This window comes from Gadus chalcogrammus, chromosome 7 (assembly GCF_026213295.1).
Source record: "Gadus chalcogrammus isolate NIFS_2021 chromosome 7, NIFS_Gcha_1.0, whole genome shotgun sequence".
In the NCBI taxonomy this organism is placed as follows: Eukaryota; Metazoa; Chordata; class Actinopteri; order Gadiformes; family Gadidae; genus Gadus; species Gadus chalcogrammus.
This window is the reverse complement of record NC_079418.1, coordinates 31543590-31683019: the sequence shown is the minus strand read 5'-3', so window position 1 is coordinate 31683019 and position 139430 is coordinate 31543590. Positions and strand designations below refer to the sequence as shown.

General features: G+C 48.6%; 7 protein-coding genes and 1 long non-coding RNA gene across 16 annotated transcripts in view; 5 read left to right on the top strand and 3 right to left on the bottom strand.

Moving 5' to 3' along the window:
• LOC130385113 (moesin-like) overlaps positions 1-4378 on the top strand; it is a 20553-nt gene extending 16175 nt beyond the window's left edge. For all 3 annotated transcript variants that reach the window (XM_056593430.1, XM_056593429.1, XM_056593431.1), the window contains 2 exons: positions 569-796; positions 1590-4378. In XM_056593430.1, the coding sequence (XP_056449405.1) occupies positions 569-796; positions 1590-1754 (393 nt within the window). In that variant the 3' untranslated portion in view covers positions 1755-4378. The remainder of the gene's footprint in view (positions 1-568; positions 797-1589) is intronic.
• Positions 4379-28509: 24131 nt separating this feature from the next.
• LOC130385370 (uncharacterized) lies at positions 28510-59636 on the bottom strand. The gene is made up of 3 exons (XR_008895999.1): positions 58825-59636; positions 56529-58728; positions 28510-28792 (listed from the first exon to the last, which is right to left on the bottom strand). It is a non-coding gene; the product is annotated as an uncharacterized LOC130385370 (long non-coding RNA).
• LOC130385369 (androgen receptor-like) lies at positions 32267-58597 on the top strand. The gene is made up of 8 exons (XM_056593857.1): positions 32267-33865; positions 41807-41958; positions 43075-43191; positions 48072-48377; positions 49859-50003; positions 52509-52639; positions 53497-53648; positions 54153-58597. Exons 1-8 carry the CDS (start codon positions 32709-32711, stop codon positions 54309-54311), a joined length of 2319 nt encoding a protein of 772 aa, XP_056449832.1. The 5' UTR covers positions 32267-32708; the 3' UTR covers positions 54312-58597.
• A 384-nt stretch (positions 59637-60020) lies between the features above and the next one.
• Positions 60021-85805, bottom strand: LOC130386153 (oligophrenin-1-like). Its single transcript, XM_056594929.1, has 21 exons — positions 85118-85805; positions 83438-83533; positions 81718-81779; positions 80907-80978; positions 79843-79944; positions 78682-78792; positions 77660-77764; positions 76412-76532; positions 75980-76080; positions 75360-75451; positions 74038-74116; positions 73124-73157; positions 72940-73002; positions 72087-72161; positions 71535-71622; positions 69295-69350; positions 67025-67130; positions 66119-66278; positions 63988-64138; positions 61002-61310; positions 60021-60244 (listed from the first exon to the last, which is right to left on the bottom strand). The coding sequence occupies exons 1-21, from the start codon at positions 85269-85271 to the stop codon at positions 60021-60023; spliced, it is 2361 nt and encodes a 786-aa protein (XP_056450904.1). The 5' UTR covers positions 85272-85805.
• A 2265-nt stretch (positions 85806-88070) lies between these two features.
• Positions 88071-92669, top strand: gjb1a (gap junction protein beta 1a). 2 transcript variants are annotated; one of them, XM_056595639.1, is made up of 2 exons: positions 88071-88335; positions 90079-92669. In XM_056595639.1, the coding sequence occupies exon 2, from the start codon at positions 90093-90095 to the stop codon at positions 90813-90815; it is 723 nt and encodes a 240-aa protein (XP_056451614.1). In that variant the 5' UTR covers positions 88071-88335; positions 90079-90092; the 3' UTR covers positions 90816-92669. The 2 variants fall into 2 exon arrangements, with proteins under 2 accessions (XP_056451614.1, XP_056451615.1); XM_056595640.1 differs by having other exon boundaries at positions 88266-88335; positions 90022-92669.
• Positions 92670-94954: 2285 nt separating this feature from the next.
• Positions 94955-98036, top strand: LOC130385331 (gap junction alpha-3 protein-like). Of its 2 annotated transcripts, none has more exons than XM_056593795.1 (2): positions 94955-95215; positions 96842-98036. In XM_056593795.1, exon 2 carries the CDS (start codon positions 96903-96905, stop codon positions 98034-98036), a length of 1134 nt encoding a protein of 377 aa, XP_056449770.1. In that variant the 5' UTR covers positions 94955-95215; positions 96842-96902. The 2 variants fall into 2 exon arrangements, with proteins under 2 accessions (XP_056449770.1, XP_056449768.1); XM_056593793.1 differs by having other exon boundaries at positions 96839-98036.
• A 3937-nt stretch (positions 98037-101973) lies between these two features.
• Positions 101974-126159, bottom strand: tbc1d8b (TBC1 domain family member 8B). 3 transcript variants are annotated; one of them, XM_056593788.1, is made up of 21 exons: positions 125636-126159; positions 124266-124376; positions 123447-123565; positions 122396-122621; positions 121572-121812; positions 119737-119944; positions 118505-118672; positions 117787-117948; positions 117031-117181; positions 116190-116404; positions 115240-115357; positions 114134-114419; positions 113289-113418; positions 112053-112151; positions 111882-111950; positions 111384-111624; positions 110471-110536; positions 107465-107545; positions 106884-106931; positions 106676-106773; positions 101974-104769 (listed from the first exon to the last, which is right to left on the bottom strand). In XM_056593788.1, exons 1-21 carry the CDS (start codon positions 125760-125762, stop codon positions 104131-104133), a joined length of 3603 nt encoding a protein of 1200 aa, XP_056449763.1. In that variant the 5' UTR covers positions 125763-126159; the 3' UTR covers positions 101974-104130. The 3 variants fall into 3 exon arrangements, with proteins under 3 accessions (XP_056449763.1, XP_056449764.1, XP_056449765.1); XM_056593789.1 differs by lacking the exon at positions 107465-107545 and having other exon boundaries at positions 125636-126158; XM_056593790.1 differs by lacking the exons at positions 106884-106931; positions 107465-107545 and having other exon boundaries at positions 125636-126158.
• Positions 126160-126315: 156 nt separating this feature from the next.
• radx (RPA1 related single stranded DNA binding protein) lies at positions 126316-138215 on the top strand. Of its 3 annotated transcripts, XR_008895993.1 has the most exons (17): positions 126316-127095; positions 127192-127363; positions 128356-128513; positions 128784-128976; positions 129382-129490; positions 129661-129761; positions 130263-130382; positions 130821-130913; positions 131479-131646; positions 132073-132251; positions 132585-132745; positions 132954-133001; positions 133355-133479; positions 133649-133918; positions 134398-134571; positions 136008-137625; positions 137870-138214. XR_008895993.1 is itself a non-coding variant. In XM_056593792.1 (16 exons), the coding sequence occupies exons 1-16, from the start codon at positions 126637-126639 to the stop codon at positions 136127-136129; spliced, it is 2649 nt and encodes an 882-aa protein (XP_056449767.1). In that variant the 5' UTR covers positions 126316-126636; the 3' UTR covers positions 136130-138215. The 3 variants fall into 3 exon arrangements, 2 of the variants coding, with proteins under 2 accessions (XP_056449767.1, XP_056449766.1); XM_056593792.1 differs by having other exon boundaries at positions 133652-133918; positions 136008-138215; XM_056593791.1 differs by having other exon boundaries at positions 136008-138215.
• Positions 138216-139430: the final 1215 nt, after the last annotated feature.

Below are 139430 nucleotides of genomic sequence, written 5' to 3'. Positions count from 1 at the left end.
GCTCTGTGCTACTGACAGAGTTCACTGCTGCAGCAACATGTTGCCAATCACTCTGCTTTTTGTTGTTGGCGATCCCAATCCCGTGACCGCCGAACAAAACTACTGGACTACCAGAGGATAAATCTTCTGGTCTTTGGTGAAACGGGAAGACTTTTATGTCTTAACCGCATAAATGATGGGGAAAGCTTACAGTTAAAGATATTACGTTAATTTCAGTACGAAGTATTCTTCGGGTAAACATTAACTCTCTGAATCATAACATCAGCATTACAAACTAACTCAACAAGAAGTAGCAGTAAAGGTTTAACTTAACTTAACCAAACTATTCTGACCCTTTCGTTGTCCGAACACTAGTGACATAATCTAATAAGGAGACTAGAATATGAAACACTGTGAGAGTAACACTTTGAGGAAGATCTGATTTTACCACCGCTAATTAACTCCATTAGTGACGTCACTAAAGCTCCATCAGTGACGTCACTAAAGCTCCGTCAGTGACGTCACTAAAGCTCCATCAGTGACGTGGAGGTTTTCTTACGGCTGCTGTTCCCTGTCCCCTGTCCCCCAGGCTGAGCTGGTGCAGGAGGACCTGGAGAAGACCAAAGACGAACTCAGGACCAAGATGGCCGCCCAGATCCAGGAGCCGGTGAACGAGGAGAACGAGCACGACGAGAACGACGAGAGCAACGCCGAGGCCAGCGCCGAGTTCGCCGGCGGCGCCGGAGCCAACGACCGCAGCGAGGAGGAGCGCATGACCGAGGCGGACAAGAACGAGCGCGTGCAGAAACACCTTCTGGTGAGTCCTGGGGCTGGTTCAAACTACCTGCTGGTTCAAACTACCTGCTGGATCTAGAACTGGTTCAGACTAGCTGCTGGTTCAGACTACCTGCTGGCTCTAGAACTGGTTCAGACTAGCTGCTGTTGCAAACTACCCGCTGGTTCAAACTACCTTCTGGCTCTAGAACTGGTTTAGACCAGCTGCTGGTTCAATCTACCTGCTGGCTCTAGAACTGGTTCAGACTAGCTGCTGGTTTAAACTACCTCCTGGTTCAAACTACCTGCTGGCTGTAGAACTGGTTTAAACTACCTGCTGGCACTTGAACTGGTTTAAACTACCTGCTGGTATTAGAACTGGTTTAAACTACCTGCTGGTTTAGGAACAGGTTCAAACGACCTGCTGATGAGTTCTAGAGCTGGTTTAAACTACCTGCTGGTTCTAGAACTGGTTTGAACTACCTGCCTTCTCTAGAACTGGTTTTTGAGTTCTAGAACTGGTTTAAACTACCTGCCGGTTCTAGAACTGGTTTGAACTACCGGCTGATGAGTTCTAGTCTTAATCATGGAACATTCAGTGGTGAGCCCTAGACCCACCAGGGCTGAACTATAAAACACCTTCTGGATGAGTCCCTTACTCTCGACACGTTTATTTATTTATATAGTACATACATATTTAGATTTATTTATGCGAACACGTGTCAACTGTTTATCTTAATCCCACTACTACCACTGCCAAATCCTTGATGGTCATTGGTGGATAACGTTGTGAGCGAGTGCCTCATTGGTCCACCTGCTCCCTGTGCCCCCTGCAGGCGCTGAGCTCGGAGCTGGCCGTTGCCCGCGACGAGACCAAGAAGACGGTGAACGACGTGATCCACGCCGAGAACGTCCGCGCCGGACGGGACAAGTACAAGACGCTGCGCCAGATCCGCTCGGGGAACACCAAGCAGCGCATTGACGAGTTTGAATGTATGTAAAGGGAGCACAGGCCCCGCCCCCTGAGAGCACAGCCATCTGGGCACGCTCAGACCAACACAACCGCTCTGAGCATGCTCAGATCGACACACAACGGCACTGAGCATGCCCAGACGAAACACAAGCATTCTGAGCATGCCCAGATAAAGCCAACACACAAACGTTTGAGTGACTGCTAAAAGATGACAAACAGAAAGTGCCACGAGTCGCCGGTTCAAATCATGTGAACCTTTTTTAAAAGGGACAGAATGTAGTAAACATTTTTTTTTCGGTCTTTTAATAACTAGCTTATGCAATAACTGATGCTAACTGAAGACAGCATTTACAATTTCTTGAAATATTTGTGTCACATTTGTGTAACATGACCCAATAAGATTTAACTCTGATTTGCATGTAGGAATGAATGAATGAATCTAGAAGGATTTTCCACTAGGCCAGGCTGACTAACGATTAATAACGTCAACAAACAAAAACAAAATGTCTTCCATCATGTGATGTATCATCACCACCACCTCGGCAAATTCTACATCCAATTTAGTCAATTAAAAAATGTAGCTCATGTGTGAAGTGCCAATTCTCGCAATCTGTGAGACAAAGAATCGACTTTTCTTTCTGCTGTTTTTACATTTTAACCTCAGCCAACCTGCAAGCGCACCTCAATATCACCGGCATTTACTCTTTTTTTTTTCATTTTTGATTCAAATATAAAAAACCTGGCAGATTGAGTCACAGCTGCCGGTCGATTTACTTTGTTTAATTATCTGATTGTCCCGATTGGCTCGCTCACCCGCCTTTCACACAGGAGGGGTGGCCTGATTGGTCGGAAACAAACTTGGGTCTGATTGGTCGGATATCAACTTGGATATTAAACAGCTAATATAGCAAATGGTCAACGTCTATGTAATTCTAAAATCAACGCAAAAATGACGATTGCTACAGAATGCCAACCGTTTTATTCCATCAGTTCTATCCAGTGTAACAATCTTGTTCTCCTCCAGTGCTACCAAGAACTTGTAGCCGACATTCTGTTGATATTTCACTGATTTATTTATCTTGTTTTAGAATTCTGGGCTTTGATTGATTTGATATAACAGTTTGCCTTACTTCTTTGTACGCACAGCATAAAATATTAATATAAAATCATTTCTGTAGGTGGCCAAAATACAATAAAGTTATTGCCAATTTGAATATCGATACTGAAGAGGAATAATTTGCCTCAGTTAGCATCTTATTGCGCCAACATGATTTATTGTAGCAAGCTAGCAATAGCTCATTAGTAGCATTGTTTGAGGATTATTTGCTATTGTCTTACTGTGTTAGCTGTAGAAAGCAAAGAAAGAAAAACAAGCAATTTTGTATTAGCAACATTAGCATTTAGTGATTACACATGTGACATTCCTGAACCTCTTTTACTGTTAAAACAACAAACCAAAATAATAACTCAAAGCATGTGATTCAGTATTAAATACATCCAGTTTTAGAACAGCCTCTGCCCATGGCACTGTGAGTAGGGGGAGGCCACATTTAGCAGATTTTTCAGCTAATTTATGCTAAGATACAACTTGCAAGCTAATACTGACAACCAATTAACCAATTAGAAAAGAGAAGACTACACGTAAACATTTTACTGGAACTGAAACTGGTTTGATCTGGTTTGCTGTAAACATTCCACTGGAACAGAAACTGGTTTGATCTAAACATTCTACTGGAACTGAAACTGGTTTGAAACCGGTTTCATTTCAACATTTTGACATGCCGGTTTTTACCAAAACCGGTTTTACCGTTTTATGTTACACTAAAGTGACTTTGATTTGACCCCCCCCTCCCCCGATCGAAGAATATGACCAAAATAACTAAATATGAATAAATTATCAATCGGAAGGGATTCTAAAGAGTGACGTTTGACTCGGTGGCTGTCGGGGTGAATTTTGGTTCATTCCATTTGTCATTTTATTGGGATTATGAATCATTATTCTCGATAATGAGTCAATCCATTTAGTTCTGGGCTTATACTCTCCCCCTTTAGAGCGACAGAGGAGGTAGACATTAAGGATTTTTGGGGTAGTTACTTAAGGAATGTTAACAAAGTTATTGTAAAGTGGTATTTTAATTTTCAGTATTTCCATTTTTTTATTTTTTTCGGTCAATACCAATTGAAAAAAGACAGTATTTCTTACATACAGTATAATGAGGATTCAAATATGTGCTGGAGAACTATATTTGCGCTTTGTTTACTGAAGAGACAACGCAAAATATACTCATTTGCCAGGCTGGCAGTATTTCCAAAACATATATTTGAAATGTATATTGTATTTGCTTTTGTGTATTTTTGTAATTTGGATTTTTTAGGTGTCAAAATAAGGTCATTTGTATGGAGATTCATCTGAGATGGTTTGATAATATATTTGTATTTTATCAAGATAGAATTTCTTCTCAGAAATAGATTTTAGAAGGATTTTCATTTTTTCTGCATTTTTGTTTTGAAGACTGCAATTGGAAACTGTATATTTTGGGATGTCATACAAATGAAGCTTTAAACTGTTGACTGTCAAGACTTTCAATAAACATCAATTCCTGATAAGACTGCAAATTCGTCTGAACAAAGATCTTTTATTTTCTCCTGGAAACACACAAATAACTGTTGAACAACCACTGTTCCCTAAAAACACTAGCTAGACGTTGGGCATTTGACACAATCAATTGTATTTATGCAACACCTTTTTCAAGTACCTCAAGGCCCTTAACATTTAGCCTTCATATACTTTCATACGCCTTGTTTTGTAAGTAGAAGGTTACCATTGGTCCCCAGAATGATGTCCCCCACACAACGTTGACCCCTGGCTTAGACCGTTGGAGACGTAGTCATCTACTCGGGGTCTCAAACCCACCACAGCTTCGCATGGTAAGGTTGAATGAGGCATGACCTGATGGCCAAATGGAGGAGTACACCTGACGTAGTTATACACAATACATATACAGTCAAAAAAGAAATATCCATATTTTCTTCTAATTTTCGTGCCTTTATGGACGGGAGTGTGGAGACTGACAAGGAAAGTGTGCTGCATAAGTGAGGGAAGGACACAGGCCACAGGACAGGAGGGAATGAAACCCTGGTGAACCACTAGGTGGCAGTATAACCTAGTGTAGCCTGAGCCATCACGACAGGAAGTATAAAAGCACGATGAGACATTTATAGAATACGTTGCTGGAATAATTTCACAAGGAGCATAACCAACACTAACAACTAAAAGCCCGCAAACTAAAGAAGACTGTCATCAGATTTACTGTATTTTACTCTGCTCTACTGTTTTCTGCACTGTACTCTATTCACACTACAATATTCTACCTGACACTGTCTTACTGGACTGTAATCTACTCTATACTTCTATGCTCTATATCAGGGATGGGCAACTTTCATGATAAAGAAGGCGTCATTTTTCATCATAACCATCGGAGGGCCACATGACTGCACACTTCAACTAAACGTGAGCTGAGAGAAGCTACACAATTTTGAATTTGGTAGATATGATTTCCTGTATTCTGGTGCATTTTGGGGATGGCCACTACCTAAAAAATCATCCAGAATCATAACCTATGTACGGTATGTTAATTGAACCAACATACATTCATTTCATGTTTTCCATGCTCAAACAGCCACATGAATGGTCAGTATTTTTATCAGTGCAAAGGGCTCACATACATCATCATTCAATGAAGTCAAAAAACTGAAAAACAGTGGCCCAACATTAAGTGCAACAACTCAATGAACTCAAACCCAACAAGCAGTTGTAGTAGTTGTAGTGGCGACTTAAGTGGATATCTTTAATGACTGATATCACTTCTAAGCAAACTAGACTCATGGGTTTGCCTTCGAATTCTATGAATTCTTCTCATCTTTCTTGACCGAGTTTGCTGTAACTCAAATTATTATTATTATTCTTTTTTTTTTCTTTTTTTTTTTTTATTATGTGCGGGCCTGACTGAGTGAGGATGCGGGCCGCACTGAGTGAGGATGCGGGCCGCATGCGGCCCGTGGGCCGCCAGTTGCCCATCCCTGCTCTATATTATACTGTTCTCTACACAGTTCTACTCTTCTGTATTTGACACAACTTTACTGTACTCTACACTGCTATATTCTACTGTACTAATACTGTATTCTATACTTCTCAACTTCACTGTACTCTACTCTATGTTCTACTTTACTCAACTGTACTCTATACTTTTCTACTCTAGTGCTACTCTCGCTACTTGCTAAAGGCCCACAGTTGGGCTCGAACGCAGAACATTCTGAGATGGATGACATGAACATTGATGTGTCAGACTGAGGTTAGCATGGTGTTAGCATAGTGTGAGCAAGATATTAGCATGACACCAGTCCGTGATTCTCCCCCTCGCTTCACACATTCAAATCCCGTCTAAAAACCGACCTCTTTTCCAAAGCCTAGGACCTCCCCCCCCCATAACCGCCTCCATACCAATCTATTATCACACTCCACCGTGCTTCTGCTCTCTGTTGTGCTGTCTTCCGCTTGTCATCACCCTCTTCCTGTTTTTGTCTCCGTCACTGTAAGCGTCTTTGAGTCGTTGAAAAGCGCAATACAAAACAAATGAATTATTATTATTATTATTGCTACATTAACATGGTGTCTGTGTGGAGTAAGCATGACATTAGCATGGTGTTAGCAATAAGAGGCCGTGGGGACTGAACGGTGGTGTGTCCATTAGCAGGACGCTAGCAGGTGGTGGCATCAGCGACCTCGTCTCTTTCTCAACACCGCCGCTGTCTTCTTTATCTCACACTTCCTCAATCCGCTTGGGAGGGGCCGGAAAACCGTTAGAATTACACATCCTGGTCAAGAAGTTCAGAGAAATCGGCGCGGTTACGGGCTTCAAGGTCCGCACACAACACACCGATCCAAAGCCCCGTGAAGTCGGAGGTAAAACCAATCAGCCCACGGACCAATCGAACATCAACCCATTGATCCTAAAAAAAAAAAGGTTGCGTGTCACCGTTGTCACGGTTACGCCCCTGACTCCCAGCGACGTCGCCCGACGGCCAGTTGACCGGAGCGCTGGACTGGTCCACCCGTCTCAAGCCCTCATCCCCTCTGCCTTGACCCAGATGCACAGTAAAGCAAACCACACGTTTAGTCGACTGTATATCAACTGTACCCATGAGCGGCGTGGCACAGAGCGCTGGACCGTCCACGCCATGAGACGAACCAGGACCAGACGGGGGTCCAGGTGCAAACAGGAGACATTTGAGCGTGCACCCAAGGGACAGGACGGTCTGCACACAGCGGCAGGACGTTGAGTCCTCAAATGAGGAACCTGCAAGTCCTGCAGAACGCAGAGGAGAGAACCACGACTATAGTAGTGAGGCCTGCAGCCTGAAGCGACTTTAGCTGTAATGTAAGGGACTTTAGCTGTAATGTAAGGGACTTGAGCTGTAATGTAAGGGACTTTAGCTGTAATGTAAGGGACTTGAGCTGTAATGTAAGGGACTTGAGCTGTAATGTAAGGGACTTGAGCTGTAATGTAAGGGACTTGAGCTGTAATGTAAGGGACTTGAGCTGTAATGTAAGGGACTTGAGCTGTAATGTAAGGGACTTTAGCTGTAATGTAAGGGACTTTAGCTGTAATGTAAGGGACTTTAGCTGTAATGTAAGGGACTTGAGCTGTAATGTAAGGGACTTCAGCTGTAATGTAAGGGACTTTAGCTGTAATGTAAGGGACTTGAGCTGTAATGTAAGGGACTTTAGCTGTAATGTAAGGGACTTGAGCTGTAATGTAAGGGACTTGAGCTGTAATGTAAGGGACTTGAGCTGTAATGTAAGGGACTTGAGCTGTAATGTAAGGGACTTTAGCTGTAATGTAAGGGACTTTAGCTGTAATGTAAGGGACTTTAGCTGTAATGTAAGGGACTTGAGCTGTAATGTAAGGGACTTTAGCTGTAATGTAAGGGACTTTAGCTGTAATGTAAGGGACTTTAGCTGTAATGTAAGGGACTTGAGCTGTAATGTAAGGGACTTTAGCTGTAATGTAAGGGACTTTAGCTGTAATGTAAGGGACTTTAGCTGTAATGTAAGGGACTTCAGCTGTAATGTAAGGTAAGGGCCCTCTCTAGAGGTGAGGGACCAGTCCTGGTCCGCTGCTGGTCCCAATCTGGTCTCAGATGTTTGGATGAAGGTTCAGGTTGTGCAGAGACATAAAGGCCTGCTGCTCTAAGACTAAGGGAACACATACAAACTACACTAGAATATAAAGCAAGGATAGTCATAATTAGTCATATTTTATAAACATATTTAATACACTTTATCTATCGTGCTACAGGGCATGTTTTACACTTGTGGTCTTCCAACCTGAGCTATAAAATGTAATAAACTACAAATGTATTTACATTGAATCATATTCAATGTAATGAATGTAATTCGAGCATTCGAATGCAATCCTGAATGCTCGAAATGCAGCTTACTCAAATGCAAGTACCCGTTCTACTTCTCTAACCTCTGGTCTTCAACCTAAAGTGTCTTTCTCCTGTACCACCCTGACCACGAGACAACGACCCATGACGGCCACAGAGATCATTTCACAACTCCGGAGAGCTGTTGTCACTGCCTGTCCACACACTTCCTGCCTGCTATCTTCCTCCTTTCAGCTTCCTCTTTGCCGTTGAACATATAATTCTCTAAACGGTTTCGGCCGATGATGACTGTTTCGGCGCAGACATCATCGGCCGATCAGACGTCAGCCGCCGGCCTCTCTGCAGGGAGGAACCCACCGCTCTGAAGAACCCACCGCTCAGAAGAACCCACCGCTCAGAAGAACCCACCGCTCAGAAGAACCCACCGCTCAGAAGAACCCACCGCTCTGAAGAACCCACCGCTCTGAAGAACACAGCTCATCCTTCGACGGTCCACGGAACCAGCGCTCAGGTGAGCCGTCCACCACCGCCTGAATTAGTCTACTGGTTAGTCTGTATGACTCCCAGGCCAAAGGTTTGATCCCCTACATCCACTGTCTGACCTGTACTGTCTAACCCCTACCTGCTCCTTAATGACCTGTCTCTGTACTGTCTAACCCCTACCTGCTCCTTAATGACCTGTCTCTGTACTGTCTAACCCCTACCTGCTCCTTAATGACCTGTCTTTGTACTGTCTAACCCCTACCTGCTCCTTAATGACCAGTCTCTGTACTGTCTAGCCCCTACCTGCTCCTTAATGACCTGTCTCTAACCCCTACCTGACCCTTAATGACCTGTCTCTGTACTGTCTAGCCCCTACCTGATCCTTAATGACCTGTCTCTGTACTGTCTAGCCCCTACCTGCTCCTTAATGACTTGTCTCTGTACTGTCTAACCCCTACCTGCTCCTTAATGACCTGTCTCTGTACTGTCTAACCCCTACCTGATCCTTAATGACCTGTCTCTGTACTGTCTAACCCCTACCTGCTCCTTAATGACCTGTCTCTGTACTGTCTAACCCCTACCTGCTCCTTAATGACCTGTCTCTGTACTGTCTAACCCCTACCTGCTCCTTAATGACCTGTCTCTGTACTGTCTAGCCCCTACCTGCTCCTTAATGACTTGTCTCTGTACTGTCTAACCCCTACCTGCTAAATGACTAAACATTACCCAGTAGTAATGCTGAGTGTCTATTTGTATTTATTTCTTATAATCTAGTTTTTCCCTCCACCTTTAGGAGCAGGCTGAAGCTCCTCCACCTCCTCCTCCACCTCCTCCAGGTGCAGGCTGAGGCTCCTCCACCTCCTCCTCCACCTCCTCCAGGTGCAGGCTGAGGCTCCTCCACCTCCTCCTCCACCTCCTCCTCAACCTCCTCCAGGTGCAGGCTGAGGCTCCTCCACCTCCTTCAGGGGACGGCGTCCCACTTAGTGTATTTGACAAGCTGAGCTGGACACTAAAAGACAGAGTGTCAGTTTGTCAAATACCCCAAGTGAGACGTCACTAGTCTTCAGTCCCGGCGACGATCGCTCCATCAGCAGCACCACCACCACTAACACCATCAGCACCACCACCACCACCGGTACCATTAGCACCTCCAACTGGTGATAACTATTCACGGGTGGTGCAATGTTGAAGAAATATATACAGACTATAATGAATAATACTGTTGTTGTTGACTGGACTGTCACTCATTATATTTTGATGGATTTGATTTTATGTAAACAGATAATCGTTTGTTATTTGTGTGTTTGCCAAGTAAAATGTCACGTAGATTGCACTTCTCTGTTCCCCTCCCTGGGTCTGAAATGTTAAACCGTCCCTCGATGAATATGGTTTGTATCGGGCGTGTTGTATTGCTGCTTCCTGAATAAAAAAGTGTCTTCTGCTTAAAAATGTACAAATTCTGGTATCAGTTCAATCTAGCAAACGAAGATGCGCGATTAAAACCTACACCAGGGTTGTTTAAACATGAGGACATAATACACGAACACAAAAACATCTGAAAGACTAGAATTAATTGGAGCCAGAGTCTAACCAGTCCGAACCCGATTGGCAAACATCTGCAAGTCAGCGTGGCTTAGTTATCTCTCCGCTCAAGTTTCCTGTTTGGAGACGCCGGACACAAAGTAAGGCATGATACCCTCACCCTCACTTCTGGGTTAGATATATATAGTCGTATGAATACACAATATACTGTGTGTAAGGATAAAAACAATAATGAAAAACTGTTGAGAAGGTTGTTTGTCTAGTCTTGTCCTATTTCCTTCTATTCCTTAATTATATTATCTGTGTGTGTGTGTGTGTGTGTGTGTGTGTGTGTGTGTGTGTGTGTGTGTGTGTGTGTGTGTGTGTGTGTGTGTGTGTGTGTGTGTGTGTGTGTGTGTGTGTGTGTGTGTGTGTGTGTGTGTGTGCGTGTGTTTTGACATTTAGAAAAAGGGCAAAACTGAACTGGTGTCATTGTGCAAAGTTCCCAGACTTTGAGGTTATTGCCAAAGTGATTATTAATGACGACGGTCTGTTTCTGAGTGTCAGTACCAGGCAGGAGATCTTCATACAGCACAGAGAAGGCTTCTGTCTTCATAAAAACAGCAGCCGCACAGATATTCAGTCATAACTATAAGAATTCAACAACTTGCACGGTGAATAATTTTTAAAGATTTGATAGTGTTTTGTTTCATCATGAAATAGGTCAAAAGGCTAGGCTCTATGATCTACATCCATCACTAGTGAGACATTTTGAATTAGATTTAAATTCGGGTGTCGTTGCTTAATGACAATGCAGTACTCCGTCTGGACAGTGGAGGGCGCTGAAGGACTTTGCTGTTTTCTTGGCCCGGTTGAATTGGTTTATATCAGCACTATTATTATATTAGCACCTGTTCCACACCGACAGTGAGAACTAACCATCACTATGAGGAAGCGGACTGTTATTCAGTCTCTATGACCATGAGCCCCAGATCCTCGGCCCTGACTAATGAAACAGACAGTAATGTAAAATAATGACTGATAATAAAAATTATCAATGTATATTTTTTAATATATATGGCATAGATATGAAAAGGAATATGTAAATAATAAAGAAATATAAACGCATTAAACGCTTTAAAATGCACATTTTGTTAATTTTTTAAAGGAAAGTGAGGGACAGAGACAGAGAATCAGAGACAGAAAGAGAGAGAGAGAGAGAGAGAGAGAGAGACAATTTTAGAAACCTACGACATCATCAAGTCCATGTAAACAAAAGACAAATGTTAAGATAGGAAAGAAACTTCTTTCCACAGAGCCGGGGTGTGATACAGGGATGTGAGACAGGGATGCAGCTTGAGTCTGACCCTGTTCAACATGTACATCAACCGATGAGCAAGGACATGAGGACAGTCTGAAGCCCCCGGCATGACACTGAAGACACTCTGTGTGCTGCTGTCCCCAACCAAAGAAGGCCTACAGCAACACTAGATCTCCTGTTCCTCTCAAACCAAAGGCCTACAACAGCTCCTAGATCTTCTGCTCCTCTAAGCCTTGGCCCTGACCATGGACTTTAACAAAACCACAAGCAGGATATTGGAAGAAGACCCAGCCTCCACAAACACGCGTTCATTCCACCTACACACTGTTACTGTAGAGCAAACAAAAACTAATCCTGCCTCGGCATAAACATGAAGACCACAGGCACCTTCAACATAGCCGTGAGTGACCTTTAATGCCTTAGGGAAAACACAGAATAACACATGAAGAGCAGAATTAGGACGATATCCGATCATTATAAAATCCAGAAGAGAGCACTACATTAGTATAACCAGCATCACCCACAGAAAGTTACATCCAGAAAATAGTTCCCTGAGCCTGCTTGTCCTAGGACTCTGTCCAACACACAACCACCACATCAGGCCCAACTAAATATAAGAAAACAAAAAGAAAACTATTTGGCACATTGGAAAAATTCACCCAGAAATTTTGTTGGCAAATTTGTCCCTAAACAGAGAATACACAGTTAAAGAATACTGGACCCCCGTGACCGACCCAAAGCTATAAATCCCTCATCAGACTCAGTGAACACAGCCCGGCCATGGAGAGGAGATGCCCCAGACAGACCTGGCTCCCGGGAGAAGACACACTGTGCTAACACTGCAAACAAAACCAACTGGAAACGGAGCTGCACTTCCTGACTTCCTGCCAGTCTAACCAAGACATCAGGTACACAAACTTCCCACGGAATACATAGGCATGCGAGGACTTTGAAAACACTCCAGACGCTAGCAAAGTGACATAGCTGTCGGGAGAAATACAACAATGAGCCATCACAGCGGCCAGATTCATCACCTGATGAGAGAAGGACCTTAAACTCCCTATAGACAGACTCATCCCACTGGACTTCAGCCAGACCTTTGTTCAAATGAATCTTCACTTTTTCTTTCTGTTCAGAACAATCGCTGTCAACAACGATCGCACTATTGCACATATCCTCCAAATTGTAAATGCAGTGTACGTACAGCGTCTCTGTAATTGATCTCATCTTGTTTATAGGAGATAGGCCTACTGAACTTTTTATAGTACAGAGAGAGAGAGAGAGAGAGAGAGAGAGAGAGAGAGAGAGAGAGAGAGAGAGAGAGAGAGAGAGAGAGAGAGAGAGAGAGAGAGAGAGAGAGAGAGAGAGAGACTGAAATAGAGAGAGCAAGAGAGAGAGAGAGAAAGAGAGAGGGTGAAAGAGAGAGCAAGAGAGAGAGAGTGACAGAGAAAGCTGGAAGAAGAGAGAAGGAGCAAGAGAGAGAGAGAGATAGAGACGGAGAAAGAGCAAGAGGAAGGAAAGGTAGAGGTGACGAAGGATAGAGAGCTGGCGAGAGGGACGGGGAGATGAGACAGAGGGACCGAGAGAGAGTGAGACAGATAGCGGGAGCGGAAGATAGTTGTTCTGTGGATTGGGTGAAGCCCCCGACCACCCTGGGTAAATTGAACCCGTTTAGGGATCATTATTGTCCCATCACAGCTTCTGTAGAGTAATCACACTTAGTCTGACAGCCAGAGGCTCTCGGAACGCCTGACAGATTCATTTCTCCGGCTCCAACTTCAGCATTTTAAGACACTTCCCCCGTCGAAAAATACACTGGAGGTAATATACCTCAATATATATAGTATCTATTGAGTACAACATACTCTATACCCCACTATATATAGTACAACATACATTATACCTCAATATATATAGTGTATATGTAGTACAACATACACTATACCTCAATATCTATAGTGTAGTACACCATACACTATACCTATGTCTATATCGAAAAAGTACAACATACTGTACATATACTTAATATATACTGATATATATTTATGGATATTTATATATAGCCTCGCCCTCTATTCATATATATATCATATATCATGTAGCCTATATTCATATATATATATATATATATATATATATATATATATGAATGCAAGTATTATATACAATATGGCCTATATAATGTACATATTATGTATATTATATGGCATATACATAAATATATAGTATTTATAATATACAGCCTTAATTCTGTTTTTTCAGATTTTCTTCATAAGTTTCCATACTTTTGTTTCAATAGTTTTGTTCAATATTCCTCAACACCAATTGACAGAATCTTCATAAAACAGTGTGTTCTTCAACAGCAATGTTTCACACATTTGACATGAATAACTAAACGAGATGCTCATGCATCTGGTGGTGATACGAGGAGAGCGGCTTCAGGTCTGTCCCGGGTAGCGTCAATCCGGCCCTCGCAGCATCACGACATCACGACTCACCGTTTCTTATGCTGCGTTCCAGGGACGCTTTTAAGCCCGTAAATTACGAGCTGTAACTGTGAGTACATCGATGTGGTACGAGTTCACGCGTAGTGAGTTGCGGGTTTGACTGCGGTCAAGGTTGTGATAACACGGGTTACGGGTGGCCTGGAACGCACCATTACACACCTCTCCCTGGGGGAACATGAGTCTGGATATAGGCCTACAGTGCACATAATAAAAGTAATCACTGAGAAAAACTATGCAAGATAATCAAAATATGACTAAGTGATCAAGCTTGTCTTGGCACTTCTTTGTGAGATATTGCGTCTGAAACAAATGAGACTTCTAAATGCAGAGAGTACATCGTTTAAGATAGGCCTGTTAGAGATGTTGACATACAGGAGTTGTTCTGGTAAAGATGAGGGGCTCACTGCCATCTTGTGACTGGTTCATCCCAGGCAAAAAACAAAGAGGAACTAGTTAACATTAGTTAACAGATGGGTTGTCGAACAGTCTAACTAGGGAAGAGGCTTCACTAGTTAACAGATGGGTTGTCCAACTGTATAAATAGTAAAGAGGCTTAACTAGTTAACAGATGGGTTGTCTAACAGTGTAACTAGTGAAGAGGCTTCTCTAGTTAACAGATGAGTTGTCTAACAGTGTAACTAGTGAAGAGGCTTCACTAGTTAACAGATGGGTTGTCTAACAGTCTAACTAGTGAAGAGGCTTCACTAGTTAACAGATGGGGAGGCCAGAGAACACAACCGAATAAACATCTGGATTGTCCATCACAATCTATGAAAAAATCAAAGAGTAAAGTCATTCCTGAATACATAGGGCAGTCCCACAGGGCAGTGGACGTTACAGGTGGAAGTGCTTCAAAAATCTATTATCTGCCATAAAGTAAAGTGACAAATTAGTATATTAAGATAAATATGCCATAATGTATTTGTAGTTTGTAGTGTATTTGTAGACGGTAGGTACCGCTTAAGTAGTGATTTAGATTACTCATATGGTAAATAAACCAAGACATAAAGACACAGATAAAATGAATGTTTCCTCAGATATTTGCCTAATATAAATAAATTCATCTCTCTCTCTCTCTCTCTCTCTCTCTCTCTCCTTGCAGCTGCTCTTGTTCTTCTAGTTCATAAAATTTCCATCATAGACACACCACTTTAATCAACGTGAGTCAACTGTGACATTTCAGCACATGTGATGCGTTTCCTTTTAGGACCTCATTAAAACGCGGCATTTCACAGATCCTAGTATGATCGGATTGTTCTAGTTTATAACTCATGCTCTAACCTACTCAACCTGTGGAAAGAACCGGAAAGAAGAACGCCTCACTGATCCGATCCCCCAAGTCTCGAGGGAACCCGAGGGAACCAGAGTCGTGTGGAGCGGGTTTGGCTCGGCGGGGAGGTTTGTTTCGGGGGATTTCCCCCGTGGAGGGGAGGAGGTTCAGAAGACCGTGGCAGCCGGACGAGACGGAGGCGTCTGAGGAGAGACACGAGCAGAGACGACGCTCATCATCTGGTCTTACTTTGAGACCATTTGGTAAACATCTCCACCAAACGTTTGAACAGAACACAACTCAACACATCGTCAGAGACCTCAGTGGAGGCCTAGTCATTGACTTGGACTGAGACCTTTAAAGCCCCATAAAAACCCTAACGGAATCAGCCTACTATCACACAAGAATGAAAGGACTGCCTGTCTGGCCGCAGCTCCTAACTCATCCAGAATGTGAACATCACGGCACGGGCTTCCTGTCTGCCAGGGAATGTGTATAAGGGGTCCGGAGTGAACTCTGTGATGGGGTAACGAGCCCAGCGGTCTCCTTCAGACGTCTGCTCTCCGTTCCCAGGGCACGGCAAGACGGCGGTTTAGCTTCGCCTCAGAGCCACAACGACCGTCCCAACAATTCTGTTTTCCACAGGCACAGCACTGAATTAAGCTTTATTTGATCCTCTCCTATTTTGGAGGATCTTTGCGCGACGGTCGCTCTGACGTTTTGATTGTCCGTCCTTCGGCCTGATGAACGCTGTGTGCGTGAGGGATGCTGCTAGCCTCACCCCAGGGGTCCTGGCCCGTGCTTGCTGTCCCCCACCAGCCTGGCATCACCATTACTCTGGGAGTCAGAGTCCGTTCCTCTCTGCTCTACGGTGAAACAGACCAGGCACCGGGGGGCATGAATGTTGTTCAGAGTAAAGTTCAACAACATATTGCTCGCTGCCCCAAAGCTTGTGGAACCAGACCGCCCCAACGGCCGCAGGGCGGGCCTCTGCGTGTGCGTGGGCCTGAGGCTGAGGCCTGCGCTTGTAAGGAAGTCTCTGTCGCGTGTGTGCTCCCTGCCCCGAGAGATTTACGGCCCCCTGTGTCTGAGGGACGCCCCCGATCTCCCCCGTTCCAGCGGCGGTAACGAGAGAAGCTCCGCCTCCGCAGACGAACACGGCCAGGGCGCTCGTAACTCGACCGCTGAACGGGCGATAAGCGGTGTGTAATTAAACGATATTCTGTCAATTAGGGTGCAGCTCTGGGTGCTGATAACCACAGCCTCCCCCCCTTCCCTCCCTCCCTCCTTCAGTTCGACGTGACCCGAGGGAGGGGAGCCTACCATGTCAGCCTGACTCCCACCCCCTCCCCCGCCACCACCCCTGTCTCCAGGATCTTCTTAATTGAGTTAGATTCACTCCGAGAGGAGGATTACGCGTTCCTGCATTCTACGGAGGGGAGAGATTCAAACAAACACGTCGCTGAGCTCCCGTAATTACCGCCGCGGAGAGCCACGTGGCTCGGGCTGCTGCTAATCCCTCCACGCTCCCTCACAAACCCTCAGGTTCAGAGGGAGGGGGAAGCAGGCCGGGCGGGGCGGGGACGGGTGGCACCCGGTGGGGGGCGAGCATTAGACGGGAGCGATGGCGTGAGGCCTGCACACGCTACAGTGTGGGCTAGGTATGATGAGTGTGATACAACACGGTGTAGCGGCTAGGTGGGCAGCAGGGGAATAGGACTCAGGAGCACGACTCGGGAGGCAACGGTCAGGAAGAATGGTCTCCAACAGCGGATAGGTCGGTACACAGGAGATGAGTTGACGTTCAAGGCTAACAATCCGATAGGGGGAAGGCGAAGACGCACTGAGTCGGTACAGGCGTAATCAGTTGGAGATCAGGCAAACAATCTGGAAGGGTGAAGGCAAAGACGTAGTCAGGAATAAACGGGCAGGAATCAGAAGACCGGGAATCGGAAGCATCACTCGGAAAATGCCGGGACGCTTGATGCAGACAACGAAGACGAACGGGCACAGAGCGAGAGAAACACGCCGACTAAATGCAGTCTGAGGTGAATGTTAACGAGGGACAGGTGAGGACAATTAAGGTGAGTGAGGACAATCAGAGATGCGAGAGACATAAGGACAGGGAGTGAGGTGATGAACGAAGGGCGAGATGTGACACGCAGCGCGTCGATTGAACTGAAACGTTTCAACACACTGGGTTCACGATGAAGACGTCAGTGGTTGTTTTTCCTCAGTCCAGGGCAGACGACTAAGCCTACCAAGCAATGAAATACTTCCGTCAGGCTCTGAGGTAAACTGTACAAAAACAGAGCAACACAGCAAGCTACTTTTCACCAAGTATTTAAGGATTTTTTTTTTTTTGTAAACTAAAACTGAATAAAATGTCAACAGAGAGGAGTTTTGAACGTTGAAATTCAATTATAGGGTTGCCAGTTGGGCTCCGTTTAAGGGGAATACTTCAAGAGGTTCATGAGTCAATCATGAGGACAGGTCTCGTCTGAGCTGCTGCCAGGTGACTCTGTGGAGGGTTTATCCGGCTGTCTTTATGCATTATTATCATTATTATTGTGTGACGGAGTGAGTGTGCCTCTGTCAAAACAAAGCTTCTATGTCTCAATGACAGCTTGAGCTCAGCATGCAAACTGAGACAGACAAACTGACGGCAACAAAATGGCAGACCAGCTCTCTCGCTCAAGCACATTGTTTTCTTGTTTTCTCGATTTTCTAGATTATCTAAAACATGAATGAATCGATGTATATGCATTCTATATTGATGAGTGTAGGCCTATGTATGTATACATGTATGTATAGGAAGTGTATGTATTAAATTCAATATATATAAAAAAATCATATTTTATTTCCCTTTTTTTATGTATTTGTTAAAGGAAACATTTCAGTGGGAAACTTCTTAAACTTCTGAAAACAACTTCTCCTGGATAAATAAAGCCAAATTGTTATTTATTTTCATTATTAATGGACAATGATAATTTACTTCCACTATTGTTAGATGATAATAATAATTTATTTCCACTATTAATCTACTTTTTATAGCAATGGATGTCCACTATTTACCCATTACAATAATGCTTCATTCCCAGTCTTAATCTTAAAAGGATCTTAAAATCCTGAAGGTTTTTGTTTGAGGGGATCCATCCACTCTGGTGCTGATGCTGGGCTTGCTAGTCTGGTCATGGATGCTGACATCACCACGGTAACCGAGGTTAGCGACCTCCGTTTCATCCGAGCATCTGGAAATGGGCCGTAATGCGCCGAGCGGAGACTCAGGCCTCCATCCCATAATAACCTGCAGCATGTTAACCGTGACGCCCGATTCACTTTTAGACAAATGTCCCGGAGAATATCAAATAACGGAGATGGTTCGAGGAAAAACGTCTGCGTTACAATGAATAGGGAAGACTGTGTGAGCCAGGAAGATTGGGAAGTGACTTTATCAGGAAGGCAGCTACATCACAGCGACAGAGAACTTGATCAATAATCGCTTTGGTTCACTTTTTCATCAACCAATAACTCATAATATTATTGACCATCACAGATTCAACCATGAAGGTGCTTCATTGAAACTCATTGCTGTGACAGTCCCACTAGGCCAGTAAGGCACTAGTTCAGCCTGTGTGTGTGTGTGTGTGTGTGTGTGTGTGTGTGTGTGTGTGTGTGTGTGTGTGTGTGTGTGTGTGTGTGCCGAATACAGCAGATAGTGTTAATGGAGAACAATGTTATGACAAACCTTATTCCTATATTCCTATTATACCGCCGTCACGCCAACGATGAGATATGAGTTACTTTAGTCTCGAACGTCATTGGCTTCTTATCTACCTAATCATCTGAAATGTAAATGTTAAATACTTCGAGCATACCGTTTTTGCGTTTTCTAAGAAACATCTTGTTGATAGTTCGATTTAGCTGTTGGTAATGTTGGTTTTGTAGCACGTTGAATCAGAACTGTTAATTTGTTGAGGTGTCTTCTTATTGAAACATAATGAACAATGCAGTGTTATTTTATAGTTGGATTATGTATGTATTATGATTGTTTGAGGGTAAACATTTGTGGTTCTAACTATTCTCCTGTTCACTAGAGTCTCCTGTTCACTCGTCTCCTGTTCACTAGTCTCCTGTTCACTAGTCTTCTGTTCACTAGTCTCAAGTTCACTAGTCTCCTGTTCACTAGTCTCCTGTTCACTAGTCTCCAGTTCACTAGTCTCCTGTTCACTAGTCTCCTGTACACTGCTCTCCTGTTCACTAATCTCCTGTTAACTAGTTTCCAGTTCACTAGTCTCCTGTTCACTAGTCTCCTGTACACTGCTCTCCTGTTCACTAGTCTCCTGTTCACTAGTCTCCTGTTCACTAGTCTCCTGTTCACTAGTCTCCTGTTCACTAGTCTCCAGTTCACTAGTCTCCTGTACACTGCTCTCCTGTTCACTAGTCTCCTGTTCACTAGTCTCCTGTACACTGCTCTCCTGTTCACTAGTCTCCAGTTCACTAGTCTCCAGTTCACTAGTCTCCTGTACACTGCTCTCCTGTTCACTAGTCTCCTGTTCACTAGTCTCCTGCCCACTAGCGTCTCTTGTCCACTGAGGTCTGGACGGCAGACATGCCCTCCCTGCTCCTCCATCAGTAGGGCCAGACCCAACTCCATCTGAGGCAGAGTATCTCTGAGCAGATGGCCAACGTTGTTCACACCGAAGTCTGTTAGCGCCCGGCTGCTCCCAAGGGTAACGCATAATGAGATGGAGTCCTGGTGTCAGAGGGGAAATGTTTAGGGTAGATAGCAGGCTGTGTTGTCTGCACAGCGGGAAGATATGGCCAGCGTGGAACCAAATCCAAACAACAGGAGAAATAGATAGATATGTTTTAGAAGGACGTCAGTAGTAGATTCAATACTACCACCACCACCACCACCACCACTACCACTACTACTACTACTACGTGCTAAGCACAAACAAGATTGGCACTTGGTTCTATGAACATCCTTTCTGCACCGACAGCGATATATTGTTGTTTCTCTTTCTTCTGACAAATGTACTTATTGTAAGTCGCTTTGGATAAAAGCTTCTGCTAAATGCCCTGAATGTAAAAAAACTCATTATGATGATAATTATAATAATCAGTGAAAATAATCATAATAATACAAATAAAGCCTTAATGACAACAGTAGAAACACTGGTGTCTGCTTGGACGTGTACCAGCTGTGTCTGTATCTCAGAGCTTGTTGTCAGCAGCACTACGAAGATACGTCAAATAAATAATGCCTACACTACAGGTTTAACACAGCAAATCAGTCAAACTAAACCAAACTAAACATCCACAGCAACCACAGGCACAGAGTACAAGCCGTCTGGATTACTTTGCAGAAGTAATTTTTTTGAAGAGTACTTTTAAAGTAGTACTTTTTAACAGCCATTTAGAGTCTTAAATGGCTGTTAGGAGTCGGGATGCTTTTATCGTGTCTAAATAAATTCTGAGGGGAACCAGAGAGAAGGAAACCTTGTGCTCTGGGGCGGTTAGAAAGAGCAGGCGCTCCGAAGGACCAAACCATTCCTCCAGTGGTGGGGGGGGGAGAGGCTATTTGAAGGCCGACACAGACAGGAATATCACAGATAAGGGCCTGCAAACATCTAACACCTGCTTCTCATGAAACAAGAGAGCAACCCCCCCCCCCCCCCTCCTCCTCTTCGTGTCTGTCTCGTTTACGAAGGTCAGCTTCACCCAGCAGCCGACCGGGAGACGACACAGAGCCTACGAGCAGCACGCAGCAGGGGAGAACCTTTCAGAAACACAAACCCTGCGCGTCCATCTCTCGGGATCAGACTCCGGGGGTTCAATAGATCAGGGTGTGTGATGAGCGGCGCGGTAACACAGTAGAACCCGACCACTGGCCGTCGAAGCAGAACCAACCGGAAGGCTCCCACCGTCGGAGAGAGACCTTCACCGCCCCGGCCCTGAAGACCACCGAGGCCCGAGCGCCAACACCCCCCCAGCGTCCCGCCCCCCCCCCCCCCCCAGACCAGTTCTGCTCTTGTTTCTTGTTCACGCTGATCTCCCTTCACACCAGTTCCTCCTTTCTCAGCAGTTTGCGGCCGTACACCAGTTAGAGTTCACACCAGTCTCGGTGCACAATGGTTCTTCATCGAACCGGTTCCCCTGTGAGTCTCGGATCAGTAGGGGCCGTCACAGATTCACGGATCGTCTAACCCAGAACCTGGTGTGGTGTTCACCTAGGTCCTCATATGAAGAGAAGGCATCCATCCCTGGTGTTTACCGACCCTCTGTCTGTCTGTCTGTCTGTCTGTCTGTCTGTCTGTCTGTCTCAGTGTGCATGTGTGTCTCATTGTGCGTGTGTGTCTGTTTCTCATTGTGTGTGTGTGTTTCTCAGTGAGTGTGTGTGTGTGTGTGTGTGTGTGTGTGTGTGTGTGTGTGTGTGTGTGTGTGTGTGTGTGTGTGTGTGTGTGTGTGTGTGTGTGTGTGTGTGTGTGTGTGTGTGTGTATGTGTGTGTGTGTCTCAGTGTGTGTGTCTCAGAGTGCATTTGTGTGTGTGTGTCTCAGTGTGTTTGTGTGTGTGTGTGTGTGTGTCTCAGTGTGTGTGTCTGTCTGTGTGCGTCTCAGTGTGTGTGTGTCTGTGTGTGTGTGTGTGTGTGTGCGTGTCTCAGTGTGTGTGTGTGTGTGTCTCAGTGTGTGTGTCTCAGTGTGCGTGTCTCAGTGTGTGTGTGTGTGTGTGTGTGTGTGTGTGTGTGTGTGTGTGTGTGTGTGTGTGTGTTTCCCTGGGGTTCTGTTGTGTTTGATCTGAGGACCACCCAGGGGCCCCTCACCTCGGCCCCCAGGGTTTTAAAAAACATCTCCCGGCCTCGACATCACCTCTACAAGAAACCTTCAACCACACACACACACACACACACACACACACACACACACACACACACACACACACACACACACACACACACACACACACACACACACACACACACACACACACACACACACACACACACACACAGTAAACAGTGGACCACTGTGCAGGCCTTGAGGCGCTGCAGTTACCGTGTGAGAATTTGTTTCTGGGTCCTCTTGCCAAATATTGATGTCAAGGTGTTTGTGGAGGAGAGCATAATGTGTGTAATCATCCCTTCAGAGTGTCAGCGGACCGCGGAGACGCACCAAACGGAGACTTTAGACCCCGCGATGGGCCTTCAACCTCCCCCCGAAAACACCCACATTATTCATGTTTATTAGAATAACAAGAGGCACGGCCAAACACGGGTTGGTGCGATTCCTCTTAAAGGGGGGGGGGGGGGCGGGGGGCGGCGGGGGGGCGGCGGGGGGGCGGCGGCGAGGGGGCTAATGGGGCTTCAGCAGCACAGGTGGAACGCCGCGGTACTTACGCATCGTTCAGTTTGTTGTTCTGCTCCTTTACTCTGTCAGCCGGGAGCTCGTTGCACACAGCGGTGGTTTCCTCAGCGCTGCACCGAGGTCTGCCCCGGGGATTGAACCTGTCCCCGGGTAAGACCCCTACCTGGGGTTAGATCACAGGTCGGGGTTAGAGCCCGTCCCGTGCTGGGGTTAGACCTTGCACCGGGTGGGATAGAAGCTCCCTCTCCTACGGGCGGAGGAGGCTGCCTGACACTGCTGCCCTGACTACCCTCCAGCGCTCTACATGGAAACATAAGACGACAGGTTACAGAACGACGATCAAACCAAAGGTCACTCAGAGCAAGGGGTTCCCTAGACCAGGACTTTAACCTTTTCTTTGGCTCCATACTCCCTGACTCATGTTCTGTATAACAGACCTGTATATTTTGCTGTTCCGAGTAAGGAGTACCCTTGGTTTGAGTTTGTCACAGTACAAACGTCAAGCATTGCAGTGCAAACATCATTCAGACAAACGGAGATCAAAAAAGATCTCCGAGAACGTGTGGGTGCGGGTGACCTCATTGGTAAATGAATCAGCATGACTTGGTACTGGACAGACGTGATGATGTGTTTACCGGTCAACGATTGGTCGAGGCCGCAGGCCGGTGTTAGCATCATCCTCCATGTCCTGATTAAAGTTGTCAGGGTTATGTATTACCCGGTCTGTTCATGACAGAGACATACCGTGGTTCACGCTGTGCGTTCGCTCCCAACACCCAATATTAAAACACAGCGTCACGCCACCAGGTAGAAAGGGATATCAGAGGATTACCGTCTGGGGGTTATGGTGTTGGACACCCAGCCTGAAAGGCTCTGGCTCCCACCTCCAATGTCTGGTGCCTAACCTGTAGCCATCAATCCCAGAGCAAGATGACCCCTAACCCCTACCTGCTCTAACGACCTGTCTCTGTACTGTCTAACCCCTACCTGCTCCTTAACGACCTGTCTCTGTACTGTCTAACCCCTAACTGCAGACAGTACAGAGATCGGTCATGAAGGAGCAGGTAGGGGTTAGACAGTACAGAGACAGGTCATTAAGGAGCAGGTAGGGGTTAGACAGTACAGAGACGGGTCATTAAGGAGCAGGTAGGGGTTAGACAGTACAGAGACGGGTCATTAAGGATCAGGTAGGGGTTAGACAGTGCAGAGACGGGTCATTAAGGATCAGGTAGGGGTGAGACAGTGTAGAGACAGGTCATTAAGGATCAGGTAGGGGTTAGACAGTACAGAGACAGGTCATTAAGGATCAGGTAGGGGTTAGACAGTACAGAGACAGGTCATTAAGGAGCAGGTAGGGGTTAGACAGTACAGAGACAGGTCAATAAGGAGCAGGTAGGGGTTAGACAGTACAGAGACAGGTCGTTAAGGAGCAGGTAGGGGTTAGACAGTGCAGAGACGGGTCATTAAGGATCAGGTAGGGGTTAGACAGTACAGAGACAGGTCATTAAGGAGCAGGTAGGGGTTAGACGGCACAGAGACAGGTCATTAAGGACCAGGTAGGGGTTAGACAGTGCAGAGACAGGTCATTAAGGATCAGGTAGGGGTTAGACAGTGCAGAGATGGGTCATTAAGGAGCAGGTAGGGGTTAGACAGTACAGAGACAGGTCATTAAGGAGCAGGTAGGGGTTAGACAGTGCAGAGACGGGTCATTAAGGATCAGGTAGGGGTTAGACAGTACAGAGACAGGTCATTAAGGAGCAGGTAGGGGTTAGACAGTACAGAGACAGGTCATTAAGGATCAGGTAGGGGTTAGACAGTGCAGAGACAGGTCATTAAGGATCAGGTAGGGGTTAGACAGTGCAGAGACGGGTCATTAAGGATCAGGTAGGGGTTAGACAGTACAGAGACAGGTCATTAAGGAGCAGGTAGGGGTTAGACAGTACAGAGACAGGTCAATAAGGAGCAGGTAGGGGTTAGACAGTACAGAGACAGGTCAATAAGGAGCAGGTAGGGGTTAGACAGTACAGACAGGTCATTAAGGAGCAGGTAGGGGTTAGACAGTACAGAGACAGGTCATTAAGGAGCAGGTAGGGGTTAGACAGTACAGAGACAGGTCATTAAGGAGCAGGTAGGGGTTAGACAGTGCAGAGACAGGTCATTAAGGATCAGGTAGGGGTTAGACAGTGCAGAGACGGGTCATTAAGGATCAGGTAGGGTTGGGGGCATCTTGACTACAGGTAGACTGAGGACATCGGGTTCGGACCCAGAATGCTGTGGCTTGTATCAGAGGGACTGACCTTCAATACCCAGCCATCGCTCGTAAACACTTCAACATCGCATTACGCCCTCATTATTGAATTGTTAACATGCTTTCGTAATGGCAACAACATTATCAACACAACACACGCTACATCAACAGTCTGTTTGCACTGCAAGCGCGGCCACTTCAAGCACCATCACCTCATAAAGACGGCAGGAAACACACCACACCCGATAACAAGTTTCCAACCACAGGCCCCATTACTTCCTCCTCCGGGCTGACTCAGCACAGCACGACATCCGACCGTCCCCAGAGAACACCCTTGAGAGTATGTGCTCTGCAGTTTGGGTCCCTTCCAGGTCCCCCTCCACTCCCCACTGCGCTGGCGTCTGGACGCCATCCTGGACCAGTCTGGGTCGGCCTTCACCCAACCCTGGACTGGAGGCGTCCCACGCTCGGGCTGTACATCGAACTCCACCTGAAGATAACGGACCCGTCCAACCCTGCCTTCACACTCCCTCACCGTCCACACCATCGGAGTCCAGCGTCCGAACAGCACTCTGTCTGCTCTTCACACGGCTGGGGAACCCCACCCTAACCCCACCCTACCAACTATGGGCACGAGTAGTAAATTCCAAACTCGAGTGATCGAAGGAATTCCTCGAGGATCAATCGAGTACTCGTTTAATCGAATACATTTTTAGAATGCAACGCATCTGCAGCAGGAATAGGCCTGATGATGAACGGCAATATTACCAACCAAACATGTAATGCTTATTCTCCATCAAAACAGTCAGAGTTATCAGAGTATTCATCATTTATTTTTGCAAACGTTCAAAACACATTTTCCTTACAAAAATAAATATGCGTCTCACAATTTAAATCGCGTCGAACCAAGGCCTGTAACGGTTTAAAAAAAAAAAAACGAAACAAGTAGCCTAACCATTGCAAATAATTTAAAGCTCCAAATAAAACGGCAGCAAATGGACTATGGAAATACTCAGCGATATTCTCTACACGGCCGGGATTACAGAAGCGTCTTGCGGCTGTGAACTCACCGTTTTGCTTTCCCGAACTCACCGTTGTGTTTCAGGAGCATATGTTGCCGCATAGAACTTGTAGTACTCTGGTAGCTCGATTTCGCTTGGCATATTTTACATTCCACCTTATGATCTCCTTTTTCTTTAAAGTATTTCAATTCTTCGCTGCGCTTTGCTTTAACCGCCATCTCTTAACTTTTTAAATTCTGCCGTGCCTGCAGACGGCACGGCACGCGCCACACAGAAATTTGATACATTTCATTTGCTTTGTGCCCACGTGACGGCATGCGTTAGTGGCGCCGCACAGAAAATTGATACATTTGCTTCAGAAAACTTTGTTTGTGTGTGTATAAGCAAACTCAAGTTTGCCTGTCCACCAACCGAGTTCATTGGTAACGAGGAGTACTCGAGTAATCGATTCCTCACGCCCAGGGCCGGCGATCGGCATAGGCGAGCTAGGCGACCGCCTAGGGCGACAAATGCGTTGGGGGCGCCCTCTGGTGGCGCCCTTAATTAAAAAATATATAAATTAAAATATACGACGCGAACGGAGAAGCGAGGGGGCGCGGGAGCAATTGTCAGGGCGGCCCGAAACCATCAGCGTAGCGTTAACCTCGTGATTGTTGCTTGGCACTTTGTTCTATAAACATCCTTACTGTACAGAAAGCCATATATTGTTGTTTCTCTTTCTTCTGTCAAATGTACTTATTGCACATTTATATATGTCGCTTTGGATAAAAGTGGCTGCTAAACGCCCTAAATGTAAACGTAAATGTCGTCAGTCTTAGTTCATTGATTTCCGTCGAGTTGCAAAGAAAATGGTTCATGACGCATTCTTCTGAACACAGAAGAATGCTGTTCTTCTGTTCTTCTGAACACAGACCTGTTCTTCTGAACTGAACAGAGCTGTTCTTCTGAACACAGAGCTGCTCTCCTGAACACCGTTCTGTTCTTCTGAACACAGAGCTGTTTTCCTGCTCTGTTAGAGCAGCCCAGCCTTCATAATGATGATGTTGGGTCAAAATTAATTTGCTACACGGAAAACGATTAGTAGGCCACCAGAATGTTCTCTGTGGACGCTTAGGAAAACAGAATGATTTAGAAAGGGCTTCGGACACAAAGCATTAAATCAGCTCCACTCGGTCAGAAGCACATAACCCCCCCCCCCCCTCTTCAGGCAGAGGAGGTTGGAGAACGCGGCAAACAAACTAACATCTGGGGCCGCTGGAGAGGGAGAAGTGCTTTTCCAGGATGATTCAGAGGATAAAACGGCCCCAAATCATTTGGGATTGTGTAGATTCATCCTTCTGTTGATGCCCTTCATCATCCCGGAAGTCAAGCAGCAACTTTAATTGCAGCAATTTTATGCGCATACATTTTTTTTATGTCCATCTTCTATTTATGATTATTCCTCCATTCATCAACCTAGAGACATGGATGCACTGGAGCCAACTCTGTTGATCACTACAGTAACCCTGGGGAGGGGGGGGGGGGGAAACAGTACGTCATCACGACTGATCACAGTTAATGATCACAGTTACTGATCAGTAACTGATCAGTTACTGTGATCATTAACTGTGATCAGTTACTGTGATCATTAACTGTGATCAGTTACTGTGATCAGTAACTGTGATCAGTAACTGATCAGTAACTGTGATCAGTAACTGTGATCAGTAACTGCGATCATTAACTGTGATCATTGACTGTGATCAGTGACTGATCAGTAACTGTGATCAGTAACTGATCAGTAACTGTGATCAGTAACTCTGTGATGAGGAACTGTGATCACTCATCACAGATGTGTGTACAGTGATGAGGAGCTCTTTGAGTCCCTGAAGATCAGCCGATCTCAGGCCTACATCTTCAGTCAAACCTCCGGGCGGAGAAGACTGTGGCTGGCAACAGACGAACGACGGTAGGTTATTATTATCCAAAGAACGGGAGAAATAAACACAGAATGCTGGTGTGATTATGAAAAGTCGTGTCAGATAATTACTGCAAATCTCTCCTGTTCAAATTCATTTCCCCGAGAGTCTTCTGATACCAGAATGCGAGATGACTGTAGCCCTTATTCTTCCCCGTGTGCTTTCAAATTTTAATTTCTCAGATGATTTTGTTTTGTTTTTTTTCTCACCATTACGTTTCCAACATCAGGATGAGGTCTGTTGTTAACTGCTCTTCAATAAAATAAATAAATAAATCATAAATCAGCGCTTCCTGAGTTTGAACCCAGCGGTTGGCTGTTGCCCGCCTGTTGTTCACTATGTCTCCATTGTCCATTGCTTGCTTTAAATGGATTCATTAATCCATAATCATGCATTTTATACCCGAGGTTAAGATGACCTTGGCCTTTAAATAACCTGCATTATCATTATTGTCGTCATCATTATTTCAGTTTGATTATTATTATGATTATTATAATTATTATAAATATTATTGATAATAATGTCTATCAGCGCTTGACTTCTCCTTGAAGTAGGCAGAACTTTTACCGTACAAAATTATGTTTATTATAATTTATATATTGTTATATATTTTATTTATCCATCAACCTTTTCAATTCAAGCAAACGTGTTCAAATGCAAAAGTACAACAAACGAAGTTTGTGTGTATAACATCAAAATGTCCCTATTGAAGATATGACCTCTGAACTTCTGAACTTCTTCTGATACATTACGTAAACCATAATCCACAATTACAGAACTCAAAGAAAACAAAATGTCCTCCAATGTGGCTGGGGATGAAACGGTCCACCGAAAGTCTTTCATGTCAGCATAACAAGCATGTTTCCTGGTGTCAGGGCTTAGGGTAAGCTTCTACGATTCCGTTGGTCTGTTTTTTTTAATCTGTGAGGTCACAAATAGAACAACAACATGCGTGATTAGGGCGGGCGATAAACAGAGTCAGGCCGCGGCGGCTTACACGCTAATGAACAGCTCCCCCAAAACCCACAATTACATAACTCTTGTTTTCTTTTCCCAGTCAAAACTGAGCGGGGGGGGGGGGGGTTCCGTTGTGATGTTTGGGGCTGAGGTTTTGATTAGTCGACTCATCTCAGCAGGCCCCGCCCCCTTCGTAAGTCTCCACATCCTGGTCGCCCCCGACTTCCCCACACATCGGTTATCATCTGCCGGCGGTGCTCAAACAAGGGCGGCATGTTGCTTATGAGGTGGAGCAGGTTGTCCGGTAACCGGAAGGTCGCTAGTTCGATCCCCGGCTCCTCCTAGCTGAGGGTTGAGGTGCCCCTGAGCAAGGCACCTCGACCTAACTGCTCCCATCTTGCATGGCTGACACCACCGTCGGTGTGTGAATGTGTGCAATAGTGTATAGCGCTGTGAGTGGCCAATGGTTAGAAAAGCGCTCTCTCGAACACGAGGAGGACGACCCCGTGAGGAAGAGGACGCCAACGGACACAAGGCGGCCCCAGGTGATCTCCCGAGCCACAGGTTGGGAACCACTGGGCCGGTTCTCCGTGTTCTGACGGGCTCCGGCTCCACCTCCTCTGGTTTCTGGTGCATTAGGAGGAGCAGGGTTCTTGGAACGATGTGCCTTTTTTTTTCAGGGGAAAAAATGCCAGCACCTCCCAACCCTAACACCTTGGGTCCATAGAGTAAAGTAAAGATCTGACTTGCCTTTACTGCTCCCCACACAGCTGGACGTTGCCGTGCCAAAACGACTAAAAGCCGTTGACCCAGAGCTGCCAAACTTGTCATTTCATTGGCAATGAATTAAAAACAAAATGAAACCCAAAAGGCAGAGGAAACCAAAAAGGCAGAATTCCACTCTGGCTTTTTAACTGTTGTTGAAACTGGCAACCGGTCAACTGCGTTGCCAAGGTTAGCCTCTGCTAGAAATGCACAAGGATAATTTTCTATTTTTAAACGTTGCTGTGTATATGATTCAAATATTTTTTTGGCTGTTTTTCTCTTAACCTGAGTCGCTACGCACTTAGCTACTCGTGCCCAACAGCCAGGTTGCATACACTGCATTAGCTACATTAGCAATAACAGCTACATCGTACACAACAACAATACCTACATTAGCAACATTAGCTACGGTACCCAGCATCATTACAAATGCCTAGATTAGCCACATCATAAACAATAGCCAAATCAGCTACATTAGCCACACAAGCTACATTATCAATATTAGCTACATTAGCTGCATTCATTTTAATAGTTTAATCAGCTGCATATGCTACCAACTAAGCTACATTGGCATCCTTCTCTAGATTTGCAACATCACACAACACAACATGAGGAAAGCATTGTATCTTCCTGGTCGTATAATCTGTAATTACTTATTATTAATTATTATTAATCACTTATGCTGGTCTATGTGCAGGTGATCAACACAGCAAACATGCTCTGCTTAGAACCTCCATCGCAGGAAACCAAAATCAACACAGGTTCAAAACTCAACGCTCGGAGACAAGTGTTCTCAAATGCCACGCTAACTAATGATGTTCTATATTTCTGTTCAAACTTATATTGTATTTTATTTTAATTAAATTGTATTTTATTCCTTTTGAAGCACAGATGTACCGGTCATCTCACGCAAACATTTTGCTGCATATCCTGTATGTGACGAATAAAAACCTTTGAATCTTTGAATCTTGAACCGTGGCAGTTTCCCTCCTAACTCCATCGACTCCTAACACCATCACCTCCTGAGGTGGGAGTGGTCCAGCCTGCCACTCCCACCTCATCAGTGCAACCACCTTCACCTGTGTCCCCTCACCTTATTTAAACCCACTCCTTCCACTCATGGTGCGTTCCAGAGCCCATCCAAACCAGTGGGACGTATCCTACCTCCAACTAAGAACAGTGCACTGGAATGCCTGTCGTAGTGGAACATCCCACCGTCGAGGTGGAACCTCCTACTATCTAACTGGGGGGTGATCGACCTACCCCCACTTCACCAAGTAGGAGCTAGTACAGTTCAGGTAGGATAAGTCCCACATCCCATTGCTTTGGATGGGCTCTGGAACGCACCATCAGTCTCTGCCAGATTGTCCTTAGCAGCATGCAAAGTTCTCTAGTACTATTTCCCGGATTGCTTCCTCGGCGTCGACCCTGCTTGTCCCTGCCCCGTCCTCGTCGTCCCTGCCCTGGGAACCTGAACAGCCTTCTGTCCCTGACCCCTCTGCCTGCTCGCCCCTTGTCGGTCTCCAGTTAGCTTGGATTCCCTAGTTTGGACAATAAAACCGTTGAACTGTTCCAACGCTGGTCTCGGTCTGTGCTGTTCTTGGATCCAACCTCAGTCCCCATCACACTTTGTATTTTTATTGTATTGTATCTTATCTTGTGTTTTTGCCGGCCTGCTGTAACAAAGGAATTTCCCCTCCGGGGATTAATAACTTGGTTTCACCTCCCAGTCGTTCTACAAGAGAGGCCTGGTTTCTTCTCAGTCCGTCTCCATCCATCCGTCCATATCCATTATTTATGCTCAGAGTCAAACCATCAGTCATATCGTTAGACATGGGCTGACGAGGTACATGAAGCACTACTCATGCGCTGTAAATCGAGATGTTTTAAACTAAAACGTCATTGGGTAGAAAGCATTGAATTGCAAAACATTACAAGGTAAGACTGAGAATTGTGAAGCACGTAATGAGTTAAGTGTTCCCGGTAGAGAGGAGAGAACCTTCAGAAGTTAATCAAAAAGATAAATAGGATTTATTGAATAAAGTTTCCTCCTGAACAACACTCGATATTACAGCTCTGATTGAGCTGATCCACGACACTGAACTCAGCCAAAACATGAACTCACTGCAAATAGACCTTCATAGGTCTACTTATAGGAATTAAGGTCAATCATCTATTATTTCATCATACACAAAAGGCCTTGCAGTTTCACATGAGAAAAACATTTTGCCCCTTAAAGAGAATATAAAAGGACACACACACACACACACACACACACACACACACACACACACACACACACACACACACACACACACACACACACACACACACACACACACACACACACACACACACACACACACACAGCGATGCTTGTTTTATAAAAGATAATCATTGTTGGCTGCTGTGTTGAGATTGAGTACAAAGGCCAAACGTGTCCATATTTGTGGCTCCCTCTTGCGTTAAACAGAACGTTGAAAGAACGTTTTCGATCTTTCATTCATAGGCTATAGGGTGAAAAACATAAAAAAACATGTGGTGCACAAACACACTGTAGTGTGTGTGTGTGTGTGTGTGTGTGTGTGTGTGTGCGTGTGCGCGTGTGTGTGTGTGTGTGTCTCTGGTGTATTCTATTGCATTTCTGTGCTCGGGTCAGAAGGTAGCAAACGGAAGAGTTGCCGCATCCACCCGAGTCCTCAGAGAACTGCAGACATCTGGACGAACCCTCAACCGGCTCCACGAGGAAACGTCACCCCCCGTCGCCCCGCTCACAATAAACAGATTTTGTACCAGCGGAATTATTTAGATTACGCACAGAAATCACAGAGGTTTTTCTGGTATATATTCTAGCCAGGTTCCCCAGACTAGGAAGGGGAGAGTAGCTGATTAGGAGGAAGCCAGAAGGAGACCAGGAGGAGACCGAGAGGTGACCAGGAGGAGACCAAGCGCAGTTAGGGACTCCTACTTTTCCCGCGGACCTCCAGCCCCCTTCCCCTGAGCGGGGAGTCGAGCGCAGCACAGAGACACGACACAACCGTTTCCCGGAGATCTTTGGACTTTTTTCGCTTTCAAAGTCCACAATTCCCACCGTCCATCCGCCTCCTCCTGGGAGATGAGCCAAATCAACCGACATTTAGTTTGTAGCAAAATATGGCCGGGAAAAGTTAGGGGGGAGAGCGACGTGAGGAGCCGTCCCAGGACGATCGACACTGAGGCGAGACGAGTGCATCTGGTCAAAAACAGCTCGACCGGAAACCGAGCCGAGGTGGTGCAGGACTATGCCCCGGGACCCGGCCGGGACCCTGCCCCCGGACCCGGGGTCCTTGGACCCGACCGCTGCCGCCTGCAGCACCGCGGGGGAGCCATTGAGAAGGCGGCGTGCCAGCAGGCGGCCGGCCGGATCAACTGCTCCAACCCCGCCTGCGCTTCCATCTCCGACACGGCACGGGAGCTGTGCAAGGCGGTGTCCGTGTCCCTGGGGCTGGCCGGGGACTCCCACGACATGAGTGACCCGGACCCGGGTCTGGGTCCGTTTTCTCCGGGGAACGAGCAGCAGCAGCACCGCGGAGACTACGTGCTGGGGGTCTCACAGACAGCCCAGCGCCCCAGATGCGCCAACAGCGACCCGCACAGCGACCAGCAACTGGTGGAAATGTTTAAAAGTCCCGAGGACGAGTCGAGCCTGCACCACCTGCTCTCCGCCCGGTGTCTGGACGGACCGCAGGAGGACTTCGACGTCGTTTCCTCCAAAGAGATGGACCCTATGGACACGGCCCAGCAGGGGACCTGCTACCCCTACGGCCCGCCGCACCCGGCCGCCAACTTCACCCACTACCCCAACAACGGGCCGCTCGGCGGCGAGAGACAGCCGACCGCCTACCTGCCCCCGGGAGCGGGGAGCGAGGTCGGAGGGGAAGCCCTGGAGGAGAAGTACGTCGACTACCTCCAGGAGCAGTACAGCGTGAAGATCAAGTCCGAGGCGGTCCACAGCGAGCCCCACAGCGGGGCGTTATGGGGAACTAGTTACAGCTACGACGGGACCGGCAGCGGCCCGTACCCGGGTCCAAGGCAGTGCGTCAATACGCACAGCCTGGGCGGCAGCGGCGCGCTGGGGGGAGATCCGTACGAGAGGGGGGTGCTGCGCCGGGAGCGGCCGGGGCCGGAGCAGTGGTACCCTGGGGGGACGCTGGCCCGGCCGCCCTACCCCAACCCCGGCTACATCAAGAACGAGGTGGGGGGCTGGCTGGACGCGACCTACAACGAACCCCGGTGAGGCTCACACCGTCAAACACACACAGATATATAACAATATAATGTATACAATTTCAACTTGACTTATCGTCGCAGTTTAAGAATTCAGCTCGAAATGTCTATAACAGCGGATGTTATAACAATAATCAAATTTTAACAATATCGTATTAATATCCCAATAATACTGTGCATTTGAGTGCCTTTGAGGACAATTGAGTGATCGAACATTAATGGTTTCTGTCTGAAGAGTGTTTATGTTTCTGGAACCAAATGCCGCTGGGGGGAGAATCAAACTTGCGCTTCAGAAAGGGATTAACTTTAACATTAATAACATAAAAAATAACATTAATGACCCCGATAGTCCACCGGCTCATCATCAAGCTCACATTATGAAATGATTGCCAGGGAAATATGGAATATTATTTCAGTGTTTCAGGGTAGACACAATTGCGTATGAATTTCAGTATTTTAACAAATGTTCAAGGCAATAGTTCTAGGCAATGTGTTATTGTTTATTTCAACACTTTTTCTACAATTATATTTTACCATTCTACACTTTCAGAAAAAAATTAAAAATATTTTTTTTTTCAAAATCAAAAATTGTATGTTAAATATGAAAAAAATATGCAAGATTAGAAAAGCCCATTCTGGACAGCCTTCTGTGCTGTGTGTCTGTTGTTGGCACAAGAGTGCTTGAAGGGACGACTGCACATCAGAGAAATTATTATCCGGTTCCGTTCGGTTTACGGGAAATTCCTACATCCCTTGTTTTCCTTCAACTGTCGTTTTGTGTTTAAATTCTCTGCAATCAAGCGTTGATTGAAAATGCGTTGAGCAAAACAAAAGTATTTTCCCACATAAACCTTTTCCCTGTCTCTTATTCACTCCTAACGCAAATATGTGTTAGATACTTTTCCCCCCATACACACCCCATAATATCAACCCCAGATACAACATGCATCACACATGTATACTTTCTCTGTTTAAATTCCTTTCACATTGCAACAAAAACAAGAGGGTGTTTTTGTGTTTGGGGATTGATATTGAGCTGTCCACAATTCATTTGAAATGTTTGCCTTTTTAAAATGTTTTTTATCCCCCAATGCCCTTTGTCCATCTGGAAAGAGACTCTGAGCTCCACTACATAACCAGCCTCTTCTCAATGATTTTTTTAACTATAGAATATATACGATTTAGACCACTAAATCCAACAGCAACAGTTTGGCCTCTGACCGGGTTGCTCTGGTACAGACGCGGCTCTGAAACCAACCTCTGTGCAGCGGGAATGCATGCGAGGACTCCGGGTTCAGGGGTTCACACTCACAGAGACGTCCTGGTTTAGCGCCACAGGTTATTAAGGGTGCGACACAGCGAAGTGTATCCTCCACAACCAGACACAAACGGCCCAGACGGTAACAACTCTGAATGTTTGCCTGACACTTGAGGGTTAACCGGTTTGATGTGTGCCTAATGGGCACACAAAGTGCCAAACAACGGTAATCTCTGCATGCTATCGAGAAAAAAAAAGTGAACGAAAATCAGCTCTGAAATCAGATTTCAAATTCAGCGTTGTCCCCTCGTCTTTCACCGTTTGCGCCCCACCTTCCAAGACCAAGGTCTCTCCCAGAGTCAGCTCGCCCCCGCAGACATGCTCCGAAGGCCAGGCATAGTTCTCCCAAACTCAAGACACACTCCTCCCCCCTGACCCCCTTCCTCCCTCTAGCCTCCCTCCTTGCCTCCCCCCTAACCCCCCTCCAAGCCTGTAGTCTCCCTCCTCGTACCTCGCCTCTAGCCTCCCTCCTAGCACCTAGCTCCTAACCTACCTCATAGATCCTAGCTCCTAGCCTCCCTCATAGATCCTAGCCTCTAGCCTCCCTCCTAGCACCTAGCTCCTAACCTACCTCATAGATCCTAGCTCCTAGCCTCCCTCATAGATCCTAGCCTCTAGCCTCCCTCCTAGAACCTAGCTCCTAGCCTCCCTCAAAGATCCTAGCCTCTAGCCTCCTTCCAAGCACCTAGCTCCTAGCCTCCCTCCTAGCCTCCCTCCTAGCTCCTAGCCTCCCTCCTAGCCTCCATCCTAGCTCCTAGCCTAGCTCTGAGGGTTGGGGGACTGGAGTTGGTTGTGGTCGGGAGGGTGGTGGTTTTTGGTGGTGGTGTTCAGGGTGGAGCTAATGGTTTTGGGTGGAGGTGGTTGTGTTGATTCGGGAGATGTGATGTGCAGTTAACAACCTAGCCTCACTCCTAGCTCCTACCCTCCTATCCTCACTCTAGGGGTGGTGGTGGTGGAGGTCTTTGCTGCCTAGGTGATGGTGTTGGTGGTGGTGGTGGAGATTATGGTTGCCTAGGGGATGGCGTTGGTGGTGGAGGTTACGGTTGTCTAGGGCGGCGATGGTGGTGGTGGAGGTTACGGTTGTCTAGGCGATGGTGGTGGTGGTGGTGGTGGAGGTTACGGTTGTCTAGGCGATGGTGTTGGTGGTGGTGGAGGTTACGGTTGTCTAGGCGATGGCGGTGGTGGTGGTGGGTAGTTGGTGGTGGGGGTTATGGTTGTCTAGGCGATGGTGTTCGCGGAGTCGTGGCGTGTTCTGCGTTCAGGTTCCCAGATTCCTGTCTGATGTTGTCTCCGGTCTCTCTGGTTCTCTGAGACTGGGCGGGCGGTTCCTGTGTGTGTCTGAGCGCAGAACGAAGCCACCGTGCGCTCGACTCCAGAAGACCCGTGGGCCTCAGTTTTCCCTCCCAAGACCTCTCTTGTTGGTGGCAGCAGCGCAGATACAACATGGTTGCTTCCATAGCAACACAGAATAACAATTTATTAATACTTCAAGGTAAACGGGCCAAGTTTCCAAAGAAACACAGAGTAGATCTGAAACGCGTGTATTTTTCAGACCCAAGACAAACATTTGCGAGCAGCACAAGGTTGGTATCTTATGTCACATCCTAACATCTACGGCCTCAATTTACAGCTGGGTCGGGAATGATTTGATCATTGGAACGTCCCAAATAAAAAGGCCTCTTATCTTCTCCCCAAGTAGTCATAGGACATGTCCGACATGGACGGTCTTCCCCGTCACAGCTGTGGTCGTCCTACTCTAGGTGCTAATGGGACTGTTCCACGTCCTGCACATGAACAACTACATCTGGACGCTTTTATCCAAAGCGACTTACAACCGTTAATACACACGCAGAGGGCAGAGTAAAACCACGCAAGACGACAGCCAGCGCGTCGGGAGCAGTGAGGGCGAGGGGCCGGGGATTGAAATAGCAACCTACGGATTACGAGTCCACCCGCTCTACCTTCTGATCTAAGCTGACATGTAGGATATTTTGCGAGTGTGTTCCACTGTTTTTAGAAGGCGAGGGAGATGTGTTTAGTACATTAGCCAGTCCTTCTCCATGTTGGCCCGTTGGTTTGGCCTCAGAACATTCATAAAACAGCCTGTGTTCTTTTAATTCATCCATCCATGACTTCTTGGCTTTAACCTTGTTTATCCTCCTCATGCTTTTAGCGAGCCTTAACATTGGTTAAACCTGGTTTTTATCTGGTTCTCTGTTGACAGTTAAAATAATGAATTTAACTTTTTGCGGTGGAGTCTTCACACTTTTGACACTCTCTTATTCCAACACAGTGCAATGAGAGAGAAAAACATTAGTTTTTCCCCCCGTGACCAATGTTAATGATGCGTGGCAACAGCATCCTACTGTTTAAAGGTATGTCCTAGGGTCAAATCCCCGGCCAACTGTAGGCCTGACGGTGGCATGGCTTCAGGTCACTGGGATGGAATGGGGTTTGGCAGGGTTGGAACCCGACGCGGCCCGCTCCAGTCCGCCTGGCTCGGTGCCCACGGGCCAAGCAGACGCTCACTTTAGAGCGTTGGCCAACAATGACTCAACATGTTTCCGGCCTGAACCTCGGCCTCGGCCACGGGGTGAGTTAAGGGTCAGCCGGCAGGAACGGAGGGCAGGAACGGAGGGCAGGAACGGAGGGCAGGAACGGAGGGCAGGATCAGAGCTAGTGCCACCGGACTGGTTGGACTACGATGGGGACTGAACCATAATCACCGTTATGGTTTAGCGTGCGTGCCCAATGTGCACACGCAAAGACCCCACGCATTCACGCCCGGGCGCACGTACGCCCCCCACGCATCGATGCACGGGCTCACACCCCACGCACGCACGGGCTCACACACGCACAGTATAATATTCTCAGTGCTAACTGCCAACATAACAGCCTACTAACAGGTCAGCCCTTAGACTAACACCGACTGTGCTTAACTTAATTTACGCTGCTAATTCAATTCACTAACGTCGTCGGCCCTCATTGAGCTGAGCTCCGGGCCGACATCCCCGTGACGAACTGGAGGTGACCCGGGGTTTTTAATTGGTTGTGATTGGGAGGAGGTAACGCCGCGACGGCTAACGCTTTCACATGTCTGGATCGCAGAGTGGCGGCCATGTCCCGACGTGTCGTAGAGACGCGCTCTACAGTACGATCAAGAGCCCCGCTTCAGCCCAGAGCCTCCCGACCGGAGCACTTTGTCATGGCCGCTCCGGAGCTGTCAGGGGCTAATGACACGCTGCCTAGACGACCGCACAACAGCCCGCGAGGCTGACTGCTGACCCAGCCCAAACAGCCCAATTAAACCTTTAAGGTTGATAATAATACACACATCAATCACCTCTTCAATGCTTTTGTGTCTGCCAGAGCAGGTTTCAAACTCTCAACTCACAACCTTTAAATGAGTTCATTCCGTAATGTCCGCACGCATTCCTGCAGGCATGCAAGAGCAAGACGGCCCCTAACCCCTACCTGATCCTTAATGACCTGTCTCTATACTGTCTAACCCCTACCTGCTCCTTAATGACCTGTCTCTGTACTGTCTAACCCCTACCTGCTCCTTAATGACCTGTCACTGTACTGTCTAACCCCTACCTGCTCCTCAATGACCCGTCTCTGTACTGTCTAACCCCTACCTGCTCCTTAATGACCTGTCTCTGTACTGTCTAACCCCTACCTGCTCCTTAATGACCCCTCGCTGTACTGTCTAACCCCTACCTGCTCCTTAATGACCCGTCTCTCGACTGTCTAACCCCTACCTGCTCCTTAATGACCTGTCTCTGTACTGTCTAACCCCTACCTGCTCCTTAATGACCTGTCTCTGTACTGTCTTACCCCTACCTGCTCCTTAATGACCTGTCTCTGGACTGTCTAACCCCTACCTGCTCCTTAATGACCTGTCTCTGGACTGTCTAACCCCTACCTGCTCATTAATAACCTGTCTCTGTACTGTCTAACCCCTACCTGCTCCTTACTGACCTGTCTCTTTACTGTCTAACCCCTACCTGCTCCTTAATGACCTGTCTCTGCACTGTAACCGCTATTAGCTCCTAAATCAGGAGTGAATTCAACACAAGGCGTTGAAGAGTGCTAAAGGACTAACTTACCCTAACTTTAAATACTCAAACTCAACCTGACAGGACCGATAACTTAAGGTTGTAGAGCAACAAAAAAGCACATTCAAACTATTAAAAAACTATCGAACTCAGTCCACCATTAGTGTGCTAATTCCGTGGTGAGTTTGTTTGTGCCTTCTGCACCACGGTATGCAGTAATTATCCCTCACTCCCATCGGTGTGTTTTATGACGAACAGACGCTGGTTATAATTCAGTGCGAGACAGTGCCTGTGAGCTCTCCAGAGCCGCGGGCATTAGGACACAGTGTTGCGTTCAGAACCTTCCCCCTCTCTCGCGCTCTGCCTCGGAGCTGGGCGGGGAGTCGTCTGCAGTCACACCGCCGTGGTTTTCAACACGGTGCATCCTTATCAAGTAAATACAAGTCTCACATCGGAACGCATCACGTGTGCAGGGGAAGTACCGATTTTTCCGGCAGGTCCTGTTGTAACGACTTGTTGATACCCCTCCCTAATAATTAATTAATCAGAATTAATCTCCCTCCCTTATTCCGCGCGCGCGTGCGTGCGTGCGTGCGTGTGTGCACGTGCCTGTGTGCGTGTGTGTGTGTGTACTGGGTACAGCATGGGTTCCTCCACCTTGGTTATAGTATAGTGTATTAGTAGTAGTATTAATAGTAGTAGTAGGAGTACTGTTATCAATAGTATATCTATTAGTAATAGTAGAACTATGATATAGTATAATAGTATTAATATAAAAAGTAGCATTAATAGTGGTATTAATATAATAGTAGTAGTAGTATTACTATTAAAAGTAATAGTAGTTTTATTGGTAGTATTAGCAGTAGTAGTATTAGTTGTAGTATAAGTAGTAATGGGAGTAGTATACTAGTAATTGTAATTGTTTCGTAGTTATAGTATAGTAGTAATAATAGTAGTAGTGGTAATGGTAATAGTATAGTAGTAGTAATTGTAATAGTATAGTAGTAGTAGTGGTAATGGTACTAGTATAGTATAGTAGTAGTAATTGTATTAGCATACTCAATGTAATTGTAATAGCATAGTAGTAGTAGTGGTACTAGTATAGTATAGTAGTAGTAATTGTAATAGTATAGTAGTAGTAGTAGTTGCATTAGTAGTAGTTTGCTATGCTCCATCCTCCTCGTCACGCAGAGATGCTGACTCTCAATGGGCCGCTTGTGTCTGTGGTCTGTCCAGGCACACAGCCCCCAAGGCCAAGGCTGTGGTGAGACACCCCCCGACCCCAACACCACCCCCCCGCACCTCCCCACCCCTACACCACCACCCTGCACCATCCCCCTACTCCACCCCCCCCGCACCCCACCCCCACACCTGTTGTCCTTGTGTTGGTGGCGGCTTCTATCCCACACTCTGTTCCTCTGCCCCCACCCTAGCCCTACGCCCTGCGCCCTACGCCCTGCGCCCTACATACCTCCCTCCCCCCCCCCCCACACCCCCACCCTGTCTCTCGGTTCATGCTGGGTCTGACAGATTCTCCCTTTCGCACGTTTGGATTAATGTGTGTAGAATTAATAGACGTGGTCGACCAAAGGGACCCGCGGTGAATTTGTGTGGTTGAGGACATGGGGTTTTGAACCGGGGACCTCTCGGCCGAGAGTTGATTGACGCCTAACCTGCACAGCCCTGTGGTTTGATGTACGGAGAGTGGCTCTGGTTCTGGCCTTCACAACCTAGATTACCTCAACCAATGCAGTTACCACGGTTCTCTGAGGTGCAACAGCTCTAAAGTACGTACGGTTTTACGACTCTAAAGGAACCACGGTTCTGAGGTGTTAAAACTAATAAATCAGGCTTCTCCGAGGTGTTACAACCCTAAAGTAACAAGTTCTAAGAGGAGGTACAACCCGAAAATAATCAAGGGTCTAAGAGGCATTACAACCCTAAAGGAACCACGGTTCTATGAGGTGTTACAACTAAATAAATCACGGTTCTACGAGGTGCTAAACTCTAAAGGAACCATGGTTCTCCGAGTTGTTACAACCCTAAAGTAATCAAGGTTCTAAGAGGCGTTAGAGCCCTAAAGGAACCACGGTTCTCAGGTGTAAGAGCTCTAAAGGAACCACGGGTCTCCGAGGTGTTAGAGCCCTAAAGGAACCACGGTTCTCAGGTGTAAGAGCTCTAAAGGAACCACGGGTCTCCGAGGTGTTAGAGCCCTAAAGGAACCACGGTTCTCCGAGGTGTTACAGCCCTAAAGGAACCACGGTTCTCAGGTGTTACAGCCCTAAAGGAACCACGGGTCTCCGAGGCGTAAGAGCTCTAAAGGAACCCGGTTCTTTGAGATGTTAGAGCTCTAAGGGAACCCCGGTTCTTTGAGATGTTAGAGCCCTAAAGGAACCACGGTTCTCAGGTGTTACAGCCCTAAAGGAACCACGGGTCTCCGAGGCGTAAGAGCTCTAAAGGAACCCGGTTCTTTGAGATGTTAGAGCCCCAAAGGAACCCCAGTTCTTTGAGACGTTAGAGCTCTAGAGGAACCCGGTTCTCCGAGGGGTAACGGGTGTCTCTGTGGTCCAGGTTCGACGGCGGCCGGGAGCACATGTTCCCCATGGAGTTCTTCTTCCCGCCCCAGCGGACGTGTCTGATCTGCGCCGACGAGGCCTCCGGGTGCCACTACGGGGCGCTCACCTGCGGCAGCTGCAAGGTCTTCTTCAAACGAGCCGCCGAAGGTAAATCCTAAAAAAGACTTCCATACTGGCACCCGACCCCTGAGCACCAGGCAACACCCCCCAACCCCCCTGCCCCACCACCCTCCTGGGCCGCTGATCCCCGGACCTCCCCCCCCGACCACGCAACAGGCGTGGATAGCCTGGATAAGATGCTACACAATGCTAGGTACTATTCTTAAGTGACAGGACGTACAACATACAATAAGTGAGTACATAAAGTGTCAGGATTTACAGCACACAATAAGTACGTACATTAAGTGCCTGGACGTACAACATACAATAAGTGCCTGATGGCGCGTTTCCACTGCAGGGTGCGGTTCGGTTCGCAAAGGTGCGGTACGGATTGCGTTTCCACCGCCAAAAGTGGGCGTGACCCGGCGTGAGCCGTACTCGTTGTGCCCTCGTCTTCAGTACTCCTCCGTTGGGGTACTGAGACGCCTGAAAGGGTGCCTGAAAATTCGAGCTACACAACCCCTCCGTTGATTGGTTGACAGAATCGTCACTTCCGGGCGACGTGGGGATAAAAAACAAACAAACAAACGCCTCGAGGTATTATTCTTTACAATGAACATGTCGCGAAAGGGTTACAGCCCAGTATTCAAGAAGTGTAGATCAACTCTCGATTTAGGTTTTATTATGTTCTTTGCAAGAGGCCCTTACTTTGGTTTGATATTTATGAAATGCGTCTGGTACTTTGGAGTTCCCTTTCATGTTGGTCACTCTCGTTATTTTCTCACAACTGCTTCAAAGAATCTTCATCATTATCATCTTCATCGGCATAAAACCAGTTTATTGGTGGTTCCAACACCTCGACTAAAGCCTGTTCCAGCGGCCATGGAGGTCGCGTCATTGAAGCAGAATTTAAATGAATCATCAAATGTCCAACAGATGTCGGTCTCTACCGCTACACTGTTGGGCAACCAGTTATTGGTTGTCCGACTGTTGTTTTACTGTGGTTCCTGTGGTAGGCTACCAGTTAATGGTTTTACTGTGGTGGGCTACCAGTTAACAGGTGGTTTTACTGTAGTTCCTGTGGTGGGCTCCCAGTAAACAGGTGTTTTTACTGTGGTGGGCTACCAGTAAACAGGTGGTTTTTCCATGTGGTTTCTGGTCCAGGCAAACAGAAATACCTTTGCGCCAGCCGGAACGACTGCACCATCGACAAGCTGAGGAGGAAGAACTGCCCGTCCTGCCGATTGAAGAAGTGCTTCGAGGCGGGGATGACATTGGGAGGTACAGCCGGCCACTGCCCTCCTCCACCCCCTCCTCCACCATCACCACCAGCACCACCAGCACCACCAGCACCTCCCCACGCGCGCGCTCCTGTTCCCCTTCTTCGTCCAAATCCCCTTTGACTGTCCTCAGTTTCTTACATTTAAATTGAGGGCATTTAGGAGACGCTTTTATTCGAAATCGACTTACAATAAGTACATTTGTCAGGAGAAAGAAAAACAAAATAATCGCTGAAGGTACAGTAAGGATGTTTATCTAACAGAGTGCCAAGCACTAACCATCACTTTGGTTAACCCATTCTTCGTATACAACAAAGACAGCTTGGATAAGAAGCTACACAACGCTAAGTCCTATTTTTCCGTGCAAGGACGTACAACGTACAATAAGTGCGTAAGAGGAGTGAACTCTGAACAAGGGAGTCACAAGTGAGACCAACACGTTTCTCTTGTTAGCCTCTCATGCCCACCTCCAGGGAGAGGCAGCTACCTCCTAGCCCCAGCCTCTGCCTGTAGCCCCCTCCCTCACTCACCACCACCGCCGCAGAGCCAACACCTTCCCTGCGCCAGAGAGAAACCTGGCGTGTGGAGGTGACAAATGAATGGCTTCCCAATACCAACTTCTTGATACCCTCCTCCCTCCCCTCTCTCTCTCCAAGCCTTCCCCCCCTCCCACCCCCCCCCTCCCTCCCACACCCTGCACCCTTTAACTGTAGAATCATCACAACAGGAGGTGTTACAGATAATCTAGACCCCTGAAGGAGCCGCCACGTTATTTAGCCCTCTTCCCCCCCCCCCCCCTGCTCCCCCCCCCACTCTTCCTCCCTGCTCCTCCTCCTGCTCCTCCCCCCTTCACCTTCCCCCCCTGCTCCTCCTCCCCCTACTACTCCTCCTCCTGCCTCCTCCTCCTCCCCCCTACTCCTCCCCCTACTCCTCCTCCTCCTCCTCCTCCTCCTCCTCCTTCCCCCTACTCCTCCTCCTCCTCCCTACTCCTCCTCCTCCCCCCTAGTCCTCCTCCTTTCCCCTAGTCCTCCTTCCCCCTACTCCTCCTTCCCCCTACTCCTACTCCTCCTCCTCCTCCTCCTCCTCCTCCTCCTCCTCCTTCCCCCTACTCCTCCTCCTTCCCCCTACTCCTCCTCCTCCCCCTACTTCCCCCTACTCCTCCTCCTCCTTCCCCCTACTCCTCCTCCTCCTCCTCCCCCCTACTCCTCCTTCCCCCTACTCCTCCTTCCCCCTACTCCTCCTCCTCCTTCCCCCTACTCCTCCTCCTCCTCCCCCCTACTCCTCCTCCTCCTCCCCCCTACTCCTCCTTCCCCCTACTCCTCCTCCTTCCCCCTACTTCTCCTCCTTCCCCCTACTCCTCCTCCTCCACCCCCCTCCTCTTCCTCCTCCTCCCCCTACTCCTCCTCCTCCTCCTTCCCCCTACTCCTCCTCCTCCTCCCTACTCCTCCTCCTCCTCCCTACTCCTCCTCCTCCTCCCTGCTCCTCCTCCTCCCTGCCAGCCCCACTCCTCGCGGGAGAGGGAGATTGACGTGTGGTTGTCTAATTTGAGGCTTGTGTTCAATTTTCGCTCCCTTCCATTTTCTCCTTCTGTTAACAGTGAAAATTGTGCCTCAAAGCACAAAGCTTTCATGAGACATGTGAATTAAAGCAGCAGAAATGCTGGTAATTTCGCCACCAGTGCCTGACAAGCACCTGTGGAGGAGATGGATGGGGATGCGATGTAATGTCAGGAAAGAGGCACACCTCGTCTAGGGGAAGAGAGGCTTCTTAGACCTTAAGTTCTCGCTGAGCGCCGGTAATGCACTTGTTGCGTCCCGCACAGGAAATAGTGATATTATTTAGTAGTGCAGGAGAGGGAAAAAAATGAGTTAAAGTCTCTCGCCTGCACTTTTATGTATCTTTTTGAGAGACAAAATCGGTACATCACTCAGAGTAGGTGAGACAGAATTATTCTTTAAAACTTTATGTGAAACAAATGTAAACACACAGATGTATACCATAGTGATATTAACGCTCAAACAAATGCTGGTAGTGGTATTTTAATATCAGGTAATAAAGCTCTTGATTAGCTGATTAAGACGCAGAGCTCCTGGGACTGAAATTGAGATTTGATTACACGCTAATAGCACCTTTGTTGGAATTGGCGTCTTTACTTAAAATTGCAGAAAGAACAGCTAAGAATTGCCTTCAGCGTTTAATTTGGAACGATGATTAACGCATTACTGGTGCGACATGACTGGCATCTACGACGTGAACGGAGCACGCCTCCTTATAATTATTTTACCAAATGATAAAGTCATATTTTTTTCTCCGTCACAGTTGAAATCCAAAGTACGTCAATTAATCTTTGTGAAATTCTGCATCTCCAAACTTTAAGAGGATATTAATTTGGAGAATTAATTATAGATACCTTTTAGATTATCACTCCAAACACACTGACAATATAGGACCCCCCACACACACACACACACACACACACACACACACACACACACACACACACACACACACACACACACACACACACACACACACACACACACACACACACACACACACACACACACACACACACACACACACTTTGGTTCGCTCCGTCGCTGGTGGTAAAAGCCGAGACGCATCACAAACGTTTCTTTAGCAATCCATAGCGTCCAGAGAACAAAAAAACTGGATACAATTCCAATGTTCACATCATTTGGGTCAATATAATTATTACTAATTATTATTAAAATGGTTCAATATTTTTAACCAGAACCCAGATTTGAAAGACGAGGTTGTGATTCGGGTTTAATTCTGATGATCATCTGCTTTCTACTCCCCAGGGAAGACGAGGTATTCTGGCCAGGCTGAGAGACGTCGTTTATTTTAACTTATAATGGCATCAATGCCTCCCACACACCAACGTGCGCGCGTGCGTGTGCGTGTGTGTGTGTCAACACAAACCTGTCGATGAAATCCATCCTGACATTCTAGATAGAGCGTTTTTTAATTAAAAGATTCCATTTGAAATGTTTGTTAGTGGATCAGAAATGGAAATAGTATACCTAGCAATTACTCTTTCAAAAAAATCTGCTGCTTTCGATGTTGCTGCTTTGAAGTGAGACCCCCGCCCCCCCCAGCTCAAATAGGTCTATTAATGGAAATGTAATATTTACAAAACACAAAGTGATGCTCTACCGAAGTCTAATAAGCCATTCTGCTCTCGAAAGATTATTTCTACTTTAATTTACTTTCAGAAAACCAGCAATCATGCAGAGTCAATACTATACTTCAAGACAAAACTATGCATAACTAATATTTCAACACACATACACACAGACAATTAAAATAAAGTAAAAATCTGTAGAATATTCAAATTAATGTTTGTGCTCCATTTGTGTGCCTTCCAAGTCAACGTCGAACCTGGAGCACAGAAAACACGGTAAGCAGTTCAGAGAACCGCGGTTCCTTTACCGCTTTAACGCCTCATAGAACCGTGATTTATTTACAGTAAGGCCTCGTAGAACCGTGACTTACTCAGTTGTAACGCCTCGTACAATCGTGATTTATTTACAGTTCTAACACCTCATAGAACCGTGATTTATTTACAGTTGTAACAGCTTGTAGAACCGTGATTTATTTACAGTATTAACACCTCATAGAACCGTGATTTATTTACAGTTGTAACAGCTTGTAGAACCGTGATTTATTTACAGTATTAACACCTCATAGAACCGTGATTTATTTACAGTACTAACACCTTGTAGAACCGTGATTTATTTAGTTGTAACAGCTCGTACAACCGTGATTTATTTACACAGTTGTAACAGCTCGTAGACCCGTGATTTATTTACAATTCCAACGCCTCGTAGAACCGTGATTTATTTACAGTTGTAACAGCTCGTAGAACCGTGATTTATTTACAGTTGTAACAGCTCGTAGAACCGTGATTTATTTACAGTTGTAACAGCTCGTAGAACCGTGATTTATTTACAGTTGTAACGCCCGACTACTTCACAGCGAGCGCTACCGAGGGCATTGCATTTAACTGCTAAGGAAACGGATGTGATTGGCTGAGGGCGGTCCTGGTACATTGTGGAAGGCTGAATTAACAGGGAACAACACAAGCAGGTGGTTTCACGGAGAAGGCATCCTGTCACCGTGTGAGTACCGACTGGCAGAGCGAGAGCAGAGCGCCTCAGCCCTCACAAACTGCCTGATCATGAGCTCCTATTATGGAAAGAAGCCTTCGTCTGCGGATGGACGTGTCTAATGGCCCCTCGTTCCAACCGCTCCTCTCACCAGACACCTGGTTATCATTTTTATTATTAATATTCACACACACAAAACACGCATTCATGACTAGACTTAAGCAAATCCCGCTGGGCTGGAGTCGTACAGTAATACATTCGATATTTTAATCAAGCCTCCTATTGCACTACGGCGAAAAAGCAGCTTTAGCTGGAGATTTAAATAGAAAAGGAGGGAAGGGGAAACTATTTGTGAGGCGTTCTCCCCCCGACGAGGTCAGGGTACCTGCGCTGCTGAGCGTTCCACTAGGCCTGCAGCATCTGTTCGAGGGCTCCGTCTGAACGATTTGATCAACCACCGGCGAGCAGGAGACCAGCGCCTCCATTGTCAGAAGTTTCCCTTGAATGATTACTGAACTCAATGCCGAGACGGAAGGAGTTCCTCACAAATTACCCTGAGCCCTCGAGCCACGTTAGCACCAACGTTATTCAATGCCAGATTTGGTTATGATGGATTGGGTGTTTGCAAAAAAGCAATACAACGTCGATTCGACGGTTGACTTAAGACCCGACGAGGCTGTCAGACTCCCGCCTGATTCCCCTCTTCTTCATCTTCTTCATCTTCTTCTTCTTTTGTTTGTTTGTGCAGCGAGGAAACTGAAGAAAATCGGGCAGCTGAAGAACCCGGAGGAGGAGGTGGGAGGAGGAGGAGGAGGAGGAGGAGGTCCGCAGGGCTCCCAGGAGCTGATCCACTGCAGCATGTCCCCCAAGCCCTACCTCAACCTGCACTCCCAGCTGAGCTTCCTCAACATCCTGGAGACCATCGAGCCCGACGTGGTCAACGCCGGCCACGACCACGGCCAGCCCGACTCGGCCGCCACGCTACTCACCAGCCTCAACGAGCTGGGCGAGCGCCAGCTGGTCAAGGTGGTCAAGTGGGCCAAGGGTCTGCCAGGTAGGACCTCACCTCTACTACAGGTCAGGGCGAACAGAGAGGCTCCCCCCCGCTGAAGACTGTTCAGACCAGAGGGACGCGGCTCTCAGTCAGTTCTGTTTGGATGTGCTTTGGATGTTATTGAGGAAACTGTTTGATTTACTGTTTTGCGAGCAGGCAAGTACCCTTCCAACCCAACCTAATCAGACATTCTTATCAGGGTAGGAATGGGGAGAGGAGATAGGATCGTGTGCTGTGGAGCTGAGTGGCCTCCAGAGTGCTTGACCCGGACCTCTTGAGGTCCTCTAGAGCCCTGAGCTCCAGGGTAGATCCCAGGAGGACTTCAGCTAGAGGGAGTTAGCTCTCTGAACCCGAGGGATGAGAGCACTACTCTGGATGTGAAGTGTAATCTGTTTGGTTGTAGTATTGGTGGTCTGTCCTCACATCCCCAGGAGGTATTGTGACGACGTACGCACAATAGAGTTATCAGGCCACAGGCAGAGATCAGGTGGGGGGGGATATCCAAGAATATGAGAAGACTTATGGTTCTTGGTGGACGATTCGGCCCATAAACTATTACTAAAGTGCCCTGGTATTCGCTGAAACCTTTCCGCGGCCATTGTGAATTGTGTGCTTTTGCAACAGTTGGTTGCTCTATATCACTCACTGCTATTGGAGAGCAGTGAATCAGACTGTGATAACACTATAAAAGGTGATATAGGGCTTGTTATTACCCCGAGATAAAAAGTAAATTGTGTATAAGAGATAGCTCAATTGGGTTTTCATTGTTTTTATACGTGCACTCAAATGCACATTGTTGTCTTGTTCTTATGTCCGTTCTACCACCAGCTGTTGTGTTTATTAGACAACACCCAGTAGTGACATCACAAGTGGGAGGGACCACCCACGGAGGGATTAGCCTTACAGCTGGATCGAACCAGGTCTGGTGAACTGGAGGGGTCTCACACATCTGGATCGACTTTCCCACCCCTGACGTTTCCAGCTTCCAGCTTAGTGCTTGTGTGCACATCATTAGAGAACGAGCAGAAGCAATAAAAAGGGCCATGAAATGCCTCAACTCCAAGCAACGTCATAAAAACAGATCATATTTACAGACAACTCAACTTGTATAGAAGGTTACAGTCGAGTCCCGAGCTGCTCGTGGTTGGGGTCCCACCAGGTTCTGAAATGGGGGCTCTGTAACGCAGGTCCTGTGCTGCGGTTGTGATGCTGTTGTGTCGCGGTTGTGTTGCGGTTGTGATGCTGTTGTGGCGCGGTTGTGGCGTGGTTGTGGCGCGGTTGTGTCGCGGTTGTGTCGCGGGTGTGTCGCGGTTGTGGCGCGGTTGTGGTGCGGTTGTGTCGCGGTCGTGTCGCGGTCGTGTCGCGGTCGTGACGCGGTCGTGGCGCGGTTGTGGCGCGGTTGTGTCGCGGTTGTGTCGCGGTTGTGTCGCGGTTGTGTCGCGGCCCCGAATGCTTCACTGAGGTTCTCTCGGTTCCCTCAGGCTTCAGGAACATGCACGTTGACGACCAGATGACCGTCATCCAGCACTCCTGGATGGGGGTGATGGTATTCGCGCTGGGCTGGAGGTCCTACAAGAACGTCAACGGCAGGATGCTGTACTTCGCCCCGGACCTGGTCTTCAACGAGTACGTCAACAACCCCCTCCCCCCACACTCTCACTTATCCAGTCAGCACCGAACTAAAGAGTTTCTCGACCGCTCTTTAACAATACCGGGTGGAGAACCGTGTAACACTTATTGCGAAGAGAGAACCGTGGTTTGTTGTGAGGCAGATGCATCCTGCACGCTCTTAATGTGGAGGGGGGCTTCTACACACACACACACACACACACACACACACACACACACACACACACACACAGACAGACAGACAGACAGACAGACAGACAGACAGACAGACAGACAGACAGACAGACAGACAGACAGACAGACAGACAGACAGACAGACAGACAGACAGACAGACAGACAGACAGACAGACAGACAGACAGACAGACAGACAGACAGACAGACAGACAGACAGACAGACAGACAGACAGACAGACAGACAGACAGACAGACAGACAGACAGACAGACAGACAGACAGACAGACAGACAGACAGACAGACAATGCAGCTCTATTAATATAGAACTCTAGAAGAGCAGAAGTGCGATGGGGGGGGGGGGGGGTTGTTTTGGTTTTCTGCAAGGCCAGATACATAAAAACATTATGTCGATCATTTAGAACCTAGCGATAGCTAGTGCGATGGCATTGGGTTCACATAAATAGAAAGTTGGAGTGAACCACATTTATTTGGAAACCAATTATAGTATAGTTCACTTTTTTATTATTATTATTATTTTATGTTATTTAAGGTTTTTATCGTTTTTATTGAAGAGAGTGTTAGACATGAAGGTATGGGAGAGGGAGGGGAGGACATGCAGCAGAGAACCACGGGTAGGAACCCTGGGTCGCTGTGGTAGGGACCGGGCCTTAAAGGAGACCTATTATGCTTTTTTGACTTTTATGACCTCTAAACGTTGTTATAATGATTGATAGTCATGTTTAACCATACACAAAAAACGATGTAGATTTTCGGGAAACTCTTCCTCTCATCTGGGCTCTTTCAGCGTTCTCTGTCAACGCTCGGTTTCGTCCTTCTCCGCCCCCTCGCCCCCCTCCTGCCAACCCAACTCCGTTGTGATTGGTTACCTTCCTCGAAGCGCGCGCGCCAGCAGATCTGACTATGGGGGCGCGGCAAGAGTGCCGCGCCCCCATAGTGAATCGCAAACGTTGTCCCGAGTGTTGAGCGCTCTGCACAGCCACCCCAGACTGTCAGCAGGGAATACGTCGAAATGCATGTACGTCATTATTTGACACTTTAGTATGGTTAAACATGACTATCAATCATTATAACAACGTTTATAGCCCGCTGTGCCACCCGGGGTGCCCCCTAGTGGTTCACATTTATCGGTCTGATGCTGCATTGCCTCCCTCTCCGTTCAAGCGGTATGTATTGCGTAGGCCCACGATGGACTTCGGTAACGTCTCTACGCTGTCAAGAGGGAACCTCCATCCCTTCTGTCTTCATCTCCTGTGTTTCTCCTCGGTATTCTCTTAAAGCAGTGGCCACCAACTTGACCTAGTTCCCTTCAGAGCCAGGTCAAAGCAGCAAGGCTGGTCAGACCATAGGCACCAGGACTCCTTCCACAAGCAACCCCTCCATGGAGAACCTGACTAAACTGCTGGGACAGATACTGACCACACCTAAAAATAATTAAACCCATAGGGTTCTAAAATAACCAGCACTTTAAACCAGTGGTCGAAAAGGTATGTCTAGTGCACCGGGGAAATGTGTTCATTAGCACTGGGCCGATTTGAGTAGCCCTGGCAAACGCGGTCCAGATGTTTGTAGACTTAGTCGCTTGGCCCCAGACCCAGGTTCCATGGACACGCCTCGCTCAGCGGCTGGGTAGAGCCGGGGAACTGGGAGGGCGGACGAGGGTTTACCTATCCGGGACATCGGAACCAAATGGCTCTCCGGCGACCGCGTCCCCCAACATCAGAGATGATTTGATAACTCAATATCAAAACTGGCCTTCCTGTATCAATGCAGAGTAAATATTAAAGGAGCTCTATTTCAAATGATCTCGAGCCAGGTGGGTGTAGACTGCAGTTACTGAACGATGAATTGATTAAAAACAAGACGGTATTGTTGAATCTAAGGTTTTCATTAATGACAACGGACGAGAAGGATTGTTGCATTTGTCTTCTCTAGTCAATCTCTAGTATATTCCCTGAATTGGGATCCGAAAAATAAGAACACGAGTCTCGAGTCCCTGGTGGATCTATAATACCTTCTATTCGCCAAGCCGACGATACCAAATGCCAATTTGCACTTTCAATATTGCCCATTACTCAAACCCGAACACGGTCCTCAGCTCTGACCGGCCATCATGCTCCTAGAGGCTTTCACAGTCACAGCACAGAATGAACATGGGCAATATGCGCAAGCAATTCATCTTTTATTCTCTCTCTCTCTCTCTCTCTCTCTCTCTCTCTCTCTCTCTCTCTCTCTCTCTCTCCCTCTCCCTCTCTCTCCCTCTCTCTCTCTCTCTCTCCCTCTCCCTCTCCCTCTCCCTCTCTCCCAGGAACCGGATGCAAGTGTCCACCATGTATGAGCACTGTATCCGGATGAAGCACCTGTCCCAGGAGTTTGTCCTGCTGCAGGTCACCCAGGAGGAGTTCCTCTGCATGAAGGCTCTGCTGCTGCTCAGCATCGGTACGTTCGGTCTAACACATTGTCTACTAAATTGTTTTTTGTACCAAATCTTATCGATCAATTGAAACAGGCCTGTACAGATTGAGGCCAAAAGCACATTTAAGCCCTGGCGGGACCAGAGTCAAACTCTATCAAACAAACAGCCCCCAAACTTTCACTGTGACACTACTTCACCTGTTTAATACTGAACCAACCAGATGAGGCAAAGACATGGGGTGTTAGTGTGGGCTGTTACACCAGAGCATGCTGGGAGCTGTAGTCCTCTGTGTTCTTTAGTCCTTGTTTATCAGAAGAGATGTCTCTCTGAGCTCTACTATCGCAGGCACTGCAAGATTGGATTTGTTTGTCTAAACACATTTAACATGAGTACCTTGGCTTAAAGGGATGGACCACAGGACCTTAAAAGATAACATATCTCAGAGGGAGGTTTCCAACTCAGTGAATCACGGATTTCATCACTTTCCTTAACTACATGTTTCCTCTGCATGGGAAATATAAAAGCTGTGTCCGTCTCTCTGTCCCACGATCTAACCAGCATTAGGCCGCTGATATCACGTGTAAGCAACAACCCCCGGTGATGTTGCACTACATTTAGATTAAGTATAACTCAGTTCAATTGAAATTACATTTTAATTGCATAGCCCTTAATCACAGGTCAGTCTCGAAGGGTTTAACAGGCAGTATACTTATTCCCCCCCCCCCCAATAAAACAAGCCTCAGCATTCAGAACACACAGTCTACTTTAATGACCTTCGAGGAAACGACAGAATGCTCCTTGCGTCGTCACTGGTTCAACTCCACTCGGCGTTAGCAGGTAGAGAGGTTTGTTAACGCCACTTCTCTCTTCGGACCCACAGTCCCCGTGGAGGGGCTGAAGAGTCAGAAGTACTTTGACGAGCTGCGCCTCACCTACATCAACGAGCTGGACCGCGTCATCAACTACGGCCGGAAGTTCAACTGCTCCCAGAGGTTCTACCAGCTGACCCGTCTCATGGATTCCCTTCAGGCGGTGAGGGCTCTGCCTCACTCACACGTTCACACTCAGGGCGTTTAGCGGACGCTTCTATCCACAGCGTCTTACAATAAGTACATTCGTCAGAAGAAAGGCAAGCCATATGCTGCCGTCGGAAGAGTAAGGATGTTCATAGAACCAAGTGCCAAGCAGTAAAAATCACAAGGAAAACTCATTACCCGTACACAACAAAAATAGCTAGGATAAGACACTACACGGTGAAATTGTAATTGCCAGGACGTAAAACATACAAGAAGTGTGTACATTAAGGGCCAGAGGGTACAACACGCAATAAGTGCTGGATGGGGTTTGGGGGGGATGGTGTTTGGGGGGGGGGGGGGGGGGGGACTCTGAACCAGTGAGTTTTGAGTCTCTTGCGGAAGCTGTTGAACGACAGATCGGGAGATATCGTACATCGAGACACCGCCGGGATGGGGGGGGGGGGGGGGGGGGGTTGATTATATACCTATGCGTGTTCTCTCGCTGTGCCCCCCGTTCCAGGTGGTGAGGAAGCTCCATCAGTTCACCTTCGACCTCTACGTTCAGGCCCAATCGCTGCCCACCAAGGTCAACTTCCCCGAGATGATTGCGGAGATCATCTCGGTGCACATACCAAAGCTGCTGGCGGGCCTGGCCAAGCCCATCCTGTTCCACAAGTAGAACCCGCTGGAGGACTGGAGGACCCCCGGAGAGCTCGGGTCCAGAGTTCTGTCCCGGAGTCGCATCGCGACCGGGTCCCGTTCCGCCACGTCCCGCCTAGCCTCGGTTCTCCACCAGGGATGTGGCTCAGAGCTCAGGAGAGTCTTCTTCTTCTGCCTCGATGAAGGAGTGTTTTAATAACTGGATCATCTGTGGTTCCAACACAAGCTGACGGCCGTTGAACAAAAAAAGGGAATCTGTCTCCTTGAGACAGATCCTTGAGACGGAAAACGAGTGCAGGCCCAGAAATGAGCTCTTTAGTAACCACGTGTATTTAGACAGGCCAGTTTCACGGCCAAAAAACAACAAAACACTTAATCTCTAATGGAGGTCCTGAGAAATTGCGGTCGCTGCGTTTACAGACGGAACGAGGTGCCAAATATCAGATTTGTCGTTGCGTACGTTCAACCGGCTCCGCAACGGTGCTGCCGGTAAAAGGTTTCAAACAGGGAACTAGTAAATGGTATCCACCTACGTTTTCTGATTACCATACCTCAGCTAATTATATCCATCGGGCTGTCCTGCTCCCTGCTAGAGGTGTGTTGTTTAGAAATATATTCTGCCTTTTTCACGGGCTGAATATATCACGGGTGTGCCTGAGTAAAACAATCCTGAGCTAGTTTGGGGTAGATCCACATTTAAATACTTACAATACAAAAACAGTAGACCAACAGTTTTACCGGCAGGTATTGAAAAACATCGCCATACGTCCTATAACCTATCGTTTGATCCAAGCTCACAGACCAGTCTTTCTTAACAGGCTCTTGTTTTCACTCTGCAGCAAAATACTGGAGACTTAACTATAAACTGCATGCTTAGTCACTCTCTGAACTCCCGGATCATCTAAGTGTTTTATCTGTAAGCAGCTCTTTCTGTATTATAACCAGTCATACAACTAGTAACACAACATACAAGAAGGGACGTTTAGAAAAAAGAGCCACCAGATGTCTTGGGTGGTGCACTGTTCCCTGTGTCAGTATAAAGCTTTAAACTTCAACGAACAGTACACATTCAGCCTTCGGAAAATGTTTTTGTCAAAAATCTTAATGCACAATCTATTCCCATAAGATGTATTGGTTGGGCCACTGAGAAATTCAAACCTTCTATTGCCACTCTATTTTTGATCAGCGGTTTCGGACACATGCTGTCATTGGTGGAGATGCCTTCCAACATATCTTGGCTAACTGGTGAGAAACCAATACCGAGTGGTTGGGTGGACCTATTAAAGTAGTAATCGCATTAGACACACAGACAACGAAGCCATCTTGATCCCCGGTTTGAGTGGTGGAATTATGAATAATACACATCCCCTTGTGTGTATTATGAATACTCTTTTAAAACCAACATTTCCTACAGTTTCAAGACTTTAGAGGCATGCCTTAGCTACTCGCTGAAACCGTCTGAATGTCTATTTAAGCCAACGCATTGTAAATCCTGACGATCTTCGAATCGTCCGCCTGTTGTGAACACGATCATTCTTGTGCGATAACCGTCCGTTTTAAGCCGTCTATTGAAGCGCATGGTGTTTTCGTAGCGTTCATCTGTCTCAGTAGCTACTATTGCTTATAAAATGTCATCCCTCTTGGGTGTTTTTTTGTAAATGGTTCAACGATCAAATCCAAGACGGAACGGTATCGTAGATCAACTGCACTATATTTTTCAAGCTGTCTTTTTCCTCTTAAAATGTTTTTATATTGGTATTTAAAGTGGGGAGGCGAAAGGGTGAGTACAGATGTATCCTCACTCCCTCTCAAACCATGCAGCACGGCTGCTTGGCTGGCGACGGACTTTGGCCGGCTCTGGTCCTAGGCCGGCGGCAGCCAGCACAACATGGATGCTTGGTACTTAGACAAGCTGCAAAATATAGTTTCGATTTGCACTGAAAAAATGCAAAAGAAAATGCATACGATGTCTATAAGGTCAGGTGAACTTTTTTTTAGGTGACATGTTGCTGGCGCATTCATTTAAGACAAAGAAATGCGCAGATATAGATCTGACTTAATTGTACAGCTATTGGTGTGGAACCTCAGCACACAGAAAAAGAAACAAACCTAAATTGAAGCAGACTTTTGCAGGAGGCTGCATTTACTTACGCTTACCCTTTATTTAACCACCCCTCTAATCCCCAAAACAAGTTAGACCCATGAATGAATTATACATGAGGAAGGATGGACTCACCACACTGTCCGCTGAAGACGTATCGGGTCATTTCAGGAGGAACGCTGGGTAGCGGTGCCCCTAACAACGTAGCGGGGGTCCCTAACAACGTAGCGGGGCTCCGTAGCAACGACGCCTTTTAACTTCGGTCCGCAAATCCCACAAAGTGACGCAGAAATGTCAGTAAACGGCCCGTTCCGCGCAGTCCAAATTTCCTGCAGTAGCTTTCCCATCCTGCAGTACTATTGCCAAAAGATGTCCTCAAAACACGGAGAAAAACTGTTGTCGCGCTCAATCGGGAGCTTTAGAAAGCAATCAATGTCACAGCTGTCAATAGGAGGGAGGGCGGGTTTACACAGCGGGCTCACGGTACCACCTAGTGGTGCAACGTGGAATAGTGCAGCTTTACCTTCTGACCTAAAACACGGTTGACCGGGTCAGATGTGGAGGGGTTGGGGAAAACAGCATGTATGAGACTTGTTTGAACACATGCTGATGACACAGCATGCACCTTAGCTCACTGAGCCAACTTGAAATACTGTTATTTCAATGTTATTTGTATGTAATCTGAAATACTGTTTCTGCTGCAGTTTTACGACACAATGTCAATTGGTATGTGCAGAATGTACGATCTATGAACCTGGTTCTTTGTACATGATGCTTCTATGTATATATTGATTGATGATCTGTCCGTTTGGTGTTTTGACTTTAAAAGTACTTTCTTGAATGATTTTTACCTTTTGTGAATTGTGTTTTACAATAATTATAGAGCTGCACCACCTTTTTAAAGACAATTAAAGCAATTCTGACTGATTATGGATTTTCTTCTCTATATTTCTTTCCTGGTTTGAATTTCAGTAGCATATTAACATTAAGCTATACCAGAAATAAACGTTGTCCTTCATACTAAATGAACTACTGTACACTAGTTTAATAAATAACCCAGCGGGCTTCATCTGCCTGTTGATCAACAATGAACCACTTCTAAATTGAAACAAAGGCAACCAAATAGTGTCAATAAATTGTATTTTATTGTCCCTTTTGAATATAAAAACAAATCATTGAAAGTGAGTCCTGAAAAGCCAAACAAATCAAAAGAAAACATGTAATGCAACAACAACAATTAAACACTGCGGGAGATGTATCGTTTACTTTAACGATGCTTTTCCTCCCATATTTAGCTTACTGACTGTGGCTCCATTATTATGTAACTGTACAACCCAAAGCTAGTCTGGCAAAGCACACCACGCACCACAAAATAGAGTGAACAGCTTTTTGTTAAAGTAACTGGGATTCGTTTTGTACACCTACCAAAATATGCTTTTATTTTGGTCAACCATAAAGGTAACTGCAGTTCCCAGACACTGTTAATTGCTTTATGATTTACAGACACAATGAATCAAAACCTAGTTCCAAAACTTACAAAGAAAGAGAAAAAGCGGTTGGGAACCAGTTTCACTTAATGCTCGAAGTTCTGAAGCAAGTCTGAATAGATGAGAACTCTTTGTATCCTTGGATTAAGTACCAGACTACAGATTTTTCTGCTGGTCCGACTTTTAAATCTAAACAATAGGCCAACCAATCCTTCATTACAATCTGCCCATTGTCCAACATATGAATCACCAGGTAGACTATTAAACCTATTATAAAGTTAAAAAATAAACACAAAGTATTTATTCAACGGTGCTTTCACATACAGAAACAAAAAACGTACCACAGATTTGTCACTTTAGACGATTCAAATTAGCATTAATTGCAATTGTATTAATTGCATTCCAACAAATGCAGTATGAGGGAGGGTGTGTACCTGTTGGTTTAAGCCGAGGAAAAATAAATTGGCACAAACCACATGAACAGGGAAACAAGCAAGACTCAAACAGGAGTCAAAACCCAATGGGGCGATTAAGAACTTTTAATGGCATGGAAAAATGTTGGGGGGTATCATGCTGGGGTTGAACCAAGGAGTAACGAGGGATGTTTCATCTGTACCTCAGTTTAACTTTGTAAGCGCTAGAACAAGCACCAGGAAGACGAGCCTTTGAAGCAGCGTTAGTGTGACACAGAAAACCTTTTGGAGAGCAAAGTAATGCTCTGAAAGTATCCCACTTTCCAAAATGGACTCGCTGGCAGCTTCTCCTGGGCATTTCCTCTGGTCCTTTGGTCCAAAACAACCCAGAACGAGATGGTGTGGTCCCGGTGACTGGGAGACTCACCCTGCGTTCTGAGAAAGCACCGACACAACGCAAAGGTTAGCCATGAAAAACTGCGATAATCATATCGATATTGAAATACATATATATTATGCAGAATAACCCACCTCTTTTTTGACATTCATTGTTGCTGCCGCATTTGGACTTCATAAAGAAAAGCAGAATTAGAATGTTAAGCATTTGTTTGGGTTCATGTCTTTTCGTATGAAGTGATTTCTCACAGAAATAAATCAAGGTGCTTTATTTTATTTTACAATTGACGATAAAGATAATTGAATGCAAGACGGTTGCTCACCTGGCTCCATGCTTGGAAGCATTCTCAAAGAACTTGGTCTTGGAAGCCACGCTACAGAAAGAGAAAACAAGGATTTTATTTCAGCTGAAGTCTGAATCACCGTCTAAAGTGGCACAGATGTAGTTATCTCGTCTGCCTGGTAAAGGCGTCTCCTCTAAATCTCTGGCACGCAGACAGACCTCAGCTGTAGGAACAGAGGGTCGGAGTGGGCTGCTTTTAAATTATTTTCACTGTATAAAACTCCTCCATTCACATATCCAATTCTAGTAGAGGAATGCAATAACTACCGGCGTACACATTTACTAGATGAGAGCATCCACTAAATAAAATCGAAAGATCTGAGGATAACAATTAAAAGAGTAAAACTTTAATTAATTTCTCCCTTCTTCCAATCTATGTGGATTCTTATGCCTTCTGCTAAACACTAATTTAGAAAACTGCTCTTGGATTAAGATCATTACATTATGTTATTTTTACAAAGGTGTATAAACATTTTTTCAGCATGTTCTGTCTAAATAAATTATGTTATTATAGAATTATAATTGTGCTGTGTATAATTTATATCATATTATCATAATATTTTTAAGGTGCGTGTAAATAAATGATTACATCATAGAATTATTAGGGTGTTGTTTATAAATGTGATATCATAGAATTATAATGTGTTGTTTATAAATGTATTATTATAGAAATATAATGGTGTTTTGTATAATGTATTATTATATATTTATTATGGTGTTGTTTATACATTTATTATAGAATTATAATGGTATTGTGTATTATGTATTTTATTAATATATAATTATAAGGGTGTTGTTTATAAATTGTAGATGTGGGTGTTGACTTGTTTTTATAGTAGTATAATGGAGTTGTGTGTTATTATAATAGTATAATAATGGAGTTGTGTGTTATAACAGTATTATAATGTTTGTTATAACAGTACTGTAATGTTGTTGTGTACATAATGCTATCATTAGTAGCATCATAATGGTTTAAGCCGTTAGCTCACTAGGACGCGGCGGTGGGGTCGGCGGTGGGCGCGGAGTGCCTCTGGGCGATGGGGGGCCGCGAGGGGGGGGGCTCCGTGGGCCGGCTGGGCGGGGGGTCCGGGGGTCTGGCCGACGGCGGCTCCGCCGTTCTGGCGGAGGGGGGGTCCGGAGGCCGGACTGGCGGTCTGCAGATGGCGTGATGCTTCTCCGGGGACCGCGTCTTGGGCGCGCCGTCGCCATCTCCTGGAGACAGAGGAGAGGAGGCGGGGCTTAACGAGACGTGGGCGGGGCTTAAAGGGCGTCGCCGCCCCCCCCGTCCCGTCCCGTCAGAGACCGAGCCGGGCCCCAGATCCCGATCTCACTCCCAAACTAACCCTGATATCAACACTAGCCTTGCTTAAGGGCGGACCCTCTGGGCAGCTGCAGTGTGTTGCAATGCTCGGCATTCCTGTGCGGTGCCAGGACCGCCAGGAGCGCCAGGAGGACCGCTCACAGGACCAGAGCGGGGCCGTGAGCAGCACTCTGTTAGCAGAGCGTTGCCGCCGTGCCCCCACTCCACGCCGCGGGCCTCAGGGAGATCACCGGTTATCGTGGGAGGACCTGAATCCTAAATACAGGCTGGCTGCTCAGCCCTGTGAGGCCGGGCCTGTGAGGAAGGGGCTGGACGGATAAAACCGAATGGAATTAAAGTTCAATCAAAACGTACATCGTCGATATCTAAAGGTCCAACGCTGCCCTTTTAAAATGAAACCTTCAGTTTGATTTGGGGACGTTGACTAGCAGCAACTGGCAATAGGCATAGCCAACTGATAGTTGATCAACTCTAGTCTACCTTTTGATGGTCGATTGAGACAGATGATAATAAAGCGACCACTATTGACTACTGATCGATGATAGTCAACTAATCAGTTGACTATCATCGACGTCCTGCCTCGTGGCGGTGAACCAGAGGCCCCCTCCAATCCAGGAAGACGTCATACTGATTGACGGGTGGTCCTACCAATGGGAGGCGGCCTCCTGGCCTGCACCGACATGGCGCGCTTCACGGTGACGCCCGCCTCTCCGTTCTCGCCGGGGCGGGGCACGGGTCCCAGTCGGGGCAGGAGGGGCTGCCTGGGGGGGGGCTCTCTAGGGGGCGGGTCCCTGGAGGGCGGGTCCCGGGGGGGCGGGTCCCGGGGGGGCGGGTCCCTGGGGGCCCCCGGGGCCTGGGGTTTGGTCCGCTGCAGGGGGACCGGGGGCGGGCCCGCGTCCCGGTCCGAGGCGACGGGCGGGGGGTACCTGGGGGCGGGGCTACCGTTCTGCACGTCGGCTGGAGGTCAGAAACACAGGAAGGACTTTAGAGAGGAGGAGGAGGAGAGTACGGAGGGCGCTAGACCCGGTTGTACGTCTTTAGACCGGTCTAAAGACCCGGTCTAAAGACCCGGTCTTTAGAACCGGTTACCCAGGCCTTACGCCCGTTTACACCGTACAAACTAAACCCATACAAAAGGGTTTAGTGGATTGCTATGGCAGGCTGGTGAGGTGTAGAAGGGTGTACAGTGTTCTGGAGGCGGGTTGGGGGTTCTAACCCCACTCAGCAGACCACCTGTAGGCCTCCCAGAACAAGATGCCCCCCACACCCCTATCGGCTCCTCATGACATGCATCTACAGTTTAAATAACATCACTGCAACACGTTCTAGAGTCTAGACAAAGTGATCCCGGCGGCATTCCACAAGAAAGACCTCCAGAAGCAGACGGTTCGACAGTATAGATACAGTAGATGCAGTAGACACTGGTACTCTACTGTAAAGTCACAGTGTCGCGCTTGCTGCGAGCAAACACACTCAAACACACACTTATACATAGTATACACACAGCATGGCTAAGGGGATGTTTTGGTGGAAGATAAAGTCAGGGGGGTAATTGTTGGTACTCCGTTTGGAGGGGTCGAGCTGAGATTCACTGAGAGAGAGGGAGGGAGAGAGAGTGACGGGAGAGAGAGAGAGAGAGAGAGAGTGACGGGAGAGAGCGAGAGAGAGTGAGAGAGCGAGAGAGCGAGAGAGCGAGAGAGAGAGAAAAAGACAGAGACAGGGAGAGAGAGACAGACAGACAGACAGACAGACAGACAGACAGACAGACAGACAGACAGACAGACAGACAGACAGACAGACAGACAGACAGACAGACAGACAGACAGACAGACAGACAGACAGACAGACAGACAGACAGACAGACACAGAAAGAGAGAGAGAGAGAGAGAGAGAGAAAGAGAGGAACAGGGAGAGAGACAGAGGGAGAGAGAGAGAGAGAGAGAGAGGGGGTTTGTTTGGTACCGGGAGCTGAGAACTAACCAGGCTAAGAGCAGGGCGGACATGTTGCAGGTGCTACAGTAGCACTGCGGCTCTCCGCCGCTGCGGTGAGAGGCCTGCCTCCCTCCCACATAAGACGGCTTTCAGAGATATTAATTACACCTCCGGCCCGGCCGTCAGGGAGCGGGCAGGCCCGACGCCTCGATAGCCCGTTGTCAGAGTCCGTAACGGAACCCAGGGACTTTGATTAGCTGGGAGTCCCCCCCCCCAAAGATGCTGTCCGGAAAAGGTAGCTTAAGATGGTTCCATAAGGTGGTCGTTTTGGAAGTAGAGCTGGATGTCTTGACACGCACGCGCGCACACACACACACACACACACACACACACACACACACACACACACACACACACAAATGTACGCACGCAGGCACACACAAATGTACGTACGCCCACACACACACGCATGTACCCACAAAGACATCACCCACGAGGACATACAAGTATAAACAACAGGATCTTGCTATAGGAATACTAGACCATAGTATGGAGTTAGATTCATGCCAAAACCCCTCACACACGCAAAACGTGTTTTGCTCACGCATAACGATTCACACGCACACAAAACGTGTTTTACTCACGCAAAATGATTCACACACACGCTCAGTGTGGTTTGCAAATGCAAAACATCATTCACAAACTAAAGCATTTTGCTTCAGAAACAAATACAGTATGTTTTACACAAAGTACAAAAAAAAATCCTTCAAGTACACAAAACAATTCTACAAGTACGGAACACGAAAGCTGCGCGTGGATCGGAATGCATTTGCGCACGGATCGGATTGCATCACACTACACAACAGCAGGTGGCGGTGTTGAGTCAGTTTAAGGCCGCCAGGACGATCTTTTTTCTCCCCAAAATCTTTATTTGATTCCAAAACAGAGTGGCGACACTTCCATTGGACTCACCTGTTGGCCGCTCATTTTGTTCAATTTAATCTCCCAAACTAGCTTTTCTCCGTGTCGTACGATTCCGTGACAAAGGGGCGGCAAGTCGCATAGTATGGAGTTGAATCCACACACGTTTGGCCGGCATCAAATAAAGATTTTGGGGAGAAAAAAGATCGTCCTGGCGTCCTTAAACTGACTCAACACCGCCACCTGCTGTTGTGTAGTGTGAATAACAGGACATTTATTTGTCACGTGACTTTTGGCACTAATTTTCCGCCTTGCTGTTCCTCACGCAAATGCAATCCGATTCGTGCGCAAATGCATTCCGATCCACGCGCAGCTTTCGTGTTCCGTACTTGTAGAATTGTTTTGTGTACTTGAAGGATTTTTTTTGTACTTTGTGTAAAATATACTGTATTTGTTTCTGAAGCAAAATGCTTTAGTTTGTGAATGATGTTTTGTATTTGCAAACCACACTGAGCGTGTGTGTGAATCATTTTGCGTGAGTAAAACACGTTTTGTGTGCGTGTGAATCGTTATGTGTGAGCAAAACACGTTTTGCGTGTGTGCGGGGTTTTGGCATGAATCTAACTCCATAGTGTAGTACTCCTTAGTACTCACTCCCGCGAGTGAGTACTAAGTACTAAAAATAAACGGGCGCATTCCAATAACAGGGGGGTACTGATGAAGACTATAAGGGGATGAAGAGGAGGATGATGATGATTAGAGTGACGAGGGGGGTAATTACGTGGGGCGTGCGAGGGGGGGTCGAGGTGCAGACCCGGGTAGGTGCGCGGCGGTCTCTTGGAGATGGTGATTGGCTGGCGTTTCCTGGGGTTGACCCTGGGGGGGGGCACGGGGGGGCAGGAGGCGCTGTCCAGAGGAGCGCTGCAGAAGATCTGGGAGAACACCACCAGCACCACCACACTGGTTACTAACACCACCAGCACCACCACACTGGTTACTGACACCACCAGCACCACCACACTGGTTACTAACACCACCAGCACCACCACACTGGTTACTGACACCACCAGCACCACCACACTGGTTACTGACACCACCAGCACCACCACACTGGTTACTGACACCACCAGCACCACCACACTGGTTACTAACACCACCACACTGGTTACTGACACCACCAGCACCACACTGGTTACTGACACCACCAGCACCACCACACTGGTTACTAACACCACCAGCACCACCACACTGGTTACTAACACCACCAGCACCACACTGGTTACTGACACCGCCAGCACCACCACACTGGTTACTGACACCACCACCACACTGGTTACTGACCATAACCACCACCACCACACTGGTTACTAACACCACCAGCACCACCACACTGGTTACTGACACCACCAGCACCACCACACTGGTTACTAACACCACCAGCACCACCACACTGGTTACTGACACCACCACCACCACCACACTGGTTACTGACACCACCAGCACCACCACACTGGTTACTAACACCACCAGCACCACCACACTGGTTACTAACACCACCACCACCACCACACTGGTTACTAACACCACCACCACCACACTGGTTACTAACACCACCAGCACCACCACACTGGTTACTGACACCACCACCACACTGGTTACTGACCATAACCACCACCACCACACTGGTTACTAACCATAACCACCACCACCACACTGGTTACTAACCATAACCACCACCACCACACTGGTTACTAACCATAACCACCACCACCACACTGGTTACTAACCATAACCACCACCACCACACTGGTTACTAACCATAACCACCACCACCACACTGGTTACTAACCATAACCACCACCACCACACTGGTTACTAACCATAACCACCACCACCACACTGGTTACTAACCATAACCACCACCAGCACCACCACACTGGTTACTGACACCACCAGCACCACCACACTGGTTACTAACACCACCACCACCACCACACTGGTTACTAACACCACCAGCACCACCACACTGGTTACTAACACCACCACCACCACCACACTGGTTACTAACACCACCAGCACCACCACACTGGTTACTGACACCACCAGCACCACCACACTGGTTACTAACACCACCAGCACCACCACCACACTGGTTACTAACACCACCACCAGCACCACCACCACACTGGTTACTGACACCACCAGCACCACCACACTGGTTACTAACACCACCACCACACTGGTTACTGACACCACCACCAGCACCACCACACTGGTTACTAACACCACCAGCACCACCACACTGGTTACTAACACCACCAGCACCACCACACTGGTTACTAACACCACCACCACCACACTGGTTAATAACACCACCAGCACCACCACACTGGTTACTGACACCACCACCACACTGGTTACTGACCATAACCACCACCACCACACTGGTTACTAACCATAACCACCACCACCACACTGGTTACTAACCATAACCACCACCACCACACTGGTTACTAACCATAACCAGCACCACCACACTGGTTACTAACCATAACCACCACCACCACACTGGTTACTAACCATAACCACCACCACCACACTGGTAACCATCAGGAGACTGGCAACTAACCAGCACCACCACACTGTTAACCATGAGGACACTGGGAATTAACCAGCACCACCAAGACACTGGTTACTAACCAGCAGCACACAGTTCACTATGAAGACACTGGGAACGAACCAGTAACATCAAGACACTGGTAACTAACCAGCACCACCATGAAGACACTGGGGACTAACCATTAACATCAAGACACTGGTAAGTAACCAGCACCACAAGACACTGGTAACCACCTACAGCGTCCATCCGAGCCTAGCATGGTTCATGAGGTGCGTTGTCGTGGTGATCTGACCTTCTGGTAGTTGTCGATCAGGATCTCCACCACGATGTTCTGGAACTTGATGTCCAACATGGCCGCCACCGTCTCCTCCTTGGCCCTCATCAGGGTCGGCCCGAAGACCACCGCCATGTTGGACGGGATCATGCGGTTCTCCTCGCTCTGGCTGCACACGCTGCAACGCGGCACACGGGTAGGGGTCAGCTGGGGGGGAACCCAGTGGAACCAGCGGAACCAGGACCAGGTCTGCGAGTCCCACACCAGCTTCCTCAAAAGACTCAAGAGTCACCTGTTCAGAGATCACCTAGACTCTGCATAGCCCCCCCCCGCCCCCAAACACACAACCCTCTTACGCCCTTATTGTATGTTGTACGTCCTGTCACTTAAGAATAGTATTTAGCATTGTGTAGCGTCATATCCTAGCTATCTTTGTTGTGTACTGGGAATGGGTAAACCTGGGGATTGTTAGAGCTTGGCCCTTGGTTCAATGAACATCCTTACTGTGAGTTCACACCAAAAGCTGTAAAAGATGCAAAATCACAGAATGGCTCAAAACGTTACGCTGTCAAAAATAATTACAGATCATATCGCTCATTCGAACGTTTCGGTCTTGCTATTTCCAATTAAAGGAGCCGTACAACAGCGTTTACAGTCGACACACTTACAGCTTAACGGCTATCGCTCAAGCGTTTTATCGCTCAAGCGTTTTATCGCTCAAGCGCTTTATCGCCAATGTCTAATAGAAAGTGAATGGCCGTTTATCGCTCGTAACGCTTTGTAGCTTTTGGCGTGATCGCCCAGCTACTGTTCCGACAGCGATATATTGTTGTTTCCCTTTCTTCTGACAAATGTACTTGGATGAGAGCGTCTGCTAAACGCCCTGAAGGTAAACGTAGCCGTAGGTCCAACTCTGTCTCTTACTTGACGAGGTGTTTGATGAGGAGGGCCAGCATGTCGCGGTTCTTCTCGGGGAGCTTGTAGTTCAGCGCGTGGATCTCGCTCAGCCTGTGGTCCAGGTTGTCCGACTCTGAGGAGGACCAGACGGGTCGTTAGGCAGGGGACCTCGACCTCTGACCTCTGACCTCTGAGGGTCGTGAACCTATCACCCCCCCTGACCATCGCCCCGATCCAACCCCGCGGAGCCTCGAGTCGCTCCAAATCAAATCAGTCCTCTCCAAGTTTAAAGAGGCTGAACAGGAAATGGGATAATAACTTGTGGGCCTCGCCTGTGGGAACGGGCTTAGTGCATCGATGCAATGGAACAATACAGTCGTAAATTACAGTTTAAACCGCACGCTTGGAGTGATTGACCTCGAGGTTTGAGTTCCTGCGAAGGTCTCAGCTGTACGAGCTGAGCAGTCGGAGAACAGGTGAGGAGGCCGGCCAAACATCTCGTAAAAGGGTTTGGTGAACACATGTTGAATACTGGACCATACCAGTTCAGGCCGGTTTGTCGTTATACAAGAGCAACCTTTCTGAACAACAAGTTTTTACCAAATTCATCTGACTTGAGTTTTCTGTTTTGTGATCTGTTACCAATATCACCTAAGGCTCATCACCATCACGTAACCCTACAGCACCATCACCATACCCCTATGCTCCATCACCTCCTAACACCATCACCTCCATCACAGTAGGCCATGGTAAAAAACACGATGGAGTCCTACTCGGGTTTGGTGACGGAGACGCTGCCTTACAGACGTCACTGGGGTCACTGCAGTACCGAAGCAACACCACCAGGCGTCCGCAGCATCCACGCATGCCAGCGTCATGGTAACAGAGCCGGGGGGCGTGTCCGAGGACCGGCGGCCGCAGCCCCGTCTACCAGAACCCAGAGCCCCACCGTGCTGCGGCGCGGTCAGAATCCTTCACCCACGCATTGTGCAACAATGCTGCAGTTTTCAATCAACACATCTGTGCCACTTATTGTTACACCCAAGGCATAATAGAGGGGGGGGGGGGGGGTTTATCAACCAGCCGTACAACCGATGTGAGGAGCATCTGGGGAGAACGGATCGCACAGTGAGGACGTGGCGTTGCCGACGCGCCTCACGCGTTCAGGGCTGTGGATCCATGGTGCCAGGTCGCGTTGAGGGGAAGGAAGCCTGGATGGGACGCTGAAGTCCTGCATGTCGTCCTCACCCCTTTCCCCTTTCCCCTAGCCACACCCCCCCCCCTCAGCGACCTCTCCTATAGGACAAGCCAGACCTCCCCCCCCTCCGTCCTCCTCCTCTCTCTCTCCTCCTCCCCTACGTATTCTTCCTCTTCCTTCTCCTCCACCTCCTCCTCCTCCACCACCCCTTCCTCCTCCCTCATTCCCCTCCTCCTCCCTGCTCCTCCTCTTCCTCCTCCTCCTCCTCCCCCTCCCTCCTACTCCTCCTCCCCTCCATCTCCTCCCACTCCCTCCTCCTCCCTCCCTCCTCCTCCACCCCTCACTCCTTCTCCTCCAGCCCCTCCTCATCGAGACGACTCTCAAACACACGCTCCCCCTCCCTCTCCGGGGCCCGCCGACGTGCAGACGCTCCGATAACGTTCAGGGGGCCACGGGGGGCCACGGGGGGCCACGGGGGGCCCCACTGCTGAGGGCCCAGCAGGCCCCCTACTGGGCAGACACCCACGGGCGCCCTTCGTCAGCGACAGGCTATCAATGGTTCCACATGAAGCCTCCATCTCAGACAGAATAAACAAACGATCCCGAAACCGCTCGGAACCCGTAGAATCAGGAATTCTGCCAGACCTTTCCCCTCCCGACATCCCTCTCTCTCCCACTCTCTACCAACCCCTCTCTATCACTCTCTCAATCTCCCCCCCACTCTTTAGTGCTCTCGCTAACTCCCCCCTTTCTCTCCCCCCGCCCCCCCACAGACTCTCTCTCTAGTGCTCTCGTTATCTCCCCCCTTTCTCTCCCCCCCGGACAGACTCTCTAGTGCTCTCGTTATCTCCCCCCTTTCTCTCCCCCCCAGACAGACTCTCTAGTGCTCTCGCTAACTCCCCCCTTTCTCTACCCCCCCCCGCCACTCTCTATCGCTCTCGCTATCTCCCCCCTTTCTCTCTCCCCCAACCCACTCTCTCTCTCTCCTTCCCCCTGGAATATCTACCGGATGAATACAGATCCACCCTTCTCCCCCTCTGTTCCTCCCTCCCTCCCTCCCTCCCCCCTACTGAAAGGAGCCATGTGCTGCAGGACTCACTGGCGGCCAGGATGAGGTTGTCGTGCAGGCCGTGGGTCAGTAGGGGCTCCGAGAGACTCCTGCACAGGAAGACAACAACACAAACAGACCGTCACGGGATGGAAGGACCCTAAAACGACCCTCTGATCAAAGAGCACAATAAAACCCTTCACTAATGGGGGGGGGGGGGGAAGAGAGAGAGAGAGAGAGAGAGAGAGAGAGAGAGAGAGAGAGAGAGAGAGAGAGAGAGAGAGAGAGAGAGAGAGAGAGAGAGAGAGAGATTGTACTAATGGTGCAACGTAACTGAAATATAAACCCTTGGCTCTCAGTGTGTACTTATGAGAACCATCTGCCGGTTCAGCGGAGGTCTGAGGAGGTCTGAGCGGCGGTGGGTGAGACAGAGAGTTTAATCAGCTGCCGGCGGAAGAGGAGCTGCGTGGACGAAGCTCCATAAAGCCTCCTCCTCATCTCCGACCCACTCAGATCCTTCCTCCCAACAGATCCCTGAAGCCTCAGGGAATAATAAAGTCTCTGGGAGAACAGAGGGAACTCGTCCCTCACTCCACCCTGAGGTGATGGAGAAGGTAGGGGCCCTAACTCTGGTTCTGCACCCTGGGATCACATGAGACGCCGCGGGCCTCACACCGCTGTCTCTGTTGTTACTTTGACACGCTCTTAATAAAGGGATGTCAATAACGAGACGTTTATGTCGTTCTGCCTGAGCTCGGGGCTTTACACCTGCAGCACTGTAGGATTAACTTAAGAGCTGATAGAGTGAATGGACGTTTCCTCTAACCTGTGTTGTTATCGGATATTTTTAACGAGTTCACGACTGGGTGTGGGCGTGGCCAGCGCTAACCAATAGAGACGCAGACACGCTGCTACAAGAAACACGCTAATGTTAGCGGTGTAGCGCTAGGTCACATGCTAATTATAGAAGAGAAAGAAAGGAAGAAAGAGAGAGAGAGAGAAGGAGAGAAAGAGTGGAAGGAAGGAAGGAAGGAAGGAAGGACGGACGGACGGAAGGGAGAAACAAAAAGAGGAAGAAAGAGAGAGAAGGAATGAAAGAAAGAAAGAAAGAAAGAAAGAAAGAAAGAAGAAAGAAAGAAAGAAAGAAAGAAAGAAAGAAAGAAAGAAAGAAAGAAAGAAAGAAAGAAAGAAAGAAAGAAAGAGAAATAAAGTGAGGAAGAAAGTACAGAAAAGTGGGAACGAAATAAAGAAAGACATTAGTAAAGTCAGAGCCTCGGGTATCAGGGTGATAAAACCACAGAGGAAGAGAGAGAGAACGATGCCGTCTGTTGATCCTAGCGACGGCCCTCCCCGTGTTCCACACGCCAGCCGCCGCCGCCGCTGCGTTCACTCAGACCGCTCCGGATGTTTTCATGTTGACGGGATTCGGCAGAAAAACAACAACAATAACAAGGCGCCGTGTTTACCGGGAGCGCCTGCCAGGGTAACCATGACGACGGGACAGCGCGTCCCGGGCGCCGCCAGACACAAACGCTCCCAGCGAGACAAGAAGACGATAATAACACCGACAATAAGAATAATAACACTAGGATTAATAATGATATCGTAACGTATGCTGGAGGAATGGACGGCTCAGGAGACGCTAGGGACCGACCGGAATGCACTAATGCATCTGGGAAGATTTTGAATTTTTCCGGGAAACAAAAAACACAAAAAAAAGTCAACTAAATAATTGCAATTATCTTATTAATAATTGGGCAAAAGCAAATGCCTCTGCCTTTTCTTCTCGGTGAGCGTGGCTCTCTGTGTTGTCTCCATGGTATCTGAGCTGAGCTGAAACAGTCGGTTCATTGTGACTCTAATATTGAGTTGGATGGCATTACAATTATTATTAAGTAATTTATTATGTGAGACGGGAAACTGTGAACGAAATTGCCCATTTTGGGATAAATAAAGTTTTCCAATCTAATGTAATTAAAGCTACAGTACTAACGAAGGAAGAATACTGTAGCTTTAACTAAATTGATTAAGGGTCTAATTAATGACACATTGATCAATGACATACATAACCTGACGTCAGGAGTACTATAAAAAAACTGTATGAGAGTCATATGCAAATGTCTGGAATTGTTCATAATACTGTATTCACTGTCATTCAAAATAATGTACATGTGCAGACATAAACACACACACACACACACACACACACACACACACACACACACACACACACACACACACACACACACACACACACACACACACACACACACACACACACACACACACACATACTGAGGTAGAACTTCAAAGCACTGGTGATGGTTTTGATGTCCATGTCGTCGCTGTTGAAGTCTACATCACCAGGACACACAGGGTCTACAGCAACCAGTATAACAGTTAACTCAGGACCCAGGACATACTGGGTCTAAAGGAACCAGTATAAGAGTTAGCTTAGGACCCAGGACACACCGGGTCTACAGCAACCAGTATAAGAGTTAACTTAGGACCCATCTCATAACAGTTCGACACAAAACAGATTTTATATCGTTTCTAACTAGTTAGAACCAGCTTTTGAATAGATATCTTATTATAACCCTGAATTAGCAACCACTTTTCGATTGAAGATATTCGTTTAGAAAAGGTATGGTTAGTAAAAATTTAAAGGACCAAAAACAACAAAAGGACGACAGAATCTCAAGACGGACATTCCCTGAAACGTGAGCATTAAGAGCTTAAGAACAGGAACAGGAGAAGGAATAGCATGTTTCTTTGGAGCTGTGAGGGATTTGCTTTGGACTGAAAGGACGCAGGAAGTGGGCTCCGGCTGGGGCATCGCTCACCGAAGAAAGCGTTCAGCAGCTTCTGAACTTGGATGTTGCTGCCAACGGTTCTGTATACACCCTCCTGTGTGAGCCCTGGAGAGGGGAGAAGATAGGGGAGAGGGTGAGGGAGGAGAGAGAGGAGAGGGGGAGGGAGGAGAGAGAGGAGAGGGGGAGGGAGGAGAGAGAGGAGGGAGGAGAGAGAGGAGAGAGGGGAGGAGGAGGGGTATAGGTGGTGATGGAGGAAGGGGGAAAGGGGAGAGAGGAGAAGAGAGTGGAGGGAGAGGGGGGAGAGAGGAGAGAGGGGAGAGAAGAGGGAGAGTGAGAGAAAGGAGAGCGTGAGAGAGAGGAGAGTGAGAGAGAGGAGAGAGTGAGAGAGAGGAGAGAGTGAGAGAGAGGAGCGAGGAGGAGAGAAAGGGGAGAGGAGGAGAGGAGAAGAAAGTGGGAGAGAGAAGTGAGTGGGAGAGAGGAGATGGAGGGGAGAGAGGGGAGAAAGTGGGAGTGAAACATGGAAGTGCAGTGAGTGACTCTTTGTGCGAGCGCTGACCGGAGACAAAGCTAAGGTCTGTGGCATTTTCTGGCAAATGAGGCACGCAGTACAATTTCATGTTATTCGTAAATTATTTGGTAGTTATTTTCTCTTTACTACGTTTTTTGCTGCATCTTAATACATTTTCTCAGAATATTTTAACATTTCTTATAAGATGCCGTAGCCGAAAAAGATTACCCTTCTACTCTTAAAGTCTTAAGACTCGAGACAGCATGTTCCAGATTTATCGCAACCCAACTGCGCCGCCTTGAGGCAGTTTGAGCAAACTACCAGAAAAGCCACATGAAAGTTGGTTTAAAAGCAACAGTATATTGTGTCCCTTACCCTTTGTTTCGACGAGGTTGACGCACTTGCGCACAAACTTAAATCCAACTTCATTCAGTTCCACTGTTATGGTAGGAAAAACAAAGATTGGATCAGAAGTTGGATCAGAATGCAGCGTTTGTAAAATAACGTAAAACACAACATGGGATAAATTGAAAAAGTAAAACCAAGAGTAGACACTTACTTTCTGCTTTATTGTGAATCGGGGAATGATATATCTAAATCAAAACACAATTAAATATACCAAAATTAATGAGGAATTGACAAGTGTGTGGGGGTTAGTTAAATGTAATTTTCTTACATTGATTGAAACAAATTAACATTTCCCAACGGAAAGATAACCGAATATCAACATGATAAAGTTTCACTGACTCATAAGTTATCTCTGGATGTGTCCAAGTGGGCTTTCCCTGAAAGGCTAAAGCTGCCTCACATGCAAATGATATGCTAATGAGATGCTAATGAGATGCTAATGAGATGCTAATGAGATGCTAAAGGTCAGTTCGGCTAGCCCGGTTGGTGGCTAGCGTCGGTGTGGTGGATCTGGGGGCGGTGCTGGGAGATATCTGGGCTCAGCGCGGGGAAACGTTCCGAGGGATATTCATCTCTCTCTATCGCCGACACTCCGGGAAGTCGAGCGGAACGCTGAAAACGCAAATCCCTCACTTCCACCTCCTCCCGGCCACAAGGCAGAGACGGCAACGACTCGTCTCATCCCTCAACACGAGTCACCCCCCCCCCCCCCCCCGGTACCCCAAGGTGAGACGCTGACCGACCGGCCGGCACCCGCCTCCTCATAATCAGCCCTTTGTGACATCACAAGCGGGAGCCTCTACCCAGATGTGTGACGGACCTAACGGGCGGGGGGGGGGGGTTTCTTTAATAGACCCTGGGTGTAGGGTGACCCCCCCAGCTGCCCCGGTGTCCTGGTCAGAGGGTTCCGGTAGACCCCCCTGGTGAGCCGGGACGACCCTGATGTCTGTGACGCCACTCGGCTGTACTGCCGGGGATCGAACCGGCGACCCCAGGATGGGGAGGGGGCGAACACTCTGACCTGAAGCTGAGGCCAGAGTGAGCTCTGATTGGACGGCCACTCACCGGCTCCTTCCCGTCCATCGCCTCCATCCACTGCTTCCTGTTCCCCTCCGACAGCGCCTGGAATGTCACCGGAGCGTTTCTACGGAAACACACATGGAAACACTCATCGAGGGAAGAGGACCTTGACATCGCTCCTCAAGGAAAATTGGGAGAAAAATATGAACTATTTTCCAATTATTTGAGGAGGAAAACTGGAAGTCATAATATCTCACACTATCTCCCCTTTCTTCCATCCCAATCCCTCCCTCCCTCTCTCTCTCTCCCACCCTCCTTCTCTCCCTCACTCCCTCCCTCCTCCCCCCTCTCTCTTCCCCCTCTCTCCCTCTCTCATCATCTCTCATCTCCCTCTCCCCTCCTCTCTCTTTCTCTCCACCCTCTCCTCCCTCCCCCCTCCGTCTGAAGGGTGGATAAACAGATGTCTTTTGGCAGGGAGAGTTTTCCAGAGCGTGGTTTATTAAGGCCTCAGATTCCTGGAGGTGTGCTTCTTCCATTTGTGTGCAGCGGCGTCACGTTGATGAAGTGTTGGTGAGGCACGACTCCAGGACCGCCGCCAAGGATGCACAAACTTCAAACCTCCTCAGACAACGAGCGGAAGACGCCAAACTATTCATGAAGTGTCCGGGGGCATCGGTTCTGCCCCCCGTTTAGCCCACACGCTGTCTCGCAACACTGATGCAAGCGACCGCTCAGAGGGACCCAACCCCCCCCCCCCCAACACAAATTCAGATCCTGGGAAACACGGCGTTCATCCCGGAAGCGTCCCGGGATCGTCGCGGACGCGGTGGCTCTGGGCCGGTGGCGTGCGTTCTGCGTTATTAACGAGTTCTGCGTTGTTAACGAGTTCTGTGTTGTTAACGAGTTCTGCCTTGTTAACGAGTTCTGCGTTGTTAACGAGTTCTGCGTTATTAACGGGCTCTGCGAGCGGGCGACGGGTCGGCGCGTTCCGGCGCCCAGCGCAGCGCCATCTGCCTCCTCTCCTCGCCAGCCAGGCGCCCCCTGCTGTACCCCCACCCCCCCGTGGAGGTGTTGACCCCCCCGGGCGACTAGCGTCATCCACTGTTGGCGGGGGTGGTGGGTGGGGATGGTGGAGGTGGTGGTTAGGGGTGGTGCAGGTGGTAGGGGAGGTGATGGGGGGTGGTGGTGCTGGGGAGTGTGGGTGGTGGAGGCGGTTGGGGTTGGGGTTAGGGTGGTGGTGGTGGTGGTGGTGGCGGTGTTGGTGGAGGTGGAGGTGGTGGTGGTGATGGTGGTGTGTGGTTGGTGGTAGTGGTGGTGGTGTGTGTGTGGTGGTGTGTGTGTGTGGTGGTGGTGGGGTCTGGGCGTACCTCTCACTGGTCTCCACGTCGAAGCAGAAGCGTTTGTCGATGGACTCAGACTTCCTCCGGATGCACGACCTGAGGGTGAGCTCCGCAGCACCCTGGGGTGGGGGGGAGAGGGGGAGGGAGTGAGTGAGTGAGTGAGTGAGTGAGTGAGTGAGTGAGTGAGTGAGTGAGTGAGTATGGTAGATGGTGTGTGCGCACTCGCGCGTGTGTGAGTGATTGTGCATGCGTGCGTGCACAAGATTGTGTGTGCGTGCGTGCGTGAGATTGTGTGTGAGTGTGCGTGTGCGTGCGTGCGTGTGTGTGTGGGCACGTGTGTGTGCGAGTGTGTGACAACAATGGATAAGAATAGAGGAGGTGTGAGACAGACGAGAAGCTCGCTTGCATCACCACTCATTCCTCTGGTGCCGTTGTGTGATTCTTGTTGATATTGAAACAAATAAAAGTCTCACTTTTCGTCATCTATGGGACCCTTTTATCTGGGGCCACGGTGAGTTCAGATCCATGTCTTTGAGGTAGGGGTCTAGGGGTCACCTGGCTCTAGGGGGCCTACAGGTAGGCTGTCGTCATGGGGATTCGAACCCAGACCACTACGGGTATGACGGTGTAGAAGGTGGAGCTGGTACCTGCTTGGTGGTGGTCTTCTGCTCGCAGGGGACCATCTTCAGGGTGCGGTTGTCTTTGTGGAATTTACAGTAATACTTGACCCACGTCATCCCCAAAGCCCCTGGAGGAGAGAGGAGGAGAGAGGAGGGGAGGAGGAGGAGACAGGATTAGATAGGAGGAGAGGAATAGAGGAGATAGAAGATTAGATAGGAGAGAGGAAGAGAGGAGATAGAAGATTAGATAGGAGAGAGGAAGAGGGGAGATAGAAGATTAGATAGGAGAGAGGAAGAGAGGAGATAGAGGCTTAGATAGGAGAGAGGAAGCAAGGGGAGAGGAGTCGAGGGGAGAGGAGAGAGGAGTAGAGAGGAGTAGAGAGCATGTGATAGAAGGAGAGAGTGTGATGGAAGTCAGGCTGTCTGTCTGTCTGCCTGACTGCCTGCTCCCCATCTCACATTTCTCGTGGCAGTAGAGGTATCCCTGCATGGTGTGTGATTGACAGATGAAGGACGGGTTCTTCATCTTCTTCATCAAGTCCTCCATGACCTCCCTCGTGCTTTCATAGTGGTTCCTGGTCTGCACACACACACACACACACACACACACACACACACACACACACACACACACACACACACACACACACACACACACACACACACACACACACACACACACACACACACACAGGTTATGGACCTATTGATTTTTTATTATAATTTATATATTTTACAATCTGATAAAGACGCAGACAATTATCTAATAAATAATGTAAATCATAAATATTTATAGTTAAGTAGGTTTTGGGAAAGAAAATAAATACCTGATCAAAGACTGATCAAAGAGCGTGAAGGGGTAAGGAAGGTTCCGAGTGTGAAGGAGTGAGCGATGAGTCTAAGTGTGAAGGGGTGAATGATGAAGAGTGAATGTGAAGGAGTGAGCGATGAATCTAAGTGTGAAGGGGTGAATGATGAAGAGTGAGTGTGAAGGGGTGAATGATGAAGAGTGAGTGTGAAGGGGTGAGTGATGGAGAGTGCGTGTGAAGGGGTGAGTGATGAGTCTTAGTGTAAAGGGTTGAGTGATGAAGAGTGAGTGAAGGGTTGAGTGATGAAGAGTGCGTGTGAAGGGGTGAGTGATTCAGAGTGCGTGTGAAGGGGTGAGTGATGAGTCTTAGTGTGAAGGGTTGAGTGATGAAGAGTGCGTGTGAAGGGGTGAGTGATGAGTCTTAGTGTAAAGGGTTGAGTGATGAAGAGTGAGTGAAGGGTTGAGTGATGAAGAGTGCGTGTGAAGGGGTGAGTGATTCAGAGTGCGTGTGAAGGGGTGAGTGATTCAGAGTGCGTGTGAAGGGGTGAGTGATAGAGAGTGCGTGTGAAGGGGTGAGTGACGAAGAGTGCGTGTGAAGGGGTGAGTGATAGAGAGTGCGTGTGAAGGGGTGAGTGATTCAGAGTGCGTGTGAAGGGGTGAGTGATTCAGAGTGCGTGTGAAGGGGTGAGTGACGAAGAGTGCGTGTGAAGGGGTGAGTGACGAAGAGTGCGTGTGAAGGGGTGAGTGATTCAGAGGGCGTGTGAAGGGGTGAGTGATTCAGAGTGCGTGTGAAGGGGTGAGTGATTCAGAGTGCGTGTGAAGGGGTGAGTGATTCAGAGTGCGTGTGAAGGGGTGAGTGATTCAGAGTGCGTGTGAAGGGGTGAGTGCGGCGTGCGTACGTTCTGCAGGCTGAGCTGCAGCTCCTGCTTGTAGGGGGTGAAGTCCTGGGTCATCTCCACTGTCAGGTTGTTGAGCGTGAGGATGCTGTGAAGGAACGCCAGCACCTAGAGGGCGAGGGAGACGGGTTAACACCGCCTACCGGGGGAGGGAGACGGGTTAACGCCGCCTACCGGGGGAGGGAGACGGGTTAACGCCGCCTACCGGGGGAGGGAGACGGGTTAACGCCGCCTACCGGGGGAGGGAGACGGGTTAACGCCGCCTACCGGGGGAGGGAGACGGGTTAACGCCCCGGCCGCTGCCCCAGCCCCTGGGCAAGGCAGCAGAGGGGGATCTGAACTCTGGCGGATCACTGATGTATATATAGATGCACTGTCCCTAGAAATATGACCTGGGATGAATTGATCTACTGCGTGAGTAGCAATGAACATCGTCGACTGCTGAACCCGTGCACAGTGATGCGAGTTCCTGACTCAACAAACCCACGCGTCTCTGGCCTAGCCCAACCTTATCAGACGGATTAAAATAGCTACGGTCCCAATCATTACATCCACGGTTAGACAATGGAAATGAATTATTAATAGACATGCTTATGATTTCAACATCCCATTCCAAACTAACTCAGGGTCCTTTCATGGAAGTGTGTCGCAATCTAAAGTTGGGTCCAAATCAGGCGTTGCCGCGGCGATCACTGCAGATTGCCGTGGGGATGAGGGCCTGAAACCTCACGGACGCATTTGTGTGCCGTCATGTTGTGAACTGAAACCCCCGTCCCTCATCGCAGGAGTGTTGCTGCAGACACCGCAGACCAACGTCGGTTAAGTTCCTAAGAAATGTTAATTTTTGTTTCCTGCTTCGCCGGCCGGCTGGGTCATGTTTCGAAAACCCCGATGCGTCCCCGAAAAAACGGACTCGACACTTTTTGCTCGCTGAGCGTCGCTGATCCGACGGCGGCGGCGGCGGCAGGAGAGTGAAAGAGGAAGAGGGAGAGAATACGAGGAAGAGCCGAGGAGGAAGAACTCACAGGCTCCACCACATCAAACTTCTTGCGGTCCTGCACCTGGTGGACCTGGTAGACGTACTCCACGGAGGACTCGTAGAAGGTGGCCCGTTCCTTGTCCAGGACGTCGTCCGCCTGGGAGACGCGCGGAGAGAGAGGAAGGAGAGCTTTACTCTGTGGTCGTCGAGCAGACGCTGTCGTTTTAAGTGTTATTCAGCCTTTATTAAACATAGGAGTCCCCCCCAAAACATTTTACATTCAGGGCGTTTAGCAAACGCTTTCATCCAAAGCGCCTTACAGTAACTCCATTTGTCAGAAGAAAGGAAAACAATGTATCTCTGTCGGTACAATAAGGATGTTCATAGAAACAAGGGTAACCCATTCCCCGTATACCCCACAGATAGCCAGGATAAGATGCTGAACGATGCTAAGAGCCAGTACAAGGTTGCACAACGATAGAACGGAGAAAACACCCATTGAGAAAAATATAGCATGATAGAAACGCACATGGGCTGACAGAACCTTCCGGCTACACAGATGTAACCGGAAGGTTGTCGAGCGTCGAGGTGTCCCTCGGCAGGACACCTCACCCTCACTGCGCCCGACGAGCTGGCTGTCGCCTTGCATGGTTGACTCTATCAGTGTGTGAATGCGTGGCATGAATGGGTGAATGTTAGGCAATATTGTACACCGCTTTGCGTGGCCACTGGTTCGAAAAGCGCTGTATAAACGCAGACCGTCTACCATTTACAACATCTAGTTTAGGAGCAGTAATTACACTCTTTAGCTACACAGTCTCAGTGTAGCTAAAGAGCTTTCTCCCTCCTCCTCCTCCACAGTGACTAACTCCATGTTGTTAAAGGTCTGGACGGTCACAACAGCGAAGCCGTCTCTCCTGGCTTCAGTACAACATCTGCTACGGTAAATAACATCGGCTTGCTCCAATCTGCTGAGGAGTGTCGAAAGCTACAACGGCAACAGAGCACTTTAGTCTCTGAGATAAGACGATTACTCAAGTGTTGGTGTGGTGATTCATTTGTCCACAAACTCTGCAGTGAGGCCTGACGCACACGGATGCAATATGACGACGGCGCCGTTTGTCTTGGTTTACACTCGCGGCATTGCGTCGGGGATCGCACCCAGAACCTCTGGACCGCCACCACTAGAGCGTCCCGGTCCACTCACCTCCTGCAGAAGACTCTCCTTCTTCTTGACGGACAGGGCGAGGTGTTTCTCCAGCTGGGAATAATACTTCTCGCTCTCCTTCTCAAACTTCTTCCTCTTGTCCTGAGGGTCAAACCGGAGAGGAGAGGTCAAAGGTCAGAGGTCAACCCAAAGGCTGCCCGCGTTAGGAACACAAAATAAACATCAGGCCACGTTTGAATTGGATTCAATACGTCTGCTATGACCGTTTCTTTCTACATGAAGAAAAAGCCAAGACAGACTTAATATTATTAGATTATTATATTATCATCATAATATTATTATATCTTCAAATGCTGATAGAATATATATAATGGAACGAAACGGAAAATAATTCTGTAGACTAGACTAGTTTGAATTAATAAAATAAAGAATATACTAGAAAGAAGACTGTGTAATAACATGGTATAGAATAGAGTAGAGTAGAACAGGAGTGTATGGGATGGAAGAGGTCGAGTCGAGGACAACAGGACAGAACTCCGTTCTCAGCGGTGGTCGCCAGGCGACCAGCGGCAGCGTGCGCTGATGTCACCACAGCGCGGTAACAAAGTGTTTTCCGGCTGAACCACAAAAGGTGCGTCGTCTCTGCCAGGAGTGGACTGTTGGCCTCCACCCACGCTGGAGCCACCCCGGTCACATGACCCCGGTCACATGACAGAGGAGGCTGAGCTCAGGGTGTTCCACGGAACTTGTTTACCCGTCAATCAAGCCAGCGTGAGAAGGGAGGGAGGGAGCCAGGCATGTGATGTGGTCATTAAAGTAAACCTGCTGGTTACACATTCACACCAATAGGTAACGTGTCGGGAACCCCCGCCTTTATATAGAGGAGAAGGACTCAGGACTCATGAGAACACTGAGACACCGTGGAGGGTGATAGTGAACACGGTGATGAAATGGGAGGTGTGAGGATGTTAAGATAGGGACGGGCGTCAGTCAGGGAGGTGTGATCTTGTTAAGATAGGGACGTGTGCTTCCGTCAGGGAGGGGTGTAGATGTTCAGATGTGTGACTCATGTTCAGATATGGACGTGTGACTGCGGCCCTCACCTTGGTCACTCCTATCTGGTCTTTCCTGAACTTCTCCAGAGGCTTGATGAGCAGATCGAAGGCGTTCTGCACCTGAAGGAACCCGACGAGAAGAGGTTACAGCTCTGTGTTCTGTTAGAGAACACACACAACTCACACATCTGCACACCACACACACAAACACAGATCTGCATACCACACACAGACATCTGCAAACCACACACACACACACACATCTGCATACCACACACACACACACACACACACACACACACACACACACACACACACACACACACACACACACACACACACACACACACACACACACACACACACACACACACACACACACACAGAGTGCCCCAGAGAGCCTTGGGTTTCAGTAGGTTATGAGAGGTGAGGCATGTGATGCCGCCAGCCACACGTCCGGGTAGTTAAGTGTGCACGACGTATCCGGACCCGTCTAACAGGAACCACCGCTTCCACTCAACACAAAAGACCTGTCAATGCAGCACTTCTGCTCCCAGAGGCCAAAACAGGAAGTGGGGGGGGGGGGATAGAGGCTATATTAACGCTGGACTGCAGCCTGACGCAGGAACTGGGTCGTTCACAAGCAGTGCTTCTACAAAAAATTAAGGAAAGAGGAAGAGGAAGGGGGAGATTTCTTATAACTATCTTCATGGTCATGTGACCCTGCAGAGGGTGGGGGGTCCTGAAGGGAGGAGGGGGGGTCTGGAGTGAGGGGGGTGGGGGGCTGAGGTAGGGGGTTCTGAGGGTGAGGGGGTGAAGGGAGGAGGGGTGTTCTGAGGGAAGGAGTTGGGGGTCTCACCAGCATCATGCGGTCGTCTTCGATCTCCTGTAGAAGACCAGCGAACTCCTGGAAGGACTGAGCTGTAGACGGACACACACACACACACACACACACACACACACACACACACACACACACACACACACACACACACACACACACACACACACACACACACACACACACACACACACACACACATTTAATTCTTTATTTGAATCCACCAATCACATTACAAGAGACAAGATTCAAATATTTCAGAGATAAGATAAGTCATTGTTCAAGGGTACAAAAAACATCTCCTGCGCCGCACTGCCAGGCTGCCTATCACTGCTGATATGGAGCAGAACTTTGCTAATTGTTTAGATTTTCTGCTGGAGAGCCCAGCCAGCCTTAACCCACTGAAAACGCGGTTGTGGACATGCCACAAGCTTCCAAAAATACACTATTAACACTATTAGCTTGCATTGGTAGCCTAGGTCCCTTAGAATTTCCAGAATGGGCTGGTATTTAAGGATTTTATCGTTGAAACCCATTTCCATGTACAGCTCAAATACACAGCCTATCTCAAGTAAGAGCACTTCCCTTCTGTCTCTGTTTAAAAACACAACATCAGGGGTATTTGAGATGTTACACATCACATCAATAGAGCTGTTAAACCATTCCGGCATGATGCGTGAATGTTTGTACATGGTCTCATTTTCTAGAGATACTTCCTTAACATTACTGGAAATTAGATCGACAAGTCGGTCATGGCGTGCAAAATACAGTTCTTTGTACATAGTACAGCCGTTCACAACATGGGCAACTGATTCAAGTTGATGGCCAGAGTGCATTATACAGTGTGGATGGTGGTGTGCAGGATACCATAATGCCAGATTGTATTTCGGTTGTGAAATACACACACACACACACACACACACACACACACACACACACACACACACACACACACACACACACACACACACACACACACACACACACACACACACACACACACACACACACACAAAGGAACTTAAAGTACATTCAGTGTAAGTTGCCTTTAAAGTGAACCTCCTGTTTAACTGATAGAAACCGAGAATTCCCCTCCTGTTTTCTCTGAGTGATGGCTTTGTTTATGCGACAGTGACAAAAATGCCATGGATGGCACATCATAAAATACATATTACCACGTTTATTAGGAAACAAAACCATTTTGAGTTCAGCGCCCCTTTAGAGAGCAGGAGGGAGTCTGGGACCAAACAGGTGGACCGTGGACGTCGGGGAGGGAAACCACAACGATTAGGCTGGATTCCAACACCTAACCTCAGAATGTCCCTTCCCTTGACGCTCACCCCACCCACGTCTGACTCACTCACTCATTAGATAGGTGGTATTAATTAAGGAGTGATATCCCTGTTTTATTACTGGGGTAGGAGGAACCAAGTTAACTAACCGGAGCTCTGAATGTGTGAACTGCTTACTAAATTACTTCTCTAAATATACACTGCCCTATCTCGGACGCTAACGGGACCAGATGAGACGAACCGCTATCACTTTCGTCGATGTGGTGCGCGGTGGTTTTGTATTCGGGAACCTTGCAGAGTTGTTCTTAATCTAATCCAGGCCCAACCATTTGCAGCAACAACAAAGGCTTGTTTCTGGGGGCTCCAGTTCTGACTGCTCGAGCCGAACTTGGAAAGCGCGACGACTGTCTAATAGTTAGTTAGTTAGTTAGTATGGGTTAACTTACCGATGTTCATCTCGTCGTCTGTGAGCGAATCTCCGATGAAGTCAAACTGGAAGACGCCGAGAGTCTGCGAGAACTTCTGTACTGCCAGAGAGTAACCTGGAACCAGACAACAGCGTCACGCTTTAACCGACACAATGATGTCACGCTTCACCAACGCAATGATGTCACGCTTCACCAACGCAATGATGTCACTTCACCAACGCAATGATGTAATGCTTCACCGACACAATGATGTCATGCTTCACCAACGCAATGATGTCACTCCACCAACACAATGATGTCACGCTTCACCAACTCAATGACGTCACTTCACCAACTCAATGATGTAATGCTTCACCGACACAATGATGTCATGCTTCACCAACGCAATGACGTCACTCCATCAACACAATGATGTCATGCTTCACCAACCCAACGATGTCACAGACACAATGATGTGACGCTTTCACCAACACAATGATGTCACTCCACTGGACTGCATACCTCCCTGTTGCTGTATCCATCTGTAATTGTTGTAGTACTGGACTGATTACTAAGATGCTAAGGTCAACATTCCACCAACACATGGAGCGAGTGCTTTGTATTCATTACTTCAACAGCTCGGTGTAGTGAACATTACACGTATTAAGCTGACGCTTCTAAACAAAGTGCAAATGCAATATTATCGAAACAAGAGATAGAACAAATGTTTTTACTGTACAGTGTACCGTCATATAAGTCTTTAAAAGGACCCTAGAACAAAAGCAAACCCTTACATTAAAAAACCAGAACGACTGTCAACTGTGTCAAAGGTAGTAGCTTAGAAGGTTGAGCGGATTGACTGGCGACTGAAGGCTAGCGAGGTCGATCCCTGTGTCAAGGTGTCTGAGCAAGACACCTAACCTAACCCTCACAAAGAGCTGGCTGCTGGCTTGCATGCAGACAACGGCTGTATGAACGGGTGAATGTTAGTCAATAATCGTAAAGTGCTTTGAGTCCATTTACTATAATTTACCTAAATTTAAATATTCTATAGAGACCTTGTAACAGACCTTGCTTTTTATTTATTTGTAACATCTTATTGGATTTAGATGGATTGATTTAATGTTGGAACTGCGGTGTTTTGGAAATGTACAAAGTAAAGTGATTATGCAATGTTTATTATCCGTCCCGATATAGCTCTTTCGAAATAGAATGACCAGACATTGATAGATAGATAGAAAGATTGACAGAGAGACAAACCTACAGAGAAGAGACAGATAACACACATATATATACAGATCGACAGACAGACATATAGACCCACAGACACAGACAGACCGACAGACAGAGGCAGTGAGTACAGTAGGCTGTTAGATCAACAGACAGAGTGTGCAGAGACTTTCAGCCTGGCGTTGTGGATACAAGGAAGGAATGTGTGAGGGGCGAGGGGAAAGGTTCACACATGACCACCCGTCTCCACACCGAACACAGGGGCTGACGGCTCTACACCACTGCGCTACCTGCACCCCGTCATCCATCTGCTGCCGGGACGTCCCACACAGGAATGAATCCCTGTCATTATAACACCATAGCTAACCGACTGTAGGAAGGCCCGAGGGATCGCACCGACAACCCCTCATCCTCAGTCACTTTTCCAAAAAACAACAACATGACAATTCAAACTCCAGCAGACTGAACGGTCCACATGTGTGCCCTCACCCTTGATGGCGTTGATGACACTGTTCCCATCCTTGATGACATCCTTGAGGAACCGGCTGGTCCTATCCAGCTCCAGCTCGTAGCACTTTAGGGTCTCCCTGAACTCCGGGCTGTCCAGGTAGCACTCACTGAACTCCAGGGGCGGGTGTCCCATGGTGGCTCTCACCGGGGGTCACAGCTAGGGCCGTCCGGGGCTGGGCTACTGCATATCGACCCGATCTGATCGGGTTCCTCGTTGGTCTCCTCGTTTAGTCACAGCTTCATGGGTTGGGTGAAGCAGTTAACCCGGGTGAGTGAAGCGGCAACCCGGGTGTCCGCGGACGCCTGCAGCGGCTACTTGTTCACCAAACGGTTTCCGTGAACCGTTGATGATGGATAGGTGAGGAGTTGATGTTCCCTTTCTTGCGGAGAGAACAATAATCGAATTCACTCCTTTCCTCCGCTTCCCTGCTGCGGCGACGCGGTTAGGAGAGGGCTGCGTCCAGATTCAACTGCACTCCGCCTCGGTCACATCCTCTTCCTCTTAGTGAGGTTGTTTCAGATCATATATCAATACAGTGTGTAACCAAGTTCCCTTTCCGTAGTTTTAGATCAAAAAACATACCTGCTACTCAAGTGAAGACTGATTTCCAACTCTTTGTTGGCATCATACAGGCTGAAGGAAGGCGGACTGCAATGGAACGCAGCCCCGTTTCCACACCCATGCGGACCTTAAAGGAACAGTCCTGTGGTCACACAGCAGATTGCGTGGAGGGGACAATGCACTATTGTGTTGCCATTGAATTCGTTTCTGTTCATAACCTTTATAAATTTGTATCCCAGGTCAAATAGTGGTTTTAGAAAAATATCGGATTATTTTAACTCTGCACCAGGTCACTTCGGATAACGTTTAAACTTTTAATGCTTTGCTGAGAGAGATGCAAATGTGACCACGGCCTTATAAACTCAAACACACGCAAACGCACACACACACACACACACACACACACACACACACACACACACACACAAACACGCAAACACACACACAAACACACACACACACACACACACACACACACACACACCACACACACACACACACACACACACACACACACACACACACACACACACACACACACACACACACACACACACACACACACGTTGTGCATCTTTACATTGCAATTACCCCCAAAGACCTGCAGATGTCCCCATTGGCTGCTTGTTTGAAGACGCTCGGACGTCTACGTCATCTCCACGCATGTCGGCCTGCTCGCACACGTTCATGCGTGGAGGGAAAGGGAGAAAGTTGTCGCTGAGTGAATAACCCAGTGAACAGATTAACCCAGTTTTACCAGCAGAATGGGAAGTTGGCCGACACAGTCCAGGTCATACTGTATGTTTATGGTAGTAGGAAAATGTGTACTGTGAATGCCAAATAACAAACACCGAACTTACGATACATAATAATATTAATACTAATAATGAGTATTTTTCATTATTATTTTACACAAAACGCAATCAAGTCTAAAATCATTTGGCAATCATGATCATGAATATTTAAAAAAATATGTTTATATTGAATAATATAATCTACATTTTTCCTGCCTCCTTATGAATCAAGATAAATGTGGGAGCCAATGACATCTCCCCCCTTGAGGCCTCTCCCTGTGATTGGGTGAGGACGATGATCTAGCAGCTGCTGCTCTCTAGCCCTCCCTCCTTTCCTCCCCCCCTCCCTCCTTTCCTCCCTCCCTCCATCCATCATTCTAGGATAAAGCTATAGTTTCCCTCCATCCATCTGAATAGAATATATTTATAGTCTGATTATACTATAAGATTATACTTGAGTCTATACTGATTCTGGTGTGTATTATATATATATATATATAGAGAGAGAGAGAGAGAGAGAGAGAGAGAGAGAGAGAGAGAGAGAGAGAGAGAGAGAGAGAGAGAGAGAGAGAGAGAGAGAGAGAGAGAGAGAGAGAGAGAGAGAGACACTGAGACACTGAGACTGAGAGAGTCACTGACCAGTCGTCCCAGTGTTCAGTGTTTCTGTAGCCGGTGAAGAGGAAGGGCACCCGCCCATCCTTAGTAATAAGGCATAAAAAGAAAAATTGTTTGGTTCCGGTTTCAGACCGACCCTGTCAATTTATGTGCGACCCAAATTATTTTATGAGCTTTATAAAAAAAAAAGATTTTTTATTTTTTTATAAAGCTTTATAAAGATTTATTTTTTATTTTTGACGCTAACTATAATTACGTTTTGGTACAGCACCTCTTCATTCTGTACTAGGATGAGCGACTTTTCTCGTTTTTAAATGAAAACAACCTACCTATCATTCGCTGCCGATGGAAAAAAATAAATAAAAAAAAAATAAAACCTACCCATGACCTCAACTGACAACCAACAGGAACCAAATTGGTTTTTTTTAGGCCTTACAATAATTCTGTAAACTGCATATCATACGTATATGTATATTGTGTATAATATATTGTAAATTAAACTATCGCTGAATAGTTTATATAATACAATGTACTATAAATTGTAAATTGTATATGATTGTACTGTATAAAGTATACCAAGTATAATGCTGTGTATTGTATTAGAAAAAGGTTAAGGGCTCGTCACCACAAACACACGCACGTGCACCCACATGCACACACACACGCACGCGCACGCACGCACACGCACGCACACACCCGCACACACACGCAGTGGTCCGGATCTGAAAGGTTAGACGCTACGCGAGTCGTTATCAGAAACAAACTCCTCTTCCCCGCTTATCTTCCACATTCACGCGCCGGCCTTTGTTGTTGGCCGTCAACTTTCCTCTTCCTTTACTTCGAATTACGTCAAAGCCCTCCTCCTCCTCTTCGTCCACCTCTTCCTGTTCCTCTTCCTCTCCTCAGACCACAGCAGGGGGGCAGTGCGGACCTCCCCCCCCCACCCCACTCCCAGATTCCAGAGAGTGGCGACGGGCCGACGCTTTGACGTTTGATGTGGACTCAAAAAGCCGTTTGTGTGCGGGGCACAAGGAGCCTTTGTGTGAATGTGCTGCCGCTGCGTGTGACCCGCTCCGAACGGGCCGGGCCCGGAGAGCGAGCCGTCATTAGCGATGCAGAGTCATGAGGCGCTGATCCCTGCCCCTGACCGCCCGTCCACAGCGAGGACAACATCCATGCCAAGCTAAACGTGGATGGGCGTGCTGGCTCGGAGATAACAGCTGAAGGTAAAGCTCTTTCCCCTCGCTGTCTGCCCGTTTTCCTCGCGCGGCCGTTTCTCTCTGGAGGCGTCGGTCGTCGTGTGTTTGGGGTTTGGGTTGCGCTGTGTGGTTCTCTGGCGGTGGCGTTGTGTGTGTGTGTGTGTGTGTGTTGCTCTGTGTTGAAGCTTGTTTGTTTGGTTGTTGTGTTTCCCACCCTAAATGTCGAGGTGTGTAGACGTCCTCTGAGGATCTTTGAGGGTCTTCGCCACTCTCCGATGTCTGATCTCCATCTCTTAAGCTCTTGTCTTCAGCGGTCTTATCCCAGACTCCCTGTCAGAGGCACCGTGTGGTGGACACCCAGACACCGAGGTCAGACATGTGCTCTGTGGTCCTCACATGACCCCCCCCCCGCCCCCCCCTCTGCCCCACCACCACCTCAGACCTAATCTAACATGGGATCACACACAGTCCCACGCAGGGCCCCCCCCCCACTCACCGCAGAATGTCTCAGACCAGCCACCCAGGAGTAAACACCGCGGACCGCAACTTCTGAATCAGGCCGTCGCGGGTGAGACAGGGTCACATGACGCTGGTAGGGGGGGGGGGGTCACATGACGCGGGGTACCGCGGCGTTCCTCTCGCCTCTTAAGGGGCGTCCCGGGTCCCGGGGCGGCAGAGAGACCCGGCGCCCCTTCTGATCCTCATGGTCCACCAGCAGCAGGTTCCGCTGCTCGTCCGTCTCCGTCGCCGCCTATGCCTCTAACACCCCCAGCTGAGCCCGGTAACCGACGGCAACCGCCTCCGTTTTCCCTCCACAGGACGGAGGACCACCTCGGGGAGAAGATCACGGCGCTGGTTTTTTTTGGGATGACATCACCTTGATTTGTTTGGGGGACACGGTCTGGAGTGGCTAGGGTCTAGAAGGGGTCTGGGGTGGATAGGGTCTAGACATAGTCTGGGGTAGAGACGGTCTGGGGTGGATAGGGTCTAGACAGGGTCTAGAGTAGAGACGGTCTGAGGTGGATAGGGTCTAGACAGGGTCTTGGTTGGATAGGGTCTAGACAGGGTGTAGGGTCGAGATGGTCTAGACATAGTCTGGGGTAGAGATGGTCTAGGTTGGATAGGGTCTAGACAGGGTGTAGGGTTGATAGGGTCTAGACAGGGTGTAGGGTTGATAGGGTCTAGACAGGGTCTGCGGTAGAGACGGTCTAGGCATGGTCTGGAGCACAGAGTGTCTGCGTTTGATAACTGCTGATAAGGCGTCTGATTTTAACGTTTTAGATGTTTCGAGATGCATTCCCGTGTCGGTTGACATTTTGATCAAGGTGTTTTACTGGAATATTTAAGATATTTCTAAATGTATTATGTGTGTTTGCGGACTTTATCCAGGTGTTTTAGGATTCTACATTCAATGTTTAAAATGTAATCCTCCATCTTATTTTTTGTTTCCATATTTTAAATATTAACATTTTCCTCTTTTTACCGATATTTATATTTAAGTGATTTTATTTCCATATTTAAGATATGAATGTATTCCTCTATTTATTGATATTTATCTAAAAAGGTATTTTTTATTTCCATATTTTAAACATTAATGCATTCCTGTATTCACTGATATTTATCTAACAAAGTGTTTTATAATTTTATATTCTATATTTTTCCTGTCCCTGCCTGAGCTTTTCTAACATTATCTTTTTTAATTCCACGTTTCAGTTGAAAGTGCTCTGCAGCTATCTAACGAGGCGTATGTCCTGCACTCGCGCTCCCCAGACCCGGAACCGAAGATGAACTGGGCGTCCTTCTACGCGGTGGTGAGCGGCGTGAACCGTCACTCCACTGGCATCGGCCGCATCTGGCTGTCGGTGCTCTTTATCTTCCGAATCCTAGTGCTGGTGGTGGCGGCCGAGAGCGTGTGGGGCGACGAGAAGTCGGGCTTCACATGCAACACGCAGCAGCCCGGCTGCAACAGCGTCTGCTACGACCACTTCTTCCCCGTGTCCCACATCCGCCTGTGGGCGCTGCAGCTCATCCTGGTGTCCACGCCGGCGCTGCTGGTGGCCATGCACGTGGCCCACCGCCGCCACGTCGACAAGAAGATCCACAAGCTGGCGGGCCGCCTTGGGCCCAAGGAGCTGGAGCAGATCAAGAGCCAGAAGATGAAGATCGTGGGCGCGCTGTGGTGGACCTACGTCATCAGCCTGTTCTTCCGCATCATGCTGGAGGTCATCTTCATGTTCCTCTTCTACATGATCTACCCCGGCTACAAGATGATCCGCCTGGTCAAGTGCGACTCGTACCCCTGCCCCAACACGGTGGACTGCTTCGTGTCGCGGCCCACCGAGAAGACGGTGTTCACCGTGTTCATGCTGGCCGTGTCGGGCGTCTGCATCCTGCTGAACATCGCCGAGGTCCTCTTCCTGGTGGCGAAGGCCTGCGGGAGGCAGCTCAGCAACACCAAGGACGGGGGCGGCCTCTGGGGCTGGCTGGCCCACAAGATCTCCTACTAGCAGCACCCGCGGGACCAGGGCCAGACCTGGGACTGGACCAGAGAGGAGACCATACTGGATCAGACTAGACCAGAGAGGAGACCAGACTGGATCAGACTAGACCAGAGTAGAGACCAGACTGGGTCAGACTAGACCAGAGAGGAGACCATACTGGATCAGACTAGACCAGAGACTAGACACTAAACCAGACCAGACCTGGGACTAGACCAGAGAAGAGACCATACTGGATCAGACTAGACCAGAGAGGAGACCAGACTGGATCAGACTAGACCAGAGAGGAGACCATACTAGATCAGACTAGACCAGAGTAGAGACCAGACTGGGTCAGACTAGACCAGAGAGGAGACCAGACTGGATCAGACTAGACCAGTGTAGAGACCAGACTGGATCAGACTAGACCAGAGACTAGACACTAAACCAGACCAGACCTGGGACTAGACCAGAGTAGAGACCAGACTGGATCAGATTCGACCAGAGTAGAGACCATACTGGATCAGACTAGACCAGAGACTAGACACTAAACCAGACCAGACCAGGGACCAGAGCCGAGACTAAAGTCTAGAAACCAGAGACTAAAGACAAGATAAGACCAGAGATCAAAGTAGAGCAGTGACCAGAGTAGACCAGAGATCACACTAGAGACTAAAGTCCAGAGACCAGATCAGACTAGAGACCAGATAAGACCAGAGACCAGACTAGACACTAAAGTCTAGAAACCAGAGACCAGATAAGAAGAGAGACCACACATGCACCTCCCCCCCCCCCACGACGCACACGGACATCTCAGAGTCTTACGGAACTAACACGTTTAATTAACCTCCTCTAATTCAGCTTCAGTGAAGTTTCCTGCTGCGGACCCCCTGATGAGAGGATGAACGTCCAGAGACCCCTGGCGGTTAGCCCCTGATGAGAGGATGAACGGCCGGAGACCCCCGGAGGTTAGCCCCTGATGAGAGGATGAACGGCCAGAGACCCCCAGCGGTCATACCCTTAAGACGGGCGAGACCGGACCCTTACCCGTCAGTTACAGCTGATACAGGGACGGTCTGGGAGAGGGACTTGGGTCTCTGGGTCTGGTGTGAAAGTATTTCTGATGTACTGTACGGTTCCGCGATACTGCAGGTGAGTGTACCCGGGTAACACCTGTAGTAGTATTGGTAATGGTTATGGTAAAGGTACTGATGTTTGCACAATATTGTTAGACTTGTTGCTCTTGTTATTCTGTTGTCAATTGTCAATGACTGGTCATGGTTAAACTATAATGACTTGTTATTATTAATAATTGTTTATTAATATGTATTAGCTTACAACGAATGCATTTGTCAGCCGTGAAAAAAAAAGACCAGGAGACATGATGATGTAATGATGCGTTAATAATGAATGCTTATTAATGTATATATAATGCAAATGAATTGATATTATATATTTTTATAACATCTTAAATCGTGTTCACCATTCCACTTGAATGTAGAGTTTATTGTATGCTAGTAATATTTAAATGTATTGCTAATAGTGTATTGCTAAGACTCTTTGAATCCACACCCTCTACCCTCATTTGCTTGATTTAATGTGTAAATATTCATCGTGAATGTTGACAAAGTCTTCAATTATTTCTTAAACACTTGAATAAAATAATGTTTTTAAGTTTTCGGTCAATGTCTTGGTTCTGCAAACACACAACGACGGCAAAAAGCTAAGTATTTAATGACGTGGTATTTATGATTTAGAATAATTTAAATGATTTCCTGAATATAATTATGCTCCCCGGCTTAGAGTTTTGTGTAAGTTAAACCTGCTCTATTTAAGTTTTACTATTAGCGGCCTCTAGTGGCTCGAGTTGTAGCTAAAGTTACATCTACAGTATATAACCTCTAGTAGCTTGAGTTGTAGCTACAGCTAGCAATATAACCTCTAGTAGCTTGAGTTGTAGCTACAGCTAGCTACATAACCTCTAGTAGCTTGAGGTGTAGCTACAGCTAGCTATATAACCTCTAGTAGCTTGAGTTGTAGCTACAGCTACAACTAGGCCTCCGATATTCCCCTCTTTGTATGAGACTGGGGAACATAGGACCCTTTTTAAAAAAAAGGGTCCTATGTCCTATGCTCCCCGGTATGTATGGCTACAGGGGAACATAGGACCCTTTTTGGGAAAAACGGGGAACATAGGACCTTTTTTTTTTTTTTTAAAAGGGTCCTATGTTCCCCGAGCGGGGAACGTAGGACCCGAGGAACATAGGACCCGGGGAACATAGGGATGACCCCGCTATATATAACCACTCATGGCAGTTAAAGCTATATAAACTCTAGTAGCTTGAGTTGTAGCTACAGCTAGCTATGTAACCACTCATGGCAGTTAAAGCTATATAACCTCTAGTAGCTTGAGTTGTAGCTACAGCAAGCTATATAACCTCTCGTGGCAGTTAAAGTTATATCAACTCTAGTTGCTTGAGTTGTAGCTACAGCTATACAACCTTGAGTGGCTCAAACCACTCGATTCTAGTAGCTTGAGTTGTAGTTAAAGTTATACAAACTCTAGTGGCTTGCGTTTTAGCCTAAGTTTAAGCCTAAACATTATTATGAGATATTTCCCAAGGTTGGGCAAAAGAGGTTGAGAATAATAGGGTTTATTTATCAAAATGTCGACTCTGGATTGGCTCTGGATTGACTCTGGATTGACTCTGGATTGACTCTGGATTGACTCTGGATTGGCTCTGGATTGACTCTGGATTGGCTCTGGATTGACTCTGGATTGACTCTGGATTGACTCTGGATCGACTCTGGATCGGCGTGTTTTACCTGGAGAAGCATTCCAGTTCCGATGTGTTTTAATGGAGTTTATCTGTGGGTAGGAATGTTTCATATGCAGGTTTAAAATCAACAAAGGGAGTTTATGATTTTATGACGTCTACAGGATGAGTTTAGGCTTCATAGGGTCACCACGCTTGGGTCACGACCCCGGGGCCACCAGCAGGTCCTCTCTTTAAGTCGGAGTCGTCCACCTGTGTGGAGCCATCTCATCAGGATCATGGAGGACACACACACACACACACACACACACACACACACACACACACACACACACACACACACACACACACATGCCTACACACACACACACACACACACACACACACACACACACACACACACATAGTAATACACACATACACACGCACACACACACACACACACACACACAGTAATACACACACACAAACACACACACATGCCTACACACACACACACACACACACACACACACACACACACACACACACACACACACACACACACACACACACACACACACACACACACACAGATACAAATTGCAACACACATTCATACACACATTCAGTGTGACACACACAGACACGCGCCCGGGTTATCAATAGCTTGGCTCAAGGCCAGTAGTTCACTGGGTCAGACCAACAGCTGGGGCAGACACACAAACGTACAACACAGACACACACACACACAACACAGACACATTGCGACACATACACATGCACATACAGACACACACACAGTCACACAACACACAAACACAAAGAGACACACACACAAACACAAAGAGACACACACGCAGACAAAGACACACACACACACACAAACGCACAGCGACATACAACAGACACAGGCACACATACACACACACACACACAATAATTATTATCAAATTCACTTTTGCGTCTGATTGCCTACAAAGTAGTCATGGTTTCCTTCAGAAGGATTTAACAAGTCATTGTTTCCTTCAGAAGGATTGAACAAGTCATGGTTTAATTCAGAAGTGTTTAACAAGTCCTGGTGTCATGCCGAAGGATTTAACAAGTCCTGGTTCCATTCAGAAGGATTTAACAAGTCTCAGCTTCCTTCAGAAGGACTTAACGACCTCAGAGTCTCTAGCATTAGCACTAGCTGGCGCCTGCTCATCACCTGGTGTTTATGGGGATGGCTAACGAGAGGAATACCTTTTATAAACTCCCTGAGTGTCGGAGGTCAGCTTGTCGGCCCCCTCGCCGGGAAACAACACAGCCACGCCCTTAAGACCTCTATTTAAAGCCCCTAGTCGCAATCTAACCTCTATCCCTATTGGCCCGTTCCGGGTGACAGTCACACGTAAACATATCCCAGGAAGACCGCCGGCCTGACACGCTGTGGGCAGCGAGGACCTTCTCATTCGGAGCTGGACCGAGGTGGAGTGGACCCGCCTGGCCTGTAGCTGAGAACAGAAGCACTGCGTTGGAGCCCGGTCCTCAGGGACTGAACCGGGACGAGAGGTTGATGAGGTCCTGGTAGACATGGGACGTCTGCGGACCGGAGAGATATCGTCTACGCTTTTCTGAGACAACTAACTATTTCTGGAGCGAGATCTGGTTCTGGGAGATGATCGCAGCTGGGTGAGTCAGGGTGAGGAGGGATGATGTCTCCTGTGTCTCCTTCTGTCTCCTGTGTCTCCTTCTGTCTCCTGTGTCTCCTTCTGTCTCCCTGTGTCTCCTTGTGTCTCCCTGACTCCTTGTGTCTCCCTGTGTCTCCCTGTGTCTCCTTGTGTCTCCCTGTGACTCCTTGTGTCTCCTTGTGTCTCCCTGTGTCTCCCTGTGTCTCCTTGTGTCTCCTTGTGTCTCCCTGTGTCTCCCTGTGTCTCCTTGTGTCTCCTTGTGTCTCCTTGTGTCTCCCTGTGTCTCCTTGTGTCTCCTTGTGTCTCCCTGTGACTCATTGTGTCTCCTTGTGTCTCCTTGTGTCTCCCTGTGTCTCCCTGTGACTCCTTGTGTCTCCTTGTTTCTCCTTGTGTCTCCCTGTGTCTCCTTGTGTCTCCCTGTGACTCCTTGTGTCTCCTTGTGTCTCCCTGTGTCTCCTTGTGTCTCCTTGTGTCTCCCTGTGTCTCCTTGTGTCTCCTTGTGTCTCCCTGTGTCTCCTTGTGACTCCTTGTGTCTCCTTGTGTCTCCTTGTGTCTCCCTGTGTCTCCTTGTGTCTCCTTGCTTCTCCTTTTTTGCGCAGCCGATTTTGTGTTCTAAATAAAAGAGATGAAATAAGTCTGTGTGTGCAGTGTTCTTTGGGGGCTAAACTTTAATATGATGGATATTAACTGGAGAGAATGTTTTTATTATTAGATTTAATAGAAAGGGTAACATAATATTCTTCTCTCCAAAAAGGTTCTGATCTAAACCCCACATTAAATATTAATAATTATTAATTATTCACACTAAATATGAAATGGATAAACAAAAATAGACACTCTTCTTTTCTTCATTCAGGTTTTCATAAATACGTTAGGATTGTCTTATTTTCAGAGGAACCCTAGAGGTTGAGCAATATTCAAAGGGTAATATTGTACAAGTTCAGGACTAAAGAGTAAACCCAACCCAGTGAACCTCTATAGGATGGTCATAAGCCACGTCAACACAATCATTAGGATTAATAACTCATCATTCATGATCAACAATCACTCATCCCGCACTCTGGAAGCCAGGAATACCAGGGCTCGGTGGCCAGGCTCATCCCTTCACAAACACACCGTCAGAGAGTTGGCGCCAACTCTGATAGGATTACTAGAGCTGTGCTCTAATGTTTATATTCATTAGTCCCTCATGTTTCTGTTTTCTTGGTTTTAAACGATTCCTTCTTATAATTATTGTTATTATTTGCATATATTTTTGATGTTGTATTATTTGAATATACATAAAGATAAATATCGATGCATATGGAATCCAAGACTCTGCAGCTCAACCTTTTACTCCCTCATCGAATCCTTCTGCGACACTATTAATGTCATGCGTGCAATGGATAGTCAACAGTATGCATTGTTATTCCCATGCTTTAGGGGGCGCTCTAAGGCACCTGTTCAGGGTAACTGGTAACATTGTTCTGGTGCTCGTAAATCAGAGTTAAAATAGATGTCAACGTCTCGACCTGCGTTCTTGTGTCACTCCGCTAATAACATAGTATTAGCAAGTATTTATATAATAATAATAATAATAATTATAACATAATAATTAACATGACCCCTGACCTCTGGTCCCCAGCAGGATCGGCCCGGGGAACTCTGCGTAGATCTGAAGGAGGCCTGTTGCCAAGGGGACCGCCGCCATGGCCGACTGGAACCTGCTGGGCAAGCTGCTGGAGAGCGCCCAGACGCACTCCACCGTGGTGGGCAAGGTGTGGCTCACCGTGCTCTTCATCTTCCGCATCCTGGTTTTGGGCGCGGCCGCCGAGAAGGTTTGGGGCGACGAGTCGTCGGGCTTCACCTGCGACACCAAGCAGCCCGGCTGTGAGAACGTCTGCTACGACCGCACCTTCCCCATATCCCACATCCGCTTCTGGGTGCTGCAGATCATCTTCGTGTCCACGCCCACGCTCATCTACCTGGGCCACATCCTGCACCTGGTGCGCATGGAGGAGAAGCAGCAGCAGAAGGAGAAGGACCGCGAGGAGGAGCACGCGCTGCACAGCGAGAAGCAGGAGCTGCTGGCGGCCGAAGGAGGAGGTGGAGGCAAGGCCAAGAAGGCGCCGGTGAAGGACGGCCAGGGCCGGGTGCGTCTGCACGGGGTGCTGCTGCGGACGTACGTCTTCAACGTCATCTTCAAGACGCTGTTCGAGGTGGGCTTCATCGTGGCGCAGTACCTGCTGTACGGCTTCCAGCTGAAGGCCATGTACACCTGCGACCGCTGGCCCTGCCCCAACACGGTCAACTGCTACATCTCCCGGCCCACCGAGAAGACCATCTTCATCCTGTTCATGCTGGTGGTGGCCTGCGTGTCGCTGCTGCTCAACCTGGTGGAGATCTACCACCTGGGCTTCACCAAGTGCCACCAGGGCCTCCGCTTCCGCCGCTCGCGCCAGAGGAAGGCCGAGCTGACCCGGATGCCCAGCGAGGCGCCGGCCGTGATGCACTTTGTCCCCAACTACAACTACTACACCGCGCACGCGGCGCGCGGGCGGGGCGGCGGCGGCGGCGGCGGCGGGGAGGCCTTCCACGGCGACTCCAGCTACGGCCTGGCCGAGCCCGGCGCCGCCGCCTACAGCAACCCCTACAGCAGCAAGGCCGTGTCCAAGCAGAACCGCGACAACCTGGCAGTGGAGCGGCGGGCGGAGAGCGACGACGCCGGCAGCGGCGGCGGCGGCGGCGGGTCCTTCGAGAGACCGGCGGAGAACAAGCGACGCAACAGCCAGACGAGCAAACACAGCAACACTAAGACGCGCGGCGACGATCTGAAGATCTAGAGGAGGCTGGCGTCAGGGTGGAGGAGTGGAAGATCGAGAGGAGGACGGTGTCAGGGTGGAGGTGGAGGAGATCTAGAGGAGTACGGTGTCATGGTGGAGGAGAAGGAAATCTAGAGGACGACGGCGTCCAGGTGAAGGTGGAGGAGCTGGCGGTGTAGCGAAGAACGGCATCAACTCACGGGTGGAGGGTCTAAAGGTGTAGTCGGGAACAGCATTAAGATGCAGGTGGAGGAGCTGCAGCTGTAGCAAAGAACAGCATCAAGATGTGGGTGGAGTTCCTTAAGGTGGAGCGGAGAATGGCATCAAGACTTGGGTGGAGCCTGTTACTGCCATTAAAGTAGTGAAGGGGCGCGGGTGATCGGTGGAGACGCTGTGTGTTTACGAGCCATTAAGTACTTGAATAAAACTGAAACTGTGAAAAGTAGGAGTAACCATTGTTCATGTTTTGGAGCGTGCAGTCGGAACCCACTGAGCCAGCATGCAGTTCAGCACTGGAATAGAAACATGACTGTGCGTCCGTCAGAATTTTCCCGTTACGATAACAGATGAGGAGGCTTTTAATGTCCTTAATGTGGTTGACAAAATGTGGCTCGCCCTTGTGAAAACTGTTTACGCTAAAGTAAATTATTTCCCCCTTAATCTGGTTGTGATTGAGTATTGTTTCATTAAGTGTCAAATTGTGTTGTTTTTATGGTTCAATTTCATGCGGTTACCCATTTTGCGCATTTGTGTGTACACAGTGTTTAAAGGACAAAGTGTGATGAAACTTCTACTGCGCTGACTCCAGGGCTGCTCTCTGGTATATAAATAACCAGCAGACAAAACGCATGTGTGTGTGTGTGTGTGTGTGTGTGTGTGTGTGCGCGCGAATGTGTGTGTCTGTGTGGTGGTTTTATGTAAAGACCAAAGACCAGCTAATAGCAGAGAATATCCAAGTAAACCAGAGACTCAGATATCACATCTGTTATATTGTCTTATGTTCAGGTAGGTTACGGTATAAAGTGTGTAAAGTAGAGACTAGTAGTGAATGTCAACTGAGTGTCCGAGGTGAATTTGAACCAAAGAATGAAGTGGAAAACCGAGCACCGGAGATGTGAGGAAGATTTCCATTTCAATCTTCTAAACTATTCATTTCACATCCAGTTTGGGCTGGCCCCGATATAGCTGCTGGGTAAAACATCCAAACCAGGACCAGACCAGCAGTCTGCTTATGCCCTGGGTACACAAACTGTGTGTGTGTGTGTGTGTGTGTGTGTGTGTGTGTGTGTGTGTGTGTGTCTGTGTCTGTGTCTGTGTCTGTGTCTGTGTGTGTGTGTATGTGTGTGTGTGTGTTCATGCATGGAAACTTGCATGTGTGTGGCCGCGCGTGTGTGTGTGCATGCATGCATGCATGCCTATATGTGGCCATCCATGCCCTTGTGTGTGTGTGCATGAGTGCATGCATGTGTGGCAGTGTGTGTGGCAGTGTGTGTGTGTGTGCATGTGTGCATGCCTGTGTGTGGCCATGCGTGAGTGTATGCGTGCCTGTGTGTGTGCTTGTGTTCATGTGTGTGTGCTTCTGTGCCTGTGTGTGTGCGTGCGAGTGTCGGCTGTATCTCACAGACTAATCTAAACTTATACATTATGAGAAATATCAGTCCAAAACCCGATATCAATATTAATATGACATCAGAGCCGTGTCGTCCATCGGCCCCTGAAGGCCATGGTACCAGTAGGCCTGGTCCCAGTAGACCAGGTTCCCAGTAGGCCTGGTTCCCAGTGGGCCTGGTTCCCAGTGGGCCCGGTTCCCAGTGGGCCCGGTTCCCAGTAGGCCTGGTCCCCAGTAGGCCTAGGTCCCCAGTAGGCCTGGTCCCAGTAGGCCTGGTCCCCAGTAGGCCTTGGTCCCAATAGACCTGGTTCCCAGTAGGACCTGGTTCCCAGTAGCCCTGGTTCCCAGTAGCCCTGGTTCCCAGTAGGCCTGATCCCAGTAGGCCCTGGTCCCCAGTAGGCCCTGGTCCCCAGTAGGCCTGGTCCCCAGTAGGCCTGGTCCCCAGTAGGCCTGGTCCCAATAGACCTGGTTCCCAGTAGGCCTGGTCCCAGTAGGCCTGGTCCCCAGTAGGCCTTGGTCCCAATAGACCTGGTTCCCAGTAGGCCTGGTCCCAAGTAGGCCTTGGTCCCAATAGACCTGGTTTCCAGTAGGCCTGGTCCCAGTAGGCCCTGGTCCCCAGTAGGCCTGGTCCCCAGTAGGCCTTGGTCCCAGTAGGCCTGGTCCCAGTAGGCCTGGTTCCCAGTAGGCCTGGTCCCAGTAGGCCTGGTCCCAGTAGGCCTTGGTCCCAGTAGACCCTGGTCCCCAGTAGGCCTTGGTCCCAATAGACCTGGTTCCCAGTAGGCCTGGTCCCAATAGACCTGGTTCCCAGTAGGCCTGGTTTCCAGGAGGCCTGGTCCCCAGTAGGCCTGGTCCCCAGTAGGCCCTGGTCCCAGTAGGCCTGGTCCCAGTAGGCCCTGGTCCCCAGTAGGCCTGGTCCCCAGTAGGCCTTGGTCCCAATAGACCCTGGTCCCCAGTAGGCCTTGGTCCCAATAGACCTGGTTCCCAGTAGGCCTGGTCCCAATAGACCTGGTTCCCAGTAGGCCTGGTTTCCAGGAGGCCTGGTCCCCAGTAGGCCTGATCCCAGTAGGCCCTGGTCCCTCCCCAGTAGGCCCTGGTCCCCAGTAGGCCTTGGTCCCAATAGACCTGGTTCCCAGTAGGCCTGGTCCCAGTAGGCCTGGTCCCCAGTAGGCCTTGGTCCCAATAGACCTGGTTCCCAGTAGGCCTGGTCCCAAGTAGGCCTTGGTCCCAATAGACCTGGTTTCCAGTAGGCCTGGTCCCAGTAGGCCCTGGTCCCAGTAGGCCTGGTTCCCAGTAGGCCTGGTTCCCAGTAGGCCCTGGTCCCAGTAGGCCTGGTCCCAGTAGGCCTGGTCCAGATTAAATATTTAAACCACAGCAGGAGTCCCGTGACCCTCCTGACCGCCGAGCAGAACTATTCCCGGAGCAGCGGCGGAGGACCGGGCGGACCCCCCGCGGGACAGGTGACGGGTCGGACCCCCGGGTCGTAAGCCCCCCCCGCCCGCCCTCTGACACCATATCTCTGCCGTCCAGAATAGAGCGGGTGTGACACCCTGAATGATGTCCCCGAGACACTCGACCCGGGCCGGGCGTGGCAGGCCGGGTCCTGGAGAGATGTCCGTTTGTAGCCGGCCGCACCCCACCTCCCGGGTCAGGGTGGGGGGGGGTCCACACTAACCCGGGTCAGGTTCATCCCCACGGCGGAGACGGAGAGCCACCCCTTCTAGAGGTGGAACACAGCGCTGGTCTCCATGGAAACCGCCACAGAGCGACCGAGCAACTACGGTGACAAAGAAGTCGAAGTGGGGGTAGAGAGTGGGGGGGGGTGTGTGTGTGTGTGTGTGTGTGTGTGTGTGTGTGTGTGTGTGTGTGTGTGTGTGTGTGTGTGTGTGACCCATTCACTCTAGGTGACACCATGAGGAGTGAGGGATGGACAGCGGTTGATGGACAGTGGTTGATGGACAGCGGCTGATGGACAGCGGTTGATGGACAGCGGTTGATGGACAGCGGTTGATGCACTGCGGTTGATGGACAGCGGTTGATGGACAGCGGTTGATGGACAGCGGTTGATGGACAGCGGTTGATTGACAGTGGTTGATGGACAGCGGTTGATGGACAGCGGTTGATGGACAGCGGTTGATGGACAGTGGGGGGATGACAGCGGTTGATGGACAGAGGTTGATGGACAGATGCACAGTGGTTGATGGACAGTGGTTGATGGACAGAGGTTGATGGACAGAGGTTGATGCACAATGGGGGGATGACGCTTAGGACCAGAGCTCAGAGTGGAGCTGGTGACTCATACCCCCCTCCCCCTGAAGATCAGAACCACCAATTACATGCCTTTCATTTCCTTATTATATATATTTATTTATAGATACACATATACATCTTTTACCCAAGGCAGGTTTTCAGTCGACCGACAACAGAATCGTTACTGTTCACATGGTAAGAACATATAATACATATATTAATATAGATATTTCTATATATAAATATGTATATTCCATCCACATGGTCCTACATGCTATGAGGGGTGTGCTTTAATGAGTTAGATGAAGATCCCTATTTCTCCTAAAATCCTCTCTATGTTCCTGTCTTTATACGTTTCTATACTTCTACATTTCTTTGCATAAATCTCTGAAAGTGATTCGGAATGTTTGGGATCCAAAGTTTCCACGGCGATATGACTCCAAGCTCTTAATGTACAACTCTGCGACACATTTTACTTTTGACAACAAAATCTGGGAATTCATAGAACACATATAAAACTGGAAATGTGAACGCAGAAGACTGAATAAGTGAAGAGTGTCTGGTTAACCGACGGTAACCGGGCTCATCTTGTCTCCTGCGGTCAGCACTCAGCATTGATCACAGCCCTGTAAGGACCCTACAGGGGGGGCTTTTAATTTGAAATGAAACAAAAACACAGCCAGCCCAAAAATCCAAATCCGACCAATTACGTTTCACCCTGAGACGTGAGCAAAACAGACACTGAACGTACGCGGCGACATACTGAAACAAAAGTGCAAGTGTTTCGGAAGGCAAACCACAAACTCATGCCATCAAAAATACAAAGATCCCAGCTCGAGTCTCGACGACAGTTATCAAAGGAAACGCTCTTCAACACAGGAACATAACGAGAACGTAAAGCGCTTCAACGGTACGTGGTTCAGCCATGCATTCCCTTTGGAGCTTCAATGAGAAAACATACGATGCATAATCCAAGAAGTGGATGCCCCTTTTTACCCCCAAACCTACCCCTAGTGACATCACCAGTAAGAAATTCCACCCCGGTTCATGACCAACTGCAAGATCTTCCCCATCATGCATCTGGATGGAACACTCCCACTTGTGATGTCACTCAAGGGGTCGATTTTTGATTGGCTAATCACTCTACTTACACAAGGTTACCATGGAGAAACAAGTGATTTCTTAACCCCAACTTCTTTCTCAAACTACCATTACCTGTCTTGGACATGAGAGGGCAGTTTTGTGCCATAACGTTTGTGCCATTGGTATAGCCTTCCCTGTTCCACGAGTTATTGCTCAAGCCTCACATCGTAACTCATTGACAACACTGAACATCTAATATGGCCGGTGGAGTTACATCAGACTGTACAACACCCATCTTCAAACCTGATCTACGTATTCAGACTATATAAACCAGATCCTCTCTCCAAACATGATCTACGTATTCAGACTAGGACACCAGATCCTGTGTCAAACCTGATCTACATATTCAGACTAGGACACCAGATCCTGTGTCAAACCTGATCTACATATTCAGACTAGGACACCAGATCCTTTGTCAAACTAGATCTACGTATTCAGACTAGGACACCAGATCCTGTGTCAAACCTGATCTACATATTCAGAGTAGGACACCAGATCCTGTGTCAAACCTGATCTACGTATTCAGACTATGTACACCAGATCCGGTCTCCAAACCAGACTATGTACACCAGATCCCGTTTCCAAACCTTGTCTACATATCAAACGACGGCAGGTGCTAGTCAGAAATGAATCAACAAATCGAAAAAATAGATTTTTTTTTAAGGTGGGCTGGAATTGTTCACAAATTATCTCCTCTCTTTAGATCCTGTTTTAGTGAAGGTCAGTAATAACAGATCACTGGCGTTCCTTGGCTCCGGGGAACTGGACAACTCACCGCGATGACTCACGGGAGAAGCTGGAGCCGGCGTGACTCACCGCGTCCATCCGTTCACTGTGTTTTTTCGGACTCGGTTGCCGTAGCAACAAGGGGACCGGAGACGGAGAGCGCCAGAGCGGCTGGCGTTCTCAGGGAGAACTCGAACCCGCGGACCACAAAGAGCGCGGTCGGACTTCAGGACCCGGGCTGCTGGTTTGAGTGAGAGGGTCTACCGACCCGAGGGGGGGGGGGGGGGGGGGGGGGGGCGGTGAAACACACCCCCTCAACAGCCCCCGTGGTCCTCAAAGGGGGGGAATGGAGGGTTGCGGACCGACCGGACGCCCCCACCCCGGGGCGCCTCACTTGGCCCTGGGTCTGAGCTGCAGGGCCCGGGCGTGGGCCAGCCGGGCGTCGGCGTCCACGGGCCGCTCGAAGAAGAACACCACCTTGGGCTCGTTGAGGAGCGAGGCCAGGATCTGCTCGAAGGAGAAGGACCAGTCCACCTCGCCGGAGACGGGGGAGTCCCTCTGCACCGCGGAGGTGGGGGAGGAGGTGGGGGGGGGGGAGGAGGAGGAGGGGGAGTCTTTCTGCACCGCGGAGGTGGGGGAGGAGGTGGGGGAGGAGGAAGAGGCGGGGGAGGAGGTGGGCGAGTCCTTCTGCACCGTGGAGGGTGAAGAGGAGGAGGTGGGCGAGTCCTTCTGCACAGCGGAGGGTGAAGAGGAGGAGGTGGGGGAGTCCTTTTGCACAGCGGAGGAAGAGGAGGCCGGCTCCTCCCTCTGCTCCTCCCCCTCCCCCTCCCCCTCCCCCTGCTCGGGGGGGCCGGCGGGGGGAGCCGGGGGGGTCTTCTTGGGGCTGGCGGGCTCCTGCAGCCTCCTCCCCACCTCCTCCATGCGGAGGAGCAGGCTGGTGACGCGGGCCACGGCGCGGTACAGCTCCTCCTCCTCAGGGTCGCCGTGGAACAGGTTGTACATGGTCTTAGAGAGCTGGATGAACTGGGCCTGGGGAGACGAGGACCAGTATGACCCACAGCAGTACCGGACTGGTTCTATCAGCTGTATGACCGACACCAGTACCGGACTGGTCCTATCAGCTGTAGACCGAAACCAGTACCGGACTGGTTCTATCAGCTGTAGACCCACACCAGTACCGGACTGGTTCTATCAGCTGTAGACCCACACCAGTACGGGACTGGTCCTATCAGCTGTAGACCGAAACCAGTACCGGACTGGTCCTATCAGCTGTAGACCGAAACCAGTACCGGACTGGTCCTATCAGCTGTATGACCGAAACCAGTACCGGACTGGTCCTATCAGCTATATGACCCACACCAGTACGGGACTGGTCCTATCAGCTGTATGACCCACACCAGTAAGGGACTGGTTCTATCAACTATATGACCGATACCAGTACTGGACTGGTCCTATCAGCTGTGTGACCGACACCAGTACGGGACTGGTTATATCAACTATAGACCGAAACCAGTACCGGACTGGTTCTATCAGCTGTAGACCCACAACAGTACCGGATTGGTTCTATCAACTATGTGACCGATACCAGTACTGGACTCGATCAACTATGGAGTCACACTATTCACACCATCACAACATATCAATTTAACAGTTATATTTATATGTAGATATGATAATGTCTAACCCCTACCTGCTCCTTAATGACCTGTCCCTGTACTGTCTAACCCCTACCTGCTCCTTAATGACCTGTCTCTTTACTGTCTAACCCCTACCTGCTCCTTAATGACCCGTCTCTGTACTGTCTAACCCCTACCTGCTCCTTAATGACCTGTCTCTGTACTGTCTAACCCCTACCTGCTCCTTAATGACCTGTCTCTGTACTGTCTAACCCCTACCTGCTCCTTAATGACCTGTCTCTCTACTGTCTAACCCCTACCTGCTCCTTAATGAACTGTCTCTGTACTGTCTAACCCCTACCTGCTCCTTAATGACCTGTCTCTGTACTGTCTAACCCCTACCTGCTCCTTAATGACCTGTCTCTGTACTGTCTAACCCCTACCTGCTCCTTAATGACCTGTCTCTGTACTGTCTATCCCTACCTGCTCATTAATGACCTGTCTCTGTACTGTCTAACCCCTACCTGCTCCTTAACGACCAGTCTCTGTACTATCTAACCCCTACCTGCTCCTTAGTGACCTGTCTCTGTACTGTCTAACCCCTACCTGCTCCTTAGTGACCCGTCTCTGTACTGTCTAACCCCTACCTGCTCCTTAATGACCTGTCTCTGTACCGTCTAACCCCTACCTGCTCCTTAATGACCTGTCTCTGTACTGTCTAACCCCTACCTGCTCCTTAATGACCTGTCTCTGTACTATCTAACCCCTACCTGCTTCCTAATGACCAGTCTCTGTACTGTCTCACCCCTACCTGCTCCTTAATGACCCGTCTCTGGACTGTCTAACCCCTACCTGCTCCTTAATGACCTGTCTCTGTACTGTCTAACCCCTACCTGCTCCTTATTGACCTGTCTCTGTACTGTCTAACCCCTACCTGCTCCTTAATGACCTGTCTCTGTACTGTCTAACCCCTACCTGCTCCTTAGTGACCCGTCTCTGTACTGTCTAACCCCTACCTGCTCCTTAATGACCCGTCTCTGTACTGTCTAACCCCTACCTGCTCCTTAATGACCCGTCTCTGTACTGTCTATCCCTACCTGCTCATTAATGACCTGTCTCTGTACTGTCTAACCCCTACCTGCTCCTTGATGACCTGTCTCTGTACTGTCTAACCCCTGCCTGCTCCTTAATGACCTGTCTCTGTACTGTCTAACCCCTACCTGCTCCTTGATGACCTGTCTCTGTACTGTCTAACCCCTACCTGCTTCCTAATGACCAGTGTCTGTACTGTCAAGGAACCATCAAGAGAATAAGTGTACCTGGTTGATTCTGGGCAGGTCTTTGATGGTCTCCTCCTTCTTCAGGATCTCGTCCTGCCACTGTTTCAGGTAGGCCTGCAGGTCCACCTTCCCTCTCCCTGCCAACACAAGCAGAGAGGGGAACCGTCAGCCCGGACGCAGAGCTGGGGTCAGACTTCTACCTGCCGCTAGTCTGAACGCACGAGGAGAGGAGGAGGGGCAACTTTACCTCTTTCAGGACTCTTTCTGATCACACCATCCTCTGGGAGCTCAAACGCTGTGTGAGATACATGTACACACAGATATATAGCATATGTACACACAGAAGTACACACATATATACATAGCACACATGCAGCTTGTAAGCAATGTATGAGCAGGCGGGGTAGAACTACTGAGCTAAAGAAAGGTACTGAGGTTATTCCCCATAAAAAAGTTAATCAATTATCAAAGAAAAGTAATCAACACCATAAAAGATAATTCATCAAACTTATGAAAAACAACATTCCAATAAAATGTAGTTCATAAAAATGTCAGAAAAACGATAAAAACCAATAAAAAAAGTCTAAAAACCATAACCGCTAATGAGACGATAATTTAATTGTACAAAAAGCCTATTCACAAACTACAAAAAATAAAATGTATGGAATAAAACGATCACCAAAAATAAAAAATTATAAAAAAAAAAACAATAAATGGTTATTAGTCTGCTATTGTTGCAACATAAGATGAGCAAGAAAGTGAAAGTGAAAGTGAAAGTGAAAGTGAAAGTGAAAGACAGCGAGAGACGGGAGACAGGAAGAGGCTGACCGGTGAGTCTAGCGAGGTGGGGGGGGTCCTGGGACGCAGAGACCCTCCGCTCCCCCGAGAGGGAGGGGGCGCCTGTGAACGCTACGAGGTCGAAGGTCGCGGCGGGGCGTCAGAAACACAGCAGCGTAGAGGAGAAGAAGAAGAAGCGCAGTGAGGACCCGATAGAGAACAGCCATGGGATGGGAGCGACCAGACACACGTGTTACTGGGTGAAGGGGTGAGGTTTATGAAAGGGTGAACATCCCTCCTCTAGCCGGGGACACTGGGAGGACGAGGCGGCCGCTAAATGACTAAACTACTAAAACCAAACTAGTACTAACTATACAAAGTACATCAGGTATAATCACAGACAAACATGTTCCGTTAGTGTTCAAACTGATGATGTCATACTATCAAAAGGTGACATATTATACCACCAGGTGTGCGTGTGTGCTGGATAGATCAGTCTACCAGCCTACCCAGTGGACTGTAGCAAACGTTGCTAATCTATCCATTATACATCTAGGTTGACACGGCCACATGTGATGTCAGAAGAGGCAGATTTTCAAAACGGCTTGTAATGACACTAAAACCTGCTGGTATATTATGTCACCTTTAAACTATTTGGTCCACACATCTCGACACAAACCAGCTACCTCCGATCCTTCCATACATGCTGGCGTTAGTATCCCCCTGTGTGCGTTCCCTGGAGTGTTCCTGCTCGTGTTTCCACCGGCATGCCTTGGCCCCCGTGTTGCCATGGCGATAAGACCTTGACAGCACGTCAGCCATAAATGCCACGTCCGTGCTCAGAGTCCGCGTTGGATTTAGCGCGCGGCGGGCGTCGAGCTAACAGGACCATAAACCCCCCCCCCCCCCCCCCCCCCCCCCTCTCTCCCTCCCTCCCTCCCAGTGTCTCCTATCAGAGCCAGCCCGTCCCTGGAGAAGAAGGCATGGAAGCCGTCCACTGACACCAGCTACTGCCACGGCTGCTGCTACCACAGAGTGCTGTATGTTACGATGAGGTTCACGTCAATAGCACCCGCCTCTAGTGAGTGGTGAGTGGACAGACACCGGGCTGGTGTTATAGACCTGAACCTCATAGAACATACAAACTGCACAGTACAGTATGTGTACGTTCGAGGTTCACGTCTACAACACCGGCCTCTAGTGCTATAGACGTGAACACCGGGCTGGTGGAATAGACGTGGACCTCATAGAACACACATACTGCACATAGTACAGCATGTGTCTTCTATGAGGTACACACCTAGAACACTCGCCTAGTGTCCATGGATACTGCTCTATGCACAATATGTATGTTCTATCAGGTTCATGTCTATATAGCACGAGCCTCTGGTGAATGGTGCATGGTCACAGGGCTGGTGTCATAGACGTGGACCTCATAGAACATACATACTGCACATATCTGTTACCATGTGGATGTCTATGTCCTCAGGGTGTTTATCCCCCTATGTGACTCTTCAGATATACTGTGCTCTTTTACTACTAGGGCTTTGACTCCAAACTTCGTTATTCGAATATAATTTGAATATCAAAAAATAAAGCAAAATTCGAACGAATATTAGGCAGCCGTTAATATTCGAACCCGTTATGGGCAGGCCAAGAGGGAGAGACGTCGGAGAACCCGACGCAGTCTATTCATAATATTGTAATGACCACGGAAGAGGCGGTGAATGAAGTGATTGATTAGACTGCGATTTATTAGAAACCTGATAAACCGTTGGAACACGCAAGACCGATAACCATAGCAACGCCGGTAAACAAACCTCGCAAAGCCCAATCCAGCTCTTACTGAAGGCATTTAATGGTCAGAATATTATTAATAAATATTCGAATATATTCGAATATTAATGTTAAGAAACAAACAAACTTCGAATATGATTTTTGGGCATAAGTCAAAGCCCTATTTACTACCAAGTGCTCATTGTTAATTTTGTGTTCCCTAGCAGGTGTTTGACATCATCCTACAGTGGGTTCATTCAGAGACAGGTTCTTGAGGAGCAGGCGGGGTCAGGGGTCAGGGGTCATCTAGCTCTAGGTGTCCACGGCAGGACTGCGGACGTTGGTGATCAGACCCTTTTGTCTGGGACTCTAACACCCTGACCCCTACAGTACCACGCCCCTCTGCTGGTCTGGTTTGAATAGGAGGTCTGCAGAGACGTCATCGCTCTCACCTACACACCGGGGATCCCATCTGCTCCACTCACCTCCAAACACACGCACAAACGTGCACACACACACAAAGACACGTACACACGCACACAAAGGCACACACACCCCTTTGTGTGAGAGTGTGTGCATATCCTACCCAGCATGTGCATGATTCCCATTCGTCTCCTCAGGCAAGCGCTGTGGAGCATACAGTCTGAACACACACACACACACACACACACACACACACACACACACACACACACACACACACACACACACACACACACACACACACACACACACACACACACACACACACACAAAAAACACACATTCACACAAACCAACACACAGGCATACAAACTGACACAAATACACACACACTGACACACACAGACACACATCCCAGACACAGTAGCACACTAGCCCCTGACTGAAGGACACTCTTCCCAGCCCGGCCACGCGGTTCACACCAGGTTATATTTAGACTGAGAGAGAAAGACAGATTATCAGAGCTGTTTCGGAGCCGAGAGCCCACAGCTGCTTGTTACCGACTCAAATCACGTATTCCCGTGTTCTGTCAACATGTTGACACCGCCGCTGACGAGTCGACTGAGCCCTTAAATAATTAAGATATCCATTACTTTAAACAGATTTTCATGTTTAATCTCTGCCAGGCTTGTTATTTATAGATTTATCCGGGTGACTAATCTAACCCAACAGCTGCCAACTCCGATATAGAACGACAGTTTCAGAATCAAAGACGAGGAACAAGATAAGCCATCGCATCCCAAACATCTCAACTCAACAAGGCTCCTGACATCTTCATGAAGTATTCACAGGACGTACCTGGAGGCAGATGCAGCTTGAAGAGGAACTTCAGCTTGTCGGTGAAGGACCCGTGGTAAAAGATGTCTGTGGAGCACCAGAGAGACCAGAAAATCAGAGACCGGGTCTGGTTTAGAGACCAGAACATCAGAGACAGAGACACCAGGTATAGTTTAGACACCAGAGAGACCAGAACAGCAGAGACAGAGCGATCAGGTCCAGTTTAGACACCAGAACATCATAGAGACCAGTTAGAGAGATTATCATGCATCTCACCGGTGAAAGAGAGAGGTCCTCTCACCAGAGAGAGGTCATACCACCAGTGAGAGAGTGAGTGAGAGAGAAGGCCATACATCTTACCAGTGAGTGAGTGAGTGAGATCCTCTCACCAGTGAGTGAATGAGTGAGTGAGATCCTCTCACCAGTCAGTGAGTGAGTGAGATCCTCTCACCAGTCAGTGAGTGAGTGAGTGAGATCCTCTCACCAGTCAGTGAGTGAGTGAGTGAGATCCTCTCACCAGTCAGTGAGTGAGTGAGTGAGATCCTCTCACCAGTGAGTGAGTGAGATCCTCTCACCAGTCAGTGAGTGAGTGAGTGAGTGAGTGAGTGAGTTCAACTCACCAGTCAGTCAGTCAGTCAGTCAGTCAGTTCCTCACAGCAGTCAGTCAGTGAGTCAGTGAGTCAGTCAGTCAGTCAGTCAGTCAGTCAGTCAGTCAGTCAGTCAGTCAGTCAGTCAGTCAGTCAGTGAGTGAGTGAGTGAGTGAGTGAGTGAGTGAGTGAGTGAGTGAGTGAGTGAGTGAGAGAGAGAGAGAGACAGAGAGAGAGAGAGAGAGACAGAGACAGAGACAGAGACAGAGAGAGAGCGAGAGAGAGAGAGAGACAGAGACAGAGACAGAGACAGAGAGAGAGAGAGAGAGAGAGACCACTCATCTCACCCAGGGCGGAGCAGAACTCCTTGAAGTTGACGAGGCCGTCCTGGTTGTGGTCGATGAGCCGGCAGACCCACAGCGAGAGGCTGTGGCTGGCGGAGCAGACCGCCCAGGGCTCCAGCAGGGAGAACAGGAGGCTGAACTGCTGGAAGCCCAGCTGGTACTGGTCCAGGTAGGGCTGGCTGGGGTCGTGGTGCGTCAGCGCGGGGCTGTCGATCATCCAGTAGCAGCTGAGGAAGTGCTGCCTCTGTGGGCCAGACACCGACAGGATGCTATAGTTAGCTGCCATTCAAGGCAAGATAAGCTCCACTTTTCTGATCCCAGACAGGAAAATCTTATTAATTTCAGCAGATGCTTTGATTTGCCGTGGATTCAGGAACAGGTCATCTAGGAGCAGGTCGGGGTCAAGGGTCATCCTACTCTAGGATGCCTACAAGTTCGGCTATGGACCTTGGGGTTCATACCTCACATATTCATATGTGAGGATGACCGCTGTGTCCTCACCTTAAACAGGTAGTACAGGTCGTCCAACTGTGAGGCGCTGAATTTGACTTCTTGTGACACGACGCGGAGCTAGGAGCGAGGAGATAGGAAAGGAAACAAGGCCAAGGTTAACCGAGCAAGCCCCCCGGGCCGCCACACGTCACATCCTATCAAACCAAAGGCTCCGCCCACCACGTTCTGCTTGGTGGTGTCCTCCAGGGTCTGGATCACAAACAGCTTGTTCCTCTTCCTGGAGCTCTCCACGTCCTCCGAGCGGATGCTGCCGTACTTCTGAGGAGAGGGAGAGAGCGGAGGAGACTCTGGGTCAGCGAGGACACACAAACGATCTACAGGGAGCTAGAGTGAAGAGTGTAGTGGAGAACTACAGGGAAGAGTTTCACTAAGTAGCCTCCAGCCTCTATCTAGTCAGGAGCTACAGGGAGTAGCCTGTAGCCTCCAGCCTCTAGCTACAGTGAGGAGCTACAGGGAGTAGCCTGTAGCCTCTAGCTACAGTGAGGAGCTACAGGGAGTAGCCTGTAGCCTCCAGCCTCTAGCTACAGTGAGAAGCTACAGGGAGTAGCCTGTAGCCTCCAGCCTCTAGCTACAGTGAGGAGCTACAGGGAGTATCATGTAGCCTCCAGCCTCTAGCTACAGTGAGGAGCTACAGGGAGTAGCCTGTAGCCTCCAGCCTCTAGCTACAGTGAGGAGCTACAGGGAGTAGCCTGTAGCCTCCAGCCTCTATCTAGTCAGGAGCTACAGGGAGTAGCCTGTAGCCTCCAGCCTCTAGCTACAGTGAGGAGCTACAGGGAGTAGCCTCCAGCCTCTAGCTACAGTGAGGAGCTACAGGGAGTAGCCTGTAGCCTCCAGCTACAGTGAGGAGCTACAGGGAGTAGCCTCCAGCCTCTAGCTACAGTCAGGAGCTACGGGGAGTAGTCTGAAGCCTCCAGCCTCTAGCTACAGTGAGGAGCTACAGGGATTCACCTGTAGCCTCCAGCCTCTAGCTACAGTGAGGAGCTACAGGGAGTAGCCTGTAGCCTCTAGCTACAGTGAGAAGCTACAGGGAGTAGCCTCCAGCCTCTAGCTACAGTCAGGAGCTACAGGGAGTAGCCTGTAGCCTCCAGCCTCTAGCTACAGCGAGAAGATACAGTGAGTAGCTACTAATGAGGAAGAGCTACTGTGAGAGACTCCAGTGAGCAGCGTGCAGTGAGTTGGAGGTTCGAATGACCAACAGTGAGTAGCTTCTCCAGTGAGTCCTGTAGTCCTACAGTGACCCTCCTACAGTGACCCTCCTACAGTGAGTGTCCTACAGTGACCCTCCTACAGTGAGTGTCCTACAGTGAGTCCTGTAGTCCTACAGTGAGTGTCCTACAGTGAGTCCTGTAGTCCTGCAGTGAACCTCCTACAGTGAGGGAGAATCCTCTCCACTACCTCGTAGGATTCCCGGATCAACTCGCTGATGTCCACGGTGGCGTGGGAGGACCGGTCGCTGTTGCTAAGCGACGCCTGCTGCACCGTGGGCGGCAGGGGGCTGTCCTTATTGGTCACGCTGTCGAAGAATCTGACGGGGAAGCAAAAAAAAAAAAAAAAAAAACATCAGAACATCCAACTACAATGTTTCATAAAAACTAGTTCAGCAGGATTTGGATTATGAGGAACATGAATAGTTTGACTTCCCTCATTAACGCATCCATAAAGTGAGGTTAATTTGACTTAAACATTCCTGGCGGCCCGCGATGACATACAAATGTAAGTAAGTAAAAAAGAAAGAAGATAGCCAAGTAGAGCCAGTAGAGTGCCAAGAATGGCACTCTACTGCCAGGTGCCAGCTCACCTGGCAGTAGAGACACGCCCACATAGAGCTCACCTGGCAGTAGGGATTGAGTATTTTTTTTTAATTCTTTTTTTATATCAATATTAATTATTAAAGACCCTTAGCTTTCAATTAAATCCTGTTCCATTTGTTAGGTTTAATCCGACTGTACATTACTTTGAAAGGATGAACCCCAGTTTTGTGATTTAGACCGCACTTGACCTCACTCCCAGAGGTCCTCCCAGATGTTATTTTTCACCACTGGGATGCTGATGGCGTTTCCCGCCTAGTTTTCTTTCCTTTGGCGGCCCTCAGTCAAATTCTGCGTTCCTAAATTGGCCCTCAGCTGTCAAAACTTTGAGAACCCCTGCTTTAGACCCACCCAGACCCACTCAGACCAGGCCAGGCCTCCCAGACCCACCTAACACAGCCCACTAAAGACCTCGCTCCATCGGACACCCACTTGTTGAGGATGGTGACCGCCTCGGCGTCGTCGTGGCAACTGATGAGAGCCTCCATGTTGGCGCCCAGCACGGCCAGGCCCAGCTGCAGGATGGCCTTCACGCCGTCGTAGAAGAAGCAGTCCACCACGTTGACGGCGCTCTCGATGGGCAGCACGCTGACGAACAGCGTGAGGAACCAGGACAGCGACACCGACGAGAAGAAACTCAGGTCCGCCATGTGCTCCACCAGCTGGGGCAGGTGGTCCCGGATCAGCTCCTCGAAGACCGCCTGGTCCACCAGGGCTCCTGAGGGGGGGGGAGGGGATGTATAGATGAGCTCTAGACCCTCCGGCACGCACAGGACCTCAGAGAACCAGACACGCCAAGTACGTCAGAGTGTGAATGCACAGAACATAGAGGGTTCTGTGCACACCTTCGGTACATTCTCATGCTCGTTCGCTTTGCAACGAAATGATTCGATTTGTTTTGTGCTTCAGGTTTTACTGTAGTCTCTACTGTGGTCTCTACTCTCTTTGCTGTCATCTCCCGCGGCACGAAAGAGCCAACAGGTATATTTATATTAATATTTACCTTCAAACAAATTGTTAACAGCTCTTGAGTGTTTAGCAACTGTTAGTAATACACCTCCTCACACACACAAGAATGGCACTCCTCTATTGTCCAACAAACAATTGGCAACTCTACTATTATTTTACTGTGTGAGCCTCATGCTCAAGGATGCCTAGGTAGATTAATGTGGACACAGAACGACTATGCTGTCATCACTTCAAGTGGCTCCACCCTGATGCTGCTGAGGGTTAGAAAGATGGTGAGAGAGAGAGAGAGGTCTTCTCACCGGTGTGAAGACCTCACCAGAGAGAGAGAGAGAGAGAGAGAGAGAGGAGAGAGAGAGAGGAGAGAGAGAGAGAGAGAGAGAGAGAGAGAGAGAGAGAGAGAGAGAGAGAGAGAGAGAGAGAGAGAGAGAGAGAGAGAGAGAGAGAGAGAGAGAGAGAGAGAGAGAGAGAGAGAGAGAGAGAGAGAGAGAGAGAGGAGAGAGAGAGAGAGAGAGAGAGAGAGAGAGAGAGAGAGAGACATCTGTGTGGTTGTTATATTCTCTGCGTCTCACCGATGATCCTGCGGTTGAAGTAGTCGGGGAGCATCCGCTCACAGACGGCCACCAGCAGCCAGAAGGCCTCCTCCTCCTTAGCGTAGAGCAGCAGCACCGACGTCAGGATGTTCATCGCCTGAAGACACCGCGCACACGCACACACACACACCCAGGAACAGGCACGCACACAGACGTACGCACGCGCAGACACACACAGACAGACAGACAGACAGACAGACAGACAGACAGACAGACAGACAGACAGACAGACAGACAGACAGACAGACAGACAGAGAGAGACAGACAGAAAAATATGTAGGATTTCAGAAATCTCAAATGAACAACAGTCAAATGAACAACACTCATCGAGGACAATGACGAGGATGACGAGACACACCAGAGCTCACCTGGGCTCACCTGGCGTTAGAGACATGCCCAAATCTCTCTAACATGTTCCGGGCCCCAGCTCTCACCTGGCAGTAGAGACACGCCCACATAGAGCTCACCTGGCGTTAGAGACACGCCCACATAGAGCTCACCTGGCAGTAGAGACACGCCCACATAGAGCTCACCTGGCAGCAGAGACACGCCCACATAGAGCTCACCTTGCGTTAGAGACACGCCCACATAGAGTTCACCTGGCGTTAGAGACACGCCCACATAGAGCTCACCTGGCAGTAGAGACACGCCCACATAGAGCTCACCTGGCAGTAGAGACACGCCCACATAGAGCTCACCTGGCAGTAGAGACACGCCCACATAGAGCTCACCTGGCAGTAGGGACACGCCCACATAGAGCTCACCTGGCAGTAGAGACACGCCCACATAGAGCTCACCTGGCAGTAGTGACACGTCCACATAGAGCTCACCTGGCAGTAAAGACACGCCCACATAGAGCTCACCTGGCAGTAGAGACACGCCCACATAGAGCTCACCTGGCAGTAGAGACACGCCCACATAGAGCTCACCTGGCAGTAGCCGATCTTGGGGTTCCTGGAGGCGTAGGCGGTGAGCACCCTGCGCAGGGCGGAGATGCCCGTGTCGCTCTGGAAGGCGGGGTGCTCGGGCAGCGAGCGGTGGAGGTCCCTCTCGATCTCGTCCGTGGCCAGGGTGGAGGTGCCCAGGGAGTGCTCCACCAGCTCCGTGTAGTAGCCGGGGTGGGTGGCCATGTCGTTGACCGCCCCTACGGACCACACAACCGCACAACCACACAATGACACAATGACACAACCACCTCCCGATCAGTCAGAGCCCAGCTCCAGCTTCTCATTTCATCATTCAAATATTAAACTACTATTTCTCACACTTCAGGTCAGTCTAAAGAATCTAATAAAACCACTGCATGACTCATAAAATCGGTTACTCTTTCTTCTTTACAATGTGAATATATTTCTACAGCGCCGGATTAAGAGAAGATTCGAGATCTGAATGATTTGTAATCTCGTGCTGCTTTGTTCACCAACGATGACTCCTGTCTGAGGATCAGAGGTTCCAACATGGAGAGGTTCAGGAGTAGCAGTAGATAGAGCAAGGGGAGGAGGAGAGGGTGGAGGAGGTGGAGGAGGAGTAAGAGGCAGAGAAGATGGGAGGACATGGAGGAGTAAAAAGGAGAAGGAGTAGGTGGAGGACATGAAGGAGGATTAAGAGGGGGAGGAGAAGTTGGAGGAGGTGGAGGAGGAGTAATAGGTGGAGGAGGTGGAGGAGATGGAGAATGAGTAAGAGGTGGAGGAGGTGGAGGAGATGGAGAATGAGTAAGAGGAGGAGAAGGTGAAGGAGGTGGAGGAGGAGTAATAGGTGGAGGAGGCTCACCTGAGAACAACATCCACAGCTCTCCTCGGAGCGCCTCTGGAACTCCGCGGACGATCAGGTCCCGGGTCTTCTTGGTGAAGAACATGCTGGTTCCTCGACCGTACTCTGTGAAGTGGATGTTCCACGACTGCTCCTTCATCTTCTCCTTCAGCTGGAGAAGAACACACAAAGTATGACCCCGTTAACGGGAGAACATCGAGGAATGAACCTCCCTTGAAGACGGAGTCAACTCTCTTTAGGAGGACAGAGATTAACTTCTGTCTATTTCAGGGAACAGAGAAGACACGTGCGTCTTTACACTTTACACCTTACACAGGTCTTTGCACTGTTGATTGCATTTCCCAACTTATTTTCATTCGCGTAGCTTTCATGTCGTTTTGTAGTTGTACCATTTATGTACTGCATGCGTTCCATCATGTGAAATCGCTTTTTTACATGAAACATTTCATTTTTCTTGTGTAACTTTGTGCTGTGTCTTCAGCAGGACTCCCTGAAGAAGAGACCTCGTATCTCAACGGGATCTTCCTGGCTCAATCAAGGAGAAATTAAAAATTAAAAAAATGCATTAGTGATTCAAAGCATCGTCCGCACAAAAGTCTCCCAAAAAGGTCATCTTTATAACGTAGAGATGATGAACAGACGTAGATACATGTGAACCTCCTCAGCACCCCCCTCATTCATGAGGTGCCCCCCCGGCCCTCAGTCGGCCCAGCAGGCGGGGGTCATGAGCCCCAGGTCTAGTGTCTCCATGCTCACCATCTTGGGGTCCAGGTTCTCCACGTCCTGCGGGTGGAAGACGGTCATGAGGGCCTCCGTGCTCACGGCCTTGCTGCTGTCCCTCTGGCCCACCATCAGGGTCACGTCGTCGGGGTTGTCCTCGAAGTGGTTGATCAGCGTCTGGCACTCCCCCTTGATGGTCTGGGGAGGGCCAGGATATGAGACACACACGCCCTGAAACGACTGATGGGTGGAACCTTTCTGTTTGCTTAACCTCTATTACCACTTCCAGACACTTACCGTTCCTGTTCCTACGTTTACTTTGCGATCTGTCCAATTATTTGTTTAACTTGGTACTGCAGCCCTGTCAAACATTGTGTGGCTACTCCAAAGTTGACTGTATGCTTTGCTTTGGACCAAAGTGTCTGCTTTATACCTAATATACATGTAGATACATTTAAATGTAGATCGGATTGTTTACGATCACGTTCTGGACCGTTACATGTGAAGGCAGTTGGACACTCAAGAGCGCTCTCTCTCTCTCTCTCTCTCTCTCTCTCTCTCTCTCTCTCTCTCTCTCTCTCTCTCTCTCTCTCTCTCTCTCTCTCTCTCTCTCCTCTCTCTCTCTCTCTCTCTCTCTCTCTCTCTTCCCCCTCCCTCCCTCTCTCTCTCTCTCTCTCTCTCTCTCCCTCCCTCTCCCCTCTCTCCCTCTCTCCCTCTCATAAAGTGTCACCAACCGAGTCCTAACGCTGCGTACCTCGGTGGAGGCCGAGTGCTGCGGGCTGCTGGCGATGCCGCAGCGGCTCCGGATGGTCCCGGCCAGGCGTTCGTAGTACCGCACCTCCGAGAAGCGGAGCGCCCGCTTGCCCCGCACGCACACCGTCAGCGACCGGCTGCTGGAGTCGGGCTTCTCCACGCTGACCACCTGGAACAGACATCACCCCCCGTTACACTGACCGCCTGGAACACTGACCGCCTGGAACAGGTATCAGCCCCGTTACACTGACCGCCTGGAACAGACATCACCCCCCGTTACCCTGACCGCCTGGAACCGACATCACCCCCTGTTACACTGACCACCTGAAACAGACATCACCCCCTGTTACACTGACCGCCTGGAACAGACATCACCCCCGTTACACTGACCGCCTGGAACCGACATCACCCCCTGTTACACTGACCACCTGAAACAGACATCACCCCCCGTTACACTGACCGCCTGGAACACTGACCGCCTGGAACAGACATCACCCCCTGTTACACTGACCGCCTGGAACAGACATCACCCCCTGTTACCCTGACCGCCTGGAACACTGACCGCCTGGAACAGACATCAGCCCCGTTACACTGACCGACTGGAACAGACATCACCCCCGTTACACTGACCGCCTGGAACAGACATCACCCCCGTTACACTGACCGCCTGGAACAGACATCACCCCCTGTTACCCTGACCGCCTGGAACACTGACCGCCTGGAACAGACATCAGCCCCTGTTACACTGACCGTCTGGAACAGGTATCAGCCCTGTTACACTGACCGCCTGGAACAGACATCACCCCCGTTACACTGACCGCCTGGAACAGGTATCAGCCCCGTTACACTGACCGCCTGGAACAGACATCACCCCCGTTACACTGACCGCCTGGAACAGACATCACCCCCGTTACACTGACCTCCTGAAACGTCCTTAAATAAAGTATGAAATATTAAATAAAAATCAATTAAATAGATGTTACTATACCTCTACGACTTACCAGTTTAAATAAAAGGTAAGAATTATAATAAAACAACTGTTAGTAGCAGAGTTATAATGTGAGAATTAACCGTCTCAAAGGTTCATGTCGGTTTCAATAAACCTTGAACCCCTTTCCACTCCACTGCTTTAATGACATCACTGTCGTCATACGCTTGGTAGGTACGTCAGCTCCCAGAACCCCCTCCGAGCGGACCCCCTCCCGGCCCAGGGTCCCCCGGGCGCGCCCTCACCTCGCGGATGGGGATGATGACGTGGCACTGGGTGCCGTCCTGGCTGGCGAAGCAGAGGTAGCTCTCCGACAGGCAGATCTTCCCCAGGGCGTTGAAGTGGCTGAAGGGCACCCACAGGAAGCTCTCGTGGACCTCCAGGAGGTTCTCCTCCCGGGGGAGGCGGAAGAACATCCGGAACTGCTCGCTCCTGGCGTGGGTCTCCAGACCTCTGGAGGAGAGGGGAGACGCAGGAGGTCAGACCCAGACCCAGAGGTCAGCCTCCGAGGTCAGAGGTCAGCGCCAGACCCAAAGGTCAGCGCCAGACCCAGAGTTAAGGCTCAAAGGTCAGCCCCAGACTCAGTGATGGGGATGACCTCTTAGTGTGAGGGTAGGTGACGGATGAGTGACTCTACAATATGATGTGAGTGGAGGTGATGTCCTCTACATTCAAATGCTGCGAGGGTAGATGACGGATGAATGATTCTACGTGAGCGGCGGTGACATTCGACAGTGAGGGCAGGTGACATCAACGTGGTTGTTATATTCTCTACTATATAATACCGTGACAGTAAGCCACTGATCAGCGACTTCTTACGATTCTAATAATGTCAGGGCAAAGGATGTAATGCTATATTAATACAAAGGATACAAGATTACTTTATAATACTGTGGACTCAGAGACCTCCTCTACAGAATAATACTGTGAGGGAAGGTGCCTAATATCTTCTCTTCTCTTCATTATAATAACGTGAGCGGAGGTGACCTACATTATAACACGGCGAGCGGAGGTGAGTAATAATGCCCAGCCAGAATTTAACACCTTTAGGAGTGCAGGACAATGTACAGCTTACACAGCGTAACTAAGAATAGTGTTCCTGAGTGGAGTAACTGGAACAAGTGCTGTTTCCGCGTGTGGCGGAGAATGCCCAGAGCTCACCACTGGGAATATGCACCTAGCTGGACCCTGTTTGGGAAAACAAGGACACTTTCACTCTGGGTGCTCTGTGTGTTGCTACGGGCGGTCTGAGCAGCATAATGATGCGTAACACAAACACTGCCGATCCAGCTGGGACCAGGGAAGACCTACTTACCAATCTATAACATCCTGTAACCTCATGCTCATCTTCTGTAAAGCCCCACAGACGTTAACTCATAATCAAAAGCGTACAAATTCCTGCATCACAAAGAGTTTAACTGAAATTAATTAGAATCAATCCTCCAGGGCATTGTGGTTTCTATAAGCCGTCGCGCAGCCATGGAGTGTATTAGAGGAGACAGGATTACAAGCAGTATCCCTTTCTATCAGCACCACACCCAAACCCAGTCGGCCGGTCCCAACCTTTCAGACCTGGCACCCCATATTCAGGTATAACAAATTAATGTAACCCCAACTTCTTAAGTCTTTGTTCATTTGCTTCACCACACATTATTTTGCCCAAATCAACATCTGTCTGAGACTGTAAGGTCCCAGATATCGTGAGCGCATCACACCACACTAGTTAGCTCGGGGATACGGACTGTGATCCAAACGAGTCTAGACAGGTCTACTGCTGGACCCCCCAGCTGCATCTAGGCGGTCTGAGTCTAGACAGATACCTCTAGGTCTGGGTCTAGGCAGGGTTGCTGAATCGGAGTCCGTCTGTGGAACTACTTAATCAAGTGAGTTTGCAAGTTGTTCGATTTTGTATTGAAAAAAACATATCTAAACCAATCTGTATTTACATCTTCAGGTGTGCTCTTGATTCTCATATCAAAGACCATGAAACCATGTGCTCGTCATCCAACTAAACCGAGCCTTAGTTCAGTGTGTTCTCCGTGTGGACCCGGACCCCGAGTCCAGCTGCAGTGCCGCCCACCTCTTAGTGATCTGCAGGGGGTCGCAGAGGCTGGGCTCGCGGTTGAACGACTCCTTGTCGAACAGCCTCTTGACGGAGTAGTCGGCCAGCTGCTCCATGAGCAGGAAGGTCTCGTGGAGGTGCAGGAACATGGAGAAGTAGTGGTTCTCGCCGTGAGCCTGCACGTGGATGCTCTCCGTCAGGATCACGTTCGACGTCTTCTCCAGGCGCCAGATCTCATCCCAGGAGATCACCAGCTTCACTGGAGCCCACAACACCAGGGAGGAGACATCATCATCACCCAGCTGTCTATCAATACATCTGTCCATTTATCCACCCATCCATCTATCTCCCCATCTGTCTAATTATGAGTCTATCTATGAATGGCTGTGTGTCTTCAGCGGACACACTCTCACCAGGGAGGAGGAGCCCTACTGGGACTTTAGGTCTTCAGTCTACATCATGACCATCATCTATGAGAGAAGGTGTAGGCCACAGTACTGAACCACTACTCCTCCATCATCTGTGAGGGAAGGTGTAGGCTACAGTACTGGAACACAACTCCTCCATCATCTGTGAGAGAAGGTGTAGGCTACAGTACTGGAACACAACTCCTCCATCATCTGTGAGAGAAGGTGTAGGCTACAGTACTGGAACACAACTCCTCCATCATCTGTGAGAGAAGGTGTAGGCTACAGTACTGGAACACTACTCCTCCATCATCTGTGAGAGAAGGTGTAGGCTACAGTACTGGAACACTACTCCTCCATCATCTGTGGAGAAGGTGTAGGCCACAGTACTGGAACACTAGTCCTCCATCCTCTGTGAGCAGGTGTGGGCGTTACCTTCGGCGCCCAGCAGGTAGGAGTAGAAGCAGAGGAAGTTGGTGCTGAGGTAGAGCCAGCCCTGGCAGGGCACGCGGCCCCTCCAGTAGCTGCAGGAGTAGTAGGTGACCAGCTTCTCCTTGGCCGGCAGCTCGAACCACTTGTGGAACCGGAGCAGGGCCTCCCTGAACCTCTCGGGGTCCTCCTCCTGCACCATAGAGCTCTTGCCCTCCTCGGCGATCAGACCCTGCGGGGGGGACGCACACAGCCAGGGTGATGAGGTAGGTACTGGACCTGGGGCCAATCACACGCGTTCTCACTCGGCCTCTCGCTCACTCGGCCTCTCTCTCACTCTGCATCCATCACTCTCTGCCTCCCCCACTCTCTGCCTCCCTCACTCTCTGCCTCCCTCACGCTCTGCCTCTCTCCTTCTCTCACCCTCTGCCTCTTTCTCACTCTGCCTCTCTCCCTCTCTGCCTCTCTCACTCTGCATCCCTCACTCTCTGCCTCTCACTCGCTCTGCCTCTCACACTGTCTGCCTCTCACACTCTGCCTCTCTCACTCTCTGCCTCTCACACTCTCTGCCTCTCACAGACAGAGACAGCGAGCCAGACAGAGATAGACAGAGAGACAGACAGAGAGACAGAAAGAGAGATGACAGAGAGACAGAGAGTTAGACAGCCAGAGACAAATGAGACAGAGAGCGACAGAGAAAGAGACAGTGAGCCAGACAGAGAGAGAGAGAGAGAGAGAGACAGAGACAGAGACTGAGACTGAGACAGATTGAGTTGTGATGATGAATGACGCTTTAGGGAAGAGGAGAAGGTCTTCTAAAAGTCAATAGCAATCCAACAAGCATCTCTTCATGGACTTGTTGTGTGAGATGCATTTGAAGTGGATGAGTGTTGTTTCAGATTCAAACACGAGCATTTCTCAGCTGAGTTGGATGCAGTCAGTCAGAGCTCCACATGAGCCATCTGCTGTGCGTGTTTGAACCAGGACCAGGGACCTGTGATACCATGACGCTGTATAACAACAAGGGTACACCAGCAACATGGAGGACATTTCATACCCTGATCTTTCCCTGGACGAAGCTGGTGATGTCATCGCTGGAGTCGAACACGGCCAGAGTCCTCATGATGTTCTGCTGCAGCCAATCCCAGTGCTTCACAATCTCCTCCTTGGTGCCACCTGACCCAGGGAACAACGTACGCACAAACTCAGTATTCACCAGTTACTCACTACTAACACTACACAAACCAACTCTATAATCACTAATTACTCACGACTAGGTACTAACAATATACAAACTCTATAATACCATGCATCAACCCTATATTACTTAACTATATAATTATGTATCAACACTATATGAACTTAACGCTATAAAATTATGCTGCAACACTTATAACGTGCTCTATGTCATCATGTTATATCACTTTATAAATTCATCTCGATGTAATCCTGTTCTATCACCTCATAAACTGAACTCTATGTCATCATGTATCACTATATAAACTGAACTTTATATAATCGTGCAGTATCAATTTATAAACTGAAGACTTCGCCATTGTAGATCAAATGAAGGCATTAAGAACATTAAAATAACCTATTTTAAGAGCCCCTATTGGCTCCCCCCTAGCTGTGATGTTAATGTTAATGTTAATTACAAGCCCTTTAGAAATCGACCCATTAGTGACATCACAAGTAGGAGTGTCCACCCAGATGTGTGATGATCCGCCTACCAGCCGACCCAGTAGACTCGACCAGCAACACAGCAGAGCTGATCTATCCCATCATGCATCTGGGGTGGACGCACCGACCTGTGATGCCACCACATCCCACCTGGGGGACCAATCGGGGCCCTTCAGCTGCTGCTGGGGACACGTACCGCAGGCGATGGACCAGTAGATCTGGGAGTCGGGGGTGAGGTGTAAGATGCGGAACGGAGCCACCTTGGATGTGGAGTCCATGACCGTGTCCAGGGTTCCCACCAGCAGACCTGGAACAACACTTTACTCTCAACCGACGATCCGACTGGCAGAGTTCAACCGCCCACGTGAAAGCCTCGACAACACGCAGAGATCGGCCTTACATGCGCTTAGCATAATGAATACTGCCATGAATCTAACCGCAATCCCTGCTCCTGCCCACTACGGACAACGAGAGGGCTCCATGACTTATCTGTAATATGTCCTCGATGAATTATTAACAAGGTCGAGGCTGAGGCCTGTTTCTCTCTGAAACGCGGCTTCAGCTCAGTCTAAGTATGTTTCACAGGCCTACTCAACATCTCAGTCGACCACTGTGCTTTAACTGTCGTCTTTACCACTGAGTTCGTACAACAGTGAAGAAGACAGGTGTTTACCACGTCACTAGAGCAGATATACGACATGTGTGAGAGAGAGAGAGAGAGAGAGAGAGAGAGAGAGAGAGAGAGGGAGAGGGAGAGGGAGAGGGAGAGGGAGAGAGAGAGAGAGGGAGAGAGAGAGAGAGAGAGGGCGAGAGCATGCTTGCACAGTGTCAGCTGGTATTTAGTCCACACTATCATTAGTGAGCGTGATTCTTTGTCAGTCTAAACCCCTCTCATTAACACCCATCAACGCGAGAAAAGTGAAGTGAGGGTGATGGTGGTGGGGATGACGAAGATGTCTAGTTTAGTTACAGAACAACCTCCTTCAAGCTGTCAGCTCCATAGAGGAGGATTTCCTCTATGTAATCATGTGTTAATGTAATGTGTGTAGACATAGCTCCATGAACCACTGAGTGGTGATAATACAAACGTTTTGGGAGCCAGATGTGAAAGCAAAGCTGTGTTTGTTGATCTAGAGTTCAGTAACGGAGAAGGAAATGTGGTTGAAAAAAAATAATATTAGGTTAAATCTGACTGCTCAGACTTGCGGGTTAAGTCAACATCCTCATGCATACAATCCATCAACTAAGCAGACGTGGAAAAAAAGCGAGAGGAGACATAGGAGACGTAGCAGACAGAGGGAGAGCTGGTACTCACACAACACAATAAGCAACTAGTGAACCATAGGAGCTATGCATTGTGATATATATTTATATATATACATTATATATACCTGTTGCCATACGCATTTTACTCTCCTCTACCCTTGCCGTTAGTTTCTACAATACCTAGAGGTTTCCATGGAGCAGTTACTGCGTCTGAGATTCAATGTTAATCACCGTGATGTCTGAAATAAGCCTTTAATCACCGACACCAGACCGTTATTACTCAAACTACGGTGATGTTACCTGTCAGCCCGCCTGCCCCTTCCCCGTAGCCCCGTCTCCTCTGCAGCACGAAATAATCATTGTCATTCTCAGTGACCCAGAGTTTAAAGGCGTTCTTCAGCAGGATCTCCTCCGGCTTCAACCACATGTTGGGGGTCTGGTGAGAGGAGTTATCCTTCAGATCCCCTCCGCATGTCAGGAGATATATATTTATATATGTTGGTGTTCTGGAGGTTTGTTTGTTCGAGTCCCTCCCTGCTGCCCACGTCTACAAGACATGAAGCCAAATAACAGCGATGCCGCGCGGAACCATGGGAGTTGTAGTTTGTTTTGAGCAGTGTCTGTGTGCATTCCTGGCGTTTGTCGTTTCATATATTTTTTCAGCCGGTTGAATCGTGTGCTGCTTTTGTGGTTGTAGTTTATGCAGGAAAATAAACGGTCTGTTTACAAATTGCGCGTTGTATTTACTGTTTTAGGAAGATGTATCACAACCAGGATATGAAGAGCGTCATACAAATGGAAGCTTTATTAAAGTGATCCTGAGAAACAGAGGAGATAATAATAAATATTATATCAATTAATACGATGAAAATAAAAATATACACATTTACTGGGAAATTAGATGCCAATGGATGGCGAATTCAAGTATTTTGGAAAAATTGCAAAAGAAAATGTGTATAGTCATATGACGAGGAGGAAGGAGCTATGTGATATCGCGATGTGTTACAGAACGATTCAAACGCCTCCGTAAGATGCAGCGGGAATTAAAAGAAACCGACATACGACCTAAGAAAATGAATGGATTTAATGTATCTGTTAGACGAAACTGAGACGAAACATAATAAATAAAAAAGTGGAAGTCGGGGAGAAAACGGTTCGTTCGGTTAGCGTGACGTCGGCGGGGAGCTACCGTTAACTTCCTGGGTTTGTAAACAAACCATCCGCAGGTTTGTAAAAATCGATAAGAAAGAAGAATTATAGCGATATTAAATCTTAAAACATTAGTGTGTAGGTGGTCTGTGATGGAGAGCGCCCCGGCTGGCGCTGCGTCATCACTCAGTACTAACATAAACAATAACAACAGAGTGAGTGACTTTCCTGCCCCAGAAACGACTTTAGAACAACTATTCTCTACTCGGTCTCTGAAAGTCACGGTGTACGACGGGGTGCCCGTGGCCGTTATCTCCGTCCAGAGGTATCTATCGGAAAAGGTTTTCTGCAGTGATCAGCCCCACGATCCACATGACAGCTACACCTACGACGTGACGGTGACGGACGGCGTGTGGAGGACCAGAGGCGTCCTCCACCGCAGTCTGAACCGGCTGGTCCACAGCAACACCCTACGCCCCGGGGTGCAGATCCGCATCACCGGCTGCTCCTTCGTGTACAACGAGCAGCGGCTGGGCCAGGGCCACATCTGCATCGAGAAGGTCCAATGCGATGCAGGGGCGAGGAGGAGTCCGCTTCTGGACGGCCTCAAGGTATTATGGGAGGGATTCAGTGGCACTATTGCGACCTCATTGACGTTTGCGGCGTTTTAGAAGTAATGTTTGCACTCAATGCACTCCGTATGAAAGGACCTGGGTTGTCTGTCGGTGCTGACCAAGCATGGCATGGAGAACGTCGGGGTGCGAGATGACTTTCCTCTCAAGACGAGCACCAAACATTATCTCCCTCTCTGGAACAACGAAGACCCAGAAGGAGAGCAGTGGCTTCCCCCGCGCACCACGCCTGACCTGGTTCTGGACGGTGAGATGATGCACCATAAAGGGTCTGGGTTCAAACCCCGAAAGGACCCCTAACCCCTACCTGCTCCTTACTAACCTGTCTCTGTACCGTCTAACCCCTACCTGCTCCTTAATGACCTGTCTGTACTGTCTAACCCCTACCTGCTCCTTAATGACCTGTCTCTGTACTGTCTAACCCCTACCTGCTCCTTACTGACCTGTCTGTACTGTCTAACCCCTACCTGCTCCTTAATGACCTGTCTCTGTACTGTAACCCCTACCTGCTCCTTAATGACCTGTCTCTGTACTGTCTAACCCCTACCTGCTCCTTAATGACCTGTCTGTACTGTCTAACCCCTACCTGCTCCTGAATGACCTGTCTCTGTACTGTCTAACCCCTACCTGCTCCTTAATGACCTGTCTCTGTACTGTCTAACCCCTACCTGCTCCTTACTAACCTGTCTCTGTACCGTCTAACCCCTACCTGCTCCTTAATGACCTGTCTGTACTGTCTAACCCCTACCTGCTCCTTAATGACCTGTCTCTGTACTGTCTAACCCCTACCTGCTCCTTACTGACCTGTCTGTACTGTCTAACCCCTACCTGCTCCTTAATGACCTGTCTCTGTACTGTAACCCCTACCTGCTCCTTAATGACCTGTCTCTGTACTGTCTAACCCCTACCTGCTCCTTAATGACCTGTCTGTACTGTCTAACCCCTACCTGCTCCTTAATGACCTGTCTCTGTACTGTCTAACCCCTACCTGCTCCTTAATGACCTGTCTCTGTACTGTCTAACCCCTAGCTGCTCCTTAATGACCTGTCCCCTAGCTGCTCCTTAATGACCTCTATCACAGAGTTACCTGTTTGTCTCTTTAGATAACAATGGTCAGTGTTATCCGAGCTGATCTCCATAATAGAGTTATGTTAGTGTTGTCATGTTTCTAACCTGACGGCCGAGCCGTTCCGAACGTTCCAGCGCCCCCTGCTGACCGGCTGCCCCCGTGCCCCCTAGTGTCCAGCGTCACGTTGCTGTGCGACCTGGAGTCGTCGCTGGGCTACGCGCGCGGAGGCCCACCCCTCCTGGTCAGGGTCATTCATAAGTCCAGACTGCGGTACTACGGGAAGTGTGACATCGTCGACGCGAACAAGAAGGCGGACTACCCCTACCACGTGAGTGTCTGCCGGTAAAGGATCCCAGGCCTCATCGATTTGACTCTTCTTTACCGCACTTGATTGCACTTACCACACTTAACACACCACAATTCAATGTTCGGTCACTGGCAACAGTTTGTATTCTAACGTGTTTACGAAGAGAAAGAATAAAGGATCAAACGCATCCAAGAAGTGGAACTGAATTATTTTACCAACGTGCGTCACAAGTGTCTTCTCCCACGTTTGAACGCCCGGCCACTACAGCCAGCGCTGCCCCCTTGTGTCCAGGCGTACCTGGAGGTGGCGGACCAGAGCGGGGCCATGTCTCTGGTGCTGTGGAGCGAGCTGTGTCTGGACTGGTACCACAGCCTCCACGTGGGAGCCGTCCTCTACATCCACAAGTACACCGTCAAGGACAGCTACGCCAACAGGTCCCGCCCACAGATGGAGCACCACTGCCTCAGGGTGTTCAGGTCAAAAGGTGCGGGGGGGTTGGGCGTGTTGTGTGTCAGGTGGTGTTCCACAGTTTCCTGGTCCCTGGTGTCACCTTGGGGTTCTCTGGGTTTGGCGGAGGTTCCTGGATGAAGCCCTCACTTTGTTTTGAGATGTAGAGTTGGAATGAAATCCCAAACACTCGATGGGAGAGCAGCTTCCACCGAATCGTCCTGAAACAGGCTCTCTCATTTAAATAAATGCTGGTCAAGCTTTGGTTGAATCAATTTCCAACACGGGTATTGACCTGGACGGAGAGACACGCGATGGTTGCCGGCCCGGAAGCCAACGCCGATGAAGTGGTTGAGAACGAGACGGTTATGAATGTGTGATAAGGTGCTCGTAAAACGATCTGGATGGTGAGTGGCCTCCTCTTCCTCCTCTTCCTCCTCAGAGATCTCCCTGAACCGCCGCAGCACGGCCCCGATTCTCTCCGTGGTTCCTCAGAAGAACCTCCCGGTCCAGTGGGGGCTGCCTGACGTGGCCTACAGGTTCACCTGCAGGTACCGACCTCACTCCTCCCCTGTGACCTCCGACCTCCAGGGACACGTCCCTCAGGGGGGACCGAAGGCCGTGTGAAGTCTTCTTCCCGGGGCTTCTAGTGTTCCAGGGGGAACGTCCGGCTCCAGGAGAACGTTCCAGAAGCCGCTCTGACCCGCGTGTCTTCCCGTAGGTCCGAGGTGGAGAACCTGGCCCCCAACACGGCCTGTGATGTCATCGGTCTGGTGACGTTCGTCGGCCGCGTCCAACGAATCAGATGCCAGGGTGACAAGGGTAGGCCCCGCCCCTTTTGAAGGAGTTCAATCCGGTCTCTAGTATGACTTCCTACCTGGCTGTTAGGCATCCTGTTGAGGACGGTGTAGTGTTTAGGTTTTGTTCAGCCTGCTCAAGGTTCTGGGTTTGATCCCCAATGACCTCAGCCTACCTAAAGGCCTCCCTGAGCGAGACGCCCCCTAACTCCTACCTGCTACTCAGTGTCCTAGCATCTTATCCTAGCTATCTTTGGTGTAAACGGGGAATGGGTTAACCTAGCGATTGTTAGTGCTTGGCAGGCACTATGAGCATCCTTACTGTACCGACAGATATATTGCTGTTTCTCTTTCTTCTGACAAATGTACTCCTTGTAAGTCGACTTTGGGTAAAAGCGTCTGCTAAAGGCCCCAAATGTTAATGTCAATGTCCCGTAGCTCGATCCCCTGTAGATCCGTTAGGGTTCAAAGCTTTGACTAACCCGACCGCTAGTACTAGTGACCCAGATTGTGTGTTCCGTCTCAGGGCCCGAGAAGTTCTGGACGTACCGCTGGGTCCACGCGCTCGACGGCTCTTCTCAGCGGCCGTTCATCCTGGAGATCTTCTCCTGCTCCCAGCCCGACGTCTTCCACGCCATCTGCCCCAGTGAGTCCACACAACTTTATTAGTCTGGATCAGAGTTACGGGATCAAACACAGCATCACCTGGTCCTGGTGGATTACTGATTAGCACTCCTTATGTATATACTGTACATACATATTACTGCATACTGATGTGTACTCTTCATGTTCATACTATACTCACTGCATACTGATTAGTACTCTTAATTTTTACACTCGTCATACTGCATATTGATAATTACTTTTTATATATATACAACATTATACATTCATATTTTTGTCATGATTAATTCATGTTCATTGTTTAAAAGCTCTTTTCTTCTAACTCAATGCAGTACCATTATGTATAATATATGTAAAATAATACACATGCCCTGCCGCTTGGCTACTTGCCCACTGCTATTCCACTGTACGAAGCGCTTGACTAATAAAGTTGGTGTTGAACGGCTTGTGCTTCCGTCAGTGACCTACCTGGTGTGCACCCAGATGAGGGTGTGTCCGGGGGCGTCGGTTCCCTTCCTCACCTCCAGCTGTGAGACGCAAATCTTCATCACAGGTAATCAATCAATCAATCAATCAATCAACTAATCAATCATCAGGTTGAATGAGCCCACAGCCAGGGAGAAAGGACCAATGACCTCTCTCCTTAGGATCACTGCACGTCTCCTAGGTTAGTAACTAGTTCTAAACTAGTACTAAACAGTATAGATAGAAGTAGTACCAACGTTTTCTGCCCATCTTAAGAGTAGATATCTCCCTAAGCCTAGTTAATCCCCTTTCATCTTAAAATGTTGATTATTATATTGTAACACATTTGAGGGTGAATAGAGGTGATTTAGACTATGTAAATGAGGACTGTGAATACTATAATAATTGTAATTATAATATTGCTAACCTAAGGTTCTACCTGATATATATATATTATTAATATGTTTGACAGATATATTTATACTGGATAAATGTATTATTATAAATGTGGTTGGTGTTGTATACATTTATACATGATATATATATCTATATTATTATAAATGTGGTTGCCCTATATATCTATGCCTGATATATTATTATAAATGTGTAATATTTATACCTGATAACTCTCTATGGTTCTGACTCTACGCCAGGCCACCACCGAGGACAGCCGTACGTGTCTGACCCCCGGGTGAAGGAGTTCATCAGGTGGACCAAGACCCTGAAGGACGGAGCGGTTCTGGACAAGACCCTGGTGGGGGGCCACTACTGCTACCCCCCGGCCCCGCCCGTCTTCACACAGCCCCTGCACAACGGCTCCGGTGAGGGGAAGCTTCTGGAAGGGACTAGAACCTTCTGGAAGGGACTAGAACCTTCTGGAAGGGACTAGAACCTTCTGGAGGGACTAGAACCTTCTGGAAGGAGTAGACCCTTCTGGAGGGACTAGAACCTTCTGGGGGCACTAGAACCTTCTGGGGGGACTATGGAATTCTGGAATTTAGAAATACTTTTGATCTTTTATCAAATTTAATTTTTTATTTCAATTATTACCTTTAGGGGGGTTATATTTAGAAATTGGAAGTAGCCAAATGTTCATCTAGTTTCTTTCTGGTTTCGAACGTTTTGATTGATCCCAGAGCAGAGTTATGCTGTTGTTATATCTTAGCTCTATGAGGTTATTTTGAAATGAACAATGGAAGTAAAGCTGAGGTAAATGTAAATAAATCTGCACGTTCTTACTGGTCCAGTTCCGGTGGTGCTGGTGGCGGCGAGCGACCTGAAGGGGGCGCTAGAGTCCCTCCGCTACCGGGAGCACAAGCGGCTCGCTGTCCAGGGGCTCATCACGGCCGTCCGATACGTCCGGCTGCACCCCGACCCTTCAGAGCCGAACCCCGACCCCGACCCCTCGGAGCCCAGTGGGGGAGAGGTGAACAGAACACTAGTTTACATTTCACTCACCGTAGTCATTCTTATCCATAGCGGCTAAATGCTGCCAAGTGAGGCTGAAGCAACCAAAGCTTAGCCTGCGCTGCGCACAAAAAAGTTCTGCATCAATAAGGCTATTACGTATTGTTAATTAATGCATTATTTTGTATTTATTTATTCAACTTAGTCTAGGTTAAAAAAAAGAAAAAAGGGGTGGGTGAGTCTAGTTCAATTTCCATCGGTTACAATCGTTGTTGGTAGTTGTTGGGGAGACATTTCTGAGCAAGTTTTTTTATATATACATAATGAATTACCTTCCTGTACCTTCCGGCAGGTATCAGGTGAGGCTTCAGCGGGAACTTCAAGAGCTTCAACAGCGACATCGGCATCAGAACATCCCGATGTTGGACAAACGAAGAACGGGACTAGAGGTGGAACAGCGCCCTCTGGTGTCGCGTCCCCGTTGATCACAAGGAGGACTACCCCTAAAAAGAGGCGAGCATCGTGGAATTACATTTAATTAATTCAGACACAATTTCTGTACAATCTCGGTGCGTTTTTAAATATCTAATTGATTACCCCTCAAAAATGATAGCCTAATGTACAAGATATACATCCATATAGACATACATGTGTGTATTTATATATATATAAAAAATATATAATACTTTCATATATATAATATAGATTTTTATGTTTTCAGAAGTTTCCATCGCTTCTACTTGACTCGAGCCAAGACGAGAACAAAAAGGTAATTTACATTCACGCATGAAACCAGGTGACTCCACCCCCCCCCCCCCCCCCCCGCTTCAGAGCTAATTTCACCCCAGGACCTACCAATTAACATTCTTAGGCAATATAATAATTATCGTAAAACATGAGCCAAACATTATCATTACCAGGACGAAGAACGACAAATCAAACAGAGGAGGCGCGTCATGTTTTAAAGATGTTATCTGGGTCCCCCCCCCCACTGCGCTGACCCGCTTACGGGGCGGGACGATGTCAAACCCTACCCTCCGTTTGAACCCGCTGAGGCCCGCTGTGAGTTGACGTGTCCGGGTTCTCCTGGTTCTGTCCCCCCCCCCCCCCCCCCCCCCCCAGGCTAGCAGCGGGGCCCGTCAGCCCGGACCCCCCAGAGGTCAGCAGCTCAGGGTCTGACTCGGACCTCCTGGACGCGGGGAGCACCCGCCAGGAAGGATCGGTGGGACCCCCCCCCCCCGACCCCGGTACGTTGAGCAGCGTTGAGCTACGGGCCACTGGGTAGGCTGGGAGGCTGACCTATCAGCACACCTCTAGGGGGACACGCCCACCTGTGATGTCAGAAGCTGATGCCCCTCCCACCTGGGGGTACGATACGTCCCCTTTAATGAAGTCTGTGCCCCCCCCCGCCCCCAGCAGCAGAGCAGAGCCCGCCGCTCCGCTGGGAGAGCCGTGATTGGTCGAGGCAGCGCGGGGAGGTGTCGACCCACCTGTGTGGGGAGGGGCTTCAGCCGGACAGCCTGGCGCGCCGCTTCTCCCTAGAGGAGAGGAGCGCCCTGCAGGCCTGGAGCGGGCTCCCCTCCTCCCACTGGACCCCCCCGGACCCCCAGCCCGGCCCGACCGCCCCCCCGGGGGCCGGGGCCCCGGGGTGGCGGCCCCCGGGGTACTACCACACCACCATACTAGGTAGGACCCCCACTTTGGGCTCATGGCGTCACGCCTTGATGGGGAGGAGATCAACGTCAAAGGACAGTTGAGCCATAATAATAATAATAGTAACAATAATAATAATAATAATAATAATAATAATAACAACAATAATAGTAATAATAGTAACAATAACAATAATAACAATAACAACAATAATAATAATGCATTGTATTTTTATAGCGCTTTTCACACACTCAAAGCGCTTTTACATAGCAAACAAACAACCAATAAATAAACCACAATAAAGCCAGAGCCATGCAATACAAATGTTGCTATTCAAACACATTGCTATTGATGTTTGAATTAATGTTTTTTTATCTTACCTCGTTTGTCACTGAACAATCATTAAATGGCTCATTTCCCACGTACTAGGGATTGGGTTCGGTTCTCAAAGCGTCTGCTAAATGACCGGAGAGTAAACAAGGATCCTCTGAGTTGTTGTTGTTGTTGTTCAGGCATCAACCAGCAGGTGGCGCTGGACGCTGCGTTCTGCCCGGTGGTGTCGTCAGCAGACCCCCGGGCCGAGGGGCTCCCGCTGGACCCCCACGGGAACTCCCTGCTCTCCCTCCTCTCCGCCGGCTTCCTGTGCCCTCTGGGTGACCCCGTGACCCCCGACCTCCCCTCCCCAGGTAGGCCAGGTGTGGTTTTCTTACAGCCTGCGCGCAACGTGATCCCTGGCCAAACGTTAGCGATTGGTTACGTCAGATCCAGAGTGGCACTGGGCAGGTCCAATAGTTTTAAACTCCAACAGACACCCGCCTTCAAGTGAGTTAACGTTAGCCAATAGAGTGGGTCCAGACTAGCCTGGCACCGCCCACCTACCTACTTCCGCTCTATTTTCATTTCACTTCAGTAGTCAGTCTGGGTCTACGGTATATTCATGGGTTCCTTGGAAGCCAGATTTTTGGCGGTCCAATCAGCGAACAGAGGGAGTGGCTGAGAACGATGACGTCAAGGTCGCACGCCAGTTTCAGTTGTAGTCAGAGGAAGACCAGGAAGACAATGGAGAAGGATACGAGAGAAGCTATTCGGTCTGTTGTGGGATCGCTGCCGAATATCGATCAAGTAAAGCCGGAGCAAGAACAAGCTTTGCGTACAACTGTTCCTTGAACTCTTAAATTAGATAAACAAAACCTGCAGCTATCGTTCAGCGACATCTTCACGCTTCATCTTGTTTTGTTTGTGTACAGACTGCGCGTGCGCGAAACGTGGTTTCCGGGCCGGTCCCGTCGCACGACGTACGATACGTCACGACCAAACACTATGCGATTGGTTATGGCAGATCTGCCCACTTGGATCTGCCCACTGGGCAGATCCAATCATTTAAAAACTTCAATAGACACCCGCCTCCAAGTGAGTTAAGGTTTGTCAATTGGGCAGTTCCAGACCTTCTGTGCAAATTAACTGAAGTATGATGGTCTGGTAGGACCAGGCTAAGTCCAGACTCTCTGCGCAAATGAAATGAAGTACGAGAGTCTGGTAGGACCAGGCTAGTTTTGCGCTGCGTTCATGATAGTTCTCACTGGATGCACGAACACAGGGAAGGGAGGGGCGATCTGGCTCTGTTTCTTTGGGATCTCGCTTCAAATACAAACAGAAGCGACGTCACCCAACATCGCTGACACAACCTTTGATAGCTCATACACAACGACGGTGCCAAGATAGTATCACAAGGCGGCCCCTGGGTCGTAACCATGGGAATAACACGCCCCCCCCCTAGAACTCTCAGCCCATTAAAGAAAGGCAGACGAGATCACGCGCACATGACACAGGTGTGAACGCATCACACCTGTGTCCCGGTGGCTCCAGCCCTGATTGTGAAGCATTAGAACCTGTGAGACCCCTTCTGTTCACAGCGCTGGGTCACTGCCTCCCTTCAGACGGGCTCAGGTCCGGCCGTGGTCTCCAGGGCCCAGTTTTTCAAAAGTAATCAAGTGGGATTTCGGATCACGGATTGGATCAAATCTTGGAAATGGGTCAATCAAAGCAAAAGAGCGATTCCGAACTAAAATCTGTTCGTTATCCAATCTTACATTTGATCCCATCTCTCCGCCGTGTCTTCCAGAGGAGGTCCTCCAGACGGCCGGGGAGCTGGAGGGGGCCCACCTGCTGTGCGTCCTGGACCTCTGCCACCTGGGGGGCGACCGGGTGGAGGTGCTGCTCAGCAAGGTGTACCGGGTCACCTAGGGGACCGTCGCCTAGGGAACCACCTGCCCGGGGGCCCCCCGTCACCGGGCCCTCGTTGGTCATTAGGAGGTTAACGTGTTGATTTAACATTAAAACGTTTTTTAACTAAACATGTTTGGTTCTGTTGTTAAAATACTTTTAAAGTAGAAAGAGTTATTGCAGCAGGTAAGTGTCCCTCAGCGCTGACCTGACATCACATCGCTTCATTGAGTTAATCGTCAAGGACTCTGGATCGTAAACATGTACGCTTAGAAGTATTTATTTAAACTGAAATTCACAACACGTGTATAATTTGTATCTAATTCTATTTTGGAATGTAAAAACATTTATTCATTATCTCAAAACAATGTCAACAATATTTTAAAGCTTATTTTGATGGTGAATACAGAAAATACCCAACGAGCCATTCGAGTGACTGTGCAACACTGCGTGAACGTTCGCATGATGAGGTTCGACACCTCATCATGTTACAAAATCACCTACGTTTTAAAATCTTGTAACACATATTTATATTTATATATTTTTTTATCATAAAAGATAAGAGTATTTACTCTGGACCTTTTAAATTTTTATGTACAATATCTTCAGGGTTTCTGCGCTCCAGGGGCAGAAGTGGCCGGAGAAATCGGATTTGTGTCCGAGCAGAAACTGTGGTCAGGTGTGGCAGTGTATTTCTCGCTTGTGTTGACGTCGCATTAAAAGTCACACTTCATAGAAAACATAGATTCACCAAGCAACCGTGAGGCCAGAACAGCTCAGGTCAGACGGACACACTGGAACCAAACCAACATTTGAGCATCTTTAAACAAACATGTAGTCACTGTGACCTTTGTGTAAGTTTGTTACAAATGTTCGGTTGTTGTACTTTATATTGGACATTAAAAGTAATCGACTCATCAGCTGTTTTCCCATTTTTATTGAAATCAGAAATGCGTTTTTTACGTTATATTGTGCCGTCATTCATGAGTCCTAAATATAAACAAATAGTAATGATAAGATTATTATGATGCACACATTAATCCCCGGAACTAGTTCTACATAACTGCACCCATAAACAATTGTACAACAATAAACCTTTACGACCTTTATGATGAATATAATGTAATGTTATTCTTTACAAAGAGGGTATTTTTTTAATGTCAGGGATATGTTCTCTCGGATCTCACATAGTAGAGATTCTAAGTCATGAAACAACATTAGTTGTTTTGGTGGTTTGTTCGTTTTATAATCAAAGGTCCTAGTTCGTTTGATTGACAGGTGAGATGATCAGACCGGCAGATGATACGTCATCATAAATACTCCCTAGACCGAGGATTGGATAGAGAGGCTTATTAAAGCTGCAGCCAGTAGCAGAGTAGATATGCACCCTGGCTTCCACTTCATAGAAGGAGACCAGACCCTCATCATAATCAACAAACACCCCCACCTTCTGGAGCTCAGCTTTCAGAGGGAGACTGACAGCAGGGTCATCACTAAATACCAACCTATTGTTGTAGGTAAGAATCCAGTAACCATGGCTAGGAATTAATGTGATGAGATTTGATATTGACCCGGGGATCGTGGTCACTCCTAAATTCCATTTGGTATTGCCTTTAACCTGGACCTCAAAGTAAGACCTCCCTGAGGTGAAGCTCTGCCTTGCCAGAACAGATACATTTTGTCTATAATTTCTATATCCCAAATATCGGTTATTTGAATCTTTCCCTTTAGCTCCATCTTCTACCATTTTGCCATCCCCAGACACGACGAGACGGTGATGAGCTGTATTAGGATCCAGAGTCACATCAACTTTATACTCCTGGACCCTCTTCAGTTCAGCATCAAACAGCTTCTTCATCTCCATGTTCAGCGTCTCCTCCAGTGGATGCAGGGATCTCCACAAGGTCCCTACGTATGACGGAGGACGGACCTCCACCGTCATCCAGTCCCTGTTGGGTGGAGGATTCTTCAGGGAACTGACGGCCTGGAGGAAGTGGAGGTGGTCTTCAGTGTGTAAGAGCTGCTTCACCATTGACATTCTCTTGGTCAGATCTACTACTTCCTGCTCCAGCTCTTCGATGAGTGCTTCAGCTTGTTTCTCTGTGGATTTCAGCCTCTCTTTAACCATTTGGTTGTGAAGGGAAAAACGGTCTGTCTAGTTACTGGACCAGATGAAATGAGACGGAGAGGTAATAAAGTCTGTCGGCACGAGGACCTTGGATTTATTAAGTAAAGTGGCAACGGTTATACAGAGTCATAAAGCGTGAGAAATCGAATATGTCTAAGTCCCTAATCAGCGCTGATGGTTCGTCCAGAGCTTCGCCTCCGTGGAAGGTCTGCTTCAGAAGAAGGGGGGAAGAGTCTCTGTGTGATACAGTTTTATGCTGTCTCTTCCTCTCGATGAGGTGTGTGCGTTTAAGATGTGTATGGTTCTGTGTGTCTTTGCTTGACCTTGCTTCCCAGGCCCTAGTGTATGCAGGTGTATCTTCTTGTGTTCTTCCTGATGGGGGAGAGCCTCACAGAATCTCCTGTTTGTGGCCCTCCCGTTCTGAGGATGAAACGGTGCATTGTCTGAGTGTTTACCATTGCTTGGAGGAGAAATGGGGCCTTGGTTCTGGCCTTCACCTGACTATGTTATCCAGTATGTGTTATGTGTTAAAAGCTGACTATATTGTATCGTGACTGCCATGTGTTGTGCTCCTCAAGCTAGGGTGGGAGTTAGCTATATTTATATGTGCTCAGCAGGTTATTTTGCCCAACATATCCCCCTCAAGTCGTCGCAAGACGACTTTTACTCATTAGGGGTACGAGGGATAGGACTTCAGCGCGGGACTACCATCATAACACTTTTAGAAAAAACAGAAAGAAGGCAAAATTATCATAAAAACAAACAACCATGAGCATGGGACTAAAATAAGTCGCTGGACCGGGTGTATGGGGAACCACGTGGGAGAAACGCCACCCATGCTTCAGACATGGGTATGCCATACACACCCCACCTAGGGGGTGGCATCCACCCCGGCCTTACATCGCAAACAGACAATACCAACAATACTGGCCGCAGATGATACACAAAAAAGAGAAAAAAAATAAAAAATAAAAAAATAAAAATACAACAAGCAAATACTAAAACAAATATCAAACGATACCAAAAAACAACAACCAACAACAAAACTAACACCAAACCCTAATAATAACAACGAAATGCAACAATAAAACAAACAGTAAACAATAAACAAAAATGCAACAATCACACAAATACTACACAATAACAATCACAGGAAAGAAATGCAACCATGAAACGTGTCCCTAAATAATAGTA

Bases quoted from the DNA above. Each gene is read 5' to 3' on its own strand.
- LOC130385369 (XM_056593857.1), top strand. From the start codon at position 32,709: ATGAGCCAAATCAACCGACATTTAGTTTGTAGCAAAATATGGCCGGGA. The intron at 50,004-52,508 runs GTACGTCAACAA...CCTCTCTCCCAG, and splicing joins CCGGACCTGGTCTTCAACGA to GAACCGGATGCAAGTGTCCA. The intron at 52,640-53,496 runs GTACGTTCGGTC...TCGGACCCACAG, and splicing joins TCTGCTGCTGCTCAGCATCG to TCCCCGTGGAGGGGCTGAAG.
- LOC130386153 (XM_056594929.1), bottom strand. From the start codon at position 85,271: ATGGGACACCCGCCCCTGGAGTTCAGTGAGTGCTACCTGGACAGCCCG. The intron at 73,003-73,123 runs GTAAGTGTCTAC...CTACCATAACAG, and splicing joins GATTCACAATAAAGCAGAAA to TGGAACTGAATGAAGTTGGA. The intron at 60,245-61,001 runs GTAGGACCACCC...CTCTGTCTCCAG, and splicing joins CAGGAGGCCGCCTCCCATTG to GAGATGGCGACGGCGCGCCC.
- gjb1a (XM_056595639.1), top strand. From the start codon at position 90,093: ATGAACTGGGCGTCCTTCTACGCGGTGGTGAGCGGCGTGAACCGTCAC.
- LOC130385331 (XM_056593795.1), top strand. From the start codon at position 96,903: ATGGCCGACTGGAACCTGCTGGGCAAGCTGCTGGAGAGCGCCCAGACG.
- tbc1d8b (XM_056593788.1), bottom strand. From the start codon at position 125,762: ATGTGGTTGAAGCCGGAGGAGATCCTGCTGAAGAACGCCTTTAAACTC. The intron at 121,813-122,395 runs GTAACGCCCACA...TGTGGGCTCCAG, and splicing joins CTACCTGCTGGGCGCCGAAG to TGAAGCTGGTGATCTCCTGG. The intron at 114,420-115,239 runs GTGAGACGCAGA...CCCCCCCCTCAG, and splicing joins CTTCAACCGCAGGATCATCG to GAGCCCTGGTGGACCAGGCG.
- radx (XM_056593791.1), top strand. From the start codon at position 126,637: ATGGAGAGCGCCCCGGCTGGCGCTGCGTCATCACTCAGTACTAACATA. The intron at 127,096-127,191 runs GTATTATGGGAG...TCCGTATGAAAG, and splicing joins CGCTTCTGGACGGCCTCAAG to GACCTGGGTTGTCTGTCGGT. The intron at 127,364-128,355 runs GTGAGATGATGC...CGTGCCCCCTAG, and splicing joins GCCTGACCTGGTTCTGGACG to TGTCCAGCGTCACGTTGCTG.